Source organism: Cololabis saira, chromosome 14 (genome assembly GCF_033807715.1).
Source record: "Cololabis saira isolate AMF1-May2022 chromosome 14, fColSai1.1, whole genome shotgun sequence".
Lineage (NCBI taxonomy): Eukaryota > Metazoa > Chordata > Actinopteri > Beloniformes > Belonidae > Cololabis > Cololabis saira.
This window is the reverse complement of record NC_084600.1, coordinates 1,698,106-1,825,012: the sequence shown is the minus strand read 5'-3', so window position 1 is coordinate 1,825,012 and position 126,907 is coordinate 1,698,106. Positions and strand designations below refer to the sequence as shown.

Below are 126,907 nucleotides of genomic sequence, written 5' to 3'. Positions count from 1 at the left end.
TCCCAAATAACTAGTATTTTTTGTAAAATTCAAGTGAGTCCATATGTGGGACAGATAGGTCACCTCATTGACCCATATACAGGACTGTCTCAGAAAATTAGAATATGATAAAGTTCTTTATTTTCTGTAATGCCATTAAAAAAACTAAAATGTCATACATTCTGGATTAATTACAAATCAACTGAAATATTGCAAGCCTTTTATTATTTTAATATTGTTGATTATGGCTTACAGTTTAAGATTAAGATTCCCAGAATATTCTAATTTTTTGAGATAGGATATTTGAGTTTTCTTAAGCTGTAAGCCATGATCAGCAATATTAAAATTATATAAGTCTTGCAATATTTCAGTTGATTTGTAATGAATCCAGAATGTATGACATTTTTGCATTACAGAAAATAAAAAGGACTTTATCACAATATTCTAATTTTCTGGGTTATTTAATAAACATCCAGGAGACAGCAGGTAAGTTTAGGATGTTTACTGTCAGAAGCACTGTGTAAGTAAGAAAAATAAAGTGTTACAATCTGTATTGTATTTAACTCTTTCTTTAACATCAACAAACGCTGTGTCATTAATTATTAGCACAACACAAATAAACATAAACATCTACTGAAATGATAACTGATGAACCGCTATGGATAACTAGCGGTTAGCTCAATGCTAACGTAACATGGGAAATCCCATCGACATGCTAACGCATTAGCATCGCTCCCGTTTTTAAGTTTTCCTCCCAAACTATCATCTATCGTTTAACATAAAAGGTAAGTATTACACACAGACATATGCTGTTTAGGGTCCAGCAGAGAAAAAAAAACGAGTATAGGGAAAAAACAGCTTTGCTTAAAGGCTTTCTTAAGTAGACAAGAAACTACGGTAAGTCGACATGGACAAAAAGCACAGCTCAGTCAACATTCGAAGGAATCTGATGACGCACATGAATCGTGTGTGACGTCACGTAGAACGGCATATAAAAGCTTCGCACAGGCTTCACACTTCATTGCTGAAAACTGCACGGCACAACGGAAGGAGCTCAGCTCTCTACTAATCAAAAATGCAGCAACCCGAGACGCGTAAAAAAGAACAGGACCCGAAAAAAGGGTTTTTAACCTGTCTAAGGGACAAAGTTATGAAAGTATTTCAGAAAAAACACGAAAAGCCACGTAAAATGCCAGAACAGAACGAGAACGCTCAACTTAAAAAAGAAAATGATATTCTTAAAGAGGTTCAAGCTCAACAGAAAGTAGAAATTGACGGTTTAAGGGAGGAGGCCAGGGAATTACGGAAACAAAATGATGAGCTGAAACAACAAACAGGACAAGAAACAAGCAAACTCAAAAGTCTAAAAACTGATCACCAGACTGAATTGAATCAACAAAAACTGGTTCTGCAAAAAAAAGAAAAGGCGTTTGAGATAAATAATGCCGCTTTAATGGAGGGAAAAAAGGAACTGACAAAGGCGCTGAAAAAAATCACGGATAAATATGAAGATTTGCTGAAGGAGAAATCTAGAGTGGAAGTAAAGTATGCCACTTTAAGTTCAAAGTTCACCGAAAAGATTAGTGAAAAAGAACTTGAGAATAGTAGGTTAAAAAAACAACTAATAGTAGCTGAACAGAAGCTGAAGTCGAAAAATATACGGGCTACATTACTTGAGACTTATATTAAACAACTGAACCTGAAAACACAAAAGACATCCCATGGAAGCGATGATGATGGTGATGGTGGTGATGGTGATGAAGATGATGAAGATGATGATGATGATGATGATGATGATGATGATGATGATGATGATGATGATGATGGTGGTGATGGTGATGGTGGTGGTGATGATGATGATGATGATGATGATGATGATGATGAAGATGATGATGATGATGATGATGATGATGATGATGATGATGATGATGATGGTGGTGATGGTGATGGTGATGGTGATGATGATGATGAGAAACTGAGCAGGTCCGTCCCGCTGAAAGACCAAAACAATAAACGGACCCCAAGTTATGAGAACATTCTTGAAAGAGGGGATTATAAAGAAAACATGAATGCGATAACGCAGGAGTACCTTGGCAAAGAAATGCCGGAAAAAGTTAAAAAATGTGCCCTGAAACCCCAAAACTCAAAAAGGGATGACATCAACTCTGCTAGGAGAACCCTCTCCTACTATTTACACATCATAAGAAGAAAGCTGAAGAAAATATATCAACCAAGACGACCTGTGGTTTCGCCTATAAATGACGTGAATCTGACCAGTATAAAGGTAAAGAAAGAGAACAGTGAGTTAATGGCAGCTCAGAAAGAGATGAAACTTCAACGGTTACGTGAGAGGAAACAACAGAAAGTTTGCCACCATCAGCTTGGAGGAAAACCTAAAGCGCCTCCTCCGTCATCCAGCAGTTCACGCAGGGCAGCTTCTTCAACTGTCTCTCACATCAGGACGACAAATCATATCGTACTATCATGTCCGCCCATTTTGCATCCAAGAAAACCAGAGTCTATGCCCAGAGTTGACATCTGACAACGTCATTCACAGGGAGGAATAGCTGCTATGTGGAGTTTACATGTTCTTCTCTTGGGTTTTCTCCCGGGACTCCACTTTCCTCCCTAGCTGAAAAATAAATGCAGCTAAAAAATAAATGTACCAAGTGTACATTTGATCTATTCGATCATGGCGGACGTCACAGCAGCATGCTCCTCAGGTGCTCCAGTGTTTGCCAGAGAGTTAGCTTTCCAGCAGAACTTTTACTGAAGCTCCCGGGTGTTCTGCCGATCCTTGCTCCCTGCCTAGAAATGACCTGCTGACCTTCTACCGCTCATCCATCCAGAGCCTGCTGACGTACTGTATTACAGTCTGGTATGGCAGCTGCACTGCTGCGGACAGGGAAAGGCTCCAGAGGTGAAAGCAGCGCAGAAGATCATCCACCTCCCCCCCCGATGGATGGACATTTACACCTCCCGCTGCCTCAGCAGTAGGGGTGGGCAAAAATATCGATATGGCAATATATCGCGATACTTTTCCAGCTGATTCAATATCGATATTCAAAATTTGAATATCGATTTTGCTCACGTGTTACCACGTGTTGACAGTGTTACCTGGAGAGGTGTGATTGGGAGGAACGGCCTCCCCGATCTGAACCCGAGCGGTGTTCTGTTATTGGACTTCTGTGCTAGCCACAGACTGTCCATAACGAACACCATGTTCGAGCATAAGGGTGTCCATCAGTGCACGTGGCACCAGGACACCCTAGGCCGGAGGTCAATGATCGACTTTGTTGTCGTTTCATCTGACCTCCGGCCGTATGTCTTGGACACTCGGGTGAAGAGAGGGGCTGAGCTGTCAACTGATCACCGCCTGGTGGTGAGTTGGATCCGCTGGCAGGGGAGGAAGCTGGTCAGACCTGGAAGACCCAAGCGTATCGTGAGGGTCTGCTGGGAACGTCTGGCAGATTCCCCTGTCAGGGGGGTCTTCAACTCCCACCTCCGGGAGAGCTTTGACCGGATTCCGAGGGAGGCCGGAGACATTGAGTCCGAATGGACCATGTTCTCCACTTCCATTGTTGACGCGGCCGTCCGGAGCTGCGGCCGTAAGGTCTCCGGCGCCTGTCGCGGCGGCAATCCCCGAACCCGGTGGTGGACACCGGAAGTAAGGGATGCCGTCAAGCTGAAGAAGGAGTCCTACCGAGCCTGGCTAGCTCGGCGGACTCCCGAGGCAGCTGACGGGTACCGGCAGGCCAAGCGGGCTGCGGCCCGGGCGGTCGCGGAAGCAAAAACTCGGGTCTGGGAAAAGTTCGGGGAGGCCATGGAGGAGGACTACCGGTCGGCCTCGAGGAAATTCTGGCAAACCATCCGGCGCCTCAGGAGGGGGAAGCAGTGCTCCGCCAACACTGTTTACAGTGGAGGAGGGGAGCTGTTGACCTCGACTGGGGAGATTGTCGGGCGGTGGAAGGAATACTTCGACGATCTCCTCAATCCCGCTGACACGCCTTCCGTCGAGGAAGCAGAGGCTGAGGATTCAGAGGTTGATTCATCCATTACCCAAGCTGAAGTCACTGAGGTAGTTCGGAAGCTCCTCAGTGGCAAGGCACCGGGGGTGGATGAGATCCGCCCTGAGTACCTCAAGTCTCTGGATGTTGCAGGGCTGTCGTGGCTGACACGCCTCTGCAGCATCGCGTGGCAGTCGGGGACAGTGCCTCTGGACTGGCAGACCGGGGTGGTGGTACCTCTCTTCAAAAAGGGGGACCGGAGGGTGTGTTCCAACTACCGGGGAATCACACTCCTCAGCCTCCCGGGGAAAGTCTATTCCAGGGTGCTGGAGAGGAGAATTCGGCCGATAGTCGAACCTCGGATTCAAGAGGAACAATGCGGTTTTCACCCTGGCCGTGGAACGCTGGACCAGCTCTACACCCTCCGCAGGGTGCTCGAGGGCGCATGGGAGTTTGCCCAACCAGTCCACATGTGTTTTGTGGACTTGGAGAAGGCTTTCGACCGTGTCCCACGTGGCATCCTGTGGGTGGTGCTCCGAGAGTATAGGGTCGGAGGCCCTCTGCTGAGGGCTGTACGGTCCCTGTATGACCGGAGCAAGAGCTTGGTTCGCATTGCCGGCAGTAAGTCAGACCTGTTCCCGGTGCGTGTTGGACTCTGGCAGGGCTGCCCTTTGTCACCGGTTCTGTTCATTATTTTTATGGACAGAATTTCTAGGCGCAGCCAGGGGCCGGAGGGGGTACGGTTCGGGAGCCACTTGATTTCATCTCTGCTTTTTGCAGATGATGTGGTCTTGTTGGCTCCCTCGAGCCAGGACCTTCAGCATGGTTCTCGACCGGAAAAAGGTGGCTTGCACCCTCCAGGTCGGGGGAGAGTTCCTGCCTCAGGTGGAGGCAGGGCTGGACTGGGACAAAAAATCGGCCCGGGCATTTTGAGCCTAGACCGGCCCACCAGGTATTGATGGAAAGAAAATGAAGCCTATGAATGAAAACAAACGTTCTTGTGACACCGCTTGTACACTGTCTTGTTGGTGTGTATGTTCTTGTCTAATAAACCTAAACCTACACCATCCCCCCCAGTCCCGTTATAGATGTACTTAGTACTGTTTCTGAGTAGACCAGCAAACTCGTATGGCAAGCCGTTTTAACATTTAATAGCTAGACTGGATATGTGTTGCAGATATCTGTAATTCATTTCTTCCTAGTCAAAAAGAACATTTCAGATATCTACAATGATATATTAACCCATTTTAAACAGGGGGAACGCATTCTGACAGCGTGAAATACTGCTGTCAGAATGCGTTCCCCCTCTGTTTATCATGAAGGGATGCTCACACATCTTTCAAATTCATACTACTGACATCTTTCACCACCACAGATAAGTCCTGTGATTTTCAGGCTGATATCATCATATTTGACCATTTTAAACAGGGGGAATGCAGCGCTGCCTCTGTTTTTACTAACTAATGACCATGAATTGCCTAAAAAGTGGGTTCTTCCAATATATGTACACAAAGTCTTTGCTGCGATGGCATCACTGTAGGTAAACATTTCTCCAAAAAGATTGATGTATTATTTCACCCACCCACTATTAATCACAACATTAGTCAAATTTAGTGACAATCAGGAATCCAAACACCACTGTCCCTGTCAAAAAAGCAACTTAAATTTGGAGTTGCTAATTTAGTTTTATAGAATATATAAGATATTGAATATGAAATCATCATTCTTCAATTAGTATAAATAATAATATCAATAATAAGCCACGCGCTCTAATGTTGTGACTACTCCAGCCAGAGCTGCCTGGGAGACTTGCGAGGCCCTGTGCGTAATGGCGTAATTTTTTGGGTTTTTCGGGTCGGATCGGGTGTCTATATGCGCAATTTTAACTCTCCAATTAGCAAAATACTGGATAACTTCCCCTGCCTCATCATCATTTGGCTTGCCTCGACGCGGGGCCCCACGGCTGCTTGAGACCCGGTTGGATCGGTGATTTTTGTAACAAATTTATCAAACGAGCCTTTCAGAGAGGCATTAAACTCTTCCATTTTCTTTAGTTTTTTTTCTTTTTTCATCCCCTGATGGAAATTTCCTGATTCTGTCTCGTTCTCTCGACATTGTGTGACAGTTTGTTCCAACTCCACCCGTCTGGATCAGAGCACCTTGTGTCTGCGCTTGGTCTGATCAGTTGTACTGAACAACAGACAACAGACAACATCATTGCACATATATTTATTGATATGCACAGACTAGTACACATTTAGGTCTGTAATGGAACGTGACTGTTGATATTTATAAGGGAAAAAACGAAAAAAAAATTGCAAAAAAAAAAAATTGAAAAAAAAAACGGCCCATAGCGCGAGGCCCCTTGGGGTGCGAGGCCCCTTGGGGCGCGAGGGCCCCTTGGGGCGCGAGGCTTCAGCCCATAACCAATCTAACTCATCATAACCAATCGGCCAGTGGTACCAGTTGTTGTCAGGTAAAAATACAAAATCAAATGGGCCGATGGGCCTGCCCGGGCCAAAAAAAAAAAAATTATTATTTTTTTTTTTTTTTTTTTTTTTTGGGCCGGCCCGGCCCAAAATCACCATCGGCCCACCGGGCAAATGCCCGGTATGCCCGATGGCCAGTCCACCCCTGGGTGGAGGAGTTTAAGTATCTTGGGGTCTTGTTCACGAGTGAGGGGAGAACGGAGCGCGAGATCGACAGGCGGATCGGTGCGGCGGCCGCAGTAATGCGGTCATTGTATCGGTCCGTCGTGGTGAAGAGGGAGCTGAGCCGAAAGGCAAAGCTCTCGGTTTACCGGTCGATCTACGTTCCCACCCTCACCTATGGTCATGAACTCTGGGTCATGACCGAAAGAACGGGATCCCGGATACAAGCGGCCGAAATGAGTTTCCTCCGCAGGGTGGCGGGGCGCTCCCTTAGAGATAGGGTGAGGAGCTCTGTCACCCGGGAGGAGCTCGGAGTAGAGCCGCTGCTCCTCCACATCGAGAGGAGCCAGCTGAGGTGGCTCGGGCACCTGTATAGGATGCCCCCTGGACGCCTCCCTCGTGAGGTGTTCCGGGCATGTCCCACCGGGAGGAGGCCCCGAGGAAGACCCAGGACACGCTGGAGTGACTACGTCACTCGGCTGGCCTGGGAACGCCTTGGAGTCCCCCCGCAAGAGCTGGAGGAAGTGTCTGGGGAGAGGGAAGTCTGGGGATCCCTGCTCCGACTGCTGCCCCCGCGACCCGTACTCGGATAATGCGGTGGACAATGGATGGATGGATGGAATATCGATTTTTTTTTTTTTTTTTTTTTATCCCCGATCTTTTTCCCATTATATCACCCAGTGCTCCTACCTAAGTGACAGTCCTGGGCATTGCCACTCTCTACCAACCCTGGGAGGGCCCTGCACTGAGCTCAGGTTTTATTTCACGTTTTATTTCATTTTATAATTTATTTTTTATATAACACAATTGCCTGTCCTTAAAAAATGAAAAATAATGGACAGAGGTTTATTTATTTATGGATTTATATCTATACTGACTGATCACTGTGCCTGTCCTTGGTTTTAGTACCCATCTTTCTTGTGTTTATTATCATTTGCCACACAATTAAAGCAACCTCATACTAAATTTAATGTTAATTTCATATGATGTAAATAAGTTATAATAAAACATTGTTTTGACTCAGTTTGTCCCATGAATTGTCACTATAATCTGATGAACGTGCAACTCGGATTTTAAGATCCATCACTATCATCTGATGTACATATATACAACTTGGATTTTAAGATGTGTAATGCATTTTTACATTTTTTGGTGAACTATGTAGAATATTATAATCGGGATATCGCATAATCAGGATATCGCAATGTGTATCGTATCGTGGCTCAAGTATCGTGATGCGTATCGTATCGTGAGGTCCTTCCCAATACCCACCCTTACTCAGCAGAGCCACAAAAATAAAAAAAGACAGCTCCCACCTCGGCTCTGACCTGCTTGACCTGCTGTCATCAGGAAGACGCTACAGAGTCATCAGGTCCAAAACCAACAGACTTCTTATCGCCTCGTGTAAAGCCTTGTTGGACCACGTCATGTGATCATGTGAACTCTTATGAATGTTTATGAACATTTTGTGAATGTGAATTCGACTTTAAAGCCGGCTCAACCCCGGCCTGAAGTTAGCTTTAAAATGCCTCTTAAAATGGCCGCTTTGTGAAGCACTACAAAGACCAACGTGCCTCGACCAGCGCATCTGGATCACGTCTCCCCATTTTTCCTGAGAGCTGGGGCGGGGAGGGAGCCGCTCGGGACCTGGATTAACGGGCCGGGCGTACGGTCCGATACCAGAGCGCTGCGCTCTTGACTCTCTCTGTCTGCTAACTCCTCTTTCTCTCCGAGCCCTGTCCCACACCAGGAACGTGGCTTCCCAGGACGACCGCCCGCGTGAGCCAGAACCGCCGCAGTAGCTCCAGCCTTCGATCCGAGACGCCCATGCAGCCCGGCGACAGACGGGATGAGCCGTACATTCCGACGAATGGAACCGGCCCCCCGTGCGCAGCGAGGCACCGTAGAGGCCGTGGTCAGGCACCAGGGAGCCGGCGTAAGGCGCCATCTGCGGCAACTGTCCCCTTTCTTTCCAGAGTTGGAAGCAGAGAGAGAAACGAGGCCGCCTCGGACTGAAAGCCCCGACAGAACCCGCAGCTCCAGATCCAGAGACCGGAAGGCGTGAGGTTTCATGTGTTTTGGGCGATCAGTTTAATCTAGAGCGGTTCAGAGCTAAATTTGTGTTTAAGGTTGTTTACCATATGTATATTACTGTGTAACGCCGGCAACTATCGGCATTATTGTTGTTTGTTTATTTTGTGGCGCCATTTTTCGCCAGTTATTCACGGTTTAAATGCCGTATTTTGCCATCCCGTCTGATTGCACGTGGTGACGAAGGCGCAGCCATCTTTAAATATCTTGTCGGCCACGTGCAGCCACGTTGTTTTGGAACACAGATGATCGGGAGTTTTGTATCACGTGTTTATTGTTTTCGATTTATTTTCCTCCTTGCAGTTAACGTTTTATTCTTGTTGTTTTTCTTTACGGTTAGTGTTTTGTGTTTTGAATGTAGTTTGCCTTCAGCGTTTATTTGGGGTTTCGCTTTTACCATCTGCTTGACACCTGTATGTAAATAAATCCTGATTGATTTTAATGAGAGAAGTTGTTGTGTTGTTTTACACATATTTTGGTCACAATGGCTGTTTGTCAGTCTGCCCCAGGGCAGCTGTGGCTACAAAACGTAGCTTACCACCACCGGTGAGAATGTGTATGAATGAATGAATGAATGAATGAATGAATGAATGAATGAATGAATGAATGAATGAATGAATGATGATCTCTATAAAGCGCTCTGGGTGCCTTGAAGGGCGCTATATAAAACCAAGTCATTATTATTATTATTATTATTATTATTATTATTATGATTATTATTATTATTATTATTATTATTATTATTATTATTATTATTATTATTATCATTATTATCATTATTATTATTATTATTATTATTATTATTATTATTATTATTATTATTATTATTATTATAGTGCCGAACTAGTAATTGCCTTCAACGGTTATTCTGTAGTGATAATAGTAAAATGTACTACACTATTTTTCCTGGTTAAGGCCCAGGTGGTGCCCCTGCAAGAATCAATCAATTTTGATAATTCAATTTGATAAGTAATCTGACTTATTAATTATTAATAATTGTTGAATAAAATTATTAATAAATCTTTATAACTGAACAGCGCAACCGCTGTGGCACAACAACTGTACCTATAGGCTATACAGCAGGGCAACTGGGTTGGTTTTAGTTAGGACGCGTGCTTTAAACAAATTCAAAAGCTCAGACATAGGATCCAGGTAGGATATGCATTTATTCCATTCATTTAATCCTCATTTAATCAATTTATTTGATATGCAGCAGCACTCAACACAAACATAAATCCACTGTTTAAACTTATAAACATACTGTAAACCTGTGACTGAATGCCACTGTCTGTCTTGCACGGTCGAAAACTGTCTGTCTTCCCCCTTTCGCACCTGAGTGCAATCACCACCCAGAACGTAATAATGGTTTCTAGGACAACCACCCACCAAGACTGATTGAATGATTGACAGGTACACATGACGTCACCATAAGGGGAATGACAATTTATACTCAGTTTGAGATTAATTTAGTAATATGTTAAAATAAATAAAACAAAATAAATCAAAGTATTTTGGCTCCAACACACCGGCCCCTAATTGAGAACTGCAGGAAGCCGTGAACAATTCAATTCAATATGTACACAATGGAGCCAATATTTATACAGAAAACTCAAAACAAAACAATCCTCTCGTAGAGGATTAAGTGTCTGCACCTTGAAGGACACCATCAGAGCGCTGGAGAGCTCTTTCAGCGACAGGCTCCTTCACCCTAAATGTGTGAAGGAGCTACAGAAGGTCCTTCCTCCCTGCAGCTGTGAGACTACACAACCAGCACTGCTCACAGTAGACCACATACAACCTGACAATAAATGTACATACTGGAAAATAATGTGCAATATAATTCACTGCAACGTGCAATTATGTAAATATCCATCTGTAAATATCTGTCTGTTATTTTTTATATACCAGTATTTCTTATTATTTATTTTTCATATTATTATAATTATTGTATATACCAGTTTACTGTTTATAGTGTGTCATACTCTTATATTATTACTGTGTTATTACTATTTCTATTGATGCCTCTTGTTTTGCACTATCCCCTTTGCTGCTGTAAACTGCAAATTTCCCCTCTGTGGGACTAATAAAGGATTATCTTATCTTATCTTATCTTATGAAATTTCATGTATAAAGTCGAAATTTCGTGAATAAAGTCGGAATTTAGAGAATAAAGTTGAAATACATTTCGACTTTTTTCTCGAAATTGTACTTCGACATTAATCTCGACATTTCGACTTTTTTCTCGACATTTCGACTTTTTTCTCGAAATTGTACTTCCGTGATTTGGCCCTTACCATTAAAGAATCAAATCTGGGTATACACATGGATGATTTTACTCTCGGGATTCTGTTGTACGCAGATGATATTGCTCTCCTAGCTGAATCGGAGGATGATTTACAGAAAATGTTGAATTTACTTATGATATGGTGTCACAAATGGAGATTATTAATAAATCAAAGTAAAACACAGATTATCCATTTCAGGGAAAAACGTACTCCAAGAAGTAATAAGAATATTCGTTTTGGGGAGGTAAGATTGGAATACACATCTACATATAAATATTTAGGATTTACTTTTGATGAATTTATGACGATGGAAGCTGGAATTAAGTTGTTGGCAGATTCAGCTGGGAGGGCGTTAGGGTCTGTGGTCAACAAGATTAAGATATGTAAAACTCTTGGATACTCTACCTACTCACAACTGTATGATGCCTGTGTCTCCCCCATATTAAATTATGCTTCAGGGGTCTGGGGATATAAGGAGTCTGAGATTGCAGATTCTATACAGAACAGAGCTGCTCGCTGTTTCTTGGGTGTTCATAAATTTGCTCCGATCTTGGCCGTTCAAGGTGACATGGGTTGGCTTCCTGGTTCCATGAGACGTAAATGTGAGATGATTAGATTGTGGAATCGTTTACTTAATATGCCGGAAGACAGGATCAATAAGAAAGTTTTTATTTGGAGTAAATTAAATGGTTCGCCATTGGCTAAAGAAATATTTGCATTATTTGAAGAGGTTGGATTACAGTATATGTATAGGAATAACTTAACCTGTTCAATAACTTCAATTAGTGATATGTTTTTTGCTTTATTTGAGACAAAATGGTTAAATGAGATTTTGTTTAAACCCAAATTACGAACATACATCCAAATCAAGCACAATTATGGCCCTGAACCTTATGTTAAAGCAAACCTAACACAAAATCAAAGGTCTTTAATGGCTCAGCTGAAAACAGGAATCCTTCCCTTGAATCTTGAAGTCGGTAGATTTAAAAACATTCCTGAAGATGAAAGGTTGTGTGAATTATGCGAACTTAATGAAGTGGAAAGTGAATCACATTTTCTGTTATATTGCCCTCTGTATGATGAACTGAGAATTCCATTATTTACTGAAATGTCTGTTAAAAACCCAGAAATGTTCTGGTGCTCTGACGATGATAGAATGGACGGGTTGTTTAGCTTCAATGTTTTTAAGTTGGCTCATTTTGTTTCTGAAGCCTGGATAAAGCGTCAGGATTGTTTATATGTTTAATTGGTACAGGGTCTGTTGTCTGGCTTTCATTTGCTTTATGTTCCTTTCTCTTTTTTTTTTGTGTCTTGTAAGCCCACTCGGGCTGGGCACGTCATGTGCATGACACGTAAATAAAAAGTTCAATCAATCAATCATGTACTTCAACATTAATCTCGAAATTTTCGACTTTTTTCTCGACATTTCGACTTTTTTCTTGACATTTCGACTTTTTTCTCGAAGTGCATAATGAAAAAAAATCTTTCTCTTCTAAAATATTATTTTTATTTTTCTCCTACCTGGCCCTAATACTCTTCCCTAATCCATCAAACCTCAAGTGTTTTTGTTTACCGTTGCTACATAAAATCTAGGTCTTCCTCTTATAGCACAGGCTGCCTGTGAGAAGTGGGTGGCTTAAATCTTGTGGTTTACAGAGGATATTGGCAGTAGTTTAGTACATAATCAAAATCTACTATTTCTCCAACTGCCTTTGGTAAATCTACTTCTTGTCTTGACCTTTTCTCTTTTTCCAACCTCCTGGTCTCTGGATGTGGTTGCACCTGCAGCGCCTCAGCATCCTGCCTTTGGACCAAGACACGCCCCTAGCGACGGGATAATTGACAGCGCTCCGGACCAATGGGAACGGCTCCTGCCTCAGTTTCCCCGTCGTTCTCCGGGCCTGATTGGTTGCTATGGGCGGGGCCTGTCAGCCCGAGCGGCGGCGCTGTCAGCCAGGGCGGCACGACTCCTGGAGGAGACAGGCGAGGCGGACTGATGCACACCAGCTGCTCTGGCCCAGAAACAAAGAAAAGGCACCTGGAAATGATCCTCTAGGCGCCGAGGTCAACGCCCAAAAGGTACATTTCAATTTCTTGTCGCATTAGTGGTGTGTGTGGCCCGGGCTTCACCGTTCTCTGTCGACTAAACACCAGACACAGGGCTGTGTGTTGGTTTAACGCGGGTAGCGGTATCTGCTGGGCTCTTAAGGCTGATTTATGGTTCCGCGTTACACCGACGCAGAGCCTACGGCGTACGGTACGCGGCGACGCGCACCCTACGCCGAAGGCTACGCCGTCGATTTAACGCAGAACCATAATTCAGGCTTTAGCCGTCTGCTTAGCTGCAACCTGCCTCCTTACACTTGCTCCTAATAAAACCAGAACATGTGAGTCAAATAGATGCGCTTTCCGTTTCCCTGTCCCTGTCCTCCTTTTTTATTTATTTTTATTATTAACATACAGTACAAACAACAACAAAAGACAACATCGAGTTACAATGATGTGTATCTAGGTGTGTGTGTGTGTGTGTGTGTGTGTGTGTGTGTGTGTGTGTGTGTGTGTGTGTGTGTGTGTGTGTGTGTGTGTGTGTGTGTGTGTGTGTGTATAATGAAAGTAAATTAATTAATTAAGAATATTAATTTGAAAAATAAATACATAAATGAATAAATAGATAATAGAGTGATATATTATAGCACAATATAATATAAAGTAATATATGTAATACTATAATAGCATATAATAATATCCTAATATAACATAATAATTTTTATAATATTATAACTCAAAACAAAATGATATCACCATACTATAATATATAACAATATAATAATACTATAATGTAACATCCCATGAGATCCCATAACATAATATAATAATACACTATAAAACAATATATCATGATAATGCCAAGAATAATAATTAGAATTAGAATTGGTAATATATATATTGCAATGAGGGGCGAGGTCGGACCTCCTGTCCCCCTGCCCTCCTGTCCTCCTGTCCTCAAGGCACCAGCCAGCCTTCATGTACGCACACAGCTCATGATGCCGTTAGCCGCAGCTAGGTAGCCTAAAGTCACAATAAATACATTTCGGGACTGTTACTAAAATGATATTCATATACACCTTCTAATAGTGGATAATATAATACATGCGTTCCCCTGACCTTTGAAAAGGTGTCTGAGGTGTCTGAGACTGGTGTGATGAAGGCAAGTCAGGGGTTAAGGTCAGGGTTAGAGGTTAAGGTCAGAGGTTAGGGTTGGGGTTAAGGCCAGGGTTAGGGTGAGGGTTAGGGTGAGGGTGAGGGGTTGGGTCAGGCTTCGGGGTTAGGGGTTAGAGTTAAGGTTGGGTTAGTGGTTAGAGGTTATGGTCAGAGGTCAGGGGTTAGGATCAGGGTTAGGGGTTAGAGTTAAGGTTGGGTTAGTGGTTAGAGGTTAAGGTTAGGGTTGGGGTTATGGTCAGGGTCAGGGGTTAGGATCAGGGTTGGGTCAGGGTCAGGGGTTAGGATCAGGGTTGGGTCAGGGTTAGGGGTTAGAGTTAAGGTTGGGTTAGTGGTTAGAGGTTAAGGTCAGAGGTCAGGGTCAGGGGTTAGGATCAGGGTCAGGTTTAGGGGTTAGAGTTAAGGTTGGGTTAGTGGTTAGAGGTTAAGGTCAGAGGTTAGGGTTGGGGTTAGGGTCAGGGTTAGGGTGAGGGTTTGGGGTTGGGACATCAAACAGCATCCAAAGGATGAAATTTAAATTAGTTTTGGTTCAGTGCACTTTATTATTCTTCAACTGAGATGTTCAGGAGTCAGCCTGGACATAAAAAAAGGCTGTGTGTGTTTGTGTGTGTGTGTGTGTGTGTGTGTGTGTGTGTGTGTGTGTGTGTGTGTGTGTGTGTGTGTGTGTGTGTTATTATTATTATTATTATTATTAGTCACTCACTTTAGCAACATGACAGTCTGCAGTGGTGTGTGTAGATGAGCTATTCAATCCCACTAGCTCAAGTGCTTCTCTCAGGATTTATAGTGAAGAAATAAAGAAGAAATATATAGTGTAAAAAAAGGAACTTTATAATTTGAAGTGTTATTTGTAAAATAACCAGTAGGCATTGCTTGACATCTCATGACCTTGTTGACATACAATCACTAGCCACCTTAGTTGATACACACCACTTTATTAGGCGTATGAGGTGTATTTAATACAGTCCTGACGATTGAACCTCCATCAGCTGATTTATTTTTTTGCTACCATTGTTTCCATAGATACAACTTGGAACCTTGCTCTCAGTGAGCTTACATAACCTTTTGTTTTTGACAGATACAAGTAACCACAGATATACAATAGGGCTGCAAAATATCAGGTAGGTGAGGTGGTTTGGGTTCTTGGTTGGGATGTCTCCTGACCAGACGCCTCCCTGGGGACATGTATTGGGGATGTCCAACTAGGAGAAGGTGAGACCCAGGACCCGCTAAAGAGATTATATTTCTATTCTGGCCAGCAAACACATCCGTTTCCTGTCGGACCTGGAGAAGGTGCCAAGGAACAGGGAGCAGGTCCGGGCCTCTCTGCTTATGGCTGCTGCTGGGTAACGTGAACAAGTGGAAGTTGAACTGATAGGGAGAAATAAACAGAAATCTGAGAAAGTCTGATGCATGTCTCACATCTTCTCTGTTAGGGTATGAGGATTTTGGAATAATGAAATAGTTAAACCAAAGTAGAAGTAGAGAACACACTTTGTTTTGACTCATGTTGTAGAGTAATATGCAATGCATTGTAGTGTGTGTGTGTGTGTGTGTGTGTGTGTGTGTGTGTGTGTGTGTGTGTGTGTGTGTGTGTGTGTGTGTCTTTTGTTGTGTGAGTACTTATCTTTTTAGCTACATAGTCATCATTTAAATAATAATTTTCCTTGCATGATCTGGTAAGGCTGTTTGAGCTGTGTGCTCACGAGCATGTCGAATTTTAGTCAAGAATGAATGACACTTTTGTTTATTAGTTTAAAGACTTGAGATAATTATTTAGGGATTGTTGTCCATCTTTCCACCTGTTTTATTAAAAAGGTGGAGTGGTGTCATGTCCGTAATGGGCTCAAGGGGGCACCATCGTAGCGCCGGTGTGTAAGTTTAGAGATGACAGGAGGAAACAGACTGATGCAAATCACAACTCGTTGTAGCAAATGCCAATGTGTGGTCATATTTATTTGGTAAATAATCAAACATTAATAAAATGTTATAATTATTGATCAGCACTTTGAGCAGAGAAATAGTATTCAATTAACACTTTAGGAAGGGATTAGATGGTGTTGCGATGGCTTCCAGTACAAGTGTGAGAAACCTTGGTGTTGTTTTCGATCAGGATTTGTCATAGCATGTCACAGCATATTAATCAGGTTTGTAAGACAGTGTTTTTCCATCTCTGTAATATCGCAGATGAGGAGCATCCTCTCCCAGAGTGATGCAGAAACACTAATTCACACGTTTGTATTTTCTAGACTAGATTACTGTAATGTGTTATTAGCAGGATGTCCAGGTAATTCTCTGAATATCCTCCAGCTGATCCAAAATGCAGCAGCAGATGCTGATGCTTTTCCACAAATGAAGTTCCTAACGGATAAATAAAGTTATTTATTATTATATTATTATTATTATTATTGTTAGTGTGCTGACAGGAATCAGAAGGAGAGACCACGTCTCTCCAGTGTTAGCCTCACTCCATTGGTCCCTGTAAAACTCAGAATCCAATTTAAAATTGTATTACTTGTGTATAAAACCCAAAACGGCCTAGCTCTGTGATATCTGCAAGACCTGATAGTTCCTTATGTTCCTGGCAGAGCTCTCTGTTCTCAGAGTGCAGGTTAATTCGTAGTTGCTAGAGTATCCACATGTAGATTTGGAGGACGGTCTTCTGCTATCAGGAACTGTTACTATGGAACCAACTTCCAATCTGGGTTAAGGAGGCTGACACCACCTCCACCTTTAAAACTAAACTAAAACCTTTCTGTTTAGTAAAGCCTATAGTTAGTGTTTAGTAAACCTCTAGTTAGTGTTAGTAAACCTCTAGTTAGTGTTGTTAGTGTTTAGTAAACCTCTAGTTAGTGTTAGTAAACCTCTAGTTAGTGTTTAGTAAACACCTAGTTAGTGTTTAGTAAACCTCTAGTTAGTGTTAGTAAACCTCTAGTTAGTGTTAGTAAACCTCTAGTTAGTGTTTAGTAAACCTCTAGTTAGTGTTTAGTAAACCTCTATTTAGTGTTTAGTAAACCGCTAGTTAGTGTTTAGTAAACCTCTAGTTAGTGATAGTAAACCCCTAGTTAGTGTTTAGTAAACCCCTAGTTAGTGTTTAGTAAACCTCTAGTTAGTGTTTAGTGGACCTCTAGTTAGTGTTAGTAAACCTCTAGTTAGTGTTTAGTAAACCTCTAGTTAGTGTTAGTAAACCTCTAGTTAGTGTTAACAAACCTCTAGTTAGTGATAGTAAACCTCTAGTTAGTGTTAGTACACCTCTAGTTAATGTTTAGTAAACCTCTAGTTAGTGTTTAGTAAACCTCTAGTTAGTGTTAGTAAACCTCTAGTTAGTGTTTAGTAAACCTCCAGTTAGTGATAGTAAACCTCTAGTTAGTGATAGTAAACCTCTAGTTAGTGTTTAGTAAACCTCCAGTTAGTGATAGTAAACCTCTAGTTAGTGTTTAGTAAACCTCTAGTTAGTGATAGTAAACCTCTAGTTAGTGATAGTAAACCTCTAGTTAGTGTTAATAAACCTCTAGTTAGTGTTAGTAAACCCCTAGTTAGTGTTAGTAAACCTCTAGTTAGTGTAACTCTAGTGTTTTAGGGCCAGTAGTCGTAGCTGCAGCTGCAGGACCAGACTAGAGCAGCTGGTCTGAAACATCATCCTAGATACGCTGCTATAGAGCTACGCTGCTATAGAGCTACGCTGCTATAGAGCTACGCTGCTGTAGAGCTATGCTGCTATAGAGCTACGCTGCTATAGAGCTGCTGTAGAGCTACGCTGCTACAGAGCTACGCTGCTACAGAACTACGCTGCTGTAGAGCTACGCTGCTGTAGAGCTACGCTGCTATAGAGCTACGCTGCTACCGAGCTACGCTGCTATAGAGCTACGCTGCTTTAGAGCTACGCTGCTACAGAGCTACGCTGCTCTAGAGCTACGCTGCTGTAGAGCTACGCTACTGTAGAGCTACGCTGCTATAGAGCTACGCTGCTATAGAGCTACGCTGCTACCGAGCTACGCTGCTATAGAGCTACGCTGCTTTAGAGCTACGCTGCTACAGAGCTACGCTGCTCTAGAGCTACGCTGCTGTAGAGCTACGCTACTGTAGAGCTACGCTGCTATAGAGCTACGCTGCTACAGAGCTACGCTGCTACAGAGCTACGCTGCTACAGAGCTACGCTGCTGTAGAGCTACGCTGCTATAGAGCTACGCTGCTACAGAGCTACGCTGCTGTAGAGCTACGCTGCTATAGAGCTATGCTGCTACAGAGCTACGCTGCTACAGAGCTACGCTGCTACAGAGCTACGCTGCTATAGAGCTACGCTGCTACAGAGCTACGCTGCTACAGAGCTACGCTGCTACAGAGCTACGCTGCTATAGAGCTACGCTGCTTCAGAGCTACGCTGCTATAGAGCTACGCTGCAGGGGAACACCGACATGATCCACTGAGCGGTGCCCATATACCCTCCTTCTCTCCTCTTCTTTTCTTTCCTTTCTTCAGATTAACCCCTTAGTTATTAATTAGAAATATCTCATCACCACCATTGTTCTCCATTGTTCTTGTAGTTTGTTGTGCTGGTCTGCCCCCTCCTTTTCTATTCTGTGCATGTTTGCAGACCAGAGCTTCAAGAGCTGCTGACCTGCAGTCCCCTCATCTGATCATCCCATCATCATAGCTGTCTGTATAGATGTCTGTTGGACATACTGACATCCTGACCCTCCCCCCGACCACCTCAGTGTCTGCTGTCTACATCTGTTTATATAGTTATTCCTGTAGTACACCAACTAACCATTGTGTCTCTCCTTTCTGTTCTTCATTCTTTCTTTCTGGTTTCCCTTTTCCTGCTCTACCCAGCTGAACTTCGGCAGGAGGGTCCCCCCTTATCATCCAGGTCCTGATCCAGGTTTCTTCCCTCCTAAAGGGGAGTTTTTCTTGCCACTGTTGGTCTTAAGGCTTTTCTCCCACTACGGGACTTTTCACCTGCCATTGTTTATGTAATAATTTCTCGGGGGTTTATGTTCTGAGTCCAGGAAAGATCCTAGAGACAACTTGTATTGTAATAGACGCTATATCAATAAAATTGAATTGAACTGAATTGAATTTTCTTTTTTTTTTGTACTTGTGTTGGAAAGTTCTCTAAATATGTCCTAGATCATATGTTCCTAAAATAAGTGTCACGAAGCAACTGGCAACAACTTAAAAAACGACTGGAAATGAATATCATCATCCTTCTTACAAAGATAGTGATTCTTGCAGTGATACAACGGTTGTTGTTAATTGTTCCCTCATCCTAGTGAACCCTTGCGCTGGAGTCTTGCTTTGCCACACAAGCCTCAGGTAAACGTTTTTATCCCCTCGGCGCTCTTGTTAGACCAGGTTGCTGAGCATCGGCCATGTCATTTCAACAACATACTTGAGTGACAGGGGGAGGAAAACGTTTTCCCCTGGTAGCAGATGTCTCCGGGGATGTATTTTAAATGATATGGTGAAGAATGATGATTAAAAGCAATAGTTTATGGGGTGAGGTTGTGTATCCATCAGCATTAACATGAGACGGAAGAGGACACATGAGGCAGAAGTACAAGTCTAAGGGAAATGAATGAAAGGTTTAATGAAAGGTTTAAAGCTAGTCATTTATGGGTTAATCAATTTACAAATGTTTGCAAACAGCAAAAAAGATAGACATGAGAGTAACGAGGAAATAAATAAATGAAGGAAATTGTTCTTTGTAATAAAGAAGCACTGAAACGCCACCACATCACATTCCTCGCGGCTCCTTTGGGCTGGGAAAATGTCAGTGTGGGACAGGAAATAGTTTTATATTTCAGACTGGACATGAAACTGGATGGCACCACTTCTCTAGCAGGGACACAGGGCTATGTATTAAGTCGTTAAAGAGACGGAAATATGTAAACACTAAGCCACAATGGTGAGGATAAAATAGGACAAAAATGGTTGCTGAGCTAGGGGAGGAGGTATTGCTAAGAAATTGTTTATATTTCCGCAGTAACTCAGGCAAAAAACAAGCTGTGACTCTGTGGTTGGAGTGTGTGTTTGGATGTGTTTGGTTGTCCCAGTCATCCAAAGTATGTCTACATTGGTTAAAGGGTGGCACTAGGCTCATAATTCATGTCCAGGCTTATTCAAGTAGAAATCAGTTCTATAATTCAAAACACCAAGAAATAGAAAAGATAATAATTATCATTGACAGTAAATCAGTAAATAACCAAAAGCATCTCTGTATGCAAAACTGACTCAAATTCCAATTTTTATGTTCAAAGAAGGATATGTAGTTGAACATAAATTTGTTTAGAACCGTTAGAGAGAAGAATGTATTTGAGTGAAAATTGGTAGTATAGAGTGTTTGCATTGACGTCATTTCCCCACTGGACCAGCCCCCTTACTCACACTGAGTGGCAAAAATGGCTGCAACTAGTGGAGAAGACGGGATAACAGCCGATTATGGGCTTAAATTAAAGGCAGTTGGACTTGACAGTGACCCGTACAGTTACCCCAAGAACCAGTGGTCCATGGACATTAATATTTGGCCACGAATCCAGTTTCCTGATATTTATATGTACTTAATTTCTACGCCAGGGAAATACACGAAGCAAAGCTTGAAGGCTTAAAAAAGTCTTGACTTTTGGTCCGACTTCAAGGCAGGATTTGTTGTAGAAATTAAAGTGATGAGGACACCGAACTTTATGATTTGACCGTTTAACGTTAGCTACCCAAAAATCCAACATTACCTGATACAAAATGGGAACCACAAATCCACGTTTCGGTGCCTGGAATCCAGTTGTTTCTGTGAATTGCAGCGATCCATTTGTCTCTCTTAAGCTTATTTTTCAGCAGTCTGTAAAACGATAACTCCGATTTCTTGCTAAATCTATGAGTACATTCGATGCTATCCGGAGTGTGCTGATCTTCACATTATAGACCATATGAGAAAGACACTCAGTTGTTATGTTTTGCTCTAAGATTATTTTCATAAAATACATTGATTTTCCTGTTTCCTTAGTAGAAATGAAGCAAATGGAGCTTATTTTTGAAACAGCACATACACACATACATTAATTAAAACTGAAAAAAAAAAAAAAAAAAAAAAAAAAATATATATATATATATATATATATATATATGTATATATATATGTATATATATATATATATATATATGTATATATATATGTATATATATATATATATATATATATATATATATATATATACCGTATATATATAAGGGGGAATTTCCCCCTTTTTACCGCTGCACATATTACATGTGAACCCAAGCATTTTGAAACTTTCTGACTTGAAGGTTTTTTTAAACAAAATACAGTGGTGTCATTTTGTTTTTGTTATTACCACTTTACTTTTTTTTTTAAAGGAGGGTGGCTAAAACAACAAAAAAGACCTTTAACAAGTGAATACAAAACAGCCATTTAAATACCATTTTCTGATAACCTTAACCTTATCTTAGTACATTCTTTGGGAACGCACACACCTAAACGTTATGACACGCTCTTACGTACGACAAAGACTGCTGCGTTCATAGCTCATGTCCCAGACTTCAGTTGAGTCAGTGCAGAATAGGAACAATACACGTGGTTTTCATGCTAGGGAGACACTTACAGTATGTACTGTTTAAGAAGAATTTAAGAAGAAATATAAAGACATAGTTTATTAGAACACATATAGTATAAAAGTGAAGACTGTGTTTAAAGATCAGCAGCTGTGTGTGTTTTGCTGTTTTGTCATGTTGTCTTTGTATGTTTGTATACTTAGATGTATGTATTATATTTACATCATAGTTATATTTATATCATAGTTATATTATATTTATGATAGAGCTTACATCTGGTTATTTTTGTAAAAATGATATATATATATATTTATTTATACAAATTAGTATAGTATAAAAAGTAAATACAGGCATATAATTTATGTTTAGTTGTGGAAAGGGAGTGGGATTTTTGAACATGTAACTTGAAATATGTGTTTTGATGTTTTTTTTTTTATGTGGTGGAATGCCCACCTGTATTTGTTTCTCTTATCTTTTCTTCTTGTTTTTTTATACATGTTCGAATTTAAAAAAAAACGAACGAACAAACTGTTTTTGTTCTACCTGGATGTCCTTATGGACGTCTTCAAAGCTTTGACTGGGAGCATCATGTCACATAGGCATGGGGTCATTAGTTGCATTATTTTCTGTGTCATGTAAATGTTAAGAGAAATAGAATACACTATATAAAACTCGTAAGCAAATAATAATGTGTTTTTTCAGCATAAGGTCAATAAATCTAAATATTAATGTGTACGATCCTTACCTAATGTTCCTCAAATCATTATCAAATTCTCTGGTTTTGGTTTGGTTGGGTAATGTGAGTCAATGAGCCAAAACAATCTAGTGTTTTAGTGTTAGTGGGTGTGCGTGCGCGTGTGTTTGTTTGTTTAAGAAAGAGTGTGCTTTAATACTTGCCTGTTGTACTCCCCCGGGGCATGGCACGCCTCTAACTGACTTTGGCACCGTGCCTCCCTCAGTTTGTTTGCCACCCTTGTCTAGTTCTTTGCCAGATGGTTAATGGTGAAACACAAACCTCTGACTTTTAAGTGACATGTTTTTTACAAAATGAAAGAAAAACAAGTTAGATAATCACTTTAAAAAAATGTGCAATTTCTTAGATTCTTTATTCTTTTACTCCACTGAATCTACACCGATAGGTTCTGTCACTTTTGTCCACCTGCCATATTTTACATAAGAAAAAAAGTAGCCTGCCTCTGATTGGCTGGAGCAGCATTAGGAGACAGGTTCTGTTCAGGTTAAGGTTGTGCAAATTAGAGGGTGTTTTACAAGCCTGCAGCAGATTTGATCTGCAGGTTGGCATGCAGAGTAGTTTTTCCTGAAGATGCTGATCAATTTTGCTTTTATGGAATGTGATCCCTCATGAGTGAGTGTTCGCGCCTCCGGCTGTGTGCGTGCAGTTGTTCAACCAAGAGTGGAGGAGCTCCTTGACGCCGGTTAATGCCAGCATCTTCCCACACTGTCTGAATCTCAGAAGTTCTTTATATTGTTGTCACAAAATATTCACCCAGTAAACAGATTGATAGCAACGACAGAAGACGCCACAAATCACAGAGTTCACATTTTCATGTCAGCAGCCGTGATACTTAAACTTTCTGTGGCAAGACTGTCCACACAGGATGTGAGAGTTTAGCTGTTTTTAAACCCACCAATGAGCTCTTGACTGAGACACCCGGTGGAACTGGTGTCATGACAATAGTGGTGTCAACAGCAGGAAGTCACCTCAGGGTAGGAATCTCCTGAGAGGAACAAATACCTACCTGCAGACACTAAGCATTTAGATTTTAAGATAACGCGGTGAAAAATCTATAACTGACAATCTTTCAAACATGCTCTCTTTACTGTCTTTCTGACGGTATTAGATGAGCACATGTGATTTTTATTTATTTATTTTTTTTAATTTTTATTAGTTTGCACACAATAAAAGTAACACTTAAAATCAAAATAGTAAAACAAATATGACAGGAGAGGTCAAAAAGCCAACAGGCTTATGCAGCGAAACCTCCCCTCAGTTTAGGAAGTAAAACAGTAATTACAAAAAACAAAAAAACACAACAAGACAAAAACTATAAACAAAAAACAAAGAAGGTTAGACTACATACAGTAGTTACAGATCATCAACACATAAAAAAATAATCAACCACAAAAAAAAAAAATCAACAAAGAAAAATTGTGACATTTTTTAAATGTGAATTAAATGAGATGATACATTTCTTTTAAAAATCTCTAGAGAAACAGAGATTTTGATAATGTGAGGTTGGAGTTCCATATCTGTTACCACGATAATTACTGATTATTGCTGTAGATCAAAATGGTACATTTCATTTTCACTTTTCCTAGGATGTCTGTCCTGTTTTCTTCCCTACGTACTAGTACTAGTTGTACCAGGTCCTCAATAAGGTAAAGGAGCTTTCAACATTTGTATAGCTGCCCAGTTTTTACACTAATCACAATGGTTCACACTTATCTTCAAAATGCATCTGATAATCAAGGCTAAAAGCTGACTTTGGCAAAAATATTTGGGTTTTGTTCGGAATTCTTCCTGTTTTTGTTTGGCCTCTTTTCCCCCTGTGCTGATGGGTGTGTCTGCCCTCAGTAATCCTGCACCATTACCATGTTGATGTTACAGTAACTGGCTAAACAGCCTCGACCAGTGAGCGCAAGGGCTGGGACTCTTACTCACTCGTACCCGCATGTCCTGTTGTGGCTATACGAACCAAACACATGCACGCTACTCTGTCATGCTTTACTCCTATATGAGGAAAAAAGACCAAGAATGAAACCAGAGTGAGGAAACAGGTGTGCGTAAGAGTGCGCAAGACCGAAATACTTTTCTCATCAGCCAAACAGTCTGTTAGTGTCGGGAGAGGGAGGTAGTTGAAAAACAAGAGGGAAAAAAAAGTGTATGAGAGGGAGTGGGGACGGAAGAACCACCCAAACTTCCCAAACCACCCAATCAAGCTGCGTTCCTGGAATTGGATCCCTCCCTTGCACACCACCTGAGACCAAAGAAACACAGCTGTGTCTCACACACTAAAGGCTGACAAAGACAGACAGAAACATCTACAAGCAGCTGAGAGCACAAGTTTGTAAGAAGACTGATCTTTTCAGAGGCTGAAATCTCTCACACAAAAAGGAGACGCGGACTTAACTCTTCCTTTTTTATCCTAAACGAGAGAGTGTGAGAGAGAGAGAACCTGAATTCTCAGGAGAGCTGTGTATCTGTAACAACAAGGCAATGAGATCATCGTCTCTGGATTGAATGAACTCGACATGAAGGGGAGAAACCCCGAGAGGAAACTGGATGCCAAAATGTGGACAAAAGGGAGAAGGAGACAGGGATTTTAGAACTGAGCCTTTTGTATTTATTTATTTTTGAGATTTTTACCAGAAGTTTTGCTTGTCTAAAACAAGGCTTTTGTAGGCTGTTGGTGTTTTTTTTCCTACTTAAACTCCAGTGGAACCATGTGAGGACCCGTCGTAGCTCTGAAGAGGTTCTGACTAGTGACTGTCTGGGCCAGGCCGACCTCCGGCCACTCGCAGGGCATGTCTGTAGAGGATGGAGGAACCGCTGCCGGCCTCAAGGCTCACACCGCTGCTTCAGATCACTGTGACAGCCACTCTCTGCAGGAAGGTCAGGACCGGGATGTGAAAACCCAGACCCAGAACCAGGGCCAGAACCAGGGCCAGGATGGGATTGTTTTGGAACGCATTGCCTCCCTGTCACTGGACATGTTTGAGCCCAGTGCCTTCACTGGGAGGTTCTCAAAGATCCAGTCCAAGCCCAGAAAGAGGAGCAGGATACTTGGAGGTTGGTGGAGAGAAGTTCTCGAGCTTCCGCTTTGGTTTTTACTGGTTCTTGTAGACCAGGGGTCGGCAACCCAAAATGTTTTAGAGCCATATTGGACCAAAAACGCAAAAAACAAATATGTCTGGAGCCGCAAAAAAATGAAAAGTCTTGTATAAGCCTTAGAATGAAGGCAACACATGCTGCATGTTTCTATATTAGTTATAACTGGGGGGAGATTTTTCTTTTCATTATGCACTTCGAGAAAAAAGTCGAAATGTCAAGATTAATGTTGAAGTACAATCTTGCGAAAAAAGTCGAAATGTCGATAAAAAAGTCGAAATGTCGAGATTAATGTTGAAGTAAAATCTCAAGAAAAAAGTTGAAATGTTGAGAAAAAAGTCGAAATGTCTAGAAAAAAGGAAAGGAAAAAGGAACGAAAAAAAGGAGAAGAAAAAAAGAGAAAAAAGGAAGAAAAAAAAATAAAAAAAGGAAAAAAAAGGTCAAACATTTTGAAAAAGCTCCTGGTGCCACTAGGGTGGCGCTAAAGAGTTGCCAACCCTTGTTGTAGACCCTCTGAAAAGTAATGCCCTGATACTGGTATTCTCTCTATGACACAGGGTTGGGTACCGCTCCATATGGGTTGTAGGCATTTACGTTTCCACTGCCTTTAGAGTCGCTGCGCCATACGCAGGATATTTTAATGATCATCTTTATCCACAACACATCGGAGGAAAGCCTGGGCCTCCTGGATCCATCGTGGTGTGTCTTCCCAAGCTGCAGTTGTTGCGTAAAGTTACATTACCAAAAGCTGCCGCTGGTCGGTTGTTCTTTTTGTTTGGTTTTTATTTTTACTGTCTAACTCTGTGGTGTATCAGGTACTGCCGGATATGCCGTCATAATTCCTCTGATGGTTCTTTTATAAATATGAGTAAATGGACAAGCCATTCGTCCATGTAACGAAACACCACCAGTTGTTGGGAGAAAACAGTCGCTTTACTCTGCAAATCCTTACCAGCAGAATGAGAACAAGCCTCACACGTGCAGTACGGCTCTTTTCCCAGCGCAGAGCTCTATCTCAGTCCTTATCTGAACACTTCCAGCTGTCACAGAATACCACCACCTGAAGTACTTGTCACAGAAACAAAAGTACTCTTCAATTCATTTGTAAAGAAATCATTCTCCATTGGTGAATGTTTAATATATTTACCAAAAAGAAAACGATAGAAAAAAAAGATGAAACAGTTAAACGTTTGAATAACATTGGAACGATTGTGTTTATAGACCTTCTTCCTTGCTTATACACGTTTTATCTCCTGCCTGATTATAACGACTGCAACAGTGAAACACATGTTGCATTTGGAAACAACGGTGTCTGCGCCTGAAACTGCAATCTTACAGTAGCAGGATGTTTCTGGTGCTCTGCCCTTGTTTCTTACCAAAAAACAAAGTTACAGCAGTAATAAATGTTCTGGAAAACAAAGAGTTAGTGTTTCTGTCCGCCTTTGCTGTAGGTCGCAGCCAGGTCAGACTCCAGGAGAGTTTACGCTCATTTTCACTCTGATGAGTTAACAGGGACAGATTTCATCATGGTAGAGAGGTAGTATGAACCATCTAAAGGGTCAAAGGTATTTCTTTAATGTAAACCGTGCTCACTAAAAAGGTCCTGCCAGAAAGACCCGTGTGTTAAAGTTGTGTGAAAGTCATTTGAAAATAATTAAGCATGGAAATCAAGTGGAGCAGAAGGTGGAGGAGTGTAATTTTCTTCTTCCTGCGGGATTTAGCCAAACTTCAGAAGAAAAGCAAACTGAGCACACGGTGAGCTGCGCGGGGGAACTCCACCTGCACAAACACATCTCTCAGGACAAGTTCATAGTGGCTTCTCAATGAATGTAGGTAGGGATTACAAAGGTAACCCTTTCGGTCAGACTTATGTACCCTTTCTTGTTTTGTTGGATGGACATTTTTCAATGATTGCTGATCGAAAATAAACTCAAAGGTCAAACTGTAGACGCAAGAAATGCCGTGAAGCTGGATATTGGAGGGTTTCAGTGCCGTGGTGACGTGAGGGGAGCAGGAAAACCTGCTCTACACACATTCTTCCCCAGAGTTGTGTGTTTGATCAACCCGGCTGTGTCAGAGACACTACCGTGTGTCTCAAACAGTTTTTGAGTAACTACCCTTCTGCACAGTTGGTTAGTGACAGATTACTTTACTCATTATTATCATTTATTAGAAATATGTGCATAACAAAGACTATACCAGGATGTTACAGCTCTGACTATCATAAATATATCACCATACCTGCAACTGGAGGAGATTCTGCTGCCAAAAGTGAATTCTAATGCTGGTACGAGGACTGTTGTGTACAGAGCCATGTATAAGTGGAATTTATTTCCCAAACACTTCACGCAAACAAACAACATAAGAACATTCAAATTATTAGTTAAGCAACATCTTTTGAATCAGTATAAGTAACAATTATAGAACATTGAAATAGAGATGACTTAAACAAGCAGCTGCTGAGACTGATTGTTTGACATGCTGGAAATTGAAACATAGTTGGTTATGACTGTTGTTGAATGTATGTTTTTCTTTCTTTTTCTCTGTATTAGAGCAGTTGTGAAGTTTTAGACTACAAATGTTTTGTAGTTAATTAAAAATGTTGGCGGACCCCAGGAAGAATAGCTACAGTTATGTTGTAGCTAATGGGGATCCTAATTAAACAATTAAACAATTGACAGGACCAAACACACGTCAGGCCGACAGATTAGTGCGGAACGCTTTGTAGTTTTTAAACTATGAAGAGAGTAAGAACAATTAAATAAATCCGTAGATTGGATGATAAAAAAATCTCAATCCTCTTGATAATCAAGAAAAGCCAACCAGTGGAAGCTGTCAGTGAGCTGTGAGTGTTTTTTTTTCCCACACGATTGTTTGGAGGTACTTACAGCCAGTAATTTGGCAACATCATGTGAGGACACTTTTCACCATTTTAATTGAATAACCAAGGGAGGAAATGCTGGCCGCAGCTCCAGCTGCAGCATTAACAGGCCTGGTGGCCCTAATATGCCGTCCCTTGTACTCTGGAAGCTAGAGCATGTTTAATTATCCACAAGTGTAAGCTTTATCTTGCAAAGCTGCAAAGCAGTGTGTGTGTGAAGTGTGAAGCTGACTTCATGCCTGCGTTAACTTACATGCTGTAGAATTTCATTCCCATTTTCTCTCCGGTTGTCTTGTGTTCAGCAGTCCTGCAGTCTAACGGCCTATCTGCTCGTTGGAAGTAAAGGCAAACGTTTTTAACAAGTTAAGATTTCCTTCTCATTAATATGGAAGTCAGTAAAAGAAAAAAAATAATATGAAAACTTAGCCTTAAAAATAAAAAATTACTACTTTCGACTTTTTATCTCATAATTTCGACTTTCTATCTCATAATTTTGACTTTCTATCTCATCATTTCGAATTTCGACCTTTTATCTCATAATTTCGACTTTCTATCTCATAATTTCAACTTTCTATCTCATAATTATGACTTTTTATTTCATAAATTCGACTTTCTATCTCATAATTTCGACTTTCCATCTCATAATTATGACTTTTTAGCTCATGATTTTGACTTTCTATCTCATAATTTTGACTTTCTATCTCATAATTTCGAATTTTTGGGATATTTTTAAGCTTATTTTTTAAGTTTTCATATTTTTTTTTTCTTTTACTGGTGGAAATGGGCTTCCATACATGAATGATGGCAGCACAGAACAACATGAAACAGGAGGACTCTTCTTTTCGGGTTCGGGAGGTTAATTGGCAGATCGGCCACTCGGCAGCACAATTACAGTTATCCCAGTGAAGTGATCTTCTTTCTACTTTCCCTTCCCCATCTCTTCCATACAGCACCAGATTAGATTTTTAATAAACGCCAGTTTTGGCTTACTTTTTGGTTAAATAAAACCAAACTAAAATGAGGCAGGACTGCAGCTCCTGGGATGGCGCTCCAGTCACCGCTTGCTGCACATGAGAAACATCATGTGCACGTTGTGTATAAAAGCCTTGAGATGAAGTCACAATCTGTCCAGGGAGTACCCAGACTCTTGGCAGGGTCTGGTGGGACAGGTTTAATAGAGAGATGAGATCATTAATAATGTTGCAGAGGTTGCTAATCAACAGAGCTGGGTAGAGAAACCAAAAATTGTACTCAAGTAAAAGTACTGTTACTTCAGAATAATATGACTCAAGTAGAAGTAAAAAGTAGTCATCCAAATAATTACTTGAGTTAAAGTAAAAAAGTACTTGGTGAAAAATCTACTCAAGTACTGAGTAACTGTTGAGTATCATCTGATTTATTTTTTTAACACAACCATTCAAACAGAAAAAAGTACAAAATAATCATCTTCAGGCAAATTAAATCAATAAAATAAATTAAAATTAATAAAAAATAAAAAATGGCTTAAATTAAAATAAACTTAAAATAAATTCAAGTACTTTAATAAATAATAAAATAAATAAAATAATTACAGAATAAAAAAATAAATTAAGCACAAGTAGCACAACATTTCAAGCCTTTGTACTTTTCTTTTTTAACCAGGCAGAACTAGAACAAACATGAACTCATAGAAACTCTGTGTGTGTTTGAGTCTGTGTAAATGTGACAAAACATTTTAATTTGATATTCTCTTTATCTAGTAGAAATTTATTTGGTTTGCTTTTATTATATTATGTTTAGTACTGTATTATTTAAAAATGTTGGCGGACCCCAGGAAGAATAGCTACAGTCATGTTGTAGTTAATGGGGATCCTAATTAAACAATTAAACAATGAAACAGTTGACAGGACCAAACACACGCCAGGCCGACAGATTAGTGCGGAATGCTTTGTAGTTTTTAAACGATGAAGAGAGTAAGAACAATTAAATAAATCCGTAGATTGGATGATAAAAAAATCTCAATCCTCTTGATAATCAAGAAAAGCCAACCAGTGGAAGCTGTCAGAGTGTTTTTTTCCCCACACGATTGTTTTGCAGATTACAGAATAAAAAAATAAATTAAGCACAAGTAGCACAAAATTTCCAGCCTTTGTACTTTTCTTTTTTAACCAGGCAGAACTAGAACAAGCCCATGAACTCATAGAAACTCTGTGTGTGTTTGAGTCTGTGTATATACAATATATATATATACATGTCTGTGTATACAAAACATGCAAAAACAAACATTTTTCTCAAAGAATGTCTCAGTGATGTCATGAGATTGACGCGTACGCGGAGGGGATAGAAGAAAAGTAACAAGCTCAACGTAGCCTAATGTAACGGAGTAAAAGTACAGTTTCTTCTTCACAAATCTACTCAAGTAAAAGTAAAAAGTATAGTGATTCAAAACTACTCCTAAAAGTACAACATTTCCCAAAACTTACTCAAGTAAATGTAACGGAGTAAATGTAACTCGTTGCTACCACCTCTGCTAATCAATGATCAAATCCATACATACAGTATTGTGTAAGATGTGTCAACAAAATCATTTCACTGGACAAAACTATTACCTCCAGTTCTAAGACCGTCAACCAAAAACATCCACACTGAGAACCTTTAGACGTGGCTTTTCATAAAACCAGTTGTTGTATTCATGCCGGCCCATTACCAAACACAAATAAACCAAAATTAGCTCCAAAATGAGAAACTTTTTGGTTTGAGTGATTCATTCGCAGAGCAAAATAGTCTTAAATCATAAAACCTCATCTTTCCTGTTTTTTATATTTTCCTTATATTTAACCTGGGATCAGGTGACACACAAGTGGTTTCTCATTCATTGGCCCAGAGGCGTGTATGAGTGTATGAGTGTGTGAGTGTGTATGAGTGGGTGTGTGTGTGTGTGTGTGTGTGGGTGAGTGTGTATGAGTGTGTATGAGTGTATCAGTGTGTGTGTGTGTGATTGTGAGTGTGTGTGAGTGTGTGTGAGTGTATGTGGGTGTCTGTGTTTGTGCCGGTGTGTGTGGAGGAGTCACATTCCAGCAGCTGGCATGCCCAGGCCTCTGCTCAGAATGTGAGGAATCCCAGCAGCTCCATAAGGGGGCCTGCATCTTTATGTCCAGGCTTTATATTTGTAGTTGTTCTCTCGTAGCAAATCCCCCCCATTTTTCTCAGTGTAGGTCATGGATTTGAATAGATTTTCATATTCTGGCCATGAGGTTCACTCCCACCCACACTTGCCATTTGCACTTTTCTCTGACCAAACAGCTGCTCACAGTCATAGAGGATCTTGTGCATGTCTAGTTAAACAAATTGTTTGCCAAAGATACATGCTGCATGTATATTTAGGAATATTTACCTTACCTTTGCTGTTATGAAAGGTGTGGCTCACTCTGTCGTACCGGTACTAGGGCTGCTACCTCTTGCACAAAAACAGCATGCATCATCTTTACTTTGCTAAAAAAATCCAATACTTCTTCAAAAATCATTTCATAATGGGTGTTAAAATGTTGTCAGAAGACACGTCTCTTGGATTTCCATGAACTCTGGTGAGGAAAATGAGTGTCTGACACAGTGTGACACAGTTCAGTTAGGATCATCTCTGAGTGAGTCCTCTGTACACCAGTAAGTCAGCAGGAGTCAGTAGAAACTGTTGGAACAGTTAACACTGATTTGTTGTGAGTGTTTTGCCACGGGCTGCAGCGGAGGAAGCAGAAGTTGCAGACAGGACCGGGCTTGTCGCCGTTTTCTGTTTTATTTGTCCCCCTTTGAGATTCGGCTTTAATTGTCTGATAATGTGAACTAGGCCATCCTGTGCTTTCTGGCCCTCCCGTGAGCTGCAGGAGGATATTGTATTTTCTGCAGGTTCCACTCATTTTCTCTGGTAGCCCTTCATTTACCAGTCACATGTCCTCCGGTGCTTCTGCGCTTCGTCCAGGGAGTTACGTGATGACCCTAATTATCTACTTGTACTTCCACTCTTGTTCTCTTAACCATAGCATTATTGTCCTACCTGGACATTTGTGTGGAAAAGATGGAGAGAGCGAAGTTATGCTTTCTTTTATACTTAAGCTTTTGATCTACTGAGATCTGCCAGGAGCTTAGCAGCAGCAGTAGAATAGTAGGACGGAATCAGCTGCTGGCAGCGCTGTGCTGGCCAGCATTGCTACTGCAGGCAATAACATACTCAATTCGGGATTATTTTGCCATTATTAGTATTAGGGCCATGCAGGAGAAAAAATATTTGAGAGGGGAAGATTTTTTTTTATTGTGCACTTCGAGAAAAAAGTCAAAATGTCGAGAATAATGTTGAAATAGAATTTCAAGAATAAAGTCGAAATTTCATGAATAAAGTCAAAATTTCCCCATTTTCCTCAACATTTCAACTTTATTCACGAAATTTGGACTTTTTTCTCGACATTTTGACTTTTTTCTCGACATTTCGCATTTTTGTGCATAATGAAAAAAAAATCTTCCACCTCTAAAATATTATTTTTATTTTTCTCCTGCCTAGCCCTAATACTCTTCCATAGTTATCAGATTCTGTAAGCTGTCGACTATTAATATTGATGTGCGTAGACGTATATGTGTAATATTCTAGTTTTGTCTTTAGTTTTCAGTTAAAACAGATGTGTTTGTAACAGTCCAGTAGCTGGGATGGGGGGCTGAGGACACTAGATATTTGAATTATCCATCATCAATAACTGATATACCCTCCATTCCAATGAATAAGCGTGTGGAATGTTTGATTACTGTTTGATTGGCCACCTGTCCAGGTGGCCCCCTGCCTTCTGCCTGTAATGAGCTGGGATGGGCTCCAGCAGGCCCCTGGGACCCCGTGCAGGATTAAGCACCTATAGAAAATGGATGGATGAAGACAGCTAAGCATTTGTCTTTTTTTTCTGGAGAGAAAGAAAACGGTACGAAGAGCTTAGGTGTTTTTTCTTTATTTCACTGGAGAAATTAAGAACTAGATTAGGACAAGGAAATATCGCAATTATTTAAACATTATTTTTTGGTTTGGTTTTATTTTCCAGCCTTACAGATTATAGAGGAAATCTGTGCTGTAGATATGTTCATCTATTGAAACTGGGATATTTTTTATAGAAATATCTCATTCAGTAGTGTGTTTTTAAGGGAATACATGAACACATGCAGCGCGGAGACCAATAACAGAATTAAGGAAAGAAATTGAAATGATTGACATGGACAAAATGTGTCAGCTCTGAATGTTGGTTCCACACTGCAAAAAGTCAAAATCTTAACAATAATATTTGTCTTATTTCTAGTTAAAATGTCTCATTTTTAGTCAAAAAATCTCATTACACTTAAAACAAGAGTCATTACCAGAAAAATAACTTGTTATTTGACAATTTTCACCTGTTTCAAGTACATTTTCACTTGAAATAAGTAGAAAAATCTGCCAGTGGGACAAGATTTATCTTCTCATTACAAGCAAAAAAATCTTGTTCCACTGGCAGATTTATCTACTTATTTTAAGTGAAAATCTACTTGAAACAGGTGAAAATTGTTGTTTTTTCCAGTGATGAGTCTTGTTTTAAGTGTAATGAGATTTTTTGACTAAAAATGAAACATTTTAACTAGAAATAAGACAAATATTCTTGTTAAGATTTTGAGTTTTTGTAGTGCAACCACAAGACTTCACAACAAATGCACCGAAGGTTAAGATAAACTCATTTCCATTTGCAGCACCAGTTGTTATTGGCCTGCATCACTGATTCTCTGGCCTCTCATTGGTCAGGAAGGCGACAGCCCGACGTGATGCAGAAATATGACCATGTTGTCATTAGACCGTCAAACGTAATTGCTCGGTAGTTTTTGTCCTTCCTGTCTTCTCTGCCCGCTCAATGCTGTGCGATCTCCTGTTTGTTGTCCTCTCATCCTCTCGCTCCCTCTCCTTATCTCTCTGTGTGTTTCCTCAAAGAGGATTGGCTGCTTGCATCTCCCAACATCTGTGCATCACTGTCCTGAGAGAGAGGGAGAGGGTGGGTGGAGAGTGTTAGCCAGCTAGATAGCAACACAGACCTCACGAAAGGCTGAGCGCGTTCTCTTTCTCTGTGACATACACACTCTTACTTGCTTGCAAACACACACACACACTCACACAGACACACACACACACTCACTCTCAGCAGCAGGCAGCTGCAGCGTCCGCAGCGCTCTCTCCCTCGCTCCCTCTGCTACTGCCTTTCTCTCTCAAAACATTCTCCTATCCTCTCACTCCTCTCTTGCTCCGTCTGCCCACAACGCCTCAACCTGCCGTCCTGTCCCCCACTCCGCTGTCTGTCACCGTGGCGACAAAGCCTCTGCAGCCATGGCGACCAGCCAGCAGGATTCAGGCTTCTTTGACATCAGCATCAAGTCTCTCCTCAAGTCTCTAGGAGGCAGTGAGTACAGCTAACTAGTGGTGACTGATTGCTAGTGTGGTGAACAAACTCATCCGCCGATCCTCTAACGTGTAGACTTAACCTTGATTTTGTTTTTGTAACAATTAGCACATCACATATTCCACACTGTCAATATTTGGTAATACAGTGTTACGTAATGAAATAATGGATGGCAAGTGGTTGAGCAGCAGATAACAGCTCCAGAGGTTGAGACTGACTCCTCAGCAGTTTTCTGTATCAATTATGCAGCACATTGCTCAGCATCATTTTCTGTGAAGTATAAAACTGATTTGTTTGTCAACATGTGTTATGAGTCTATTGACCTTTTTGTCTTTGTGCTGTTATAGGTTCCAAGAGATTCAGATCTCTTTACCAGTTTATCTGTTATTGTTTACCAGCCTAAGCGTCAGAGACGAGGCCAGGCAGCAGCTCCCGTTACAGTTTCCATGTAAACATTTGGCAACCCTCACGTACAGTAGCGCTGAATTCACTGGATTTGGAGTTGTTGTGGATGTACAGGCTTGTGCGGTGAGCCATGGGGGCTCTGTTGATGTTGTTATTGCAATGAAAAGCACCAGCGTCCCTCACCGTCCCTCACCGTCCCTCACCGTCCCTCACCGTCCCTCAGCTCGTTTCTCTGGGCCCATCATTAGACCTCATGAACATGTTTTACTGTGATTACGTGTGTGGTTAGCGGGGCGGTTTCATGAAAGTCATCCGCTGGCTGCTGTAAACTCCGGTCAACGGGCCACAACCGTAGCAGCAGCTCTACGGATGTGTTGACGCCACAGCCAGGCATGATTCAGAAAGAAGTCCCTAAGGCGACAGGAGACGTGTGTGAGGCCGGGTTGGATGCGCCAAGGTCATGATTAGGATTTCCTGCAGAAGGTTTGAAGGTCAGTTGAAGTTGGTGTTTCAGGTTTACAATACTAAGGGCGCGTTTACACGTAGCAAAAACCGTGTTTTTTTCATGCGTTTTGGCCGTTCGTTTACACGAAAACGAAGCTCAAAGTCACCAAAAACGATAATTTCTGAAAACTCCGGACAAAGTGGAGATTTGCAAAAACTCAGTTTTCACATTTGCTTGTAAACAGAGGGAAACGTAGATTTAGGCTTCAGAACGTCACGTTATGCAACAGAAACGTCACCAGCGTCATTTGTGTGACCTGTGTTTACAATTTGTTTGGCCACCGTCAATATTTTCTTGTATTTTACCTGTTTTATATTCTAAAGTCACACTTAAAAGTAACTCCACTTCTCTGTCACTCCAAACGAAAGACTCTTGTTCCGTCTTGGAAGTAACTGGCAGTCAAGGCTGATTTATGGTTCCGCGTTACACCAACGCAGAGCCTACGCGTAGGGTACGCGGCGACGCGCACCGTACGTAGGCTACGCCGTCGATTTAACGCGGAACCATATTATTCAGGCTTCACACGTGTCATTTGTTGATGTTTTTTTCCAGGATTCTGATTGGCTAGCATGACTTTATCTTCTCATTACACTGCCCCCTGTAGGTTTGGCTGCTCATAGCACCTTAACAGCGTATTCATGAGGGTATTTTACAAAACGTAGAGGGGAAAATATCAGTTTTTGTAAATACCCGGCTATGTGTAAACGTGGCCTAAGGCTGCTTTCAGACCTGTGGCCGTTTGTTTTGTTCTGATTCAGGGGCTAAATCGATACATTGTTTCGTTTTTCGTTTGTGGCGTTTGTGTTCACAAGGCAACCGTCTGTAGCGGTTCAAAGCTGTTAACAAATAACATGAACCAACTGTTCTCTCATTGGTCAGAAATTAACGCGGAAGGAGTTTCCTCTTCCGTACCCCGGGAAAAACAAAGGTTGAACCACAGTTATGAGTGAGTTGTGTCGGTTGCTTTGTGGATTCTGTTCTCACTACAAACAAACCGCTCCAGGTCTGGAATGGAAGCGAGCCGAGACCACCTCTCCTAGGAGATCTCGGCTCGCTTGTTTTGTCCCACATCCGAACGTGATTGCTGTGTTCACATATACCAAACGAACCGATCTTTAGGTCCCTGTTTCGGAACAACTGCTCCAAACGGGACAGGTGTGAAAGCAGCCTAAATGTCTCTTGAAACGATCCTTCTAATAATCACACAGCTCAAAACAGTCATCGACTAGGATTTGTTTTTTAATTTTTTTACTTCTATTATTAGATAAAACAAAATAACTGTAACCTGCATATCTGCATATTTAAGTAATTGTATTTATACTATATATTTTTGGATTAATTGTATTAATACAGTAATAGAGGGGGCCTAGTTTTTAGCTGTATTTCTGCAGACGAAGCATCTGTCAGTTAAAGTCGGTCCCACAGGGACAGTAACTTCCCCACACAAACCCCTCCTCCGGTGGTCTGGCACCGCTGGGTGTTGTTGAAGACAGCAAGTGTTTGTTTGTGGTTATTGTCTGACTAATTGCATTCTTTGTTATTAAGGAAGAATGCAATTCTTCTTACAGTTCAAAAACATAAACATAAAACTCAAGTCCATGTCTTCGCCCTTATATCAGCATAAGTGATGTCTGACTGTAACGTCGCTCTGCGTCTCGCTGCACGCTAGCCATTATTCACTGTGTAAGTGTTTGCTTTTATGATGAAGTATCTACAACTTCTCTAACTGAGGACGGACTCACAGAATCCAACAGTTCAAGTCAGTAACATAAACTTCCTATGTACAGTAAACTCAGAAAAGGAATTCCCATCAGTAAAAGAGACAGAATCACATATTTGATACGTTAGTCACTCAAATTTTTATCATCAACAGCTGACAATTTCTTTATGTCTTCCATCTGTTTGGCATTTCAGTTCCTTCCCTGATTTATTTTCACTCAGTAAACTTGTGAAAAGTTGAGATGTTGTTAAACCAACATAAACCTTCACATAATTATCTGCACGTGTTCAATTTCTCCTGAATCATCTTTAATACATATACAGTGTAGCAAAAGTATTTAGTCAGACACCAGTTGTGCAAGTTCTCCAACTTAAAAAGATAAGAGAGGCATGTAATTTTCCTCATAGGTAACTTCAACTACGAAAGACAGAATGGGGGGAAAGAATCCAGGAAATCACAGAGACTAAGTTTACATGCAGTCAATAACCCTTTTCTAACCGGAATATTAGCAATTGCGCACGGCCATGTGAACACCAATAACCCCTTTGAATAACCAGAATTAGCTCATATTCCGGTTTTTAAAAACCTGAAAAGGACCCCTGGGTTACTCCTTTTCTAACCCGAATTTTTGGTCATGTAAACACCTAACGGGATTTCCCCATCTAAAGGAACAGGAATTTGTTTTCTGCACCTTTCGCAAGGAATCTTGCTCTTTTGAGTCCAGGAAGTTCTTATAAACATGGAGAAACGCAAGACCAGGAAGAGACTAATCACTTTATAAATGTAATGAAAGATATGAACATTTTGGCATTTATAGACGGTAGAAAGTACCGGGATAGCCAGCTGCTGTTATTGTTGTTGTTTTGGATTTGGATACAGGAAGAAGAAGCGGAAATGAGGGGAATTGCGTCATGATGTTCTCCGTGCGTCGCTGGTTTGATCCAGATATCCCAAATGATTAATCACCATGTAAACAGGGATAACCCCGTTTGCTCACACATGGAAACAGATTATTCCCAATGTTTCAGTAACCGGAATATTGACCGTAACCCAAATTTTGACTGCATGTAAACGTAGTCATTGTAGGACTTTAAAAGAATGCATTTGCAAATTATAGTGGAAAATAAGTATTTGGTCAATAACAAAAGTTCATCTTAATACTTTGTCATTGTTGGTAATGACAGAGGTCAAACGTTTTCTGTAAGTCTTCACAAGGTTTTCACACACTGTTGCTGGTATTTTGGCCCATTCCTCCATGCAGATCTCCTCTAGAACAGATTTTCTATGGGGTTGAGATCTGGAGACCAGCTAGGCCACTCCAGGACCTTGAAATGTTTCTTAAGAAGCCATTCCTTCGTTGCCGGGGCGATGTGTTTGGATCATTGTCCTGCTTAAAGACCCAGCCACGTTTCATCTCCAATGCCTTGTTGATGGAAGGAGGTTTTCACTCTAAATCTCACCATATATGGCCCCATTCATTCTTTCCCTTACACGGATCAGTCGTCCTGGTCCCTTTGCAGAAAAACATCCCCAAAGCATGATGTTTCCACCCCCGTGCTTCACAGTAGGTCTGGTGTTCTATCTTGGTTTCATCTAAGTCCCTGGCGGCGTTGTTAAGGGGTGAGGTTTTGGACCCAAATGGAGCACACAGAGCACATGGTGGTAGTTTGTCTGGTTTGCTTTATTACCCACAACAGGGACGAAGAGCAGGCAGGAATGCAAGACAAGGCTCAGGCACCGGAGAGCAGGAGACAAGGCAGAGTCAAGGAACAGGGAGGGTCGTCAACGGGAGGTCAAGACAGGGAATGCTGGAGGGTCTTGCATCTAAGCATAGAGTGACGATCTGGAAGTGAGAGTGCAGGAGAGAGGAGCTTTTATGCTGTCCTGATTGTTGAGGAGCTGCAGCTGGGAGAGCAGGTGAAAGGAGTGGCTGATGAGGTGGGCGTGGCTGCAGATGGAGTGAGCAGGAGAGAGGGGAGTGGAAAACCACTGAAGGCGGGAGGACCAACTATGACAGGCGTAGTGTGTTACTGATAGGGATGGGAATCGAGAACCGGTTCTTGTTCAGAACCGGTTCCCAGTGTTTCAATTCCTTGGAATCGTTTGGAAATTTTGCAAACGATTCGCTTTTAAAGACGACAACAAGACAATTTTGCAATACTTGCCAAGTCAATATTTCGTCAAAGGGAGGAAATACTACCAACATGCAAAAACTTTAGTGCACACAACATACAATAACTATCAATCAATGTCACATTTTCGATCCGCTCCGGACCAACCTCATTAATTCTCAACCGAGTAGCAGCAACGTTAGCATTTCCTTGGCTAATAATATGGCTGGCAACTAATTAACTAATGAACACTTCCTATTATATTAACGCCATTTGCCTCATTGTTGTCCTCTTTTTCCAAATGAAAATCGATAAGGGAATCGATAAAGAACCGAATAGTTAAGCAGAATCGAAAATTGAATTGGAATCGTAAAAGTTGTATCAATTCCCATCCCTAGTTACTGATGGTTCCTTTGTTACTCCGGTCCCAGCTCTCTGCAGATCCTTCACTAGTTCCCCGTGTGGTTCTGGGATCTTTACTCACCGTTCTGGTGATCATTTTTACCCCCCGGGGGGAGATCTTGGTGGAGCCCCAGATGGAGGGAGATTATCAGTGTCTTGTATGTCTTCCATTTTCTAATAATTGCTCCCAGAGTAGATTTCTTCACACCAAGCTGTTACCTATTGCAGATTCAGTCTTCCCAGCCTGGTACAGGTCTGAGTCCTGGTCCAGGTCTAGTCCTGGTCCTGGTCCTGGTGCAGGTCTACAGTTTAGTTTCTCACGTCCTTTGACAGCTCTTTGGTCTTGGCCATAGTGGAGTTTGGAGTGTGACTTTTTGAGGTTGTGGACAGGTGTCTTTTATACTGATAACCAGTTAAAACAGGTGTCTTTTATACTGATAACCAGTTAAAACAGGTGCCATTAATACAGGTAATGAGTGGAGGACAGAGGAGCCTCTGAAGAAGTTACAGCTCTGTGAAAGCCAGAAATCTTCTTGTTTGTAGGTGACCAAATACTTATTTTACCAATAAATTCAGTAAAAATCCTACAATGTGATTTCCTGGATTCTTTCCCCCCATTCTGTCTCTCATAGTTGAAGTTACCTATGATGGCCCTCTCTCAACTTTTTAAGTGGGAGAACTTGCACAATTGGTGGCTAACTAAATACTTTTCTGCCCCGCTGTATATAAAATGCTGAATCATGCAGATGCTTACAAGGGTTCCAGGAACTGCTCTGATGCTTGTGTCTCATTTAACACGAGGCTCAAACACATGCCTGTAGTATGCACTTTGACACACACACACACACACACACACACACACACAAACACACTTTACATTTACGTCATTATGAAGCGGTAATGGATTTTCTGTTTGGAGTCAACCTCGTTTTCCTAAATCGTATTAAGGCCATATTGGCTTTTAAGTTTAAGCATGTTACTTAGTTTTCCTCCCTTGTGTGGTCGTTCACACCTCTGTGTTTGTGTGTGTGTTCTTCACTTGTGTTTGTGTGTACTTGTGTATGAGTAGGGGTCAGTGGGAGTGGAGGGTATGTAAGACGGTGACCGCCAGCGCTCTATATATAGCACCTCCCTCCTCCCCTCAGTTCTGTGTCGGCGCGGTGTTGGAATTCCAACCCAACTCTTCTGGTCAGACCTCCACAAGGAGCACATTTGACTAAACTGCTACTGACAACTTCAAGACAGCCACATAAACCTCTTTGAGAGAAGCTGTTCACATCAGTACGTCCTTCTAATGGCCTTCATGGATCTCAAGGTCACGGGAACTCTTGTCCAGATGAGAGATGGCAGGTCAGAGGTGGAGCTGATGTAGAAACTGACAGTTGGCCTGAAGAAGCTCGTGCAGCTACCAGACATGGAGCCATGCGGAGCGTCTGCTCTCTCCAAACTTCTGCCGGAGCGACACATTGGAATTATCCTCAAAGCCCGTCGGTAGAGTTCTCTCATGGCAGGATAAGTCAGCACTGGCTGTCTCTTCTGTTATTTTCAGAGGACACTATCACACCTTCTCTCTCAGCGATGACGCATCAAGCTCTATCACCACATGGGAAGTTTAACTCTGGCTAAAGCACCTCTGTGCTGGATACTACGTTCCTTACAGTTTGATTTGAAATGACTCCGCCGCACTCTTACTGTTTGTGACACTTGGTTTCCACTTTGTGTGGGTTATATTCTGAAGGATGGAGCTTCACTCGCTTTCTTCGCGTGAAAAGACAACGAGTCACGGCCAGGCTCAACTGTGATGTCTGTAATTCCTGGTATGGAGGAGTTAATGGATATTAAAGACGGAGGTCCCGTTGCAAGATATAACTTTTTTAAATTGACGGAAGCTGACTCTTACACCCTCTGACGTCCCATTCCTCCTCTGCGCCACTTTTCTTTTCTCTCTTCCCATTTTTTTACGCGGTGACTTTTTAACCTATCAGTGCACCATGGAAGTGCCAAGTAAATGGAGCAGGGCTAGTGTCATCAGTTTTATCAAGGGCCTGGGTAAGCGTACCGGGGTGTCCATTCATATGCACATGTATTTGCATCATGTGAGTGCTCAAGTTTCACCAGCGCAATGTGTGATGAGTCCAAGAGCTGTGCTGTATGTGAAACAGTGTTCACCTCTCCTGTGAGATCAGGTCGTACCACCAGAGAAGTTCAGATAGACCTGATGTTGTTGTTGTTAATACACAAGTTGCTTTGTTTTGGGAAAGAAAAAAGAGCAGAAAAGTGTTTTAAATGATGTATTCTTCTCAGCATGTTTTCAGCAAGTGAATTTCCTTCAATTATTCATGCCTCCTTTAGTGCTTTATAGTTGGGTTTGAGTTATTTGGTAAACGTATGATGCTTCAGTTACAGTATTCTGCAGTTCAACATACAGTATGTGTGTGCATGTATGTACAGTATGTACACTGCCCAAACTCAAAATCTTACCAGGAATATTTGTCTTATTTCTAGTTAAAATGTCTCATTTTTAGTCAAAAAATCTCATTACACTTAAAACAACAGTCATTACCAGAAAAATAAATTGTTATTTGACAATTTTCACCTGTTTCGAATACATTTTCACTTGAAATAAGTAGAAAAATCTGCCAGTGGGACAAGATTTATCTTCTCATTACAAGCAAAAAAATCTTGTTCCACTGGCAGATTTTTCTACTTATTTTAAGTGAAAATCTACTTGAAACAGGTGAAAATTGTTGTTTTTTCCAGTGATGACTCTTGTTTTAAGTGTAATGAGATCTTTTTTGACTAGAAATGAGACATTTTAACTAGAAATAAGACAAATATTCTTGTTAAGATTTTGAGTTTTTGCAGTGTATACAAGTAAATCTATAAATCTGATGGCAGTGATGTACTCAAAAAGCTGGGATAGAGTTTTAAAAAAGGCAGAGATGTTCACCGATGACACGAGTAATTCTGTCCTGGAAGATTCTTTGATCATAAGATGAAATGGTGACAGGCGAGAGCGCCTGAATCAGGTATAAATGGAAATGTTACCAAAAACTATGAAATATGTCTCAATGCTAAAATGTACAGGTCTTTTAGGAGCTATATGTATGATATTATGAAAAGATTATTCTATATATCAGTGCATAAAAAGAGTAAAGCTGCTGATGAATGTTACCTATGAGCTTTCTGGAGGCTCGAGAAATCACAGCACCATCATTCATTTGACCACACGGGTTCAGGGGTACCTCAAAAAAACATTGTCACTCAACATCATCCTCTGCTGGATCAGGAAAAGTAACCTGTGGGCTGACTGGTCTGCGGTCCACATCTTTATCCTGTTGAAAACAGTGGAAAAGTGGAAAAGCACTTCTCAGCATTTACAGCATGGATAACTCTTACAAAACTAACTATTAACGTCTCTTTTTCCTAAGAAACACTGACTACGTTTCCATGCAGTCAATATGTATGCCATGTAAACACCAATAACCCATTTGAATAACCGGAATTTGCTCATATTCCGATTTTTAAAAACCCGAAAATGAGCCCTGGGTTACTCCTTTTCTAACCCGAATATTTGGTCATGTAAACGCCAAACGGAATATCCCCATCAAACGGAACATCTGCACATGCTCTGTTCACAAGGAATCCTGGTCTTTTGAGTCCAGGAAGTTCTTATAAACACAGAGAAACACAAGACCAGGAGCAGACTAATCACTTCATAAATGTAATGAAGGATATGAACATTTCTGCATTTGTAGACGGTAGAAAGTACCGGGATAGAAGATTTACAAGAAGGTGAGCGAAAAGTTGCGCGAAGCAGCATTTGTTTTGAATTTGGATACAGGAAGAAGAAGCGGAAATGACGGGAATTGCATCATCACGTTCTCCGCGCGTCGCTGGTTTGATCCAGATATCCCAAATGATTAATTACCATGTAAACGGAATATTCCCAATGTTTCAGTAACCGGAATATTAGCAATAACCCGAATTTTGACTGCATGTAAACGTAGTCACTGACTCCTTATAACTTAAGTGATCTCCAGTTTTAGAGTCAATAGAGGGTCTGCATTGATGTCACTTCCCCCACTGGACCAGCCCCTTACTCACACTGAGTGGCAAAACATCAGCAAAAACAGCTGCAACTAGTGGAGAAGACGGGATAACAGCTGATTATCGGCTTAAATTAAAGGCAGTTGGACTTGACAGTGACCCGTACAGTTACCAACAACCAGTGGTCCATGGACATTAATATTTGGTACAGTTACCAAGAACCAGTGGTCCATGGACATTAATATTTGGTACAGTTACCAAGAACCAGTGGTCCATGGACATTAATATTTGGTACAGTTACCAAGAACCAGTGGTCCATGGACATTAATGTTTGGTACAGTTACCAAGAACCAGTGGTCCATGGACATTAATATTTGTCCATGAATCCATTTTCCTGATATTTATATGTACTTAATTTCTACACCGGGGAAATACACGAAGCAAAGCTTGAAGGCTTACAAAAGTCTTGACGCTTGGTCCGACTTCAAGGCAGGATTTGTTGTAGAAATTAAAGTGATGAGGACACCGAACTTTATGATTTGACCGTTTAACGTTAGCTACCCAAAAATCCAACATTACCTGATACAAAATGGGAACCGTAAATCCACCTTTCGGTGTCTGGAATCCAGTTGTTTCTACGAATCGCAGTGATCCATTTGTCTCTCTTAAGCTTATTTTTCGTCAGTCTGTAAAACGATAACTCCGATTTCTTGCTAAATCTATGAGTACAGTCGATCGCACAACAGCTCTTTCCCATTCCCACTCAGTCTTTCTGACACTCAGTGGGCGTAACCCGCTGTGAAGTTCCATCTGTGACGTCATGCACATTCCCTCTATATACAGCAAATGCATAACTGGCCATGTCGTGCACGGCTCTTGTTTATTTACCACAAAGTAGAGAAAAGCTCAAATGATTTTAACGTGCTGCATAGATACCTTTCCTTAACACTAACCCACAAACTAGGAAGAATCCAGTTCTGGACCTGAGAGCATGACATCAGCCCCAGTAGAAGCTGATGATGATGAGAATGTGACCTCTTGTGTCTCCTGTCAGCTTCTCCAGTGGGACTGAAGCCGCCCCTCCCGGCAGCCAGCGGAACGGTGGGAGAGAGGAAAGGTCCCGTCGTCATGGCGCCCGTCAACGTAGACCCCGAGAGCAAGCCGGGCGAGTTCGTCCTCAAAAGCTTGTTCGCCAACTTCACTTTGCTTTCTGAACGCAAGATCCGTATCATCATGGCAGAGCCGCTGGTCAGTGGGTTTTCCTCCCAGTTCTTATCCAGTTTGTCTCAAGTTACACAATCAATGAAAATGCATTCTAGCCATTTGTATGATGTAGTTACTCAGAGTGACTTTTTATGGCAGTGTATCTTGACTAGTTTTTATGCTGGCGAAATGATGTCTGTCAAGTACACTTCACATAGATTTACGAAGCAGAATAATAAATCTCACAACCTCTGCTTTAGAGGGAAGCAATACTTTTATTATTTTCACCAAGCGTTCATTGGTTTCCAAATTGCACATGCACACAGAATCTGAGTCCTAATGTAGATTTAGATTTAGATTTATTCATTTTTTTTAGATTTATTTATTTATTTGCACAATTAAAAATTACACAAATAAAAGTAAGAACTTTACAAATTAAACTGCAGGAAGAGACGAAAACTCAAAGAGCTTATCAGGTGCCTCCACCTATAGTTAACATAAAATTTAATATCATACTTATAAGAACAAAATATACAAATGAGCAATTAGAAATCTATAGATGATAGAATTAAATTAAAATTACAAAGAATTTACACAAAAAACAATGATCGGATATATGAATAACGATAAAGAGTACAATTTAATAATTAAGAAACAAACAAAAAATAAAAGACGAAATGTAAATGTGTTGATTCAAATGCTTGGATTGTTTTCACTCCACAGGATTTATCTTAATCTTACATGAATTAATTGTCTGTTAATGTTTTGTTTAACCAACAAAGCTACAAGTTTAATGAGGAGTTCTTTGCTCGCAGTGAATGAATCTGATCCCTGTGACTTTTCAAAGTAAATGGCATTTTTAACTCAAAGTCATTTCAGCAAACTCACATCATGCAGTGGCTACAATGGTTGCCTGAAGCCATGAGGAATTGAAACTTTAAATTTCCTGCCTAAGTGTTTTGTAATAAATGTCTTTCTTGTTTTCTCGTCTGCGTGATTTTATTCCCTCAGGAAAAGCCACTAAACAAATCTCTGCAGAGAGGAGAAGACTCTCAGTTTGACCAGGTGTGCATGCCTCACACAGACACACACTTTTTCTCCCGTCACCCAAATCTCAGCGTGGCATTAGCTGGTTTTTACAGGTCTAAAATCCCCCTCTCTCACCTTTTTCTTGTTCCTGTATGCAGTTAATCAGCACGATGAGCTCTCTAGCAGAGTACTGCTTGCCATCCATCCTGAAGACGCTGTTTGACTGGTACAAGAGGCAGAACGGCCTGGAGGACGAGTCCCATGAATACCGACCCAGAGCCAACACCAAGTCCAAAAAGTGAGAGAACACAAACCGCACACACGTCTGGCCGCGCCGCTCACACACTCACACACTCACACACTCACACACTCACACACTCACACTCACACACATGTTCTTCTGCTGCTGCTGGTGCCTGGAGAGATTTTATTTTAACTGGATAAAAAGTTGGCCAGAGAGGTTAAAGCTGGTGGAAATGGGAGATGGAGAGATTAAGATGAAAGATTTCAGATTGAATGAACATTTACATCACTAATGTAAGTGTTTTTTTCTAATAATAATAATGATGATAATAATGGATTAGATTTACCGTATGTTGCGCTTTTCTAGGACACTCAAAGCGCTCTCAGTGGTCGCATTATTCATTCACTCCTCATTCATACTTGGTGACGGTAAACTAAATGTGTAGCCATATGGAGGTAGATTTGTCTCTTAATTATTCAATCAAAAAATATGTATTTTCAGTCAGAAAAAAATGTCACTTCAATCAAAAAAAAAATTCAATCAAAGAAATGCAATGCAAAGAAGAAGAAGAAGAAGAATGCAAAAAAATATTTGAGACTTTGATTGGAAATGTTTTCTTTTATAGACGTGAAGTGTTTTTTGTTTTTAAGCAACTTTTTTGATTGAAGTAGTGTTGTTTTGTGTTTGTGCCATATTGTGGGTAGGACATTTGTGTAAAAAAAGAAGTTGCTTCACAAAAGAAAAATGTTTTCAATAAAAAAAAATCACTTCAATAGAAAAAAACAAAGAAAAAAAGTGTTTGAATGCAAAAAAATATTTGAGACCCAAAACATTGGATTTAAACACTTTTTGGGGGGATTGTCACTTCTAAAAAAAGTCACTTCTATCAAAGAAAACATTTCCAATCAAAGAAAAACAGTGTTAAAATGCATTTTTTTGAGTCTCAAATATTTTTTTGCATTCAAACACTTTTTTTGATTGAAAATATATTTTTTGATTGAAGCAATCTTTTTTTTTATTGAATAATTAAGACACAAGTCTACCTCCATATACAGTAGCCACAGCTGACTGACGGAAACGTCGCAGCCAATCTGCGCCAACGGCCACTCATTCATACACATCCACACATCGGTACTCATGGATACACACGTCTGTACAGTTGGTGAGTTGGTTACTACGTTAACTGATGAATGAAAATGTAATGTTGTCTGTTTCAGTGACGAGCAACAGAAGGACTACTTACTGGAGCGAAGGGATTTGGCAATAGACTTCATCTTTTCTCTAGTACTTATAGAAGTTTTGAAGCAGGTGAGACTTTTGAAGATGTGATCTTTTAATACTCAGTATCTTGTCCTTTTAAGCCCAGAAGATGGAGAGGTAGGAAAATAGATCACTTATTTCATGATAAAACACTTAAAACACCTGTATGTAGCATGCTCTCTTACCCACTTCTGTCCACTAGTCACTGAATTACTCCCAACGTAAAAAGCAATTCCTGATCTATTCATGGTTCCAATAAATATAATTCATATTTACCAGACTGCCAGTAGAATATTATTAAACCACTTTTTTTTTTAGATATATATTTAAGTTTTGCAGATTAAATTATGTTATCCATCGATCTCCAATATTTCTTCTCCCCGTCGTTCCAGATCCCGCTCCATCCTCTTTTGGACGGACTCATCCAAGAAGTTGTAAATCTGGCCTTCAAGCACTTCAGATACAAGGAAGGGTAAGAGGACTGACCTTAAGAAACACAAAAAAAGTACCATAGAGCAGTTTGGCTGAAACATACACTGCAAAAACTCAAAATCTTAACAAGAATATTTGTCTTATTTCTAGTTAAAATGTCTCATTTTTGGTAAAAAGAAATCTCATTACACTTAAAACAAGACTCATCAATGGAAAAAAAAAAAAAACAATTCTCACCTGTTTCAAGTACATTTTCACTTAAAATAAGTAGAAAAATCTGGCAGTGGAACAAGATTTTTTTTTTAGCTTGTAATGAGAAGATAAATCTTGTCCCACTGGCAGATTTTTCTACTTATTTCAAGTGAAAATCTACCTGAAAAAGGTGAAAATTGTCAAATAACAAGTTATTTTTTGGTAATGATTCTTGTTTTAAATGTAATGAGATCTTATGACAAAAAAATTGACATTTTAAGTAAAAATAAGACAAATATTCCTGGTAAGATTCTGAGTTTTTGCAGTGTAGTTCTAATTTTAGGTTTGTAGAGATGTGTTTTTTGTTATCAGAGGTCTCTGTAACACGATGCGATTGATGGATATATGTATTGATGTTTGTTGTTATTTTGTAGGTATCTGGGGCCAAACACGGGCAACATGCACATCGTGGCCGACCTCTATGCTGAAGTAGTGGGAGTTGTAGCACAATCAAGGTACTTCATATTGCAAACGCATTGTGTTTGTTTTGGCTCCAGATTGGTCTTATCTGTTATCTGAGTAATAACCCAGGTGCTGTTGCAGCAGTGGGGCCGTTTGTCTTTGTGGAGCTCTGTATCACAGTAGCTTCCTGTCCTGCAGACCCAACTCTCAGTGTTCGCTCACACTGTCTCTCAGCCTCGTGCACAATTGACAAAGCCATGTAGTACAGTGTGTTCTGTGTTTGTGTACATGCAGATGCTGACGCTCAGGTTGCTGGTCCTCCCGTTGTGTAATGTTGTCCCTGATGAGGGCGGAACACTGTTCCCATTCTGCAGAGCTTTATTCCAGTGTCTTGTGGGTTCATAAGGCACTCCAGTAACTGATTACAGTCCTAACATATGTCATTTAACTCCAATTTAGAATCAGATCAGAGTAAATACTTTTAGATTTAGCTCATCAAATTGACTCTCTCCTGTTTTGGGGATGAGTTTTGTACGGTGGCCGAGACCCGCCATTGCTGAAAATAAAAGTAATGCTGCAAACAGAAACAAACGCCGCTGCAAATTAAAGAAACACTGAAAATATAAAGAAACCCCGCTGCAAATAACATAAAAAAACTACGCAAAAAAAAAAAGCCACAACGGAAGTGAATTACCGGGGACTATTTTTGCAGATGCACCGGTGTTTTTTACGTGAGAGGAGAAGAAGAAGACGAAAAAAATTACACGTAGCGACGTTGAAAACTAACCTTTTCACTTATTTTCTCGTTCGTTGTTTTTCTTATTCCTCGCTCTTCTTATTTCTTCTTTTTCACTTACGTCCTCTTCGTCTTCTTCTTCTCCTCTCACCGGTGCATCAGCAAAAATAGTCCCCGGTAATTCACTTCCGTTGTGGCTTTTTTATTTGCGTCGTTTTTTTTAATATGCAGCAGCGTTTATTATTTTATTTGCAGCGGGGTTTCTTTTTTTTTAAATATTTTTTTTTATCCCCGATTTTTTACCCATTTCATCACCCAGTGCTCATACCTAGACAGTCCTGGGCATTGCTCCCCTCTGCCAACCCAGGGAGGGCCCTACACTGAGCTCAGGTCTCCTTCTTATCCTGAGGAGTGACGGACCGCTTCTTTTCACCAGACAGGGTGGGGTTTCTCCGGCCGAACGTAGCGCGTGGAAGGATCACGTTATTCCGGCCGGATCCTCCCCACCCCATCTGGCGCCCCGGTTGGCCAGAGGGGGCATGTATAGCCCAGGACTGTTGCATGTTTTTGTGAGGGTAGCTCACATTAGCTACCCAAGGGAACACGGGGAGAACATGCAAACTCCACACAGAAAGATCCTTTCACCAACCCCACCCAGTGGGCACCGAAGTCATGGGGGAACTAACACGCACTTCAGTGCCCACAGCGTCCCCGGCGGGAATCGAACCCAGGACCTTCTTGCTGTGAGACGTCTGCACTACCTGCTGCGCCACCGTGCCCCGTTGCAGCGGGGTTTCTTTATATTTGCAGCGTTACTTTTATTTTCAGCAATGGCGGGTCTCGGCCACCATAGTTTTCCATCTTGTAAGCTTCTAATGTCCATTTCAGTGTGAAATATTTCTACTTAGGCACACACACACACACACACTCCAGAGCCTTTACTTCTTTCTTTCAACCAACTGCAATGTTTCCCAGCTTGGTTTGTGAATCTGAGTTGCGGTTTATCATACTGACTCAGTACAAACCACAAGGCAAACCAATAACCTCTTACTTGAATGCGGTGTTGACCCCCGTGAAACATGCAAGAGTATGTGCGTAAAGCACATGCTCCTTCCCTCCGCATCACCCTTCCAGATGCCTTTCTAAATATAGGCTCCTGACGCTGTTGGTAAGATGTATCTGGATTGTGAGCATATACACAAGCCCACACTCAGGCATACACACCCATGTCCATATGCAAAAAACACACACACACACACACACACACACACACACACACACACACACACACACACACACACACACACACACACACACACACACACACACACACACACACACACACACACACACACACACAGATGAACACTTTTTGCTTCATTGCGTTTCACTAACTGCAACACCACTCAGCTCCAGGAACGACAACATTCCCAGAAACGTTTGAGGATAGTAGAGCTTCATGCATCGTTGTTACCTTTTTACGGAAGATAATCAGGGCCAGGCAGGAGAAAAAATATTTGAGAGGGGAAGATTTTCTTTTATTGTGAACTTTGGGAAAAAAGTTGAAATGTCGAAAAAAAAGTAGAAATGTTGAAATTAATGTTGAAATACAATTTCCAGAAAAAGTCAAAATGTCGAGATTAATGTTGAAATACAATTTCTAGAATAAAGACGAAATTTCGTGAATAAAGTCGAAACTTTCGAGAAATACATTTCGACTTTTTTCTCCAAAATTGTACTTCAACATTATTCTCGACTTTTTTCCTCAACATTTCGCCTTTTTTCTCGAAATTGTTGTTCAACATTAATCTTGACATTTTGACTTTTTTCTCGACATTTCGACTTTTTTTTCGAAGTGCATAATGAAAAAAAATCTTCCTCCTCTAAAGTTTTTTTTTTTTCTTCCTGCGTGGCCGTAATACTCTTCCGTACCTTTCCCTTGCAGGTTCCCAGCAGTACGTAAAAAGTTCATCTCTGAGCTGAAGGAGCTGCGACAGAAGGAGCAGAGCCCCTACGTCATCCAGTCCACCATCAGCCTCATCATGGGACTCAAGTTTTTCCGCATCAAAATGTACCCGGTGGAGGACTTTGAAGCCTCCTTCCAGTTCATGCAGGTTGGCTCATCTGGAATCATTTACTATCTCACCTGGTATTCACATGCATGGCATTAAAACAATAACAATTATCTGATTAGATGTCTTCTTGTGAATGCAGCCATTAGCATCTGGAAGCTGCTTAGTGCTCTCACAGAGCCACCCACTTAAGTTCCCCTGAAGTCATGAGGGTTAAGTGCTTTACCTGTTTTCCCCTTTTTTTTGTAAATGGGGAGACTTTTTCTAATTGCCTTTCCTACAGGACTTTCTCAGAAAATTAGAATATTGTGATAAAGTCCTTTATTTTCTGTAATGCAATTAAAAAAAAAAGTGTCATACATTCTGGATTCATTACAAATCAACTGAAATATTGCAAGCCTTTTATTATTTTAATATTGCTGATTATGGTTTACAGTTTAAGATTAAGATTCCCAGAATATTCTTATTTTTTGAGATAGCATATTTGAGTTTTCTTAAGCTGTAAGCCATGATCAGCAATATTAAAATAATAAAAGGCTTGCAATATTTTAGTTGATTTGTAATGAATCTAGAATGTATGACATTTTTGCATTACAGAAAATAAAGGACTTTATCACAATATTCTAATTTTCTGAGACAGTCCTGTATATTAAGGGAGGGATTGTAACGATGACCTTGCATGTACAGTCACCCGACACTCTTTCCATCACTGTCTTTTCTCTCCGTGTCTATAGGAGTGCGCCCAGTATTTCTTGGAAGTGAAAGATAAAGACATTAAGCACTCGTTGGCAGGACTCTTTGTGGAAATACTCGTACCTGTAGCTGCTGTAAGTGCATCTCATCCCAGCACTCAGAGCAAAACAATCCTGCATAAAAGTTCAAATCATAATGTAAAGTTTGCCTATAAAGTGAAACGTTTGACTTTATCGCCACACAAACATGTCTGTAGAACTTGAAGTGTTTATATCTTAAGCTCACTAACGTGGAGTGTTTTGCCTGTCGACATCAAGTAAACCCGTTGGTTTTAAAAGAACTGGCACTCATCCTTATCCATCCTCCCTCAGACTGTGAAAAATGAGGTGAACGTTCCCTGTCTCCGGAATTTTGTGGAGAGTTTGTACGATACCACTCTGGACCTGTCGTCGAGGAAGAAGCACTCTCTGGTGAGTTCCCAGCACTACTCTGCTTCATTTCCTCTCCATGCCAACATCTGGTGAAGCTACCAACATGTGTGGGTTTCATCTCTCAAACAAGAGTGCAGGACATGGACTAGTTTTTGAAAACGGTGCCAGGTGGGCCTCATTTTTCCACAGCAATAAATATACAGTAGTACACCTTCTTTCTTAAAGTCTACAGAGAACAAACATGTAGTCAAGTCTTGGTAACTGTTAGAAGGGGTGGAGTTGAATGGATGCATGTCGGTGCATCTCCGTTGCTAAAATACTACCAGTGTTGTGCAAGTTTCCTACTTCTCATGAACTACTGTAGTTCAAAGTTCAGTTCACATAGTTTAAAAATGAACAGTTCAGGTTCATAGTTCACCATTTTCATTTTGAACTAGTTCAAATTCAGTTCATTTAAATATTTTTAGGTGAAAGTACGAATGAAATGCCCCCCTATCCTAAAACTGTTCACTGTATACAATCATGTATTGTCCTAGTGGCTTTTCAACTTTCCTCAGAGGCTGTAAATCTCCAACAATGTAGTCCATTATCAGTTTGTCTCCCTGTTGCTGGTAAATCAGAAAAGGCATTGGATTTACTGGTTAAGTTGCCAGTCAATGTATGAAATTCATCTTCATTATAGTAGTTACATGAATTAGACTCACTATTAAATCTGCTAAAGAAATTAACATCTGGGTCATGTAAATCCATACAATCCATAAAATTATACTCGCTTGCAGTGAATGGGCTAAAAGATCATACCTTGAGAAGATCATGTTGAAATCAGCTCCAGTGCATACCTGTTGAGGTTAGACATCTCCCTGCTGTCTTGGGGTGCTGCTGCGAGGACGGATGATCAATTTGTCGTGACGGAGGAAAGCAATGTCCCCTCTGTCTCGAGCAGCTTTCAGCTTGGGCATTAGGGCTTTTCTTTTCTGGCGGACGGCATTTGTATAATCCTCATTTATGTAAATTTTGGAGCCTTTAAGGTATTTGGCCCTCTGGAGAATCATTGACACAAGGACAGATCCTTGTACTTAGCAAACTTAACTACGGTCGGCCTGGGTCTGTCACTCCCTGACCCAGGTTTCCCTGCACGGGACTGGGGTCGTTTGGGGCTGTTGGATCTTCTTGGTCTTTCCTGATGACTTTGTTTGATTGTCAAGGTCTTGCAGATATTTCCTCCCACTGGACGGATGTTTTAATTCCACATGACGTTTCAAATGTGAAGTTGACGAGGCAGACGCTCGGACTTGTTTTCTCAGGTGGACATAATTTGCACAGAAAGGTTAGATTTTTACAGTCCGACTCCTTGGGAGACGATGTGTAAAATTCCTGCAGATAAGGATAAGGATCATCATCTGACGTCTCGCTGACGCTGTGTCTGCAACGTCTCTCTCTTCACTGGTCATGTAAAGATGCACCGGGCTCGGGCCGCCGTTGCCATGGAGATGCTGCCCGTTGTTATGCTAGTGTGTGCACTGCATTGTGGGTAATGTAGTGTGAAGTCGTCGTCTCGTCGAGTATTTTAAATGTGCCGCCCGCTGGTGAAACGAGATTCCGTGATAATTGGACCTAAACAGTGAAGCTGAAACTCACATAATCTGAACAGTTCAGATTCCAGTTAGTGATCTGCAGAGTGAACAAGTTCACGTTCAAGTTTTGCAAATATGTTGCGTTCAGTTCAATGTTCTCACAGTTATGAACGTGTTCAATGAACGTGTTCATTTGAACTCGTTCATGCACAACACTGAATACTACTGCTAATAATAATAATTTTCCTTTATTAATCACACAATGTGGACATTCTTTCGCTGCATTTGACCCATGTCTAGTCAAACTAGGAGCAGAGCCATTTGTCCAGGGTCCGGGCAGCAGTGAGGGTTAATGCCTTGCTCAGGGGCCCAAAGGGATTATCCTTGGTTGTACTCCAGGGGCTTGAACCTGACCAGTCCCCCTCTGTAGCCACTAGGCTACCACTGCCCCAAACACCATCAATATAATAAAATGTGATATTTCTGTCACCTAACTAGTGTTTTCTAAAGTATATTTAATCTGTACGTCATTGCTTATTTTCCTATCTAACTGGAACTAAAGGGAGCCGCCGTTAGCTGCCTTTAGTGCTTTAACTTGCCCGGGTTTCTTTGAAAGGAAGACTGTTGCCTGCACATTTTTTTAAAACAAGTTGACATCCAGTGGAAAATGATACAAGGAAACATTGGTCTGGAACAAGAGAGTGGTTATTCAGGAAGACAGGGACATTTTGTAACGAAGGTGTTTTCCTTTATCGTCTTCGAATCACAATAGTACGAGCTTAAACATTATTACATGTTGATGCAAAGCCCTTCAAATAGATTTAAAAATTATGAACAAGGCCGGTGACAAAGGGCAGCCCCTATATATATAATATTATTTTTTTGTGTATTTTTTATATTTATTTATTTATTTATTTATTTATTTTTTTATAAAAATAATTAATTGTAATTTTTTTGTAATCCTGTATTTGACCCGGTCTATGTACGTTTTGACTGTATAGAAACGTAATTCTTGCCATTGTAAGAATGAGACGTACCTGCTGTACTCTACTGCCCTTACTTTTTAACAACTTGTGCTTTTTATTATTTTACCTCTTTTATTATCATTTTATTTCATTGTATTTGTTATTTACTGTTTAATTGTGTCTTGCCGATTTTAATGTTGATGTAAAGCACTTTCAATGACCTTGTGTTGAATTGTGCTATACAAATAAACTTGCCTTGCCATTGACAAAGCCTCCTCTAAAAGGATGATGTGCGTGCAGTTCTGCATCACATCTAAGGATGGATGGACGGATGAGGCAGGGACTTCTGCTATGTTGATTTTTTTCTTTTCTTTTCTTCACATCAGCCTCTTATGTCTTTTCTCCTAGCGGTGCCGTTCATACCACTGTTGCTCTAATTGAAATATGAAATGGAGGATGTTTTCTATTTAGAGGAGGAGAACTACGTGTGTCTGCTATATCGTCTCTGAGTGACTGCTGAACTTCTAACAGTATTTCCCATGTGATGTGTCTCCACACCAGGCCCTTTACCCCCTGGTGACGTGTCTGCTGTGCGTCAGCCAGAAGCAGTTCTTCCTCAGCCGCTGGCACGTTTTCCTCAACAACTGCCTTTCTAACCTCAAGGTCAGTTTTTCTGTCTTTGCAGTGCAGACACAAGAACAACTGTTTGTGTGTTTGTTTCCTCTGTAGTGTGTGTGTATGGTGGCCCCCCCTAGACTATCAGGTGGTATCCTACCCGTCGAGATGTCCTACTTTGTGTCACTGCGCATGCGCACGAGTCAACAGCGTCGCCTTGACAAAAACAACACGGAATCGTCCTACCGATCTGCTGTATATGAAGAAATGCCCCAATCACAATTCCAGCTTCCTTTACCAAGGTTGCTGATCTTCTACTGCATCTTCATTTTTCCCCCAGCTACTACCCCACCCCTCATATCCACTGATATCCACTTTTTATGCATAGGTTGATTTCTCACATGGAAACTACTGCTGCATTCAGAGGAATCAGAAAATCTGATGAATATGAAACTTTGTATAAACCTTTTCTTTATGATACTTCCTGGGAATGTGCATTTTACTTCTTTTCTGAGATAAAAAATAGATGTATGTGTATATGTAGTTTGAAAATGTATTGAAACACAACAAGGTAAGATACAGGCAGTTCTATCCGCATGCGTGTATGTGACAGCATGATGTGACGGGGTATTTTCAGCTGCCAAATCGTGCTACATGATATCTACTGTATGTGCGTCCACATAGATATCATCAGGTAGGATGATTGGACAAATGAAAATACCCCATCAGATCACGCTTCCACATAGATAAATGTTGATGTCTATGTGGAAGCGTGATGTGACGGGGTATTTTCATCTGTCAAATCATCCCACCTGCCAATATCTATGTGGAAGCGTGATTTGACGGGGTTTTTTCTTCCACCGAAGCGTCATACACATTTGGAAGCTATTTGGAAGCAAATTCTGACTTCCTGCTGTTAAGTCGTCTATTTGCATGAAAAAGCCTTTGAAAAAAAAGAAACTGAGATAAAAGAAACGGGGATCGTACGGTAGTATTTTCTGCCGAGGTAGGACACTTCGGCAGAGAAGTATGTAATTTCATCCTACGGGTAGGACGATTCACAGAGGTAGAACAACTCGGCAGAACACCGGATCATCATAAATCTCTACTCATGGGGAGAACACAGTGGGAGTGACGGCACATCGTCAACGCAGGAGAGCTGACGCAGCACAAGTCTGCAGTAGCACCACCTAATAGCTTTTCATCTATAAAATCGGCCATCAGTGTCGTCTCAGGGAAACATTTCAGCTTCAGGACTCAGGGATTGATGGTGGTGCATAAAAACTTCAGTAGACGTTCATGACCGCACTGTGAATCATAACAGTCCCAACTAATATCGATCATTCGTGACGGCGCAGCTTTTCTCTCAGACACTTCCTGGCACTATTGGCTAAGAGGAAGCATTTACATAAGTACAGCAATGTTAAATCATGTTCATGGTGGAAGATGGTCATTTCTGTTGTTGTTTGCATGCATGTAAATGTAGAATAAAGACCCCAAGATGGCACGTGTGGCTCTGGAATCGCTCTACCGCCTGCTTTGGGTCTACATGATCCGAATAAAGTGCGAGAGCAACACTGGAACCCAGAGGTAACGGCCACGTGTCACATCTCTCATCTGCAACGTTTCACTGCTTCCTCATAAAGATGTTACGGCTGTAAGCTTATCCAAAGTAAATGAATGTCCATCTCTTACCTCCTCTTCCCTCAGCCGCCTGACGTCCATCACCTCCACTCTGTTCCCCAAAGGGAGCCGCAGCGTGGTGCCCAGAGATATGCCACTTAATATTTTTGTCAAGATCATCCAGTTTATTGCTCAGGTAGGTGTACAAAAATTTTTTTTTCATTTATGTACTTTGTGAGTACGGAAGAGTATTAGGGCCATGCAGGAGAAAAGGAGAGGGGAAGATTTTTTTTTATTGTGCACTTCCAGAAAAAAGTCGAAATGTTGAGAAAAAAGTCGAAATGTCGAGATTAATGTTGAAGTACAATTTCAAGAATAAAGTTGAAATTTTGCCTTTTTTTCTCAACATTTCAACTTTATTCATGAAATTTTGACTTTTTTCTCAACATTTCGACTTTTTTCTTGAAATTGTACTTCAACATTATTCTCGACATTTCGACTTTTTCCTCGACATTTCGACTTTTTTCTTGAGGTGCATAATGAAAAAAAAAAATCTTCCTCCTCTAAAATATTATATTTATTTGTCTCCTGCCTGGCCCGAATACTATTCCGTATTGTGAGACTCTTAACCATTTGAAAGAATAAAAATCAGCTTCATTTAATTCAGTTTTCCAGTTGATTAAACTGTTAAAGATGTAGTTGTTTAAAAAGATAACAGCATGACCACGTACAGGACTGTCTCAGAAAATTAGAATATTGTGATAAAGTTCTTTATTTTCTGTAATGCAATTAAAAAAACTAAAATGTCATACATTCTGGATTAATTACAAATTAACTGAAATATTGCAAGCCTTTTATTATTTTAATATGGCTTACAGTTTAAGATTAAGATTCCCAGAATATTCAAATTTTTTGAGATAGGATATTTGAGTTTTCTTAAGCTGTAAGCCATGATCAGCAATATTAAAATAATAAAAGGCTTGCAATATTTCAGTTGATTTGTAATGAATCCAGAATGTATGACATTTTTGTTTTTGTAATTGCATTACAGAAAATCACAATATTCTAATTTTCTGAGACAGTCCTGTATATAGGCCATGAGACATGTCTGTCATGTCCAACTGCTGTGTGATGAATAAATCCTTAATCTCTGGATTATTGTTGCTTCTTTTTGTTATTTTGGGTTTGTTTTTTTTTGGGGGGGGGGTGTTATTAATTCCAGTGATTGTAATGAAATGGGAGCGAACAGGACAGCAGGGGCTCCTGCTGGCTGACACGGCGTCACCTCTGAAATCCCCTGACACCATTTGTCTGTCCTCTGCTCAGGAGAGACTGGATTTCGCCATGAAGGAAATCATATTTGACCTGTTGAGTGTGGGGAAGCCGGCCAAGGCCTTCAGTCTCAACCCAGAGGTACGAGGAGCCCACGCTGGACACAAATCCAACAGTGTATATCTGAAATGAGAACATCAGTTTGGTGTAGAACAAGGTTAAAGAGCAGCTTTGCTCTCTGGTGGAACCATGAAATGATTTGCACCAGCATTTCTTATTTAGGCAGTAAATGTTTCATTCATTTTTTTATTGAGTGGTAAGAGTTTGTAAAAAGACTGCACTGATAGTATTATCAGACCTTGACGGAAGAGTATTAGGAGCCAGGCAGGAGAAAAATAAAAATGATATTTTAGAGGAGGAAGATTTTTTTTTAATTTTGCACTTCAAGAAATGTCGATGAAATGTTGAGATTAATGTTGAAGTACAATTTTGAGAAAAAAGTCGAAATGTTGAGAAAAAAGTCAAGATTTTGTGAATAAAGTTGAAATGTTGAGAAAAAAAGGCGAAATTTCGACTTTATTCTTGAAATTGTATTTCAACATTAATTTTTTTTCTTCTTTTTTTCTTTTTTCTTCCTTTTTCCTTTCCTTTTTAATCTCAACATTTCGACTTTTTTTCAACATTTCGACTTCTTTCACAAAATTTTGACTATTTCCTCGACATTTCAACTTTTTTCTCGTAATTTTGACTTTTTTCTCGTAATTTTGACTTTTTTCTCGACATTTCGACTTTTTTCTCGTAATTTTGACTTTTTTCTCGACATTTCGACTTTTTTCTCAACATTTCGACTTTTTTCTCAAAGGGCAAAATAAAAAAAAATCTTCCCCTCTCAAATATTTTTCCTCCTGCCTGGCCCTAATACTCTTCCATAGACCTTTTCACCTCATCTGTTCTGCAAATTCTACACAGCTTTTGGTGAACCGTTGGTCTTTACTGTTTAACAACGCCTTGTCTTCCAGCGCATGAACATCGGCCTGCGTGCGTTCCTGGTGATAGCAGACGCTCTGCAGCAGAAGGACGGAGAGCCTCCCATGCCCAACACGGGAGCCACCCTGCCGTCTGGAAACTCCCTCAAGAAGAAGAAAACGTATCTCAGCAAGACGCTCACTGAGGAGGAAGCCAAACTAATAGGTGCGTATGTGTCTGCAGGCTGTCCAGCTGCTGTCACTCTGCTGTTTAAGGTTTCCCTGGTCAGGAGCTGCACGTACTGTAGCATGTGTGTGTGTTTTTCCCCTGCAGGCATGTCCCTGTACTACTCCCAGGTGCGTAAGTCCCTGGACAACATCCTCAGACACTTGGACAAGGAAGTGGGCCGCTGCATGATGCTCACCAATGTCCAGATGCTCAACAAGGAACCAGAAGACATGATCACGTATGTAACTACAGTACGAGTCCCAAACTCAACCGGGGTCTCAGTTTTTTGTCTACAAAGGTTTTTGACTCTGACAAACAGGCTTTATTTATGTCCCTGTGTGTGTTTGTTAGCGGTGAGAGGAAACCTAAGATCGACTTGTTCAGGACGTGTGTCGCTGCCATTCCTCGCATCCTTCCTGACACCATGTCCAAACTGGAGCTCATCGACCTGCTGTCACGGTGAGTTTCAGGCGGATCCACGGATTATTTAGGTGTTAGAAACCATAGAAACTAGGGCTGGGGATCAATTCAAATGTCAAGAATCGATTCGATTCCGATTCTTAAAATTCAGAATCGATTATCAAGATTTGATTTGATTTGATTCCGATATTGATTTGGCTTAGTGTTATTAAAACAGTTTTTTCAGCTTTTGCATGAATTACATGACTGTAGTTCTGCAACATATTAATACTAGTATTATATTGAGATTCAACAGCAAGTATTGGCAGCTAATGATGCTGTAAGGACCAATCAGCTCCCAGAATGCTGATAGAACTGCAAACAGAAACATCATGTGGGTCAGAATTACCAAACAGATCCAGGAAGGAAACAGAGACGGATTAAATTTTTATTTTTTCTCACATTCCATTGTAATTTTTTTCATCTTCGGTCTATTTCGGTTTTTAATTTTCAATCAATCAAATTCAACCCCAAGACAGTATATAAAGTAATGAAATATAGACAATTTATGCAATTATAACTGAAAACTTTAAACATATTAAAAGGCAAAAACATGGCACCAGTTATTTTTGTTTCAAACAAAACGTTCCTTTTTTGGGCATAAACAAAAAATACCAAAAGTTGTAATGTAATGATGAAAAAAAAATCGATCTTTAGACAAACAAATCGATTTTTAGGAATTAATATGAGAATCGATTCAGAATCGGAAAATCGATTTTTTTAAACACAAGCCTAATATAAACACATTTTACTTCTTTAGAAGTGTTTGTCTGTAAAATCTTATGGACTGTGCTCATATCTGTTGGTCAGACTCACGGTGCACATGGACGACGAGCTGCGCCTCATATCCCAGAACTCTCTGCAGAGCCTGCTGCTGGACTTCTCCGACTGGAGGGAGGACGTCCTGTTTGGCTACACTCACTTCCTTCTACGTGAGGTACAGAGCAGTTTCACTGGAACAACTCAGATCCACAACACCTTACCTTCTGCAGATACTCCGTTTCTGAGTAACCAATGTCTCTCTGTCCCACCTCATTTTCAAAAATATGTAGAAGAACTGTATTTGGAATCCTAGTAGGCCCTACTATATTTCCAACATTGGGACAATAAACACAATAAAAAACACACACTAAAATGAGTGACCATGTGGTTTTCAATTAGTTCCAATCAAAACCCATAACACTCTGTCTTGAGTTCTGTGCTTTCTTTTTCTTTTTTTTTCTTTTTTTTACTTTGTCTGCATATACCGTATTTTCTGGACTACAAGCCACTACTTTTTCCATAGGTTTTCAACCATGCAGCTTATACAAAGGTGCAGCTATTCTGTGGATTTTTCTTCCACCACTCGGGGCTCTCTAACCGGAATTAGAACTAAGAGAAAACAAATGCAAAGAAGAATACGCTACTTCTTCTTTAGCAGATAGAAGTAGGTAGAAGCAGATTTCAAACAGATAAATAGATAAATAAATACCAGTTATTTTCTCTTGGTTCTTTCCCGTTTTAATCAGCAAAGTTGCTGCCGTGTTAAAAGACACTGTTAGGAGAGGATCTATTTAGGTACAAACATGTACATCATTAACAGTTCAGAATCCTTCTGTGCATGTAGTAAATATCTAATCTAACAACATAAATATCTGCGGCTTGTATATCTTTTTTTAATTATTTTTTTTAAAATAGAGCGGATGCGGCTTATAGTCCAGAAAATACGGTATATTAATGGTTAATACCATGTTAGTAAAAACCTGAGGCATATACCGTATACAGTATATATATATATAAATATATATATATATATTTTTTTTTTATTTATTCTCTTTATTTATTGTTATATAATTTGCTTTTTTATGTGAAGGGGAGTGGGGGTTGGGGGTGAGGGGTGACATCCACGTCCGAGGTCTGGTTTCTTGATCTAAGAAGCTTCTTTTTGCAAGTAAATACCACAATTTCACAATATTCAGAGCAAACTGTTGTAATGGTCCGTCCGGTGCTGGTTTACTGACACGGGCAGCTTTGATAAAAGTAACGTGTGCTGCTCCTCCAGGTGCAGGACACCCACCAGGGTCTGCAGGACGCATCGGTGAAGCTGCTCCTGCAGCTGCTCACGCAGTGGCGGCTGGCGCTGCAGCTCCAGGGGAAGACGCGGGGCGGAGTGGAGGTCAGTGCTGTCACAACTGCTGCTTTAGTCCAGGGGCCAGAGCCCAACATTTCACTTCTCAGTACCACTCAAGGTGACAAAACTTGCTTATGATTTTTGAAGATATCTATGTCTATAGATGATATTTTGGTATGATAACCCTTCCTGAGTGGCAGCTGGATCATAGTTTGAGTGACATTATGTGACGATTCTGCAATTGGTTAACCTTCTTAAGACTATCTTAAGTACACACAGAACTTGGTAGACCAACTATAATCAGATCTTGATATATACCCATTAATAACGATGTTAATTTTGTTTACAATATTGTTATGTTTATAATGTTTATAAAACTAAGCTGATTCTTTATCTCATTGTTATGTCCTTTATGTGGTGTATTTGCATGATAAAGACCAGTTTGTGACAATAACCTAGTGGCTGTTATAGTTTCATAGGAGCCTAATGATGCTCTTCTAGTTTAAGGCTCACAATGACCGGTAACAACAATATAGTAGGGGTATATATGTTTCACGTAGATTTTCACTTGAAATAAGTAGAAAAATCTGCCAGTGGAACAAGATTTTTTTGCTTGTAATAAGAAGATAAATCTTGTCCCACTGGCAGATTTTTCTACTTATTTCAAGTGAAAATTTACTTGAAACAGGTGAAAATTGTCAAATAAGTTATTTTTCTGGTGTTATTTTTCTGGTGATGACTCTAAATGTTGAAATAGCAGTAAAACCACATTCATTGATGAAATGACTTAAGGGATGGAAAGGAGGGATGGCAGTTTTACAGGGGGGATGATTTGGACTGTTTTTATTTCAAGGGGGGATGCCATCCCCCCTCAACTCCCCTCATCCCCCCTCATCCCCCCTCAACTCCAGTACTGCTTGACTAAATGTTGTCCCTGTGTGTTCCTGTCGTCCCCCCCGTCAGGCCAGCCCCCGGCTGCCGGAGCGGAGCCCCCACTGCTCGGTGCTCCACGCGGTGGAGGGCCTGGCCCTGCTGCTGCTCTGCTCCTGCCAGGTCAGCACCAGGAAGCTGGCGGTCAGCGTGCTGAGAGAGATACGCTGCCTCTTCACGGCCCTGGGACACGCCGAGGTAACAGGGCAGGACACTCAGGGGCAAGCAGCACGTTTCTATCTCCCCAGAGGTTGTTTTAATCACAAAATGGACAAATGAAAGAGTGGTGATGACGTTGAAATAGCTGGGATGAAAGGAGAACCGTGTAACTGCAGCTGTGATAACGAGAGTGTTAGGGCCAGGCAGGAGAAAAATAAAAATAATATTTTAGAGGAGGAAGATTTTTTTTTCATTATGCACTTTGAGAAAAAAGTCAAAATGTTGAGAAAAAAGTCCAAATTTGATGACGATATTGATTTGAAACACATATCACACTAATGCAGTTGCATAAATTCAGAAACCTCCCCTTAACGTTCCAATCCAAGGATGTAAGTTATTTAGTTAGTTACGGCTGCTGCTGCAGAGCTGTCAGTCGCTCTGCTAACTGGATTTGATGGAGGAGGAGACATTTCCACTTTATTCACCAAATTATATTTCAAATTTACTCTCAAAATTTCTACTTTATTCACGAAAATTTGGATTTTATTCTTGAAATTGTATTTCAACATTAATCTCGACATTTCGACTTTATTCACGAAATTTCGACTTTATTCTTGAAAATGTATTTCAAAATTAATCTCGACATTTCGACTTTATTCCCGAAATTTCAACTTTATTCTTGAAATTGTATTTCAACATTAATCTCGACATTTCAACTTTATTCTCGAAATTGTTTTTCAACATTAATCTTGACATTTTGACTTTTTTCTTGAAATTGTATTTCAACTTTATTCTCGAAATTTCAACTTAATTCTTGAAATTGTATTCCAACATTATTCTCGATATTTTGACTTTTTTCTCAACATTTCTACTTTTTTGTCGAAGTCCACAATAAAAAAACAAATCTTCCCCTCTCAAATATTTGTTCTCCTGCATGGCTCTAATACTCTTCCGCAGATAACAGATGCAGCACACGCAGCCTGTGGATTCTTTCACACTTCGTCACACTTCTAAAAAAAGCTGAATCTATAAATGTCCCTCCCTGCAGGACGATGACAAACCCATGATCGAGATCATGGACCAGCTGAGCCCGGCTGTGATGGACAGCTTTGTCCACGTGGCTGTTTCTGACTCAGTAAGTGTTGAGCTGTTAGCAGGACAGATGTGACACCGGGGCGGCTCTCAGGTTCACCGGTGACTGATTCTGTTCCTCTGTTCTCAGTCCACGCTGCCGCTCAACCACCACGTGGACCTGCAGTGGCTGGTGGAGTGGAGCGCTCGGCTGGTGAGCAGCTCCTACGATGTGAAGAGCCCCAGCCACGTGTGGATCTTCGCCCAGTGTGTGCGGGACCCGTGGGTGCTCTGTCTGCACATCTTCCTGAGACAGGAGCACCTGCCCAAGCACTGCCCCGTGGCCCTGGGCTACGCCTGGCCCTACGTCTTCACGCGGCTGCAGCTGCTGCTGCCGCTCATCGACCCCAAGTAGGAACACGTTTTTATTTTTTATTTTTATTTTATTAGTTTGCACACAATAAAAGTACGGAAGCGTATTGCATTCACTTGAGAAAAAAAAATCTGCTCTGTTTTTCTGAATTAACGAGATAATTATCTCAAAATTCAGAGAAAAGTTTTAATTAAAAAAAAAAAACTCTGTTTTTCTGAATTAACGAGTTAAATATCTCAGAATTCCGAAAAAAGTTTTAATGAAAAATAAATCTGCTGTGTTTTTCTGAATTAACCAGATACCTCACATCTTGCAAAAAGCTGTCATTCACTTGAGAGCTGGATTTCATGGAAACAAACATATTCCGCCAATCCAGTTTAATCCAGTTTTATTTTGCTTTCGGTTTGAAACATTGGGAGAAACTCTTGTCTTTAAGTTATATAGATGGTATTGTTATTAGTTTGTCGACTTTGCGCAGAAACCTCAGGACTTTGCGGTTGTTCAGACGGAAAGCGTTTTTTTTTTTTTCATTAAAATCTTCTCAGAATTCTGAGATAATCTCGTTGATTCAGAAAAACAGAGCAGATTTTTTTTCCTCAAGTGAATGCAATACACTTCTGTATAAAAGTAACACTTACAATCAAAATAGTAGAACAAATGTGACAGGAGAGGTCAAAAAGCCAACAGGCTTATGCAGCGAAACCTCCCCTCAGTTTAGGAAGTAAAACAGTAATTAAAAAAAAAAAACAAGAAAACACAACAAGACGAAAACTATAAACAAAAAACAAAGAAGGTTAGACTACATGATTACAGATCATCAACACACACACACACACACACACACACACACACACACACACACACACACACACACACACACACACACACACACACACACACACACACACACACACACACACACACACACACACACACACACACACACACACACACATGATTGACCTGTCTAGTATTATATGAATGTGTGGCAGGGTGGAGGAGCAGCAGCCACTCAGGTTGATTGTGGACAGGTGTGTCCCATCAACCTCTCCACCCTGCCTGCCTTCAAAAGGCAGCTTACAACAGAGCTGCAGGAGCGGTTAGAAAGGCTGCTGCTGGGGCTGAAGCACGTGTGTTGGTGTCTGGTGAAATAAAAGAGTGCTTGCAGAAAACTCCGTGTCCTCTCTGTCCTGTCGGTCGGGCCCCCGTAGCACTCGCCCTGCTACAGAATGTATTTGAGAATTACATTTGAAAAAATTACTAAACGATAGTGGTAAAGAAAAAGGCAAAACATATGTTGGTATAAAAACACACATATCTGATGAATATTTATTTCATATACTGTAAGAATTTTGAGTTTTCTGAACAAAGGAGTAGAGGGTTCCGTAGAGTTAGAAAAAGTGGCCAGTCTTACAAATCGTTTTTGCATTAAATAAAGTTGATGAAGACTGGAAGGGTATGTATTTGCCCAAACAATATTACCGCCACAAAATACGCAGAAAGTATATACTGCAAATACGTTTCAACATGAAGAAGATGAAAATCTGTGTCCTCCTCTTCTTTCCTGATCTTTCTGCAGCAGTCCAGTGAATGCAAAGAAGACGAGCACGGCGGGCTCCAGCGACAATTACGTCTCGCTCTGGCGTAACTATCTGATCTTGTGTCTGGGCGTGGCCAAGCCGAGCATCATGTCCCCCGGACACCTCCGGGCCTCCACGCCCGAGATCACGGCCACCACGCCCGACGGCAGCGTCACCTACGATAACAAGGTACTGCTCATTCACACCTGGGGAGGGTCCCAACGCACCAAAATAAGTTCTTCACCGCAAAAACTCAAAATATTAACAAGAATATTTGTCTTATATAGTTAAAATGTCTAATTTTTAGTCAAAAAAAATCTCATTATACTTAAAACAAGACTCATCACTGGAAAAAACAACAATTTTCACCTGATTCAAGTAGATTTTCACTTAAAATAAGTAGAAAAATCTTTTTGCTTGTAATGAGAAGATAAATCTTGTCCCACTGGCAGATTTTTTTACTTATTTCAAGTGAAAATTTACTTGAAACAGGTGAAAATTGTCAAATAAGTTATTTTTCTGGTAATGACTCTTGATGAGATATGAGATATTTTAACTAGAAATAAGACAAATATTCCTGGTAAGATTTTGAGTTTTTTGCAGTGTTTTTATTTTACTGAATTCCACTTCCTGGGAAGATTTTACATTTCTTAGATTATGTCAAAGATTTTAAATTCAATTTTATTTATATAGTGTCTATTACGACAGAAATTGTCTCTAGGATCTTTCCAGAGACCCAGAACATGAACATAAACCCCCAAGCAATTATTACATAAACAATGGCAGGTAAAAACTTCCCTAGTGGGAGAAAAACCTTAAGCCAAACAGTGGCAAGAAAAACTCCCCTATGTGGTGCAGTTGCACTTAAAAATGGAAACTGAATAAGAGAATGAAACAATTCATTATTTATTCAGTTAATCGTTAGCTTCCAAATAATGTTCCTTTTCTGAGATTCAACTGATGGATATGAGTCTAATCATATTAAGTGACAAATAAAAACTGGATTCATGATGTGATATTGTAACATGTAGAATAGTCAGTGTGTGGATCCATGCAGCAGTGTCTGGATCCATGCAGCAGTGTGTGGATCCATGCAGCAGTGTGTGGATCCATGCAGCAGTGTGTGGATCCATGCAGCAGTGTCTGGATCCATGCAGCAGTGTCAGTGCGGTCTCACACATCCGTGGTAACGCGTCTTCGCTGCTGCTCATCCTGATCCGGGTGACTTCAAGCATTGAATTGTGTTTTCTGTACGTCGTGGAGGAGTTGATGTTTCACTGCGATCCGCCCAGGTTGTGGCTGCAAGTTCCATGCTAGCAAATTAAATCATACATTGAGGCGGAACAGTGGCAGAGCACATTGTGTAACGAGCTGGAGGAAATGTAATTAGTTGTTTATGTAATTGGTTGTTTATGGGATGAGGAAGGTGCGTCAGCCGAGCCCACAGGAAGTCATACTGGAAATGTGTGTTTGGTCACTTTCTTTTTTTAAATTGTTATCTTTTATTTGGAAAAGCCTTGATTTCACAGATGCAGATTTACATAGCGTCAAAATCACTTCAAGTAAATTAACAAAACATTGGCATGACATTTTGTAGAACTTCTAATGTCCAATTTGCCTCCTGGCTCTTCCCAGAATGTATTTATATTGGAACATGGAAAGCTTCTCATCTTAGATATTACATACAGAAAATTACACACAAAGCAGAATGAGTAAAGATCGTGTTGTAGATTATATCAATATATCATATTACAAAACAAATTTTGATCCCACTCCTTATTTTTGTCAGATTAGCAGAAGTTAGACCTAATAGGTTTATGTCCTCAGTTAGACACATCTGGTCAAATTTCTCCTTCTCCATTTTTAGAGAGAATGACAACTTTTCCTTTCCATATATTTCATATATTATTCCTATCCATTCATCTATAGTGGGGGGTTCAGGTTTTAACCACCTCCTTGTAACAGCTGTTTTGCTTGCTGCAAGGAGTATCTGTAGCAGTTTCTTATCTTTGTTATTCCACCCCTCAAATTGGATGTCACCCATATCAGTATCAAACCGGTAAGGAATTTTGGTGTTTGGTCAGTTTCATGCCCACGATGTTCTCTGACCCACGTGAACCTTTTCCTTGCAGGTGATCGGGACTCCGTCCGTGGCCTGGCTCCTGAAGCAGCTGGTCCCCCTGATGAGAGCCGAGAGTCTGGAGATCACCGAGTCCTTGGTGCTGGGATTTGGATGCACAAACGCTCTCGTCTTCAGGTATTGAAACAAACACACCGCTCACATGTCGTGCGTGAGTCGGTACTGAAACTGTTCAGTAATCCAGTTTTTACTGGGTTTTTTTCCAACAATATATTTATTTATTTCAAAACATAATAGTACATACATACTGTATAACCCAGGGGTCGGCAACCCGCGGCTCTAGAGCCGCATGCGGCTCTTTAGCGCCGCCCTAGTGGCTCCTGGAGCTTTTTCAAAAATGTTTGACCTTTTTTTTCCTTTTTTCTTCTTTTTTTCTTTTTTTCCTTTTTTTTCCTCTTTTTTTCTTCTTTTTTTCCTTTTTTCTTTTTTCTTCTTTTTTCCTTTTTTTCTCTTTTCTTTTTTCCTTTCCTTTTTAATCTCGACATTTCAACGTTTTTCTCGAAATTTTGACTTTTTTCTCGACATTTCAACTTTTTTCTTGAGATTGTACTTCAACATTAATCTCAACTTTTTTCTCGAAATTTAGACAAATTTAGAAAGTGCATAATGAAAAAAAAAATCTTCCCCCAGTTTACTAATAAAGATACATGCAGCATGTGTTGCCTTCATTCTAAGGCTTATACAAGACTTTTTTTGCAGCTCCAGACATATTTGTTTTTAGTGTTTTGGGTTGCCGACCCCTGGTTTAACCCATGGGACTCAAAACATCTGCCCCAAACCGTGCAGAACTATGTCCTCAATTCACAACCGAAGCATAACAAGAAAACAACATCAATTTCAATACTTAATAAAATAATTATTCATTGCTTGAGTAAGTGAAATATATAAAAATAAAATAGTTAATAAAATAAAATAAAAAATAAAAAATGGGGAGAGTAGAAACAAAACCAATCATACACTTTTCATACAAGTTTGCACTGCACAGAAAATAGACAACAATCACTCAACACAAGACAGTAAAGCTCTTTGAAGCTACAGAGCTACTTATGGGTCATCCCCAGGTGTTTCCACCAAACCAGACAAGTCTTTATTCCAAATAAAGTTTTTAAATGGGCCCCAGATGTTATCAAAAACAGATTGCTTCCCCCTGATTGTAAACGTGATCTTTTCTAAGGGAAGAGTTGCTGTTAGTTCGGAAAGCCATTTACATATTCTTGGTCTATCCACCTCTTTCCAAGCTAAAGCAATGACTATCTTGGCCAACAGTAAGCCTATATCTAAAAATAGTTGACAGTTTTACTGTTTTAACATAAATACACACAGTCTAGATTCAGAGCAGGGTGCACGATGTACAATGTGGGCTTATCTCTTGCGTATCGCAGACATTCTTTGTGGTTTTTCTGCCTCCTCAGTCATTTATTTTCTCATCATTTTGTACATTGTTGTCATAACTGGGATGAGTTGCATACCTCTGTGACATTCAGAGAAGAACAACATCTTCACTGATGTGGAAGAGGAATCCTCAGCGGGACAGACGTGTATCACATTTTTTTCAAATGACAGAGGATCCATTGTGAGAGAGAGACATTTAATTTTAAAGGATATGATCTATTTTTAACCAAGAATGTTTTCTGTAAAAGCCCTCATTGTTATTACAGAGATTAGGGTCTGCCCCGGAAAAATCCATCTGTCATCACTTTGTCTGAGGATTAGTGGTCTGACGGTGTGTAATGTTTGGGTTTCACAAAGTGTTTGTAAGACAAACACTTTGTGAAACCCACCCTGCTTCTTTTGGGTAAAGCATCCCTGTTCCTTCTTCTGCAAATAAACATGGATGTAATACTTGGAATACTTTTAGCAACTGTGCAACGAGATAAGCAAGAGATTTCTGCACAATCTGATTTTACAGAGAGCTGGTTGAAGAACTCCATCCTTTGATGAAGGAAGCACTGGAACGTAGGCCTGAGGTAACACACACACACACACACACACACACACACACACACACACACACACACACACACACACACACACACACACACACACACACACACACGCACAAACACGGATATGCATTAACAGAGTGCAAGAGAGAAACAGGCTGAAACAATGTTTTAAACACCGACAGAGTAAAGACGTGACACTGTGTTCAATGTAAACTAAAACCAGAATCCATAATTTAGCTAATTCATAAACCTATATTTTATTCACAATAAAACATAGAAAACACATCAAATGTTAAAAGTGAAGGAATGTTTAATCTTTCTTTTATTTATTTATTTCATCCCAAAAGAGTTAGGCTGCATTAGATGGGAGCAGCTCCTATTAAAACAGTCTTAGGCGTCAGCAGTCCTGCGTGTCTCTAGGTGGGGGCAGCAGCTCCAGCTCCAGCTCTCCAACCACCAAGCCAAGCTCGTCTGACGGAGTACGGGGCGTCAGCCTCGTTTTGCTGACAGTACTTCAACCTTTTCCCTGGAAAAGATGTTTGCCATTTTCCAAACTGCATTCTGCACCTCTGGTGTGTGCTGACTCAGCCAGAATGTGGAGCGTGGTATGCAAGATGCAAACATCTGTGCAACATCCAGCGTGCTAAAAATACCTGGGTGTTTGTGCTGCTCAGGGAAGATTATCTCGTTTGTAGCTGGCCAGTCCACCCCACATCCCATAATGCACTTGCTCCAGTCTGAAAGTGCGATGGAGTGGCCAGGTTTGTGGGTCATACTGTATCACAATCATGTTTATTTTGCCAAGTCAGGTCAAACAAGACATGGAATTTGACTCGGTTATTTTCGCTCGCTGTACAGTAAATAGGCAAATAGGCAAATGACAGCTCTTATTAACATATCTACAATTTAACAAAGTGAAAGGTGCAGCACTCTGAGGTAGACATGATTATTGAAGGTGCATTGTTCCAGCATATGATTGTGGTTATTATTATTGCACAGTGATTGATCACTCTGAGACTCTATGAGTGATGAGAGTTCATCAGAGCAACAGCTCTGGGGAAGAAACTGTCTCTGAGTCTGGAGGTTTTATTGTACAGAGCTCTGTAACGCCGTCCAGAGGGGAGGAGTTCAGACAGACTGTGTCCTGGGTGTGAGGGGTCTGGTCCTGGTCCTGGTCCTGGTCCTGGTCCTGGTCCTGGACCGGTACAGGTCCTGGATAGATGGAGGTTAGTTCCAGTTCTCCTCTCTGCAGACCTGATTGTCCATTGCAGTCTGTTCTGTCCAGTTTGGTGGCCGATCTGGACCAGACAGTGAGGTGCAGAGAACAGACTGAATGATGGAAGTGTAGAAGGTGACCAGCAGTTCCTGTGGCAGGTTAAACTTCCTGAGCTGACGCAGGAAGTACAACCTCTGCTGAGCTTCTTTCTGACGGAGTTGATGTGGGTGCTTCCACTTCAGGTCCCGGGAGATGGTGGATCCCAGGAACCCAAGAACTATATACTGTACACTAGTGGTGGGGAAAAAAATCGATATTGCAATATATTGTTGCGCTCTCTGTCGCAATAAATAATCGATAAACTGACGGCAAATATCGATATTTTACTACAACACACATAATGGATTTACGGGGTTGTCACTGCACTATTGTTCATGCACTTTAATTCATCCAGCTGTACAGTGTTTACATTTACAAGCCTAGCAGGCAGTGAGGTACTATAGAAATGCACTTTATTTGTACATTGTATGAAGTTTTGGCATTGAATAAATGCATAACTACAGATGTATATATCGAATATCGTAGATATTGTGTATGGTGATATTGTTGTTATCGTGGGCCACATATCGCCACAGTATTGAACCTTGAGTTACTGTATCGTCCCCCCCTACTGTAAACTGTAGGAATGTGCAGTAGGTCGTGCTGAAAGTGTCTGCAAGGGAGGACAGGTCTCTGAAACCTGCACACACCCGTCACCGCACACGTTGCTGTTTTCAGATATGCAAATCCATTTTGGAAATGTGGCTTCAAATGAGCTTTGACGTAGAGAGATGACGGCTGTCTCTCACAATCACGTTCACATGGTTTCTTCTTCAGGTGACAGACTCGTAAGCTGCTTTTGTTAAGGGCCTGACAAACTTCATTCTTAGAGACTGATTTCACAGGCGACATTGAGTTTATAACATGTTATGTAATTGCTTCATGTTTAGTCAAATGAACTTGATTGTGCTTTAGAACAAGAAGCGTAGAGAGAGGAGGGATCTTCTCCGACTGCAGCTGCTGAGGATCTTTGAGCTGTTGGCTAACGCCGGAGTCATCAGTGACAGGTAATCACACCTGCATCAACACTCATCCCTGTTTCTCGTGACATCGTCACAAGCGTGTGGGCTCTTGTAACTGCCAGATTTCAACCTCTTTTCCTTGCTATGGCGCATGCACACTCTTCCCTCATTCCCCTCTTGTTTGTTTTATTTGTTATTTAAGCCTATATTCAAATTACATTAAGCTGTTATTTACATACATTTTAAGTCAAAATGCCTGACAAATGGCCCCATCCCAAAAGGTTTATCATCAACCTTTAATGGTTTATTAACAACCCTAAACTACTTGTTGGCCATTATTAATCACCCTAAACCACACAACCCTGAAGCAGGGGCTGTGGTTTATAAACAACCCTAAACCACACAGGAACGAATGCAATACAACTGTAAACACCTCAAACTGACATAGAACCACCCCGAACACAACCTCTACACAACCTATACACAACCTCTACACAACCACTACACAACCTATACACAACCTCTACACAACCACTACACAACCACAACATAACCGCTACACAACCTCTACACAACCACGACACAACCTCTACACAACCTCTACACAACCTATACACAACCTCTACACAACCACTACACAACCTCTACACAACCACTACACAACCACAACATAACCGCTACACAACCTCTACACAACCTCTACACAACCACTACACAACCACTACACAACCTCTACACAACCACTACACAACCTCTACACAACCGCTACACAACCACTACACAACCTCTACACAACCTCTACACAACCTCTACACAACCACTACACAACCTCTACACAACCTCTACACAACCACTACACAACCTCTACACAACCTCTACACAACCTCTACACAACCACTACACAACCTCTACACAACCTCTACACAACCTCTACACAACCACTACACAACCTCTACACAACCTCTACACAACCTCTACACAACCACTACACAACCACTACACAACCTCTACACAACCACTACACAACCTCTACACAACCTCTACACAACCTCTGCACAACCACTACACAACCACTACACAACCTCTACACAACCTCTACACAACCACTACACAACCACTACACAACCACTACACAACCTCTACACAACCACTACACAACCACTACACAACCACTACACAACCTCTACACAACCTCTACACAACCTCTACACAACCACTACACAACCACTACACAACCTCTACACAACCTCTACACAACCACTACACAACCACTACACAACCACTACATAACCTCTACACAACCACTACACAACCACTACACAACCTCTACACAACCACTACACAACCTCTACACAACCACTACACAACCACTACACAACCTCTACACAACCACTACACAACCTCTACACAACCACTACACAACCACTACACAACCTCTACACAACCACTACACAACCACTACACAACCTCTACACAACCACTACACAACCACTACACAACCACTACACAACCACAACAGCCTCAAACCAAAGCAGCTAGAGGGGACGAATGGGCAGTAGGGCATGCCCATATCCAAATTTCCTGAAATGTTCTAGTTTTATTTGGTATTTACTGTTTAATTGTGTCTTGCCGCTTTTAATGTTGATGTAAAGCACTTTAAATTACCTTGTGTTGAATAGTGCGATACAAATAAACGTGCCTTGCCTTGCCCTCTGTCTCTAACCCGTGCCTGCCCTTCTCCCTCTCCTTCTCCTTCTCCTACTCCTTCTCCTTCTCCCTCCAGCACTAACGGAGCTCTGGAGCGCGAGTCTCTGGCTCTGGGGGCTCTGTTCCTGGAGTACGTGGACCTGACCCGGATGCTTCTGGAAGCTGAGAATGAGAAGGAGCTGGACGTGCTCAAAGACATCAGAGCCCACTTTAGCGGCATGGTGGCTAATCTGATCCAGTGTGTTCCCGGTAAATCATCGTGTTGCCTCTTAATGTTACTATACCTTTCTAAAATACCTTAAGTAGTGTCTAAATGTCACTCAGAAGATGCTCGTGCATTGATCATTAGAACTTAAAAAGGCCTTATGTGGTGTAATGAAAGATGGAAAACTGCTTAGTTTTGAAACGCTTAAAAGGACACGTGTTTTAGAAAATCAAGACTTCTATCATTATGTTGATATGAAGGTGAAAAATGTAACAAATACAAGCACATGTTTGATTGAACTGTTTACAAAAGAATATAAGTCAGAAAATATGGATAGAACTGTTTCATATTTGTATAAGGGTCTGTTGAATCTGAAACCAAACTCAACTTCATACATTAAAATAAAATGGGAGAAGGAAAGAGGGATAACTATGTGGGATGAAGAATGGACAATGATATGGAGGTATCAATGGACTTGGAAAAGTCTGATGAGGTATTTTATTTCACCCTCCCAGAAGTATCATTATGATAATAACTCCTCTGTCTGTTGGAGAAACTGTGGGAATCCAAATGCAAATCATTACCATGTTTTCTGGGACTGCCTTGTCATAAAGAATTACTGGAAAGAGAAACACAAAGCCCTACAGCATATCTTCAAATGTGAAATACTCCTCGAGAGTAACACCATGTTTTTTGGACACAAACCTCAGGATTGGCCAAAAAGAGGTAAACATTTAATGAATATCCTGCTAGTGGCCTGTAAAAAGACTATTACAAGGAAATGGTTATCACAGGAGAGCCCAACTTTAAAGGTATGGATAGAAATTAAAATGGAAATGTATAAAATGGAGAAGATAACGGCATTTATTAATTATAAATTGGAGAAATTCACCTCATACTGGGAAAACTGGGTCAACTACGTCACGCTCCATAGGCCTGATTTTATTTTCTCAAGTCAATGACTGTGTTATGTTGAAAAGATCACTCCCTACTTGTACATAGTAGTTTTTGGTGGTTTGTCTTTCTTTTCATTGTTTGGACCTAAAACAAAAACATTATTCCGACATTAAGGACAGACAACAGATGTAAGATGTATGCATACATGATGTATCATCGGATGTGAATGTTTTATGCGGAATGTCAATAGAAAGACATTTAAAAAAGAATGTAAAAAGGTGCTGCAGAAGATGTCGTGACTGATGTTCACCTGTGTGACTCTCGCTCTCACACCTGTTCAGTTCACCACAGGCGCTTCCTCTTCCCTCAGCAGTCTCTGAGGCATCACCTCTTCATTCTGTTCAGCCAGTGGGCCGGGCCCTTCAGCGTCATGTTCACGCCTCTGGACCGCTACAGCGACCGCAACCACCAGATCACTCGCTACCAGTACTCTGCCCTCAAGGTACAGCACGGCCACAGTCATCACAGTAACCTTCTTCATGTTTAGAGAAACCTTTGCACAAACGGAGCTTCTGTCTTCCAGGCCATGTCAGCGGTTTTGTGTTGCGGCCCAGTTTTCGACAACGTCGGTCTGTCGGTTGACGGCTACCTCTACAAATGGCTGGACAACATCCTGGCCTGCCATGACCTGCGGGTAGGAACCTGCACTGAAGCTTTATGTGTTGTTATACTTAGGAATGGGGATCGATTCAAATGTGAAGAATTGATTCAATTCCGATTCTTAAGATTCAGAATCGATTATCAAGATTTGATTCCATCCGATTCCGATATTGATTTGGATTAGTGTTATTAAAACTGTTTTTGAGCTGTGCAGTTATGCAACATATTAATACTAGTATTATATTGAGATTCAACAGCAAGTATTGGCAGCTAATGATGCTGTAAGGACCAATCACCTCCCAGAATGCTGATAGAACTGCTTTCAGAAACATCGTGGGGCAGAATTACCAAACAGATCCAGGGCAGCAAACAGAGGTGTATGAAAGCGGTTTTATTTTTTAACACATTCCGTTTTAATTTTTTCCATTTTCGTTTTTTTTTTTCCGGTTTTTAAGTTTTGAAAATTTGGTTTTTAGCATTTTATGCAAATGTAACCCCAAGACAGTATATAAAGCAAAGAAATATAGGCAATTTATACAATTATAACTGAAAACTTAAATGTTTTCATACCTTTAAACATATTTAAAAGCAAAAACATGGCACCAGTTATTCTCGTGTCCAAAAAAATATTCCTTTTTTGGGCATAAACAAAAAAATACCAAAAATTGTAATGTAATGATGAAAGAAAATCGATCTTTAGACATACGAATCGATGTTTAGGAATTAATATGAGAATCGATTTAGAATCGGAAAATCGATCTTTTCAACACAGGCCTAGTTATACTGTGATGACTACGCTTTTGTACAGACTCACCCGGCACTTTAAAACCTCATTTTGTACATTTCCGGTCTACATTTTATTTTACTGTTTATACTTTTTATTGTTTATACATTTAATTTTATTTTATCTCTTATATATTTGTTTTTATATTTGTATTGTGTTGCACCAATCCCAAAAACAAATTCCTCGTGTGAAAACTTGGCAATAAACCCTTTTCTGATTCTGATTCTGATTCTGTTTTATGAGTAGTTATAATGTTCCAAACCCATCACGCTTTACTCAAATATATGTTTGTGCCTCTAAATGCTGCTGTTTGCCATCGTCAGGTGCACCGTCTGGGGTGTGAAGTGGTGATCCTGCTGCTGGAGCTGAACCCGGACCAGATCAACCTGTTCAACTGGGCCGTGGACCGCTGCTTCACCGGGTCCTACCAGCTGGCGTCCGGCTGCTTCAAGGCAATCGCCACCGTCTGTGGAAACAGGTCAGCAGGCCGCCATCCGCTCCAGGCCGCTCAAATGATCATCACAACACCAAAAACACAGCAAGTTGTAGTAAATGTTAATAAAATCATCCTATAGGCCAATCATTGAGTACTTAACATCTGTTATTTTCTTATTTGTAAGCTGGCATATAAACTGCAGCTCAATTTTATTTATTTATTTATTTGTTTTTATTTATTAAGGATCCCCATTAGCCGGTGCCATAGCAGCCAGCTAGTCTTCCTGGGGTCCGCAACACACAGAGTACAATCAAAATTAAAAAGCACACAAAACAATAATCAAAACATAAAAGCCAAAACAAAACATACAATAAATAATAGACAAACCCGTAATCTAAAACAAATCATATCCACAACACACCAAACAGATGGAATTACTGTCTTAAATAGAATTTACTGTATTTTCTGCACTATAAGGCATACCTTCAATGAATGACGTATTTAAAAACCTTTTCCGTATATAAGGCGCACCGCATTATAAGTCGTACTAAATATCTGGTGAAATACCAGACTATAGTGGCTGGGTTTGAGTTACGTATCTACCTGATGGAGCTGCGCTACAGGGAATGCTACAAAATCCTACAGCAAATGCAAAAAAAAAAAACAAGAAGAAAAGTACCGTATGTCAAACTTTATTAACAAAATAAAAACCAGCTTTGCTCCGTCTTGTCAAAGTCGCCATTATGAGAGTCAGCGCCGCTGCTGTTGTCTTGAACGTCTGTGACGATTCCTGACGTTTTTAGCGCCATTACCTCGGCGACACCAACTACAGTACCCACAATCCCCCTGACTACAGTAACAGAAATTAACGTAATGATCATATATAAGGCGCACTGCATTATAAGGCGCACTGCCGGTTTTTGAGAAAATTAAGGGCTTTTAGGTGCACCTTATAGTGCGGAAAATAAGGTAAGTTTTCTCTTAAAAATTGATTTACTGTAAATACAGCGGAGAATGGATTTGTATTAATCAATGGAGTTGTATTTATAAAATGTACTTGGGAAAACAACAAAACTCATATTTTGACAGGATTTATTCTCTTGGATGTATGTGACCCAGTAAAATTTCCACAGCATATAAATGCATAAGTGACACTTCCCTCATGCTTGGCATCATTGTCGATGAAATACCCTAACAAACCACCGTTTCCCTCTTTTTGCCAGGAATTACCCTTGTGACCTGGTGACGTTGCTCAATCTCGTGCTCTTCAAGGCCTCAGACACCAGCAGGGAAATCTATGAGATCTCCATGCAGCTGATGCAGGTATTGCAGGGTTCCAGTACCGAGGCAGAACATCCATGTTTAAGGTTTTTAAACAATATTTAAACGATGTGTGTGCAGGTGCTGGAGTCTAAGCTGTGTGCGTACTCCAAGCGGATGGTGGAGCAGAAGCCGGCTAACATCCTGTACGGGACACACGGCCCCCTGCCCCCCCTGTACAGCGTCAACCTCTCCCAGCTCTCCATCCAGCTGGCCAGCATGTACCCGGAGCTCACGCTGCCTCTCTTCTCAGGTAACGCCTTCACTTTAACACGGATGGTTCAGGTTGAACCAAAGCCTTTTCTTCTGTAGAACACGTTTGTCATCAAGTGCAATGAAGGAAAAGCTAGAACGATAAAAGATCTTGAAAATCGTCATAAGGCAAGGCAAGTTTATTTGTATAGCACAATTCAACACAAGGTAATTCAAAGTGCTTTACATCAAAGAGAAAAGAGGTAAAATAATAGAAAGCACAAGTTGTTAAAAAGTAAGGGCAGTAGAGTACAGCAGGTACATCTCATTCTTACAATGGCAAGAATTACGTTTCTATACGGTCAAAACGTACAAAGACCAGGTCAATACAGTATTACAAAAGTAATCGGTGAATTAAACCAATTTGACAATTCTACATCACAATGCCTGCATTCAGGGCTTATCCATAACTTTGCACAGTTTTCAAAAATCATAGTATTTAATTTAAGAGTATGCTTAAATAACAAATAAGATGAAATAAAATGATAAGAAAAAAGGTAAAATAATAAGAAGCACAAGTTGTTAAAAAATAAGGGCAGTAGAGTACAGCAGGTAAGTATTTAATTTAAGAGTATGCTATAATAACCTGAAGGGAGGAGAGCAACTAGGGAGAACCTAGAAACACATTATTTTTATTTTGTGGACAAAGATGCTTCCTGAATGCTGACCCAGGTGTAAATATAAGAAAGAGTCTTGTTACTAAGTGCACTTAGAATCAGTTTCTCTGATGCTGTTAGATGTGCTGACTACTTTGGATTATTGCAATGGCATCTTTACAGGCCTGAACAAGAAATCAATCAGGCAGCTGCAGCTGATCCAGAACGCTGCCACCAGAGTCCTTACAAACACCAGGAAACTGGACCATATTACACCAGGAAACTGGACCATATTACACCAGTCATGAAATCACTACACTACTGCTGGTCTACAAAGACCTGAATGGTCTTGGACCAAAATACATGCTGGATCTGTTAGTTCCTATGAAGCTCTCAGACCCCTGAGGTTCATCTGGATCTGTTAGTTCCTATGAAGCTCCCAGACCCCTGAGCTTCATCTGGATCTGGTTTGTTGTGGTTCCAGAACCAGAACCAAGCAAGGTGAGGCAGCGTTCAGTTATTCTGCTCCTCACCGGTGGAACAAACTTCCTGTAGACCTGAGGTCTGCTGCAACTGTAGATCCTTTAAATCAGGCCTAAAAACATTACTGTTTACTGAAGCGTACTCCTAAATTAAATACTTGCTGCTGTCCTTATTTTTAACAACTTTTTTATTTTACCTCTTTTCTTATCATTTTATTTCATTTTATTTGTTATTTAAGCGTACTCTTAAATTAAATATTGAGATGTGTACCTGCTGGACTCTACTGCCCTTACTTTTACCTCTTTTCTTATCATTTTATTTCATTTTATTTGTTATTTACTGTTTAATTGTGTCTTTCCGCTTTTAATGTTGATGTAAAGCACTTTGAATTACCTTGTTTTGAATTGTGCTATACAAATAAACTTGCCCTGCCTTGTATCTAGTAGAACTATTGAATGTTGAAAGGAGCAGGAACAGTTCATCTTATTGACTACCTGCATTCAAAACCCACCAGAGGCCATTATTCTCCCCGAGGCGGTTGTTTACTGTGAATCCTCTGTTATTTGTCGCCCCCTGGACGAGCGGCCACCTTTGCTGCTCATCATTCACCTGCATCACATGTGTTTGGTCCTGCAGAGGTGAGCCAGCGCTTCCCCACCACCCATCCCAACGGCAGACAGATCATGCTGTCCTACCTGCTGCCGTGGCTCAGCAACATCGAGCTGGTGGACAACGGCCTGCTGCCCCCGGCCTCCAGCCCCTGCACGCCGGAGGAGGAGGCCCGCGGCCAGGCCCAGGGCATGTGCTCCAGCCTGAGGGGCAGCGGCTGGGGCTCCCTGCAGGCCACGTCGCTGGTGCTCAACAACCTCATGTTCATGACGGCTAAGGTACGGAGTCTGTTCATGTTCATGACTGCTAAGGTACGGAGTCTGTTCATGTTCATGACTGCTAAGGTACGAGCTGCCTGTTCATGTTCATGACAGGATCCTGCAGATCCAAGCCTTCCTCATGACCCCGACCCCAGCCCTGACATACAACCTGCTTTTCTTTTCTGTATATTGTTGATACGGATATAATTAAATACATTTTGATTATTGTTTTATTTTTTTATTATTTTTTTTTTGTACATTAAAAAAAAAACAACACTTCATGAGAAGTTTAAGACAACAAAACAAATAATTTACATGTGCCAAAAAAGGAAGAAGTGTAAACTTATAAAGTCCTACCTCCATTCACTGATCATTTAACCTATATTTATAAATATTCACACACTGTACTCACTGTGCTATATTATATTATATATTATATTATAATGAAATAGAGTTTAGGGGGTAGGATTTAATACATTTTTACTTCTTCCTACTCCTTTTTGAGCATGTTAATTATGATGGATGCATGTTTTTATTCATATTTTTGTCTTTTTGTTTTCTTATTTACATTTATTTATTATTGATTATTATTGTTTTGTTTTGTTTTCACTACTTTTTCATGTTCGAAATAAAATTTCAATTCAATTCAACTCAACCTTCTTTTTCCCATCACCAGTACGGAGACGAGGTTCCGGGGCCAGAGATTGAGAATGCGTGGAACGCTCTGGTGTCCAACGAGAGGTGGATGAACAACCTGCGGATCACCCTGCAGTTCCTGATCAGCCTGTGTGGCGTCAGCAGTGACACCACGCTGCTGCCCTATGTAAGTACGCTGCAACCAAACACATACACAGCAACGGACACCAATGGTAGCGCCTCCCTCATTAACGGCGTGTGTTTTAGATCAAGAAGGTGGTGATCTACCTGTGTCGCAACAACACCATCCAGACGATGGAGGAGCTGCTGTTTGAGCTGCAGCAGACGGACCCGGTCAACCCCGTGGTGCTGCACTGTGACAACCCTCCCTTCTACCGCTTTGCTGCCAGCAACAAGGCCTCCACCTCCCAGACCGGTGAGGCCAGCTCAGTCTGCAACCTTCATCTTCATTGTAGCTTGACCCAAAGACTAAACTAAAACTAGAATTGAAACAGGCTGACAGAAACAACACTAGTGATCTCAGAGCAATTTTTTTAAACTGTGCTGAATTTATTAGAAAATAAAATGGTGTAAACCTGTGCCATGTTTTCCGTGCAGGCACGACCTCCAGCAGCAACACAGTGGTCGCTGGCCAGGACATCGTGCTGGATCTGGAAGACAACAAGATGGTCAGAGAGAATGAAGAGCGGTAAGTATTTATTTATTTATGTATTTATGTATTTATGTATTTATGTATTTATTTATTTATTTATTTATTTAATATCAAAGTTAAATGTGCACTGTACAACATGAAGGCACTCACAACAAGTAATCAAGTAAAGCAGAGAGGAAAACTACAGTGGCGATGAATAACTGAAACATTGTAAAGAATTCAAATAAAAAGATTCTGAAAATGGATATCCGGACGTCCCTTTAAGAAAATGAACAATAAATAACAGGAATTCTTAAAACAGTAAGCGTGCAGAGGCAGACATGTGCGTTTTTACAAGCGTCTTAAACATCTAAGTCGCTAGCGAACGTTTAATGGAGAGTTCCTGAGACAGAATCTTTGCTGGTGATCGGCCTCCATCAAAAAACTGAATTATGGTCGTATAGACTGAGAAGTCTGGTGAGAGTAAGGACACATGTTCGGGTTATAGAAACAGAAAAGATCATCTAAACCCATGAGGACCCATAAGGACTAGGGATGGGAATTGATACGATTTCTACGATTCCAATTCCATTTTTGATTCCGCTTAACGATTCGGTTCTTTATCGATTCCCTTATCGATTTTCATTTGGAAAAAAAGGACAACAATGAGGCAAATGGCGTTAATATGATAGGCACTGTTCGTTAGTTAATTAGTTACCAGCAATATTATTAGCTAAGTACTACCTAAAGTTGCTGCTGCTGCTGCTGGGCTGAGAATTATTGACATTAGTCCAGAGTGGATCGAAAACGCGACATTCATTGATTGTTATTGCTGCTGTGTACACTAATGTTTTTGCATGTTGGTAGTATTTCTTCCCTTTGACGAAATATTCACTTAGCAAGTATTTCAAGTTGCCCTGTTGTCTCTTTTTTACTGAAATGTAACCAGACTTTTGAGCGTTTGTATTGCTTGGGCGCCGTGTTTACTATTGACTGCTGGCTTAGGCAACGTGTCTAAAGACATCGTTCTTTCCCACTGGAATCGAAAAGGGAATCTGCAAACGATTCCAAGGAATTGTAACACTGGGAACCGGTTCCGAACAAGAACCGGTTCCGAACAAGAACCGGTTCTCGATTTCCATCCTTAATAAGGACCCATAAGGACCCTGGGTGACACGGGTGTCAACTCTGCCTTTTAATGTTCTGGAAAGTTCCCAACACATACTGTACCCCTCTTTGTCGTGCCACTGCGTCTGTGTTATCCACCCCGTGGTTTTCCTTCAGAGCTAGAACTGGTTTAAGGCTGGTTTAGTTCTGAACCCGCTCAGAAGTGTCATTTATATGACACTTCTGTCATATAAATATGCCGTATTTAAGCCGCATCCGCTCTATTTAAAAAAAAAGATATGCAAGCCGCAGATATTTATGTTGTTAGATTAGATATTTACTACATGTACAGAAGGATTTTGAACTGTAAATGATGTACATGTTTGTACCTAAATAGATCCTTTCCTAACAGTGTCTTTTAACACGACAGCAACTTTGCTGATTAAAACGGGACAGAACCAAGAGAAAATAACCAGTATTTATTTATCTATTTATCTGTTTGAAATCTGCTTCTACCTACTTCTATCTTTTTAAGAAGAAGTAGCGTATTCTTCTTTGCATTTATTTTGTCTTAGTTTTGCATGGTTGAAAACTATGAAAAAACTAGCGGCTTATAGTCCAGAAAATACGGTATGTATATTGGAAAATAGCTGCGTGGGCTGTCGGAGTAGGAGCACTTTTAAACGTCAGCGGTCCCTCAGACGTGTCAGACATCGTGTCACCTACACTAATGTATTTACAGAAAAGTATAATGGAGAAAGTATAAAGTGAATGTTGCTCGTGTCACGTGTTTGTTCCAGGAGGGCGAGGGCTCACAACAGACTGGAGTCCCGCTACAGCAACAGCTCCGGAGGCTCCTACGAGGATGAGAAAAGTAAGATGCTCCTCATGACGATGCAAAAAAGATCTGCTGGACTTCAGCACGCACCACACACACATACAGGGAGGGACGGAGAGATTTATCTCTACAACATTCTTGTTTATCATCAGTCCGCGATGTTTAGCACTTTAGCTTGAGACTTTATTGTTAAAGTGGTAAACAACCAAGTATGAAGGAATTTCCGTTTGTCTGATGAAGCACTTTGAAGAAGGAAATGTGTTTGTTGGTGATGCCAGTGGTTTCCAGACCTGAGACGGTTATAACACACACCTACCAAAAACAACTGAGCTTTTTATTTATGATCCTGTTGATTTTATTTTTTCAGTAGTTTTTCAGCAGAACAAGAGGACATTTCCAGGTGTTTGAGGTGAATGTGACACGTGTATTTTCATCTCTTAATCTCGTAGCTGACCCCCTCCCACCGTACGCCGGGTGGCTGCTGAGCGTTCTGGAGAACAACCGTCCTCAGCCGCTGCCCATGCCGGTGAACGGAGGCTGCTGGGCCCCGCTGGTGGACTACCTCCCTGAAACCATCACCCCCCGGGGGCCCCTGCACAGGTGCTGCAGGAAACACCCATCACACACACAGTCTGCTCTGTAGGGACCTGAAAACACACAGTTATGGAGCTTTTCCACCAGCAACTACTCGGCTCTACTCGACTCGGCCTGGTTTCTTTTCCATAACAAAAGCAAAAGTAGGAGGTTGGAAGAAGCTGCTGTGACGTATTTGATTGCGTGATCTAAACGGAGAAGAAAACACTAAAGATGTAGAACCTGGAGGAGATGATAGATGTGCTGCTGGGTCTGTGGCTTGTGTTTGATATCAAGTTAAAAAATGAGAGTGAGAGAAGCTTCAAGCGGCTACGCTTTCTTTTTCGTTTGTTTGTCTCGGTGCTGCTGAAAAGTCAGCTGGAGCCGTGAGCAGCTATGAAGTGACAGAGCTCCTGGTAGATCTGGTCGTTCCTTATCGCCCGTCTAGATCCCTTTTTAATTCTCTCCTCAGCACCAGGTTTATGAACATCTGCAACTCAGAGTTGGATCATCAAACAGACTTTTGCTGCCATTGCCTGTTGAATAAAATGAACAAGAATCCGTCAGAGTCTCTTTCTCTGATTTCCTCCTCCTGACTCAGACGTCTGACTCCAACCCCCCGACCAATCAGTGGTCTGTATTGTGATGATGTCAGATACAGCCGACTCAGCAGCTTAAAACCTCGGCAGAATAGTTACAGAAAAAGTATCTACTCGGCACGTTATGGCGCTTTTGCATTAGTACCGCCTTAACTCGGTTCTACCCGCCACAGCCCCGTTTTGCGCTTTCGCACTAGGGCTGAGACGGGTAGAGCCGCTACAAGTCGATACTTTTTTCTGTAACCATTTCAGTGAGGTTCTATACGGGGCTGAGCAGGGACTATTTCTGACGTCACCACCCTCCGCGCCAGTGATTGGTCGGGGGGCGGGGCCGTCATCACCCTCCACACCTCTGATTGGTCGGGGCCGGGGGGTCAGACATTTGAATCTGGAAGCGGGAGTCAGCGCGAGAGCGACCCGCGGCTCGCGGCGATTTTATTATAAAGCGCAAAGCGTCTGTTTGGTGATCCAACTCTGAGGTGCAGATGTTCATAAACCTGGTGACTGACGAGAGAATTAAAAAAGGGATGTAGACGGGCTGTTTTACTCTCAGCCGCTCGCGGCTCCAGCTGATTTCTCATCAGCGCCGACATGAACAAAGAGGTTGCGCAATCGAGTACGTCACAGCAGCTTCACCCCAACCTGCACACTTCTCCCCTGGCTGTGGAAAAACAAAGAGTAGAGGCGGGTAAAGGCGTGAAGAGCCGAGTCGGGCCGAGTAAGTCCTAGTGCAAAAGTGCCATTAGACCCCTAGTGGAAAAGAACCAAACCGAGTCAAGTCAGGCTGAGTAGGTACTAGTGGAAAAGCGCCATTAGAACAGTGATGTAACTATTCTTGGAGTCACCAAAGCAGCTATTCTTCCACATGACCTTATCACACTTGTTGCAGATGATCTGATAAACTTGCTATGTGGAGAAGGCTTAATAGCAGGGATTTACTGCATTATCGTCTCTGTTTCTCTGGAAACCTTCATGACTAAATGACATCACGTGACAGAGGAAGAATCTTCCCCCGGCCAGACAGCAACACAGATGCAAAGCTGAGACTTAAGTGACGTTCCCTGAGTAACAGATGCACCTGAATAAAACTGCTTGCTCCTTTCATCTGCTGATCCTGTACATATTTGATGATACATCCCCTGGAGCAGCTTGCTCGGGCTTGGACCTAAGCTTTGACGTACGGAGAGAAGCCTCGCTCCACTCAGTGCTTCTTTATATAGCCCTTTACAGCCACCTCTAGGTGAGCCAAAGTGCTTTACAGAATAAAACATACAGAAATACAACATACAATCATAAGACAGAGCAAAAAATAAATAGAATAAAAGAAAAAGAGTAAAAAGTGTCACCACACTGCTGGAGGGGGGGGCAATTGAAAAGGCTCGGTCCCCCCAGCGCTTGAACTTTGACCTGGGAACCTCCAACAACAGTTGGTTTGAGGATCTCAGCCCTGCCAGGCTCACACACCGTTAAAAGCTCTGATAAATAGGGGGGGCAAGGGCGTTGAGGGCTTTAAAAACAAACATTAAAAGTTTAAAATCCATTCTAAAATGGACAGGAAGCCAGTGGAGTGAATAGAGGACCGGAGTAATGAGCTCACGTCTTTTAGTGTCAGTTAAAAGACGGGCAGATGCATTCTGCACTAGTTGAAGGCTAAAAGAGGACTTGGAGACGCCAACATGTAGTGCATTACAATATTCTAATCTCCAGCTGATTAGAGCGTGAACAGCTTTCTCCACGTCGTGATGATTTAAAAAAGATTTCACTTTGGCTAGGAGGTGTAACGGGTAAAAACTTGTCCTAACGACATTATCAACTTGTCTGTCAAATTTGAAAAAACTATCAAAAATCACACCCAGGTTTCTGACATGAGGACTGTCTCAGAAAATTAGAATATTGTGATTTTCTGTAATGCAATTACAAAAACAAAAATGTCATACATTCTGGATTCATTACAAATCAACTGAAATATTGCAAGCCTTTTATTATTTTAATATTGCTGATCATGGCTTACAGTTTAAGAAAACTCAAATATCCTATCTCAAAAAATTTGAATATTCTGTGAATCTTAATCTTAAACTGTAAGCCATAATCAGCAATATTAAAATAATAAAAGGCTTGCAATATTTCAGTTGATTTGTAATGAATCCAGAATGTATGACATTTTTGTTTTTTTAATTGCATTACAGAAAATAAAGAACTTTATCACAATATTGTAATTTTCTGAGACAGTCCTGTAGTGCATTACAATAGTCTAATCGTGAGCTGATTAGAGCGTGAACAGCTTTCTCCACGTCGTGACGATTTAAAAAACATTTTACTTTGGCTAGGAGGCTTAACTGATAAAAACTTGTCCTAACGACATTATCAACTTGTCTGTCAAATTTGAAAAAACCATCAAAAATCACACCCAGATTTCTGACATAAGGACTGAAAGACGAGGCCCTAAAGCTAGTCGTCACGGCAAATAGCAAAATACTGTAAAAGCAAATACTGCCTGTTTTATTGAGTGTTGTTGTGTGTCTGGGCCCTCAGGTGTAACATTGCTGTTATCTTTATGACTGAAATGGTGGTGGACCACAGCGTGAGAGAAGACTGGGCTCTGCACCTGCCGCTGCTGCTCAACGCTCTCTTCCTGGGTAGGTGTGCACGGCAAACGCCACACAAGCATGCTCGTTACTGGAAATCAAAAAGATAAGATCAGAGATGAACATTCCGTCGGTCTAAACAACGTGTTTTCACACTCACCTGCACAAAAAGGTAACCCTGGGGCGTGTGCCGTCTGCTGAGCTTTATCTGCACAGACATGCACCTCAGGACAGGTTGTTCTCTGCTGTCGCCCCGCACACATTCCCACACCTGCAGATACGAGCCGCCCCCGTCAGCTGGGTAGCCATGCGTTATGCATATTCTGCATATTCTGCATATTCAGCATACTAGCTGTTACGATCGGGCCACTCGGTGTCGTCCCGTCTTTGTTACCGTGCGCTCGGCTTTGTCTCAAAGTCCGTGCTCTATTGTCTTCTGGATTCTTTACTGACATGATAAAAGCAGAGATGTTGTTTTCCTAACGCCTTTATTATCATCATAAGCAGCAGATATGGACCCAGGGACTGGCGTTGTCAAGGCAACCAAGACAGACCAACAAACACTTGTGTAGAGGACAGTGACTACGTTTCCATGCAGTCAAAATTCGGGTTATTGCTAATATTCCGGTTACTGAAACATTTGGAATATTCCGTTTACATGGTAATTAATCATTTGGGATATCTGGATCAAACCAGCGACGCACGGAGAACGTGATGACACAATTCTCGTCATTTCTGCTTCTTCTTCCTGTATCCAAATTTAAAACAAATGCTGCTTCACGCAACTTTTCTCTCACCTTCTTGTAAATCTTCTATCCCGGTACTTTCTACCGTCTACAAATGCAGAAATGTTCATATCCTTCATTACATTTATGAAGTGATTAGTCTCCTCCTGGTCTTGCGTTTCTCCGTATTTATAAGAACTTCCTGGACTCAAAAGACCAGGATTCCTTGTGAACAGAACATGAGCAGAAAACTAATTCATGTTCCGTTTGATGGGGATATTCCGTTAGGCGTTTACATGACCCAATATTCAGGTTTTAAAAGGAGTAACCCAGGGATCACATTCGGGTTTTTAAAAACCTGACAATGAGCAAATTCCGGTTATTCAAAGGGGTTATTGGTTTTTACATGGCCGTGCAAATTCAGGTTATTGCCAATATTCAGGTTTTAAAAGGGTTATTGATGCATGGAAACGCAGTCTATGTTTCTATGCATCAATAACCCTTTTCTAACCGGAATATTAGCAATAACCCGGTTTTGCACGTCCATTTAAACACCAATAACCCCTTTGAATAACCGGAATTTGCTCATATTCTGGTTTTTAAAAACCTGAATATGACCCCTGGGTTACTCCTTTTTTAAAAAATTGGGTCATGTAAACGCCTAACTGGATTTCCCCATCAAACGGAACATGAATTAGTTTTCTACACATGCTCTGTTCACAAGGAATCCTGGTCTTTTGAGTCCAGGAAGTTCTTATAAATACGGAGAAACCAAGACCAGGAGGAGACTAATCACTTCATAAATGTAATGAAGGATATGAACATTTCTGCATTTGTAGACGGTAGAAAGTACCGGGATAGAAGATTTACAAGAAGGTGAGCGAAGCAGGATTTGTAGGAACACCAGACCAGATCAAGCACCACTGGAAGACGCTGAAAAAGGAGAACTACAGGGACAAGAAACAAAACCACTTCTACTGGGCTGTTCATTATCCACCGTGCTGCTGTTATTATTGTTGTTTTGGATTTGGATACAAGAAGAAGAAGCAGAAATGACGGGAATTGCGTCATGATGTTCTCCGTGCGTCGCTGGTTTGATCCAGATATCCCAAATGATTAATTACCATGTAAACAGGGATAACCCTGTTTGCTCACGCATGGGAACGGATTATTCCCAATGTTTCAGTAACCGGAATATTGACCTCTCAGTCTGCTATTTGCTCCTTCGTGTGTGTGCTGAATGCTGATTCCCTCTCTTCCTCTGCAGGTTTGGACCACTACAGACCTGAGGTCTATGAGCACAGCAAACGTCTGCTTCTTCACCTCCTCATCGCTCTGTCCTGCAACAACAACTTCCAGGTCAGATGGGAGCCCTATCTGTTTCACACCAGTTTAGCTGTAATATTGATTTGATTTGATTTGATTTGATTTGATTTGATTTGATTTGATTTGATTTGATTTGATTTGATTTGATTTGATTTGATTTGATTTGATTTGATTTGAAGATTTTGTTTCGAACATGCACGATAAAAAAAAAGAGTACAAAAAAGTAAAAAAAAAAACAGAATACAAAAATACATACATATAGTCAAAATCAAACAAATCAAGGCAAACAAAAGAAAACAAAACCAATGCCCAGCGTTTAGTTGTGCTACTATGTATGTATGTAATAATAGAAGTAATTATAATGCATAGTATTACATTATCATTACTTTACCATAATACTACAATATAATAGAGAACAATAGACAGCAATGGTATAACAATATACTTGAATAAATAAGAGTAGATATGCTATATACTGTATACTGGTTCATATATTTACCTCCAATTATATATATAAAAATTACTATAAATCTATATAGCGACATATCTACATATAACTATAAATCAGTATATATTAATAGAGATATAGATACACAAATACTCTACGTATAATACAACTTAATACATCCATATACATACCTACATATAACATATCTATATCCATAATATACATCTATATATCCACATATATGAATACATGTTACTCTGTTATATATTGTATATTCTGTTACTAGGTAACTGAACTCTTGTGTGTTTGCAGGTAATAGCCTCAGTTCTGATGCTGACGAGGGAGATCAGCGACAACAAGACCCTCACCATCAAGTCCAGCTACCACACAGAGTACCAGCACTCAAGTAAAATACACTTTATTTGTTATTGTTGCTTGTAAATACCTTAAATTATTGTTTGACAGTTGTTTTCAATCAAGTGATTATGAAAAAATTCAATTCAATTTAATTCAAATCAATTAAATTTTATTCATACAGTGTCTATTACAACAGAAGTTGTCTCTAGGATCTTTCCAGAGACCAGAACATAAACCCCCGAGCAATTATTACATAAACAACGGCAGGTAAAAACTCCCCTAGTGGGAGAAAAACCTTAAGCCAAACAGTGGCAAGAAAAACTCCCCTTTAGGAGGAAGAAACCTGGACCAGGACCTGGATCATAAGGGGGTAGAAACCTGGACCAGGACCTGGATCATAAGGGGGTAGAAACCTGGACCAGGACCTGGATCATAAGGGGGAAACTCCTGCTGAAGACCAGCTGGACAGAGCAGGAAACAATGAAGAACACCATCAAATAATGTATATTTTCTAAATAGTTTACCTGTACTCTGTCATGGTGTTCCCTTAGATGCGCCGGACTTCCTGCGAGAGTGGCAGGCGTCTCCCGTGGTGGATTCAGGGCTCAGTTCCACCTCCAACTCGTCCTCCGCCAGCCTGGGCGGCGGCAGCACTGCAGGCAGCGTCGGGAATCTGCCTCTCGTTACCCCCGACGACCTGGAGGATCTGGAGGATGCTCCCAACGAGACGGACGAGAAGACAAACAAGCTCATCGAGTTCCTCTCCACCAGGTAAACCCAGCGCGGACGGGCTCTTGTGCAGTTGGAGGTGATGCGTTTGTGGGAGTGAAATGTTGATTGTAAGTCGGCGTGTGTGCTGTGAACACATTGAGTGCTTGTGTAACTTGTGCGTGGTGTTACGGTGGCGGGTATACAGTGCCTGGAGTACTGTGTTGTCGTTGCTCAGAGCGTTGGGTCCGCTGTGGGCGCATGAAGACATCACCCCTAAAAACCCCAACTCCAAGAGCACGGAGCAGCTGAGCAACTTCCTCCGACACGTCGTCTCCGTCTTCAAGGAATCCAAATCTGGTGAGGAGCCACTCATATCCGGGTTTTTCACAGAAATGTTAGAGACGACGTACAACTTCAGGAAATACGGCTCGCTGTTGATTTACAGGACTGTCTCAAAAAATTTGAAAATTGTGATTTATATAAAATAAAATAAATAAATAAAGTTCTTTATTTGCTGTAATGTAATTAAAAAAACAAAAATTTCATACATTCTGGATTCATTACAAATCAACTGAAATATTGCAAGCCTTTTATTATTTTAATATTGCTGATTATGGTTTACAGTTTAAGATTAAGATTCCCAGAATATTTTAATATTTTGAGATAAGATATTTGAGTTTTCTTAAGCTGTAAGCCATGATCAGCTATATTAAAATAATAAAAGGCTTGCAATATTTCAGTTGATTTGTAATGAATCCAGAATGTATGACATTTTTGCATTACAGAAAATAAAGATAAATATTAATATACACAATATTCATATTTTCTGAAACAGTCCTGTATATTAAGCCAAAGAATGCAAATCAAAAACATTGCATTTAAAAGAATAATAAAAGCCAGTTTGACGAAGAAATATCATGATAATTGTTAAGTTAGGTGGGTTTTCTTTTTTTCTCTCTCTCTTTTTTTAGCACCATTGTCGTATTTTTTTTTCTTTGAATCAAAAAAGAATACGACTACGGTATTTTCTGGACTATAAGCCGCTACTTTTTTCATAGGTTTTGATCCATGCAGCTTATACAAAGGTGTGGCTATTGTGTGGATTTTTCTTCCACCGCTCGGGGCGCTCTAACCGGAATTAAAGACTAAGACAAAATAAATGCAAAGAAGAATACGCTACTTCTTCTTTAGCAGATAGAAGTAGAAGCAGATTTCAAACAGATAAATAGATAAATAAATACCGGTTATTTTCTCTTGGTTCTGTCCCGTTTTAATCAGCAAAGTTAGGAACTGTTAGGAAAGGATCTATTTAGGTACAAACATGTTCATCATTTACATTTGACAATCGTTCTGTACATGTAGTAAATATCTAATCTAACAACAGAAATATCTGCGGCTTGCATATCTTTTTTTTTTTTTTTTAAATAGAGCGGATGTGGCTTATAGTCCAGAAAATACAGTATCTGTGTTTGACGACAGCTATTTGGTTTTATTTTATAACTTTGTTTTTTATTATGTTTATTGGAAAGTGTTTTTTTAATTGCGTAATTTGTAATTTATTGTAGTTTTTTTTTATTATTACATTAATTGAAATTTGATTTCTTAGGAAAAAGGGACAGATAAAATAAGCTTAGTCTTCTCACTATTCCCTGTCATTCAAGGAAGGAGATTGGTTGTAATTATATTGAACTGTTTTGTTTTTCTTTTAATGAATGAAATAAAGAAAAATGAATGAATGAATGAATATCCAAATGAACCGGCCTGACTGGTGCGTGTGGATTGTGTTTTTGTGGCAGACTTCCACCTGGAGCAGCAGCTGAGCGACGTGGCCCTGCAGACGGCTCTGTGCAGCTCCTCCCGCCACTACGCCGGCCGCTCCTTCCAGATCTTCAGGGCCCTCAAACAGCCCATCAACAACCACGCCGTCTCCGACCTGGTGTCCCGGCTGGTGGAGGTGGTGGGGGAACACGGAGACGAGGTGCAGGTGAGAGACCGATCAAGGAGGAGCGAGCCGAGAACGTAAACGATGTTGGAGACGTTCCCGTGTGACTGCAGGCGTTTGGGTTGCAGGGCTACGTGATGGAGGTGCTGCTGACGATGGAGTCGGTGGTCGTCAATCTAGCAGAGTGTCTAAAGAACAGTGACCTCATAGCAGCTCTCACCAGGTACTCCAGGGGTTTCTACTCATTTCTTTAAGAAAAGTGTCCAGTATATAAAGATACACATGTCCAAAAAACTGTTATTATAGTAAATATGTTGATATGTGAGGAATTGCCAGCCTTTGTGTTCAGTGCTCTCATGTAGAGCCCTGCTATAGTGGGACTGTTTTCTTCATCCCGCTCCTGCTGAATTTCTGACCATTACCACCCGCAGTGTTTATATCCTCCCGCCCGCATCCTCAAAACTCTGAGAATTCATGCACAATAATAGAGATGCATTGGTTTTGTGTCTTCTCCCATCCCGCAAGAGAAATGTCCAGACAAATCTATCTGATTTAATGTTAACATGATCATTGTGGAGCTTGATGGATAATTGACAGTTCATAGACACCTGACTGAAATTTAGATGCAAATCCATCATTGTCATCATCACACAAGCTATTTCACCTTTCGTCCACGGATCAATTATGTGATTGAGGTTATCGCAATGAGAGTAGCTGTGAGTGGCTCAAATAACACTAATAAATAACATAAAACAAACAAAGTTAACGAATGGAACAAATTAATTTAACAAATGAATCACTTGGCCATTACATTACTGTGGAGGAAGAGAATGTTGCTGACCAACTGAGGTTCCAATCCCCGTCTCTCTTCCAAGATGCGATAACAATCAATGAATGTCGCATTTTCCATCCGCTCCGGACCAACGTCAGTACCAGTAATTCTCAACCCAGCAGCAGCAGCAGCAACGTTAGCATGTCCTTGGATAATAATACTGCAGGTAACTAATTAACTAACAAAGACTGCCTATCATATTAGCAGCATTTGCGTCATTGTTGTCCTTTTTTCCCCAAATGAGAATCGATAAGGGAATCGATAAAGAACCGAATCGTTAAGCAGAATCAAAAATTGAATTGGAATCGTAAAGAATCGTATCAATTCTCTCTTCCAAGATGCGCCACAGACACTAAACTCAGTTTCTCCAAATATCCTACTTGCTTTGCTTCGTCTTTGTTTTGTAAAGACATTGTTTGAGGTTCTTTTCCACCTCATTGATTTCCATCTTGTCACTAGACTACATCCCGATCCCACAGTGATTTTTTTTAGCCGCCCGCAGCAAAGTTCAAACCGCCCGCTCCCGCAATCCCAATGCAGCCCTCCACTCCCATGTCTGTTTCCGAGGGAATTGGTGCAAAGAAAGTATAAAAAGTTTGTACTTCCCATAGGACTTCCTCGCCAGACTTTGTGATGAACGACAAAGTGCTGAACAGAAAGAGCACGGGTCAGCTGAACTTCCCCGGCCCGGGCTTCCCCGGCCTGTCCTCCCAGCGCCACCAGCGCTCCTACTCCGTCCCCAAGAAGTTTGGCGAGTGTGGGAATCTGTCGAGTGACCCGCCCCGCAGCGCCACTCTGGACCGAATGCAGGCAAGAGCTCCGTCTTCTCCATCATTCCCTGGTTTCATCCCTGTGGGAGCGTAGTGTTTCTATCCTGCTCTCACCCGTGCAGGCTCTGAGCAGCCACGGCCTCGCCCGCAAGGCCCGGACCCCGGGATCCTGCTCCTCATCCACCAACCGCATCGACCCCAGCGTCCTGTCGGACCCCGCACACGTCTCCCATCCTTCCACCATACTCGCCACAGTTTTCTGGGTGGCCGTGTCACTGATGGAGTCAGACTTTGAGTTTGAATACCAGATGTCTCTCCGCCTCGTTCACAAGCTGCTGTCCAAGGTACGGGAGACCAAACCCTCTACACATCTGAAAACCAAACTGTCAAATCAGGAGGATGCAAACATTAACTCAAGCATTTGTTGAGCTTTTTTGCTTTAAGAGTTAAAGTAAGCCTCCGTATACTTTGTACAAGTGAATGGCAAGAATAGATATGACATTTAACTGAAGCGGATTTATGTATCATGTATCTTGTGCATATTAAAATAAATTATAAATACTAAAGGACCATCTTTACGGACGAGTATTAGGGCCAGGCAGGAGGAAAAAATAAAAATAATATTTTGGAGCAGGAAGATTTTTTTTTCATTATGCACAGAAAAAAGTGGAAATGTCGAGAAAAAAGTCGAAATTTCATGAATAAAGATTTGAAACACATATCACACATATGCCTCTGCATAACTTCTGCAGAGTTGTCAGTCGCTCTAACTGAATTTGATGGAAGAGGAGACATTCACACTTTATTCACCAAATTATATTTCAACTTTATTCTCGAAATTTCAACTTTATTCTTGAAATTGTATTTCAACATTAATCTCGACACTTCAACTTTTTTCTCAACATTTCGACTTTTTTCTCGAAGTGCACAAGAAAAAAAATCTTCCCCTCTCAAATATTTTTTAAGAGGAGAAAAATAAAAATATTTTAGAGGAAGATTTTTTTTTCAAGAAAAAAGTCGAAATGTCGAGAAAAAAGTTGAAATGTCGAGATTAATGTTGAAGTACAATTTCGAGAAAAAAGTGGAAATGTTGAGAAAAAAGTGGAAATGTTTAGAAAAAAGTCAAAATTTCGTGAATAAAGTCGAAATGTTGAGAAAAAAGTGGAAATGTCGAAAAAAAAGTGGAAATGTTGAGAAAAAAGGTGAAATGTTGAGAAAAAAGGCGAAATTTCATTGAAATTCATGAAATTTCGACTTTTTTCTCGAAATTGTATTTCAACAATCTCGACATTTCGACTTTTTTCTCGACATTTCGTCTTTTTTCTCGAAGTGCACAATAAAAAAAAATCTTCCACTCTCAAATTTTTTTTCTCTTGCCTGACCCAAGTACTCTTCCGTACCATCTTATATTTGTACATGTGATAAAAGACTTTGCTGTTATTCTGCAGGTGCCGTTAGACCGAGCGGAGAACCGCGAGCGTCTGGAGAAGCTGCAGGCTCAGCTGGGATGGAGCGGCTTCTCTGGGATCCAGCAGCTTCTGCTGAAAGGTTTCACCTCCCAGACCACGTCCGACCTCACCTTACAACTGTTCTGCCAGCTCACGCCGGTCTCCCGCGTGCCTGTGGTCGACATCTCCCAGTCTATAGGTGGGCGCTGTGCAGCTCAGGCTGCTTTACTGGGTTATTGGGTTTTTCAGCGACCCCCGAGGTCTGAGCTTGTGTTTATCCCGGCTGTAAGTGACGGTCGGCCTCTGCTCCCTGCGCAGGTTTCCCTCTGAACGTGCTGTGCCTGCTGCCTCACCTGGTGCAGCACTTCGGACATCCAACACAGTTCTGTAAGGAGAGTGCTGAAAGGATTGCACAGGTACGTTGATACGTTTCCTCTTTTTCAATGATTAACTTCGTCAACACAGAAGAAATGAAAGACTCATTTGTACATTTAATGAGCAGAGAAAGACAGTGGAAACTATACAATAGGGATGGGAATCGAGAAAGTTCTTGTTCAGAACCGGTTCCCACTGTTTCGTTACAAACGATTCCCTTTTCGATTCCCGTGGGAACGAACGACGTAATCACGTACGTTGCATAACCAGCAGTCAATAGTAAACACGGCGCCCAATTGATCAAACGCTCGACAGTCCGGTAACATTTCAGTAAAAAAGACGACAACAAGACAACTTGCAATACTTGCCAAGTCAATATTTCGTCAAAGAGAGGAAATACTACCAACATGCAAAAACATTAGTGCACACAGCAGCAATAACAATCAATGAATGTCGTGTTTTCGATCCACTCTGGACTAATGTCAGTCATTCTCAACCCAGCAGCAGCAGCAGCAACATGAGCATGTCCTTGGATAATAATACTGCAGGTAACTAATTAACTAACGAACGCTGCCTATCATATTAGCATCATTTGCCTCATTGTTGTCCTTTTTTTCCAAATGAGAATCGATAAGGGAATCAATATAAGAACCGAATCCTTAAGCAGAATCAAAAATGGAATTGGAATCGTATAAATCGTATCAATTCCCATCCCTACGATAGAAGCTTGATCTGTTTTGTGTTCTTTCTCCTGATACTGTGTTCCTCGTCCCTCAGGTGTGTTTGGTGGAGAAGAACACCAAGCTGTCCCATCTGGCCCATGTGATGACGCTGTATAAGACTCGCTCGTACACGCGAGACCCGTTCTCCTGGGTCAGCGTGGTGTGCCGTTACCTCCACGAGGCTTTCTCCGACATCACGCTCAACATGGTCACCTACATGGCCGAGGTCAGTGCTGCTGCATGTGCAGGCCTCACCTTACTAGTTCCTACTTCTCATGAACTAGTTCAAAGTTCAGTTCACATAGTTTAAAAATGAACAGTTCACGTTCATAGTTCACCATTTTCACTTTGAACTAGTTCAAATTCAGTTCATCACAATATTTTTAGGTGTGAAGTACGAATGAAACACCAACTTATCCTAAAACTGTTCACTGTATACAATCATGTATTGTCTTAATGGCTTTTCAACTTTACACAGAGCCTGTAAATCTCCAACATTGTAGTCAGGGGGGGGAGCAGGGGTCCCAGCCCAGGGGGGGCCAAGCATTCTAGATGGGCCCTTGTGGCCTAAACATCCCCGTTAAAACATAATCGCTAAAAAAAAAATGCCACAGATCAGCGTCTCTGACACACAACCACAGCAGCAGCAACACGGTCAGAACCTTCACATGAGGTTCTAGCACAGTGGATTTACCAGTCATTATGTCAAACCTAATTATAAGCCTAATGTAGACTTTAAGATATAAGTATCAAACTAGAGATAAAAATCATCCGGTGATGTCTATGGAAGCTCATTTCCGGCAGTAAAAGAAAAAAATAAGATGAAATCTTAGCCTTAAAAATAAAAATATCCCCACGGTAAGTCATAATTATGACATAAAAAGTCATAATTTCAACTTTTTATCTCATAATTATGACTTATCGTGGGGATATTTTTATTTTCTCACAGTGGACAGATGTTTTAACTCCACATGACGTTTCAAATGTGAAGTTGACAAGGCAGACGCTCTGACTTGTTTTCTCAGGTGGATATCATTTGAACAGAGAGGTTAGATTTTTACCGTTGGACTCTTTGGGAGACGATGTGTAAAATTCCTGCAGATAATGATAAGTGGATCATCATCTGACGTCTCTCTCTTCACTGGTCATGTAAAGATGCACCGGGCTCGGGCCACTGTTGCCATGGAGCTGGTGCCGTTGCTATGCTAGTGTGCACTGCATTGTGGGTAATGTAGTGTAAAGTCGTCGTCTTGTTGAGTATTGTGTGCCGCCCGCTAGTGAAACGAGAAGGAGGATTATTCCGTAATAATTGGACCTAAGCAGTGAAGCTGAAACTCACATAATCTGAACAGTTCAAATTCCAGTTGGTGATCTGCAGAATGAACAAGTTCACGTTCAAGTTCTTTTTATTTCCAAATATGTTGCGTTCAGTTCAACGCTCTCACAGAAATGTTCAATGAACACGTTCATTTGAACTCGTCCGTGCACAACACTGGTGTCCATAGCGACCGTTCTCCCAGATACCGCTAAAGTCACTACATGTCAAGATGGCAGGCGTCCGGGAGTCTGGAGGGTTCTCCAGTTTGCATTTAGCAATAAAACTGTCGTGCACATTCTTTTCCTAAACAATAATTGTGGCTTTACTTTGACACTGTGTGTTCCTTTCAAAGCTACTGGATAAGGGCCTGCCCAGCATGCAGCAGTCTCTGCTCCAGATCATCTACTGTCTGCTGAGCCACATGGACCTGACGGCCGTACAAGTCAAACAGTTCAACGCTGACGTCACCAAAACCATCGAGAAGTTTGTCCATGTAAGTGTCCTGCAGCACTTTGTCCTCAAGTCCTTCTGCATAGATGTGATATAAAGAATTCCCTACTGTGTCTCTTAAACTGTTTGGCCTGTGGGGCTGTAGACGATCCACTGGAAGGATGCGTTAAACATCTTGAAGCTGGTGGTGTCCCGCTCTGCCAGCCTAGTCCACCCCGTGTACAGCCACACACAAGGGGATCTGTCCAACCTGGAGGTCAGCCGGGTGTGGGACGGTTCAGCCAAGGCCCTGCCTGGGAAAACACTGGATTTCACCTTTGACATCTCTGAGGTGACAACTACTCACTGTTTCACTTCTGGCGCTTTTCCACCACCACCTACTCGGCCAGAGCCGTCTGGGAGATTTGCGAGACCCTGTGCGAAATGGCTGGGGGGGGCCCTCGTGCGCTCGCTACGCTCACGTGCGCAAAATTTTTGGGTTTTTCGGGTCGGATCGAGTGTCTATATGCGCAATTTTAACTCTCCAATTAGCAAAATACTGGATACCTTCCCCTGCCTCATCATCATCTCTTGCCTCGACGCGGGGCCCCACAACTGCTTGAGACCCGGTCGGATCTGTGATTTTTGTAACAAATTTATCAAACGAGCCTTTCAGAGAGACATTAAACTCTTCCATTTTATTTAGTTTTTTTCTTTTTTCATCCCCTGATGGAAATTTCCTGAATCTGTCTCGTTCTCTCGACATTGTGTGACAGTTTGTTCCAACTCCACCGTCTGGATCAGAGCAGCTTGTGTCTGCGCTTGGTCTAACGCCCCATAGCGCGAGGCCCCGTGCAGTCGCACGGTTCGCACACCCCTTGCGGCGGCCCTGTACTCGGCTCTACCCAACTAAGCTCAGCTCGACTCAGCTCGGCCTGGTTTCTTTTCCATAACATTTCAGCACCTGGAGCAGAAGTAGGAGGTTGGAGTGAAGCTGCTGTGATGTATTTGATTGTGTGATCTAAACGAAGAAAACAACAACACTAAAGATGTAGAACCTGGAGGAGATGATAGATGTGCTGCTGGGTCTGTGGCTTGTGTTTGATACCAAGTTAAAAAATGAGAGAGAGAGAAACTTCAAGTGGCGATGCTTTTTTTTTTTTTTGTTTGTTTGTCTCGGCGCTGCTGAAAAGTCAGCTGGAGCCGTGAGCAGCTATGAAGAGACAGAGCTCCTGGTAGATCTGGTCGTTCCTTATCACCCGTCTAGATCCCTTTTTTAATTCTCTCCTCAGCACCAGGTTTATGAACATCTGCACCTCAGAGTTGGATCATGAAACAGACTTTTGCTGCCATTGCTGGTCGGATAAAATGAACAAGAATCCGTTAGTCTCTTTCACGGATTTCCTCCTCCTGACTCAGACGTCTGACTCCAACCCCCCGACCAATCAGTGTCCTGTAGTGTGATGATGTCAGATACAGCCGACTCACTAGCTTAGAACCTCGGCAGAGTAGTTAGAGAAAAGTATCTACTCGGCACGTTAGACCCCTGGTGGAAAAGAACCAAACCGAGGCGGTTCGAGTCGGGCTGAGTAGGTACTAGTGGAAAAGCGCCATTATACTGACTGCACTACTCCATCAGTTTCACAGATAAAAAGATCATTTATTTCTCTAAAAGCTTCTGATATTGAAACAAGCGTTGTTCCCCCAGACACCGGTGATTGGGCGTCGGTTTGATGAGCTCCAGGGTTCTGGGGTTAGGGAAGGAAAGGCCAGAGCCATGGCTGTCACCCGCAGCACTTCCTCCACCTCCTCGGGATCCAACTCTAACACCATCCTGGTGCCCGTCAGCTGGAGGCGGCCTCAATCCTCCCAGGTATCACATATCTGTCACATATCTTTCACGCTTTCTGCATATTTTTCTCTCAAAATATAAGTCTTTGAGATTGGATACTAGTGTTTCTTATAAGTACATCACCAGTGATGGGATAGTTGCATCGTTTCTGATGGCCTCAGCTTGATGCATCTAGACCAGGGGTCGGCAACCCAAAATGTTGAAAGAGCCATATTGGACCAAAAACACAAAATACAAATATGTCTGGAGCCGCAAAAAATGAAAAGTCTTGTATAAGCCTTAGAACGAAGGTAACGCATGCTGCATGTAGCTATATTAGTTATAAGTGGGGGAAGATTTATTTTTTCATTATGCACTTCGAGAAAAAAGTCGAAATGTCGAGAAAAAAAGGAAAGGAAAAAGGAAGAAAAAAGAGAGAAAAAGGAAAAAAAGAAAAAAAGGAAAAAAGAAGAAAAAAAGGAAAAAAAAGGTCAAACATTTTTGAAAAAGCTCCAGGAGCCACTGGGCGGCGCTAAAGAGCCGCATGCCGACCTAGAAGAATACTTTGTCCATCCACAATATTTTGTCTTATCGAATTCATTATTCTCCATTTCTGTGCAGAAAAGTAAAATGAGCACGTTTTCAAAATAATATCCTCATTCCTGAATGTCGAAACTAAATGGTGAAGGTGTTGGGTGTAACGGAGCAGGACGTGTACGACAGCAGTATGGCAGCAGGGGGGGAAGGGGGGTGAAAGTGGGACCCCGGCAGGATCCCTGATCCCCGGGCCTCGTCTTGTGGGCCATGGTGATGGATATGTTAACTGCTGAGGACAGTTAAGAGTAGGCCTGTGTTGAAAACATTGATTTTCCGATTCTAAATCGATTCTCATATTAATTCCTAAAAATCGATTCATATGTCTAAAGATCGATTTTTTTTTTTTTTTTCATCATTACATTATAACTTTTGGTATTTTTTTGTTTATGCCCAAAAAAAGGAATGTTTTGTTGGACACAAGAATAACTGCCATGTTTCTGAATTTAAATATGTTTAAAGGTATGAAAACATTAAAGTTTTCAGTTATAATTGCATAAATTGCCTATATTTCATTACTTTATATACTGTCTGGGGGTTACATTTGCTTAAATTGCTAAAATTAAGATTCTCAAAAATTAAAAACTGAAAAAGACCGAAAATGGAACTAATAAAAACGGAATGTAATTCTGACCCACAATGTTTCTGAAAGCAGTTCTATCAGCATTCTGGGAGCTGACTGGTCCTTACAGCATCATTAGCTGCCAATACTTGCTGTTGAAACTCAATATAATACTAATATTAATATGTTGCATAACTACACAGTCATGTAATTCATTCAACCGCTCAAAAGACTGTTTTAATAACACTAACCCAAATCAATATCGGAATCGAATCAAATCTGGATAATCGATTCAGAATCTTAAGAATCGTAATTTAATCGATTCTTGACATGTGAATCGATGGCCAGCCCTGGTAAAGAGTCTCCGAGGACAGTGATATCTGCAGAAGTAGCAGGTGGAAGAAAACTTGGAGGGGGGAACTTGGAGAGAAGAATGGGGGGAGTCCCAGCCAGACGGGACACACGTCTGTAAATGGAAGACAAACAGCAGCTGAGGTTTTATACTATTCAGGAAGTTAGATAGTTGAGCTCATCTGTGCAGAGAACTGGGGAGTGAGGAAAAACGTGAAGAAAAGAGGGTGGGGCGGGTGGAGAATGGTGTCTGAAGTTGTCTGTGATAGAAGTGGAGCCGTGAGAGTAAGAGAAAGGTTAACCAGACGGGTTATCTGAGGCTGACAGACAGGATTTCCTTCGGGAGTGGCGAGGACAGATGGATGGATGGACGGATGGCTAGAGTTAGGAATGAGCACATCAGAGGATCAGCCAGCCAGGGATAGAAACCCTGGAGACAAAGTAAGAGATTGTGGATTGAGCTGGTTTGGGCTGGTAAAGAGCAGGGACAGTAGTTGGTACTAGGATGCTGGACAGGGAGCAGCCCGGCGGTAAACAAGGGTACGAGCAGAGAGGAGGGTTTTGGATGCGGTGAAAGAGGATATGCACTTAGGAGGTGTGACGGGCTCCGATGTGGCCACTCTTAAAAGGAAAAGCTGACAGAGGAGGAAGAAGAGCTTATGTGTGCTTTCTCTTTGACTGATTTTTATATTAATCCCCATCTTTCTCCATCACACAGAAAAGAACCAGAGAGAAGCTGGTGACGGTGCTGTCTCTCTGTGGACAGGAGTTTGGACTCACCAAGAACCCCTCGGTAAGAAACCTCAACTGTGATGTTCACAATGTAAAAAAAATGTACCTTTAAAAAAAGAGTTACCGTATTTTCTGGACTATAAGCTGCACCTGCATACAAGCCGCATCCGCTCTATTTAAAGAAAAAAAGATATGCAAGCCGCGGATATTTATGTTGTTAGATTAGATATTTACTACATGGAACAGAAGGATTTTGAACTGTAAATGATGTACATGTTTGTACCTAAATAGATCCTTTCCTAACAGTGTCTTTTAACACGACGGCAGTAACTTTGCTGATTAAAACGGGACTGTCAGGGGGGTGGTTTGTTGAGGACCCAAAAGCAGGAGAGCGAGAGGCAGGAGTTCCAAAAAACAGGATTTATTTGAGCAAAAAACCAAAACTAAACCAAAAGCGCTGCTGAGCAGGATCAAAAAACTTGGACCAGGAACACGAACAGGAAAACTGACGGCGAGGACATGGAGGGAGCAAACAGTACGGACCGACAGGGAGCAGGGAAAGACAAGACCAGATATACACAGGGGATAACGAGACACAGGTGCAGACAATCAGGGCAGATGGAAAACAGGCGGGGCAGAACAGAAAACACAAACTGGGGGAAATGTCAAACCCTGACAGGGACAGAACCAAGAGAAAATAACCGGTATTTATTTATCTATTTATCTGTTTGAAATCTGCTTCTACCTACTTCTATCTGCTAAAGAAGAAGTAGCGTTTTCTTCTTTGCATTTATTTTGTCTTAGTTTTGATTCTAATTCCGGTTAGTGCACCCTGAGTGGTGGAAGAAAAATCCACAGAATAGCTGCACCTTTGTATAAGCTGCATGGTTGAAAACCTGTGAAAAAAGTAGCGGCTTATAGTCCAGAAAATACGGTACATGTTCTACAGTCTGTAAATGTGTTATTTGTATATTGTTTTAAAGTTGAAACAATTGAAAGTAAACTCTGTTTGTTCCCCATGTGTCCTCAGGTGATCTTCTCCTCCTGTGGAGACCTGGATATGATGGAGGTGCGAGAGAGCGGGGTGTCGTCGGAGGAGGGCGGCACCAGAGACGACACCCTGGACGACACGGCCAGCGAGCAGCAGTTCAGAGTCTTCCGGGACTTTGACTTCCTGGACGTGGAGCTGGAGGACGGAGAGGTGAGATCCGTGCAGCGTGCACTTCACCCCCCACCTTTAGGGACCTGCTCGTCTGTCCTTCCCTGGTTTACACTCAGGGCCAGTCCCAATCCCCCCTAGTCCTACTTTTCAGTCCTACCCCTAAATTTTGCGCGTTCCCGTGAGGGTAGTGGCGTCCCAATTCCTCTTTGCATCTATGGCTAGTGGGCATATCGAGGGCTAGTGTGTATGAATCTAGCCCTTCAGAGCGAGGGATTTCAGATAATGACTCGCTGACCGAGGGCCAGAAAAATTTCCAAGAATGCTTTACGTCATCATTTGCAGACTGAATCAAACAAAAAACATGGCGGACATTTCTTATTTTTTAGTGAATAAAATCAATATTTTGAGTTATTTTCTGCATAAAAATGCGTTTTGATTATATTTCTAGCGAGAAATATATATTTTACTTTTATAATATTCACTCAGTGAATGTACATAATCACTCGCTTGCTTGTTGTTGCGTTGTATCTTCAGATCTTGCCAGAATAAAGGCTGATTTATGGTTCCGCGTTACACCAACGCAGAGCCTACGCAGAGCCTACGTCGTAGGCTCTGCGTTGGTGTTGGTGTCTGCGTCGGAACCATAAATCGCCGGCAGCTCTTCTCATCCCCGAAAACATCAGATCAAATTTCTTAACAGCGTTATTTGGATAAACTGAGCCCAGGTTGGGGATCTTAACGGTTACTTTTACGCCTGAAAAAATATTAAAACTTAATAAAGTGGCATATTAACAGTGCTACAGTGGAAATTAAAACAGCTTTTATCTCTGGGCTTCCTGATATGGTGTGACGTATGTGCAAACGTAACTACGCAGTCGCTTACGTAACCGAACGTAAACCACGCAGTGACGTAGCAAGTGGTGTCTCAATTTCTAGGGAACATTACAAGGACCCTACCCAAGGGGTGTATTGGGATTGGCCCTTGTTGTCCGTTTCAACTTTCTTTAACAGCAATATATTTTGTATAAGTATATTTCTCCTCTCTACTCATCTCCCTGTATGTCTAACTCTTTGTCTCTCTTTCTCCCCCCCCCCTCGCTGCCTAGGAGCTCCAGGTAAGGTGTCTCACACGGAGCACGTAACATTAGCCTTGATCAGTGCTGTGGTGTTGCTGGCTCCTTTTCTTTTCTTACTGGGGGAAAAAGCAAAAAAACACTAGGACTATGCTTCATTTTGCTCTCACAGCTTGGTTGCAGAACTACATATTTGTTAAACCTTTGTGGGATAAATCATCGTGCTGAAAGCTGACGCCTATCCCGCATATTTCCATGTCATGAATAACACCTCATTCTGCATCTTGTGCTTATAAAGAACATTTCCTAATGGCAACAAGCCTCTGCTGCTCTGTGTCTCTGCTCCGGTTCACTGTGGCTGCGCGTGCGTGTGTTTCCTCCAGGGCGAGACGGTAGATAACTTTAACTGGGGCGTGCGGCGGAGGTCTCTGGACAGCACGGAGCTGGGGGACCTGCTGGAGGAGAGCCAGCACTCGGGCAGCACCCCCAGTCTGGGCCACGAGGACCCCCACGACTCAGACGAGTCCTCCGAGGAAGAGGAGTCCTCCACCAGCCAGAGCCTCTCCCACTCCCAGCTCGTGTGTAACGTTAGATCAACACCACATTAACATTCACTGCACTGCAAAAACTCAAAGTCATACCAAGAATATTTGTCTTATTTCTAGTTAAAATGTCTAATTTTTAGTCAAAAATTACATTACACTTAACCCTTGTACTGTCTTTGGGTCAAAATGACCTAATTATCCTGTTCCTTCTTTCCTCCTGCTCTCCCCTTCCTTCCTTCCTTCCTTCCTTCCTTCCTTCCTTCCTTCCTTCCTTCCTTCCTTCCTTCCTTCCTTCCTTCCTTCCTTCCTTCCTTCCTTCCTTCCTTCCTTCCTTCCTTCCTTCCTTCCTTCCTTCCTCCCTTCCTTCCTTCCTTCCTTCCTTCCTTCCTTCCTTCCTTCCTTCCTTCCTCCCATCCTTACTCCCTTCTTTTCTCCCTTCCTTTCTTCCTTCTTTTTTCCCTTTCTTCCTTCTTTCCTGCTGCTCTATCCCTCCTTCTTCCCTTCTTTCTTTTCTCCCTTCCTTCCTTCTTTTCTCCCTTCCTTCTTTTCTTTCTTCCTTCCTTCTTTCCTCCCTTCTTCCTTGACCTGAAGACAGCACAAGAGTTAAAACAAGTGTCATTACCAGAAAAATAACTTATTTGACAATTTTCACCTGTTTCAAGTAAATTTTCACTTGAAATAAGTAGAAAAATCTGCCAGTGGAACAAGATTTATCTTCTCATTACAAGCAAAGAAATCTTGTTCCACTGGCAGATTTTTCTATTTATCTTAAGTGAAAATCTACTTGAAACAGGTGAAAATTTTCAAATAAGTTATTTTTCTGGTAATGACTCTTGTTTTAAGTGTAATGAGATTTTTTGACTAAAAATGAGACATTTTAACTAGAATTAAGACCAATATTCTTGTTAAGATTTTGAGTTTTTGCAGTGTGGGGCAGGAAAAACCCTTATTTTCTTTGATTTTTTTCCATCTTGTTTTAGACTAATCCTTCTCCATCGGAGGAAACCAACCCCACGGATTCTCTGTCTACTTCATACGACACATCTGCTGACCCCCAGTCCTTCAACGCCACGACGCCGGGTCAGGGAGCGCTCCACGATGATCACATTGGCCTGCATGTGAGGAATAGCTCACACTTTCATGGATGTAGTCGGTACTGGAGTTGAGTGGGGATGAGGGGGATGGCATCCCCCCTGAAATAAAAACGGTCCAAATCATCCCCCCTGTAAACTGACATCCCCCCTTTCCATCCCTTATGTCATTTCATCAATGAATGTGGTTTTACTGCTATTTCAACATTTAGAGTTACCAGAAAAATAACTTATTTGACCATTTTCACCTGTTTCAAGTAAATTTTCACTTGAAATAAGCAGAAAAATCTTTTTATTACAAGCAAAAAAATCTTGTTGCACTGGCAGATTTTTCTACTTATTTCAAGTGAAAATCTACTTGAAACAGGTGAAAATTGTTGTTTTTTCCAGTGATGAGTGTTGTTTTAAGTGTAATGAGAATTTTTTACTAAAATGAGACATTTTAACTAGAAATAAGACAAATATTCTTGTTAAGGTTTTGAGTTTTTGCAGTGATTTACACTATACTTATCCTGTGAAGGACAGAGTCATATTGATAAGTTCAGAAAAGTGTTTTTTATTGTTGTGTTTTGATGTATTTGATGTAAGCCCAGTGGATATTTAAAGCTTACAGAAGGCTGCATTTAACTGCTGCTATGTCATTCCTGCAGTATTTCTGCAGGTGTTTTGGTCACTGCTATTATTTGTAATATATTATATTATTTGTAATCAGCACAAATTATCTGTCCCCATATGATCAAATACACCATCCCCCCTGATTTTCTTTAACAACTGGAGTACTGGATGTAGCTGTCTGTTTTTCTGCAGTGTGTTCTTGTTGGGAGCTGTAACGTCTCTGTCCCTCAGGTGAGGGCGTGTGGTGAGGACGAGGACACTCAGGCTCAGGACGACGAGCTGTCCCTCAGCATCAATGAGCTGCCTCACGGCTCGGACTGTGGGGAGAGTTTTACTCTGGAGTTGCCGGGACAACCTCAGGATCAGATCGCTAATCTGGACCACCACCTCAACCCGGACTACTGCCAGCCCCCACTGGACTTCCTGGACCCAAACTGTCTGCCCAGGTACAACCACAAACATGCACATCAAAACCAACATTTACTGACCATGGAATCAACTACGGGCTGTTTTTAATCTGTCACCGCCATCATGTTTGAGTATTTGTACAGTATTGGAAGAAAATGACTGTATTTATTGTAGTAGGAACCTTTCTCACTTTTCTGCAAGTAATTTTTACCGGTAGATGCATCCAATTTTTCTCTTTATAAAAGTCTCAGTGTTTAAAAAGTGTAACCAAATCCCTAAGATTTGGCGATGTCAGGCTGATTAACAGTATTTATGATATTAGATCTCAGTCTACAGGACTGTCTCAGAAAATTAGAATATTGTGATAAAGTCCTTTATTTTCTGTAATGCAATTTAAAAAAAAAAAAAAAAAAAAAAAAAAAAAAATGTCATACATTCTGGATTCATTACAAATCAACTGAAATATTGCAAGCCTTTTATTATTTTAATATTGCTGATTATGGTTTACAGTTTAAGATTAAGATTCCCAGAATATTCAAATTTTTTGACATAGGATATTTGAGTTTTCTTAAGATGTAAGCCATGATCAGCAATATTAAAATAATAATAAAAGGCTTGCAATATTTCAGTTGATTTGTAATAAATCTAGAATGTATGACATTTTTGCAATTACAGAAAATAAAGGACTTCATCACAATATTCTAATTTTCTGACACAGTCCTGTAAATACATTTCTTCTTGTGTTTTGACATATTAAGTACTTCCTACATTTTTAGAGAGATGCAAAGAACAAAAAATATGTTTTTATTATCCAGCTCATACAAATTACGATCCGGATCTTTTTTTCTTTAATTCCTCTCACCAGTTTACGGGATGATGTAGACGACCTGGAGGACCTCGGGTTTCCTCCACCTCCGTCTCCATTTTTCTCTGCCATCTTGGCAGCGTTTCAACCTACAGTGTTTGACGATGCTGAGGAGGCCTGGCGTTGCCATGTCAACCAACTTGTTATGGACTCGGATGGGTCTTGTGCAGTCTACACTTTTCAAGTCTTTTCATCTCTTTTTAAGGTAAATCCTAGGATTGATTTCAATAATTAATTTATAATCCATGACACTCTTCTCTTCAGGAACATGATGTTTCTATATTCTACCTGGGTAACATCACGTCTCCATTACAGTAATCCCTCGCTATAACGCGGTTCACCTTTCACGTCTCGCTGCTACACAGATTTTCATTGTGCATCGTGTTCTGCATTCTGATTAGCTAAACAGTCTCCCCGCTTCTTCACTTCCTGTGTCAATAACGTTGGTTGCTTAGCAACAAGCTGAGAACGACCAATGAGCTTCAGCAGCAGCTGAAGAACGGGAGCCTTTGATGAATCGTTCATTACAGTCTCAGATATAATCCATGGTGTCGGTTTAGAAGAATCTTTTTACCCAGAAGAAAAAAGAGCGACAACAACAACCCATAACTATTTTCTTCTCTGGAAAAAACACACCTGCACCGCGGGTTTAGGAGAAAAAGACGCTACAGAGTCAGGATGCAGCACCATCAGAAGAGCAGAGAAATACACGCCAGTCACAATCTGTCCTACTGTACCTATTGTATTTTTTACATAATCTTTTTTCATTTTCTCCTGTTCAAATCCAATTAATCGGGTCGTGGTGGGGCGGTGCTGATCTCCGCAATTTGAAGCCTTGTATAATAATTGTAAAAAAAAAAAAAAAAAAGTTGCTACTTCGCGGATTTCACCTATCAAGGGTTCTTTTTGGAACGTAACCCCCGCCAAAAACCAGGGATTACTGTACTGTAAACATTTCCTTGAGCATGTTTTCTCTCACAGAACATCCAGGGGAAATTCTGCACTTTGACCACTGACGTTGCCACCTATCTCGGGGAGGGATTGAGAGGCATCGGATCAAAGTTCCTCAGGTCATCACAGATGCTGACCACGTGCTCAGACTGTCCCACCATCTACATCGATGCTGATACGGTGAGTACTGGCAGACATCCACCACTCAGGGGCGGGGCTTCTTTGTGATCATTTGTTGATATAGTAGCCCGGCATGAGACGAGAGGCTCCAGGCTGTAAAGGGCCCGGTCATACGCCTCAGTCTTTCTACCACTTCTACCACGGGCTTAACCCGCTGAGAAGTTGCATCTGTAACATCATGCACATTCCCTCTATTGGCATAGTATCAAATTAAATAAGCTGAATTGATTTTCCTGCTATCTTCTCTCATTTTGTGTCCTTGTAGATCATGTCCTATGGGCTGCTGGAGAAGATGAAGTTCAGTGCGCTGGAGCTGCAGGAATACCTGGACACGTACAACGGCAGAGAGGAAGCTGCTGTATCGGTAATTCACTCTCACATTACAGATTTTCTTTAGATTTTTTTTTTTTTATATATTCTTACAAAAGTTGGACTAAAACAAAAAAATGTGTGCCCCCCTTTCCCCTTTCTTCCACCAGTGGCTGAGGAACTGTAAGGATACGTTTCCCAGGTGTCCTGGTGACAGCGTAGTGACCTGCCAGCCGGGAGATTCAGAGGAGAAAGTACGCACTGCTTATTTACACAAACGTCTAAAGTTCACAGGAAATCAGCCTGAATAAGTTATTTAATCAGCTTCTGATTAATGTCACACTGAAACATGTGCTATTTTATAGTATTTGCTGTATGTTATCTGTTCTATACTCCTGACTTTTTCTACCATCCACTCTGCAAAGAAATGAGTAGTTGCTGTTTTTTGCACTGTCGACTAATTCTCGGTAGCCTGACTGTGAGTCGGCATCGTGAATGCAATGCTCTGCATGTGTTTGATTGACGCTTTGTGTTCCTCTCACCTCGCTCTGACGCCCTAACATGCTCTCTCGCTGTCTAGCAAATGGAATCTCTTGCAGTAAGTTCTCTTACAAGTTTCCTTACTTCACTGCTGTTGATTCCTCTCAAATAAACTGCTTTATTTACCTTCCACCAGACTTTTTGCTAGTTAACTGCATGTTTGCATTCCTCTGCTTGTGCATATCTGTGGAAAATGTGATTCTGGAAGGATAATCAATGTGACTTTGTACTTTATGTGATTGTACAGCAACTGGAGCTTTGTCAGAGACTCTACAAGCTGCACTTCCAGCTGCTCCTATTATTCCAGTCCTACTGCGCCCTCATTGGCCAGGTTCATGCCATCAGCTCAGTGCCCGAGGTGAGTCCCATCACGCTTGATAAACACATTAATCACATAAAATGAGGTTATAATGACTTGGAAAACAGCTGACCGGGGCGAATTCTTGTTGAATCTTATAAGATATTTATACCACGGTCTGTGTGAATACTGGATTCTGATTGGCTGGCAGGTGTAGGTTAAAAGTGATAACCTACACTTAGAAAACAAGTTTGGTCAAATTGCCTGATAACTTTAATATCATTGCCCTGGATCTGGCCCTGGCGTTAACCGCGGCAACGGAGATTCAGAGAAGAAGAGCCGGCTACCGCAGGACGGTAAAGAGCAGAAGTCTTGCAAATCTTAATATATATATATATATCATATATCATATATGTAGCTTAATAAAACGATTTAGGAAACTATCTGTGGACTTTGATTCTTTGAAACAAATTAAAGCAAAAACACATTAAAGCATGAATAACTGATTTAATATTTATGTTTTTTGGTAAGTGGCCGTGGTATAAGCCATGGTGGTATAAGAATAGCCATAGAAGAGCCATAAGAATAATCAGTAGAAAACGATATAGAGATCCAACAAATCCAATATTCCTTCAGTTAAAATTGTTGAAATTTCATGAATTAGTAGACTATAGTATTCTCCAAATTATGTTTAAAGCTCATAAAAAAACTTTACCAATCAACATTCAGAAAAGATTTGAAAAAAGAGAAAGCACATATAACTTAAAAGTAACAGATTTAAAAAAAAAAAAAAAACAAGATTCAGGACTAAATTGATGGAACGTTGTGTTTCTGTGAAAGGAATCAGTTTATGGAACAATCTGAATAAAGAAAATAAAGAATCCAAATCAAACATTACATTCAAAAGAACAATTAAAGCCTGTATGTTAAGTAAATATAATGAAATATGTTAGTTAAGTTTGATTGACATACCCATAGACGGCGGTAATTTTATTTTGTTTTAGTTTTTATTTACTAAGTTGTTGTTTTTTTACTTTTTAATTTATGTTATTTGTGAATTTATTTCTTGAAAAAAGGGGAATTAGATAAGATTCTTCTTCTTTCTGCTCCCTTTTCATTCACAATTTATGAACATTTGTATTTGTATTTGTATTTGTATTGAATTGTTTTTATTCTTTGAATGAAATAAAGAATAAAATGAAATGAAATAAGCGGGATAATGCCCTTCGAGGTGACATTAACATAAATATATGGACTTCGCACAGGCACACCGACGGTTCACGCCCCTGCGTCCTCCATATATTTATGATAATGGAACCTGGAAGGGCATTCTCCCTTGCATAGTATCCTCTGTAATGACGTCAGCCTCATGCACGTTTCACGTTTCCTCCCAGCTCCTGAACATGTCCCGGGAGCTGACGGACCTGAGGACCAGCCTGCAGGCGGCAGAGACGGCTCTAGCCACGGACCTGGAGCACAAGCACATGGCCCACACACACGCACATGCCAGCCAGCTGGCGGCCATGGTGGTGCCCAGCTTCCCCTCCTCAGAGGCCGCCGTGCAGGCCATCCTGGAGTGCCTACGCAACAACGAGTTCACCAAGGCCGTGCGCTACATCCAGGAGTGCAGGTGAGAGAAGACAAGTCTGCCAGCGTTTGGCTCGGAGCGACCAGGTGATCCAGCTGCAGAAGTGTGCTGGTGTGGAGGAGAGTTGATGACCAGCTACAACAGTTGAACTAAAACAGCAGTTTAACACGTTGGCTTAAGGTTAAATGTTATGAACGGGTATATATTGAAACCTGCAGAAGAGTATTAGAGCCATGCAGGAGAAAAAATATTTGAGAGGGGAAGATTTTTTTTTATTGTGCAGTTCGACAAAAAAGTTGAAATGTTGAGAAAAAAGTCAAAATGTCGAGAATAATGTTGAAATACAATTTCAAGAATGAAGTTGAAATTTCGAGAATAAAGTTTAAATACAATTTCATGAATAAAGTTGAAATACAATTTGGTGAATAAAGTGTAAATGTCTCCTCCTCCATCAAATCCAGTTAGCAGAGTGACTGACAGCTCTGCAGCAGCAGCTGTAACTAACTAACTAACTAACTGGGAAGGTGTCTCAGTTGGTAGAGCGTTCGCCCATGAACCTGAAGGTCAGTGGTTCGAACCCTAGTTCCGCCTGTGTCCACCAAAGTGTCCACTGAATCCCCCGGTTGCTCCCGGTTGTCAGGCCAGCGCCGTTGTGTATGGCAGCTCCGCCGACAACCGGTGTGTGAATGTGTGCGTGTGTGGGTGAATGGTTGCAGCGCTTTGGGTAGGAGTACAGCTGGAAAGCGCTATATAAGTGTAAGCCATTTACCATTTAACTTACATCCTAGGAGTGGAACGTTGAGGGGACGTTTCTGAAGTTATGCAACTGCATATGTGTGATATGTGTTTTAAATCAATATCAAATTTTTTCTCGACATTTCAACTTTTTTCTCGAAATTTCAACTTTTTTCTCAAAGTGCATAATGAAAAAAAAAATCTTCTCCTCTCCTATCCTCCTAAAATATTTGGATTTTTCTCCTGCCTGGCCCTGATACTCTTCCGTAGAAACCAAATTTCAATCATTTTTTTAGTTCAGGTTGATGTTGAACTTGATGCAGGCGTCTGTTTGTGCTGCATTCTGACCTCTTTTAACAATAACTATAAGGACTAAACTTTTGTTCAAGTTTTAAAAGACAAATGTTTTCTTACTCGTCAGCTTTTGGCCTCCTCCGGGTTTGGGTTTAATTATTCCTCACCACCTTATTTTGTCCACCTTGCAGCAAACAGACAAAAAAATGACCATTTAAACCCTCACAGGAGATTCAATTCAATTCAATTTTATTTATATAGCGTCTAATACAACAAAGGTTGTCTCTAGATGCTTTCCAGAGACCCATACCCAGAAAATGACCCCCGAGCAATTATTACATAAACAATGGCAGGTAAAAACTCCCATAGTGGGAGAAAAGCCTTAAGCCAAACAGTGGCAAGAAAAACTCCCCTTTAGGAGGGAAGAAACCTTGAGCAGGACCTGGATCATAAGGGGGGACCCTCCTGCCGAGGGCCAGACTGGGGGTCGGGGACGTCAACAGCACAGCAGGCAGGTGGAAGCAGCAACGGGATGACTAGGGGTTGGGGCCGCAGGCCAGTACGCAGCTCCCGAAGCTCCAGCCCAATCATCAAGTCCCAGGTTGGGGTGCAGGGTCAGGGAAAGGTTGAGAAGGGGCAGGGCCAGGGAGAGGAGTCTTGAGGGACGAACCTCTCCCCCGCCCAAAAGGGGCCGTTACCCTGCCCCCCTCACTCCCACACTGCAGGATCCGGTGTTTTGCATTCAGAGATGCTCTTCACCACCGGCAAAGGATGCTGCACCAAGAAAAAAGAGAAGAGAAGGGGGGGGGGGGGGGCAGCACAAGAAATTACAGGAGCGACTCTAACACACTAGAGTTTACACTACCTAGAGATTTACCAACACCAACAAGAGGTTTACTAACACTAACTAGAGGTTTACTAAACACTAACTATAGGCTTTACTAAACAGAAATGTTTTAAGTTTATTTTTAAAGGTGGAGGGGGTGTCAGCCTCCTTAACCCAGATTGGAAGTTGGTTCCATAGTAGTGGTGCCTGATAGCAGAACGCCCGCCCTCCAAATCTACATTTGGATACTCTAGGAACTACGAGTAAACCTGCACCCTGAGAACGGAGAGCTCTGCCAGGAACATAAGGCACTATCAGGTCTTGCAAATAATGCAGAGCTAAGCCGTTTTGGGCTTTATATGCAAGTAATACAATTTTAAATTGGATTCTGAATTTTACGGGTAGCCAATGGAGCGACGCTAACACTGGAGAGACGTGGTCTCTCCTGCTGATTCCTGTCAGTACTCGTGCTGCTGCATTTTGGATCAGCTGGAGCCTATTCAGCAAATTACTTGGACATCCTGCTAATAACACATTACAGTAATCTAGTCTAGAAGATACAAACGCAAGAACTAGTTTTTCTGCATCACTCTGCGAGAGGATTTTCCTAATCTTTGCAATATTACGGAGATGGAAAAATGCTATTTTACAAACCTGATTGACATATGGTTTAAACGACAAATCCTGATCGAAAACAACACCAAGGTTTCTCACAGTTGCACTGGAAGACATTGCAATTGCAATTCAATTGAGAGATACTATTAATCCCCGAAGGGAGACTAGCAGGGAGGTGGAGGACTAAATCTGATTCTTTTCTTTCCGTCCCTCTCAGGAGGCAGTGGCCCGACGGGGTGTTTGGAGGCAGCTCGGAGACAGAGGTCCAGACGCTGCTCAACATCTACTTCCGGCACCAGACGCTGGGCCAGACCGGCACCATCGCGCTGGTGGGCTCCCGGCAGGACCTGAGCCTGATCTGCAGCAAGCTGCTGGAGCTCAACGGGGAGATCCGCGACATGATCCGCCGCGCCCAGGGCTACCGGGTGGTCAACACCTACCTCCCCGACTCCAGCGCCTCCGGGACCAGCCTCTGACAGCAGCTGTGGAGCCCGACCCCACCCCTGCAGCCGAGACCGGCCCGGAACCTCCCTCTGCTGCCCCGGCTGCTCAGCTCCGGGGGGACCGGGGGGACCGGGGTGACGCCTGCTCACCGCCCTGTTCAGCACTAGACCCACAAGCACATTTGGACCTGAACCTCCCCCTGCTGTCCTCCTTGTCCCCCCCTGTAGATCCTGCTGGTTTCCCCGGACCCCCGGACCTGTTCTCCCCTGTAGATCCTGCTGGTTTCCCCGGCCCCCCGGACCTGTTCTCCCCTGTAGATCCTGCTGGTTTCCCCGGCCCCCCGGACCTGTTCTCCCCGGCCGGCCACCCACACCCCCTGGTCCAGCCGGGGTCTACACTGCTGTGCACACGACAGCTTGCCAGGGCTGTTCTCCCTGAAAGTACGAGCCTCCATCCTCCGTTCCACGCTCCTTCACCCCAGACTGTTCCTCTGTCACATATACACGTATACGGTCTCTCACACCTAGCTGCCCCTGCTCCCCCTCCGGCCTCCCATCTCCCCCACCTCCCCTGCTCTCTGTACAAATGCTCCAGCACATCTGCCGCCCCCCCACACCGCGGACCAGTCTTAACCCCGGGCCCCAATGCCTCCTCACACCGCTCCCCTCCCGGCCCCGGCGACCCCGAGGAGACGCCAGCGTGGGGCTGGTGCTGCCCCCTCCCCCGCCCCCTGTTCCGCTACCTGGGGAAGCTGGGCCGGGCCGCCCTGCCCCTGCTGAAGGCGGGGGGGCTCCTGAACGCTGAACCCTCAGACGTCCAGACCTAAGATGTAAAGGTTTTTACGAGAGTGGACCTAAAAAAACTTGACTGTGAATCTAAAACGCCTGAAATGAACTAGTCTTGATCAACCCCTCCAGTTTTGGTACTAAAAAAGGAGACGTACCTGAAGATTTTACACATTATGGGATGATCTGTGAACACACTGGATACAATGTGGCTGCCTGGCCTGCTGACAACAATGACCTGGTGTGATTCTGTCCAAGCACTGGCTTTGCTTTGCAGCTTAATGTTGTGAAAAATGTTGCCCCTGGATGAATTCCTGCTGGACGCCCATCACTCAGCATGTTCTCCGTCCTGCACACGTGGACCTGGGAAGGCTTGTAGCTTGGATTTCATACTGAGGAAGTGAAGACTGGGGTCTATTGCCTCCCTCAGGAAGGTGGTAGTGTTGGTGGGATCCCCACCGACGGGGGGGGCGACCTGTGACACCGGGTAACATCACTGGAAGAGTTCCCTCTATTGCACTAAATGGGGTTTTAGTATTAGTGTTTTTTATAGTTACAGAAAGGGGATTGTGTTACTGTGAGGGGAAAAAGAAGTCAGTTTTACTGAAAAGAAACACCAAATGCTGGAGTGACTTTATTCTCTTTTTGTGCTTACTGTTCTGACACCTCCTCTGGAGGAAACTGTGCAATGCATGACCCAGTTGAATGATTTCTACTGTACACTGGCATCTCGTTTGCTCCCCAAACCTCACACTGACTGAAAGACTGACAGGCCGGACGCAGAGTTTTCAAGCGTGCCTCCTTCTACTGCTCCTGTCCCGTTTATATCCTGTATCCTGCGTATAGAGGGTCTGCATTGACGTCACTTCCCCGCTGGACCAGCCCCCTTACTCACACTGAGTGGCAAAAACAGCTGCAACTAGTGGAGAAGACGGAATAACAGCTGATTATGGGCTTAAATTAAAGGCAGTTGGACTTGACAGTGACCCGTACAGTTACCCCAAGAACCAGTGGTCCATGGACATTAATATTTGGTACAGTTACCAAGAACCAGTGGTCCATGGACATTAATATTTGGTACAGTTACCAAGAACCAGTGGTCCATGGACATTAATATTTGGCTTTTTTCCTGATATTTATATGTATTTAATTTCTACGCCGGGGAAATACACGAAGCAAAGCAAAGCAAATCCTGCCTTGGTCCGACTTCAAGGCAGGATTTGTTGTAGAAATTAAAGTGATGAAGACACTGAACTTTATGATTTGACTGTTTAACATTAGCTACCCAAAAATCCAACATTACCTGATACAAAATGGGAACCACAAATCCACGTTTCGGTGTCTGGAATCCAGTTGTTTCTGTGAATTGCAGTGATCCATTTGTCTCGCTTAAGGTTATTTTTCGGCAGTCTGTAAAACGATAACTCAGATTTCTTGCTAAATCTATGAGTACAGTCGATCACACAACAACTCTTTCCAATTTTAGATGTTTTCCAGTTGCTCAAACTGAAAGTTTACGCTGCCACTCAGTCTTTCTGACACTTGGGGGGCGTAACCCGCTGTGAAGTCTCATCAGTGACGTCATGCACATTCCCTCTATACTCTCACAAACACTGGTCTGTTCCCTGCGTGCCATCACCCGTGTGGCATACACTGCTCCGCGGCTAACTGTCATTAGTAAGTGTACACACTCCATTTCTCCCTGTCCTGCACCGTTACCTGTAGACTGTGTTCACGTGCCAGGAGGACGGTGCATGTTCACTCTATATTTAGTCTGTTTACTGTTGATAGTTCTAGTCACAGAACCAGAGTAGCATATGTCTGTAATTTTGTAGTGACATAATGTAAATGCTGACATTCAGCAAGCATTGATGTTTAAAACAAAGTCCTAGTTACTGAAGTTAAACACTCCCCCTCGTTTCCCCCCGGCAGTCACCTTTCCCTTCGCTGTACAAATGTCTTGATTCCTATTTATATCTGATCCGCTAGAAGTCAGCTCATTTTACTTTTTATATAGATGTTTGTTCTCCAATCAAACTGCCATGCATGCATCTTCAGTGTCGTGTAGAGTGATTGAACCATTAACAGAACCGTTTCATCCCAGATGTTTGTATGACTTTTAAAGGGAGCTTCCAGCTCACATGGGTGCAATTTCTTTTTCATGTGTGGGAGAATGTGTGTTTGCATGCAGAACAAGTTGCACATTTTTAAAGCTTTAGATATTTTTTTTCATAATGTAAATACTTTTACGGCCTTTGTGAAGTTTTGAGTTGAAGCTCTGTACAAGTTGGTGTCAGAAGTAAAAACATATCAGAACATATTGTGCTATTGTGTGTGTGTAACTGCCCACTTTAACCCTTTGATGCTGCATATTTGGTACATAAACCTTTGCACCCCCCCCCAAAACATTTATAAAATGTTAAGTTGCCCAATGTCTGGGGTGTTTCAGTTCAATAACTGTCAGGAATCAAGGGATGAAGTTGTACCCCTGATCTTTCAGTGCCGACGTGTTGCTACATTGAAAGTTAGTACAGTGTGAACATTTGGAAGATTGAGAGCACTGAACTGTTGGTCAAGCACATGAAAAACCATTTGCAGCCCACAGGCTGGATCCCTGGACGTTTGCATCCTCAAGTGGATTCCTTCTGCTAGCTGAAGAGGATTTTCACACGTCGCATGGATAATGGCTGCAGCAGTAAAAACAAAACACAAAATAAGTGATTTATGAGTAATGCTCTGGAGACAACGGAGGCATGTGTGGATTCTTAACAGAACCGACACCCAAGTTCTCAGTTGTGGTTGTAGATCGAGAGTCCCTCCCTGAGCATTGCATTTTGATATTAGTGGCTGCACAAAACCCGTCTCCTCTAAAGAGGAATCATCTTAGATTACGTAGCGCAGACCAGGGCTGTTCCAGTCCCAAACGGCCGTCCTACCAACACACCGTGTCCACTTATGGTGTTTTTCCACTAGTACCTACTCGGCCTGGTTTATTTTCCATAAGAATTCAGCACCTGGAGCAGAAGTAGGAGGTTTGAGTGAAGCTGCTGTGATGTATTTGTGATCTAAACAGACAACACTACAGATGTAGAACCTGGAGATGATAGATGTGCTGCTGGGTCTGTGGCTTGTGTTCCATATAAAGTTAAAAAATAAGAGAAGCTTCAAAAGGTGACGCTTAATTTTTGTTAGTTTGTCTCTGCGCTGCTGAAAAGTCAGCTGGATCCGTGAGCAGCTATGAAGAGACAGATCGTGGTAGATCTGGTCGTTCCTTATCTCTGTCTAGATCTCTTTTTAATTCTCTCCTCAGCACCAGGTTTATGAACATCTGCACCTCAGAGTTGGATCACCTAACAGACTTTTGCTGCCGTTGCCTGTTGAATAAAATGAACAAGAATCCACCGTCAGAGTCTTTCTCTGATTTCCTCCTCCTGACTCAGACGTCTGACTCCAACCCCCCGACCAATCGGTGGCCTGTAGTGTGATGATGTCAGATACAGCCGACTCAGCAGCTTAGAACCTTGGCAGAATAGTTACAGAAAAGTATCTACTCTGCACGTTAGACCCCTAGTGGAAAAGAACCAAACTGAGGCGAGTCGAGTCGGGCTGAGTAGGTACTAGTGGAAAAGCGCCATAAAATCCCATTTATACCAAAATACTAAGGATTGCACTTCCAAGTTGAAATTATTTAATTTATTTTCTTTTACAAAAATAGCATTTTTCACATCTCATTAACCCACCAATGCAGGGCCTCAGCTTTACAGTGTTCAGAGAAGCAGCTTGCACTGGAGGACTAACGCAGCATCCCTGCTCATCTGGCTGGGACGACTGCGTCATGGCCGGTGTGGGGACATACAAAGTCCAGTCCTCCTGGGCAGTCAGACGATGTATTTGAAGCTGTAGGTGGCGTCGCAGGACAACTTCATTCCTTTACAGCGGCAGCACAGGTCCTGGCGGTGAGGCCTCTTCATGTTAATGTGCCTCTGCTTCTTCTCACAGCTGCAGCACGTCTGAGAGCAGCCCTACCAGGGAGAAGAGGGAAATGAGTGATAACGTAAATGCAGCCCGAAAAAAAAGTTCTAAAATTATACACTTCCATTATACAGGACTGTCTCAGAAAATTAGAATATTGTGATTTTCTGTAATGCAATTACAAAAAAATGTCATACATTCTGGATTCATTACAAATCAACTGAAATATTGCAAGCCTTTTATTATTTTAATATTGCTGATCATGGCTTACAGCTTAAGAAAACTCAAATATCCTATCTCAAAAAATTAGAATATTCTGGGAATCTTAAACTGTAAACCATGATCAGCAATATTAAAATAATAAAAGGCTTGCAATATTTCAGTTGATTTGTAATGAATCCAGAATGTTTGTTTTTTTTAAATTGCATTACAGAAAATAAAGAACTTTATCACAATATTCTAATTTTTCTGAGACAGCCCTGTACATCAGTTTTGACTTAGGAGTTGAGAAAGAACAGCATGAATTGTTATGAAGTACAGCTGAGGACAGAGTGACTATCATTCCTTCTTATAGCCAAGGTAATACCTTGCAGAGGATAGACTCCACCTTGTAGGGGTTATATCCCACCTGGCACTTCCGGCAGAGCTGCTTGAAGTACACCTGAGAAAGGAAAAATATAAATATAAAAAACACCCACTTGTGGATACAGAAATAGTTTCTGCATGTTGATTTACTGCAGTTTAAATCACTTGCCTTACTGGTTCCAGAAATGCACCATACATAAGCACTCTCCCACCGGATGTTGCACTTCTTACAGTGGAAGAAGCCATACCTCTGCTCCAAGAACTACAACACACACATCAGGACAAATACACGTCAGAAACAGTGGTGGCCTTCGTGTTGCATGGGAAGAACATTTATAAAAGGAATATGCAGCTTGAAAATGTAAGCTTTCATACTCAAACTGGCATCTCTTTGGAGGGCTGATGTTTCAGTCCTTTGTTTTTACAAGAAAATGCACTCGGGGGCTGTGAAGACTCTCCCACTTTCCCAGTGGGAAATCCCACTTCGTTCCAGTTGAAAATTCCAAATGGGAACTGGGAAATCCCCACTTCCGAGGACAAATGGAACGCAGCATTACGCCGTAGGGTACGCGGCGACGCGCACCCTACGGCGTAGGTTCTGCGTTGGTGTAACGCGGAACCATAAATCAGCCTGTACCATACGCCGTAGGCTCTGCGTCGATTTAACGCAGCACCATAATTCAGGCTTAATTCCCCCGGCTTGGCCGTGTGGCAATAAAAAAGGAACTTCACCTGGAAGCTGGGGCCCCTGGGGGTCCGGACCTCCGTCCCCAGGTCCTGCTCTGCTGCCTCGTCCCCCGGGGCCGCTCCGGGGGCCTCGTCCTCGCTCCCGCCGCCGTCGCGGAGCCTCTTCAGGAAGGTCCTGCGGTCGAACAGCGGGGAGTAGATGGACACGGGTCTGAGCATGCGCAGGCGGCCGGCCGGGGGCGTGCGGGGCCCCTGCGCAGCGGGGCTCCCGGGGGACGAGCAGGGGGACGGGTACTCGTCGCAGAGCAGCAGCTTGGGCCCCAGCGAGCACTGCACCACCTTGTCCGCCTGCGCGTTCACCTGCACGCCGCAGTCCCGGGTGCGCGGCCCCGCGGGGGGCCCCACCACCTGGGGCCCCACCTGGGCCAGCAGCACCTTCCACAGCTCCAGGTAGCTGAGGCCGTGGGGGGCCACGAAGCGGCCGTCCCTCTTCCCCCAGCCGCGGCCCGGGCCCCCTAGGGCCCCCCGCGGGGCCCCCGGGCCCGGGGCCGCGCACAGCGGGCTGCTGTACACGTTATAGGCCGTGAACGTGGACAGGAACCCCTCCATCCCGGAGCCGTGGAACCCGTGCCCGCCCCGCTCTGCGGGATTTAAACCGGCCTCTCTGGCAGCGCTGATTGCTTCATTGACTCCACATGTGCAGTCTGCTATTGAATTGGATTTCATTCAATTTTAGGCTTTACCAATATCAATGTATGCTATTTGCACCCATGTATTATTAGAAAAAAAAAGGTATTTTTTTTTTATTGTGGCTTCGAGAAAAAAAAGTCGAAATGTATTTAAACTTTATTTTCGAAATTTCGACTTTATTCACGAATTTCGCCTTTTTTCTCAAAATTGTATTTCAACATTAATCACGACATTGTGACTTTTTTCTCGAAGTGCACAATAAAACAGTATTTATGATATTAGATCTCAGTAAATAATATCGAAATAAAGTCGAAATTTCATGAGTAAAGTCGAAATTTCGCCTTTTTTCTCAACATTTCAACTTTATTCACGACATTTTGACTTTTTTCTCAACATTTCGACTCTTTTCTCGAAATTGTACTTCAACACTAATCTCGACATTTCGACTTCTTTCTCGAAGTGCACAATTAAAAAAAAATCTTCCCCTCTCAAATATTTTTTCTCCTGCATGGTCCTAATACTCTTCCGTATAAATACAAAGCGTACTTTACCTCTGAATTCCGTTTCAGAATGGTTTTATTCATTCTTTCTTCATCACAGGGCAATGAATTGTGAACGAATGAAAATTTAAATGAAATTGCTTCTTCCAGTGCAGACACGTCGGTGCACATGGGCATGGGTAACGCATTTGTTTTAATATTGTTTTCATATGTCAACAGGGTGTGAATAGCTCAGCTGATGGGGGCTTGCTATTTGTACCCTAGTGCAAATAGTCAGAACATAAACCCCCGAGCAATAATTACATAAACAGTGGCAAGAAAAACTCCCCTTTAGGAGGGAAGAAACCTGGACCAGGACCTGGATCATAAGGGGGGAAGAAACCTGGACCAGGACCTGGATCATAAGGGGGGAAGAAACCTGGACCAGGACCTGGATCTTCCTGCTGAAGATCAGCTGGGCAGAGCAGGAAAAGAGAGAACAGACAGAGAGAATGAAGAACAGAGAAAGGAGAGACACAGACACCATGGCTAACTGGTGCAGTACAGGGATGACTATATATATATATATATATATATATATATATATATATATATATATATATATATATATATATATATTCCCAAAACCAGGCAAAAAACCAGCGGCGACCGTGCTTTTTCACCAATAGCCCCTAAGTTTTGGACCGAGCTACCTCCCCACATCAAAATGACCCCCACACTCGAAATTTTTAAATCTCATCTTAAAACATATTTATTCTTCGGCTTTTAATTCAGCATGAGAGTTGTGTGGTCTCTGTCTTGTCTTTTATGTTTCTGAATCACTGGTTGTTGTCTGTGTGGTGTGTTTTTATTTCGTGCTTTTATGTGCTCTTATCTATTTTACTTGGTTTTTAGTTTTTTACTATTTTATTATGTCTTACTTTACTCATTGTGCAGCACTTTGGTAACCGGAGGGGGAGCAGGTCAGGATTGAGTTCACACTGTCCAGTCATGTCCCCATGAAAATTTATTTTTTAAGCCAGATATTTTACCTTTACCTTACCTTTATAAAATAAACTTTTTTTCCACTATTAAAGCAGAAAAATATCCCATACTTTTCCAGCCTGTAGTAATCTATGTAATTAGTGCCAAGCATGAGCGTTGTGCTGGAGCGCCCCCTACAGGCCGTGCTGAACACAGACCTGTCACACACACACACACTGCCCGCAAATCTAGACACTTGTCTTTTTTTTGTTTGTTTTTCCTCAAAGATACGAAAACCATCTCAAGCAATGGGATTTGTGCTGGCGTTTAAAATAATAGGGCCTTGTCAATAACATTCAACAGAAATGTTTTTTTGTAGGGTGGAATAGATTCGTCAGATGCGTTAGGATTTAATGATAACAGGTTGGCAGACAAAGGAAATGGGGCCAATAAATGACTCATTCTATCACAGGTTTAAATGCGTCAATAAAAAGGCTGCATTGACTGCGTTACAATCACCCTGTTCAATGGCAATCAAATGGTGTGTGAATACCAGTTAAAAGAAAGATGATTATCAACCTAATGGCAGCATTACGTGTAGTTCAACTGTTCTCGATAGATCACACACATAACCATGGGTCTAGGTGCGTTCACGGACCGTCGGAATGCTGGGCTCTCTGTGGCCACTTTTTCTGTGTTTTTTTATTCATCCTAACTCGGTATGAAAAAACTGCTTTAAAATAAGCTAAGAAGACTTCAAATTACAGGTTGTTCTACAAAGCACATTAATGGTGCCAGAATTGACCAAATGTAGGGTACTTTTTTTTGTATGAAACTTTATTTGAATTCCAGAAAATACAATAAAATTAAAATAAATGGCAGTCATCATTCAATAATATAAAAAACAAACATACATAGGCATCATTATAGTCCAAAAAATATAAAATTGTTCTCTTCACAAAAAAAGCTACAATAAAGTGCAAGTAGTTCGTGACATTAACAATTACACTAAATAATAAAAGGAAGGCAATACATTCAGATATCCGTAAACATTTCTTTTATGAGGTTGACAGTGGTATTACATTTTTTGTTATTAACCAATTGTATTGTCTCAAAATACATTTTGAAATCAACTTTAAAGGGAACTAAGGATGGACAGGATTTGGAGAATTTTGCCTTATGAATGTGAAACTTAGCAACAAGAATCATTAAGTTGACCAGTTGTTGAATTTTGTAATTTTGGTTTTCGTAATATAGTAAGATATATTTAGCTTCTAATTTAATTAGTTTGTATGTCAAAAAATTCTTCAATTTTTTTTCCAGAAACTTAAAGTATGTTCACATTCATAAAACAAATGTATGATCGTCATGTTTACAAAATACACATCTGCTATCATGTCTACAAATGTAGGGTAGAAGTTACACTGTGGTACGAGCATCACGTGAACGCCCCAGACAACATCCCCTGCCTGGCCGACAGGTGGCGCTGCGCGGCCGGCGATGGTTCTCAGCCACGGGCGATGAAGCTGCTCATGTTGGCGCCATTTTGGAGCTAGGAGGGGGAAGAGAGCTGCAGAGGAGGACACGATCCATCACAATTCACCCGAACAGGTAGGACAATGCACTATTAATCGGGTATTTTCCGTCGCCCACTCGCAGTATTTTGGGGTGCGACGCGGGGCGTCCCGCGCCCCCGTGCAGGGGCAGCCCCTGGACGGGGGCGCGGGACGCCCCGCGTCGCCGGCGGGAGCTCGGCGGGGAGAGCGGGCACAGCCGCCCTGAACACACGGAGCTCTGGGTGGGAGCTCCGTGTGGGGGAAAGGGGCAGGAGCAGGAGGCCGGGACCGGGGCTGGAGCTTGGGCTTGGGGGGGCAATGTACGGTGCTGGTCCCATGCGGCGGTCCGTGTGTCCGCCTGTCCCCGCGGAGTTGCGTGTATAGCCTGATTTATGCTTCTGCGTAGCCTACGGCGTTGTTACGGTGCGCATCGCCGCGTACGCTACGCCGTCGTTTCAACGCGGAACCATAAATCAGGCTTTAGCGGCGGGAGCTAAGCGGAGCTAACGCGCTAACCGCGGTGATCCCGGCAGCAGTGGCCGGCGGAGGCGCCTCCCGCCCCGGCCTCGGCTCCGCCCGGGCCTCGGTGTCCCGGGGCCACGGCAAACACCCCCCCATTCATCACACATTCACCCTGGCTGGAGCCCTTTGAGCGGGGTTGCTTTGTGACAATCATACATCTATTGTGTTTTCTGCACCTTTCATCAATATGGGTGACAAGTATGTTGTAGTTGTTGTTTTTTTTTTTTTGGTGGAAATGGTGTGTTTTGTTTTA

General features: G+C 41.7%; 3 protein-coding genes across 10 annotated transcripts in view; 2 read left to right on the top strand and 1 right to left on the bottom strand.

The window, feature by feature from the left end:
* The first annotated feature begins 12,956 nt into the window (after positions 1-12,956).
* Positions 12,957-116,574, top strand: LOC133459453 (protein furry homolog). Of its 6 annotated transcripts, none has more exons than XM_061739396.1 (66): positions 12,957-13,092; positions 45,196-45,389; positions 46,356-46,409; positions 46,532-46,671; positions 47,835-47,925; positions 48,270-48,349; positions 48,936-49,016; positions 51,645-51,813; positions 52,506-52,598; positions 52,836-52,934; positions 55,996-56,097; positions 57,536-57,639; positions 57,760-57,868; positions 58,999-59,085; positions 59,964-60,135; positions 60,244-60,376; positions 60,490-60,597; positions 61,408-61,534; positions 62,639-62,752; positions 63,671-63,835; positions 64,845-64,931; positions 65,019-65,278; positions 66,820-67,009; positions 68,953-69,077; positions 70,870-70,927; positions 73,137-73,228; positions 74,967-75,139; positions 76,334-76,494; positions 76,576-76,686; positions 77,760-77,914; positions 79,096-79,195; positions 79,274-79,445; positions 81,160-81,410; positions 82,069-82,215; positions 82,296-82,464; positions 82,647-82,737; positions 84,588-84,661; positions 85,075-85,225; positions 88,330-88,433; positions 90,375-90,466; positions 91,194-91,287; positions 91,790-92,009; positions 92,155-92,306; positions 93,746-93,933; positions 94,020-94,114; positions 95,335-95,533; positions 95,616-95,837; positions 96,942-97,140; positions 97,260-97,357; positions 98,094-98,264; positions 99,709-99,849; positions 99,952-100,137; positions 101,494-101,658; positions 103,842-103,916; positions 104,886-105,056; positions 106,474-106,668; positions 107,616-107,753; positions 108,573-108,787; positions 109,615-109,819; positions 110,596-110,745; positions 111,011-111,109; positions 111,225-111,308; positions 111,635-111,652; positions 111,842-111,952; positions 113,287-113,522; positions 116,168-116,574. In XM_061739396.1, exons 2-66 carry the CDS (start codon positions 45,270-45,272, stop codon positions 116,424-116,426), a joined length of 8,997 nt encoding a protein of 2,998 aa, XP_061595380.1. In that variant the 5' UTR covers positions 12,957-13,092; positions 45,196-45,269; the 3' UTR covers positions 116,427-116,574. The 6 variants fall into 6 exon arrangements, with proteins under 6 accessions (XP_061595380.1, XP_061595379.1, XP_061595377.1 ...); XM_061739395.1 differs by lacking the exon at positions 12,957-13,092 and adding an exon at positions 24,846-25,606 and having other exon boundaries at positions 92,185-92,306; XM_061739393.1 differs by lacking the exon at positions 12,957-13,092 and adding an exon at positions 24,846-25,606.
* A 4,336-nt stretch (positions 116,575-120,910) lies between these two features.
* LOC133460192 (zygote arrest protein 2.S-like) lies at positions 120,911-123,032 on the bottom strand. Its single transcript, XM_061740764.1, has 4 exons — positions 122,469-123,032; positions 121,906-121,998; positions 121,738-121,812; positions 120,911-121,201 (listed from the first exon to the last, which is right to left on the bottom strand). Exons 1-4 carry the CDS (start codon positions 123,030-123,032, stop codon positions 121,058-121,060), a joined length of 876 nt encoding a protein of 291 aa, XP_061596748.1. The 3' UTR covers positions 120,911-121,057.
* Positions 123,033-126,074: 3,042 nt separating this feature from the next.
* Positions 126,075-126,907, top strand: part of LOC133459450 (sister chromatid cohesion protein PDS5 homolog B-like) — a 74,436-nt gene continuing 73,603 nt past the window's right edge. For all 3 annotated transcript variants that reach the window (XM_061739389.1, XM_061739387.1, XM_061739388.1), the window contains exon 1: positions 126,075-126,187. The gene's annotated coding sequence lies outside the window, so the exon portion shown is untranslated. The remainder of the gene's footprint in view (positions 126,188-126,907) is intronic.

Bases quoted from the DNA above. Each gene is read 5' to 3' on its own strand.
- LOC133459453 (XM_061739393.1), top strand. From the start codon at position 25,342: ATGTCTGTAGAGGATGGAGGAACCGCTGCCGGCCTCAAGGCTCACACC. The intron at 59,086-59,963 runs GTACGAGGAGCC...CTTGTCTTCCAG, and splicing joins CCTTCAGTCTCAACCCAGAG to CGCATGAACATCGGCCTGCG. The intron at 90,467-91,193 runs GTCAGATGGGAG...GTGTGTTTGCAG, and splicing joins CCTGCAACAACAACTTCCAG to GTAATAGCCTCAGTTCTGAT.
- LOC133460192 (XM_061740764.1), bottom strand. From the start codon at position 123,032: ATGGAGGGGTTCCTGTCCACGTTCACGGCCTATAACGTGTACAGCAGC. The intron at 121,999-122,468 runs GTGAAGTTCCTT...TGTGTGTTGTAG, and splicing joins CCAGGGGCCCCAGCTTCCAG to TTCTTGGAGCAGAGGTATGG. The intron at 121,813-121,905 runs GCAAGTGATTTA...TTCCTTTCTCAG, and splicing joins GCATTTCTGGAACCAGTAAG to GTGTACTTCAAGCAGCTCTG.